The sequence below is a fragment of the Grammomys surdaster genome, unplaced genomic scaffold, assembly GCF_004785775.1.
Source record: "Grammomys surdaster isolate TR1022 unplaced genomic scaffold, NIH_TR_1.0 223, whole genome shotgun sequence".
In the NCBI taxonomy this organism is placed as follows: domain Eukaryota; kingdom Metazoa; phylum Chordata; class Mammalia; order Rodentia; family Muridae; genus Grammomys; species Grammomys surdaster.
Window position 1 is genome coordinate 614411 of NW_021604668.1, and position 129473 is coordinate 743883.

At 37.4% G+C, this 129473-nt stretch overlaps 1 protein-coding gene across 1 annotated transcript; it reads left to right on the top strand.

Annotated features, from left to right (window-relative positions):
- The first annotated feature begins 40143 nt into the window (after positions 1-40143).
- Positions 40144-111328, top strand: Itgb8 (integrin subunit beta 8). Its single transcript, XM_028773207.1, has 14 exons — positions 40144-40749; positions 65554-65639; positions 71545-71719; positions 81127-81373; positions 82749-82914; positions 83423-83581; positions 92262-92357; positions 96247-96336; positions 100011-100145; positions 102747-103149; positions 105532-105757; positions 107318-107424; positions 110521-110684; positions 110772-111328. Exons 1-14 carry the CDS (start codon positions 40623-40625, stop codon positions 110892-110894), a joined length of 2304 nt encoding a protein of 767 aa, XP_028629040.1. The 5' UTR covers positions 40144-40622; the 3' UTR covers positions 110895-111328.
- The last annotated feature ends 18145 nt before the right edge of the window (positions 111329-129473 follow it).

Consider the following 129473-nt stretch of genomic DNA (forward strand, 5'->3'; position numbering starts at 1 on the left):
TGCCCCTGCCCCTGCCCCTGCCCCTGCCCCTGCCCCTGCCCCTGCCCTTGCCCCTGCCTCTGCCTCGAGTACTAGGATTAAAAGTATGTACCACCACAACCTGGCTATAAATTTTCTAACATGTGAAAGTGAACTAAAAATTAAACAGAGGAAGCGTGCCTTAATGAAGCTCTAGGCTTATTATAAATCCACAAACGAAAGTTTCAACATCTGAAATTTGAGACCTCATCTATTTCTATTGGAGCTAGTAACAAGAGGCACACTCATTTCTCTACCAACTACTTCATCCATTCCTGCACTAATACTTTTCCTGTGCTAATGATTGAACCCAAGGTCTTAGATCTCATAACCAGTGTTCTACCTGAGAGCTACATCTTTATCCTCATTGATTTGTTTTAATTACACCACTGTTTTATTTTTAAGTTAGAATAAAATTCAAAACGGAATGTAGATCTTGTACTCTAGCAAATGTTTCTGATCTTAATTTACCAAACTTTTAACAGCCATGGTCATGCACCAGATGGGGGAAATGAATATTTCTTTTACAAAACAGAAGTGTTAAATATATGTCTTAAGTGTCATTTAAAATATTTATTTATGTATAATATAGAAAGTATGAACCTTTATTTTAAATCCTTTTTGTTTTGTTTCAGTTTTAGATTTTTGAGACAAGGTCCATGACTGGCTCTGGAGTTGTTATGTGGCTGAGGTTGACACCAAACTCCTGATTCCTTTGATTCATTCTTTCAAGTGCTGGGGTTACAGATGTGAAGCATTAGGCCAGGGTAGACATTTAATTCTTGAGTATTGCTGTCAAATTTTCAGCAAATTTAAACATTAGTTTAAAAGGCTTTAATAACAAAAGACACCCCTATTCTTTCATTTGTGTGAAGTGTTAAAACTTCACTTACCTGAAAATGCATACCTATTCTAATGTCATCCTTCCAAATGCAACAAAATTTCCAAAATGATTGAAAATGAAAATCACAAAGTACTTAGACTTTAAAGTCAAATTACTTAACATTATTATTTAGTAATTTTGTACTTTAAAAATGAGTTATTCTAACTCACTATGAGGCAGTCCAGCAAACTTGCTAAAAGGCAGACATAGGTTACTATGGACACTCTGAAGGAAAAAAACATGTTCATGCAGCTGGCACCCGTACACAGCAATTATTTTTAATATGAAAAAACATAGCACTTCTAAAAGAGAAACTGCTTCAGATATATGCTTCAAAAGAAATTCAAATTGAAAATGAAAGAAAAAAATCCTATTTTAATCTGAGGAAATAAAAGTTGAAAGTTTTGCTCCAAAGAAGGAAAGGGGGGATTTACCTGAAACTATTGGAAAGAGGGGTGAGGTAGTGGGATATCACTGGCTGATATCCAAAGAATAGATCTTTTGGTTTTCCTGAGTCTGGTTCACTTACTATGTTGTACAGAGCCAGCTGTGCATGTCAGTTTTCTGCTGTTATAACAACAAACTAAGACAAACTGTCTTAGATAGAAAAACAGTATGTTGGCTCATTGTTTTAGAGGGCCCAACCACAATTAAGATGCCCCATTGTTTAGGATCAGAGGCAAGCCTGCACTCCAAAACAGGAACACATGCTGGCAAGCTTACATTTATGAGCCAGCAAGCAAGAGAGAGCAAGGAAGAGACTAAGATCTTATAACTCCCTTCAAGAGCACGACTCCTTATCATCAGAAAACTTTCTACTAGGGCCTACTCTTAAAGTCTTTGCCACATAGACCATTGGGAAACATTTAACACAAATAACACAGTAACAATTTCCTAGTGATAAACCTTCATTAAGTAGATGGTAGGGGAAATGTCTTTGAAGGCCAGACAGGGTACAAGAACAGCTTGCTGTTAAATATGAGAGAATAGGTATTAGAATTTGTGACACAGGAATCATTAGCTAAATACAGTATTTCAGAAGTGCATAAAAATGAAAGCAGTGAAATAAACACACAGGAAAATCCTCAAGTTTAAGAGTAAAACCAACCTAGACCAAGCTAGAACTAGGAACCAATGGAATAACCTAGGGTTAATGTCTGACAGAACAAAGGTCTACATGAGCATGTTTAAGATGAAGTAATTTAATGAGGGAGTAGGATTTACCAGTGAAAAGACTGTTTTTATGACATGCTTTTATTGGCCACATAGAAGAAAATGTGAAGTGTGGATCCTGATTTAAATAAACTTTGTTGGATATCCAATATTAACAGGCAAGACATTTCGTATTCTTGGCTTTGATTTTTCTTTCCTTTGTTCTATTTTGAAATTCTTGTCCTAAGTAATGACATCACCACATCCCTCTGAAGAACTGAGAAACAAGAGTCATCTTCGTTCTTCCCTACTGCCACCGTACTTCAGGTTTGTCTTTTAACAGACTCAGCAAGTCTATTCCTATACAAATGTGTTGTGGAGGAAAACATTATATTAGTTATTGAAATTGAATGTGATTTCTATTATAATAAAAGCTAAGTGCTTAAAATGGTGAAAATAAAGCAATGTTATTAAATTTTTGCATAAATCTACTCTCTTTGTTTAAATAAAGGCCAGTTAGTAGATATTACTTATGGCATAGGTTAAATATCAACCTAAAACTTTCTCCTTAAATAAATCAAGATCGTTGATTTCTTAACTGTGGTGAATTCTAATGGCCTATTCTTGTAATACCAAAATGCCATCTACAGATGAGTCCCACACTTTGAGAACACTATGTGATAAAATCAAGGTTAACAGTCACATATAATCTTCTTCCAACTACCTTTTAGTTTTCTGCTTCCTCACATGCCATACCAATTATACTCCAGGCAAAGAATTTTAAAGTTGACTATATGCGTTTCCCTGTGATGTCTGCTGAGAAAGCTCCTACATATTCATCAGAAGTTGACTGAATCATTCAAATATCCACCGTCAAACACTGGATGGCGCTCATGGAATCCTATGGAAGAGTTGGAGGAAGGATGGAAGGCCACGAAGGGGATAGGAACGCCACAGAAAGACCAGCCTAACCTGGACTCTTTGGGGCTCTCAGAGACTGAGGCATCAACCTAAGAGCATACACAGGTTGAACCTAGGCCCCTGGCACATATGTAGCAGATATGCTTTTCAGTTTTCTTGTTGGTCCTCCAACTGGAGCAGGGGCTGTCCCTGATGAAGTCGCCTGTCTGTGGAATCCATTCCCTAACTGTGAAACCTACTATGGCCTCAGTGGGAGAGAATGTGTCTAGCCCTGCAGAGATTTCATGTGCCATAGAGGGGGTGGATACCTAGAGGAGGTCCCTACCCTTTCAGAGGAGAAAGGGATGGGGGAGAGGGAATATGGGAGAAGGGGACCAGGAGGGGGGGCCCAATCAGGATATAAAATGAATAAGTTAATTAATTAAAAAATCATTTTAAAAAAAGAAGAAGAATTTTTGGATGTGAAACCTTCAGGGACTCCAACCAAGAATTTGTTTAATCTAACCAAGTTTCTTTCCTTGGTGTTCATGTAGTCAGGCTTATCTGAGCTGTCTTCTCCAGGAGGCTATGACCTTGGACTTTGTAAGCCTAACAAATGGGAACTAACAGTCTCTAGCATGGTGTAGATGACTCCTACCTTGCAGGGCCAGCTAGAAAAAAATCAAACCCTTTCCAAAAAAAATATTACATTTTATTCTGACCTTTGAAAACAAGACCCCTGTTGCTCAGGCTCCGTGGAAGTGTGTGGGGCCTAACTTCAACACTATTTTCTGTAATTTCTCACTTTTTTTAGACTCATGACACAACATTTCTGTGTGAGCATTTTAAAACACTTTCACTCAATTGAGTGTTTTCTTCTGGTGAGTCGGGGCTTCTGTGATATTTGTCTCTAGCTTGATTCCTGGACACTCAAGTAGCACCTTAACATCAGCACATGGAGACCCACCGTGGAACAGAAAAAGTAGATGAAAGACAAACTTAAACGTGGTACATAGATAAAGAGCTTTCCCCATGCAGCTAGAGAATAGAAACCAATTAAAATACAATAATGAAAGCCACATAGTGATGTTGAGCAATGAAACAGTGGGGAAGGAAAAGTGAAGGTAGCTATTAATAAACTCGGGCTCTATAGTAAAGATCAAACTATTTCCTAACACATGCTTGGGAGGAAAGTAAACATTTCAACCTCTAAGAAACTATTGCCATTTTGAAATGTCAATCTTCCTCAGAATGTTTCCTACTGTGTCTGTCAAGAGAAGTGGTAAACCCCCCTCCCAAACATTCTGTAGACTATTGAACAACACAGAAAGCTGCCTACAGAGAATTAGCCAGAACTCATTCCAATCCTCTTACCAATTACAGTTCAGTGTCATCTAGGAATAAGGTTTGGCTAAAACCATTGACGTTTATAAGGAATTCTAATAAAGGAACTGTAATTTTTTGGTTGCCGTGAATTCACATGAAATGGTACTTCCAGAAGGGATTAAGATGGTTATTGATAATTGATAGTCATAGTTCTTATAGTTCATGTGGTGATAGAGTGTGTTAGGATTGTGCGATTTCTCTGTCAGCTTTCTCCTCTGTAGCATGTATGTGTGTTTTTGTGTATGTGTGTGCTTTGGCCATACAGTTATATCAGCAAATAAAGAAGATATATCTGTCTCTTTGTATCCTAAAACACTAATACAATAGTAACTTTGTCCGCAACTCACTTAGTCCAAAATTATAGTATTTAAATAAGATAATTTTTTTTAAAAAATTAAGTGCAAAAGCTACAGACTGAGATAGACAGAGGGAGATGTATCTAAACTGTAGTATGAAGAACTGATTGCCCAAGGGTTGGGAAATATTAAGTCATGGGTTACTATGGACTATTCTTAGCCCTTTTTATTCATGATGAGAAGACTCAAAGCTTACTAATCAGAAATTCTAAAGCAATGGACTAATGTGACTTTTAGGTGGTACATAATATACATAACCCAAAAAGAATTTTAATTTCAAGTGTAGCAAAAAGCATAATGACTTTAGAACCACTGTACTAAAGGAATATAAATATATAATCATGAAGAAATCAGATAATATGTTATAAATATCCTTAGTCCAAGCATCTCAATCTGAGTGGGCCCCTCTCTTTCCATTCAATCACTGTTGCACACTTAAAGAAAGTAGGTAAAAATCTACAGAATAAATCACTCAACTCTTTAAACTCAAAGGAATAAAACAAGATAGCAAAATCCAAAGTATGTTACTCATTTGCCGAAGGGTGGCAGATAAAGCCTGTTGTGTATGCTCCACTGCTCTGTGGGAACCAGTTCTTATAGGGAACAACCAGTGTAAAAGGACAGAGAGCCTTCCTGCCCCCACAACATATACAAGTAGGTAGGAGAGGAAAAACAAAAGATTTTTTTTTGGTCACATATCCATGTAAATTCTGCTTCACAAACTACAGTTGATTCTAGCCCAAACTTTTATTCACCAGACTCTAGTCACCCACATAATATACAAAAGTTACGTTATCTAGAGTGGTAGCAACTACTTTTGAGAGCAGAACAGACTGTCAGATGACAGTTGTGGTTTTTTTTACAGCTTAGTTGCTTAGTTGGAGTAAATAATGACTGACTTAGATAAAAAGTGGAGATAGCAAGTCTCATTGATTTCCCTCCCTCTGAAACAACAGAAGACTTAAAAGGTCTGGCAGAGAAGGAGGGAGGGAAAGAGAGAAGAAGGAGAGAGGGAGGGAGGGAGGGAGAGAGAGAGAGAGAGAGAGAGAGAGAGAGAGAGAGAGAGAGAGAGAGGAGGTGGCAGGCTTCTGATTAAGTTGCCATTTTCTTTCTCTTTTTTAGCATTTGCATTTGTGTGTTTCTGTATGGGTGTGCACAAATGTGCGTGTGTGCATAAATACATACCTGTCACAGCTTACATGTGGAAGTCAGAGGACAACTTATTTGTGGGAATCAGTTTCTTTTTAACATAATGTGAATTTTGGGGATCAAATTGAGGTCGTTGGGTTTAGTGGCAAGCCTCTCACCTGCTGAGTCATGTCATCAGACTGATCCTATTTTCCAAAGCAAATCTTTCTCATATTTTCAGTTAAGAAATTCTTAAAATTGTTCCAATTATAATCTTTTGCACAAGATCAGTGGGCCTAGAATTAAAGGAATCAAGATAAAATAGCACTGAACATGAGAGAAAGAAGTCATCTGGGGGCACAGCAACAAGAGAGACAAAGATAGAAACAGTGAATAGAGAAACAAAAGCAGAGAAGACAAAAGGCACAAGCTGTTTTTTTGTTTTGTTTTGGTTTTGGTTTTTGGGGTTTTTTTGTTGTTGTTTTTTGTTCTTTTTTGTTTTTGTTTTTTTTTGTTTGTTTTTTGTTTTTTGTTTTGTTTTGTTTTTTTTTTGTATGAAGAGAACAAGAATGAAAATAACACCAGGGAAGGAAACTGAAGGCAAAGCTAATAGGTTAAGAGATGAATACTGAAAAGGGAAGAGAATAAGACACAGGAATAAATCATGGGAAGGATGGAAAAATGTAAAGCAGAAGCAGAAGGGCGGGATGCACGAAAAGATGCCTGGATTTAAGGAAAAGAAAGCCAAGGTCCACAAAAAGGGTAGACATCAGCAAAAACTTCTCAGATAGAAAGTGTCTAAATCGTAAAGGAGTAGGTGAGGGAGCTTAAGCAAACAAGAGGGTGGGGAGAACAGAGCCACAAAAGCCCAGGGCTGTTTGCTTTCTTTTGTGAGTAAAGTTTATACATTGTGAGTGGAGTTAGCAGATGGATGGGAAATGCTTTACTGGCGACCAAAATCCTGCTGTGGTATTGTTAGGGATCTGGCATAAAGGTGTCAGCCTCAGCTAAGGCTACCTGTTTCCTCTCCAGTAAAGGATAGCAGCTGTATTTACATCTTACTGCAGTTTGTAGGCTGTTGGAATTCCCATAAACTGACCATATAGAAAAAGTCAGGACATCAAAGACAAAAGAAAAAAAAGAAAGAAACTTGAAGACCATATTATGGCATCTCAGCAGGAATTACTTAAAGGAAGATATGTCCTCATCAGAGAAAACATAAAGGTTTAACTCTTATTAAAATAAAATGGCAAACCACAAAATTGGCTGTCATGATCATTTGCATTGGCTAAAGAGATGTCTTCAAGATTTCCTTTACCTTATGAGTATTCTTACTGCACTGAGGTAACATTCACAACACCTTGTGTGCTTCGAGATATGTGTGGTCCTGCGGGTAAGGATCAAGGGTCTCAAATGAAGTGAATCACCAGCATTTCGGGTTAGAGTATGACAAGGCAGAAACTGTGTTTCTGAGCCAGAAATAATTTTATGGGTTTGTAATCCAGTGGAGAAGATAAGACACTATAAATTCCAGAAACCATTAAGTTTGGGATCTCAAAAAAGGAAAGAGTGGACCTACTGGGTTGGAAACATAACTCTAACCAATATCTTGGAAACAGAATGTCAAGTTTAAATCCCCTATTAGATTCTAGATTCAAGTTTCCTACTAAAGAAGTGAATATTTAGTCTGGGGGATGAGTTATAACACCAAAAATAGAGTATTTCTGCAAAAATGGGTGCCCAGAAGCTAGTTTTAAGCAAAGCACCTTTAGGTGTGATAGAGATTACAGCTTGCCAGACACTCTACAGAAACTCTGGGTACTAAGCACAGGGATGCAGTTACTTCCTGCTAGTCAGGAAGTCCCAGCACTAGCTGATGAACTTGGGTAGTGATGACTCCTGAGGGTGGAAAAGTCAGTTTTCTTCAGGAATGTAGCCCCTGAGAGGCCAACCATACTCAAGCAGATGGCTCTATACCCACAGACGTACCAGCAGAACTAAATGGACTCAATGGATTTTAAAAAGAATACATGGAATTGGGAAAGAATAACAGGAGTATTGGGCGGGGGGAGGGAATTGGAAGGACAGAATGGAGGTAGACATGGTAAAAACAGATTATCTTCATGAAATATTCAAAATTTAATTGGCAATTGTTGGTCCTGTGAAGGCTCAATGACCATGCTAGGGCTCTGAGGTGGGAGGAGGTGGGTAGGTGGGGGAGCAACCTCATAGAAGTGGGGGGGGGGGGGAGGATGGGATAGGGGGTTTAACTGGGAAGGAGGATAACATTTGAAATGTAAATAAATAAAATAACCAATAAAAATAGTAAGTATTTCAAAGTTAAGAAGGAAAATACAGATCAGAAAGATGACTCCATAGAAGCTCCCAAGATTCACCTGTTCTTCCTTCAGAGACCCATAGCAAGAGAGCTTCCTATTCAGGGGAGTGAACACTCAGTACAATACTAGAAATCAATACCATAGAAATAAAAATTCTGTAAAAACCGAGAGACCTGAGACAGCTGTATAACAGGCAGACAAAAATGCTAATCACCTACTACCTCATTCCACAGCTAAGAAAGAGGACTCACATATCCAAAGAGGTAAGTATGAAGGAGAGAATCAGAGCAAACTCAAACCACAGGTTGGAAATCCTAAAAGTTCGAAGTTTCACATAGAGATGAAAGTTCAGGAAGAAGAAAAGGTAGAGACTTGGTCTAAATGCTAGCAGAGCTGATTACGGATTAGAAAACTTAAATGGGAAGTTACTATAGAGCAAAGCCTGATGTTGATGCTTGTCCGGCTGTGGAAGGATGTCTTGATTCTTGGGTGGGCATGGGGCTTTGAACCCCGAATCCCATTGGAGAAACGGCAGGTGTTCGGCCACGCCCCCAGAATCCAGGCTTCTACACACTGTCACATCTCCATTAACCTGCACCTTGTGGACACGTTTTGCTCAGCGTAGCTCCTCCCAGAGAAGTTTGCATCGCTATCTATACCTACAGGAAGAGGGCGTGACTAACAGTCTTCAGCCTCGAGAGATTTCCATAATCATGATTTACCTAAAGGCCAGGGGTATAGCTCAATTAAGTTATTCCTTCCCAGTCTCTCCTCTTTTCATCTCCCTATTTAAGCCAGCTCCCCCTGGCTTTTGGGGGTGGGGTGGGGAGGGAGTGCACATCTAGACCCAACTACCACACCATGGCAATAAAACTCTTTGGAATCCATGAACTTCTCATATCATTGGGACCTGCCATCACCGAAGCTTCCAGTCTTAGGAACTCCAGACTTTCTCGTGTTTGTGGGACCCTTCACTGTGGAAAGCCTCCGGGACTCCGCCACACCCACACACACACCCCCAGGGCACCTCTGCGTGGCCTGGGCCCCTGCTGTGAGTTTTTTCCCACAGATGCTTCAAATAGTTTTCTTTCAGCAGGCTAATATACAATGATACAAAGAACAAGCAGGGAAGTATATATTAATTGGCCACTAAAAACTCAGGATACATATTTTTAAATATTTTATCGTTTTTCCTCTAGGAATGTAAGGGTTTTGTTTACTGATATTAAAAATTGATGTGCTTATAGAAAGATAAAGAGGGGGGTTTGTTCTTTGGGGGTGTGGTGAGGTATGGGGGAAGGAGATGTCTCAGCAGGCCCATGCCAAGGCATCCTTTCCCTCTGAGGGACCAGTCACACCATGGTATAGTATAGAATACAATATATTCAGGGCATGGGGAGGGAAGTTTCGAGAATAGTAGAGGCAGAGAGAATAGAGAATTAGAGGAGCACATGGAGAGAGAAGGGGGAAAGGGAATGGGGAGAGAAAGGGGAAGAGAAGCAGAGAAAGAGCAAGGGACCAAGAGAGGAGCAAGAGAACAAGAGATCAAGAGAGAGAGGAGGGGGCAAGCAGCCCTTTTTATAGTGAGCCAGGCCTACCTGGCTGTTGCCAGGTAACTGTGGAGAGGAGCATACCTGGCTATTGCCACATAACTGTGGGGTGGAGTTTAGACAGAATGCCAACAAAAATCACTATTGTATATTCCTAATGATGCAAAATAAGGACATTATATGCATAAAGACATCTTACGTATGTATATCATCTAATTTGACCATATTCATACCATTCTCCTTGTCTTGCTTCCATGTCCCCATTCCTGCTAGTTCCTTTCTTTTTTTCAAAACTCCTCTCTGTTGCCTAATTGTATATGTGCTTTGCACTTAATGAATCAGGCTTCAATGGGTCTTTTTAACATGGCTACTTTCAATCAGTCCATAAATTCCCATAAAAACAAACAAGAGGATTCATAATAATAGCTCTTGGTCGCCACCTAAAGGTTTCTTCTTTTTGTTGTTTTTCACATGAGACCTACTGTGCATTCCTTTTAAAATAAAATTGTTGAGGATATATTTTTGGTCTCCACACAAGTACAGGTTAAAGAGACGTATTTTAGTGCATTATTTGGTTTTTAATGAGTTGAAGAATATAGGTAACTGTGTCTACTTTTCAGTTTATTCACTATTACAAGTCTATTGAAAATAGCTCTCAGTGTGGTTTGAGAGTTTTCCACTTATATGAGAAATATTTAGTGTGTTTTCATCATATATCATTCCATCTCGTAAACCCACTTTGGAAAGAGAAAGCCACTTAAGTCATGGTCTCTATATTCAAGAAGGCTGCATGAGTCATTTATATGGAAACCAGTTTTTCCTCTTTCATATTTCATCTTAAAATCACCATTAATAGGATAGTTCTGAGTAACTCTAGAAGATGCCTGAACACAGAGAAATATTTTTCATTTCCAACTTTCTAAGACAAAGTCACTTATGCTCTTATATTATCACTGGGTGGGACATACACAAACCACGCCCATTTCATACAGAGGGTTGGTAACAGGTATCGTCTTTTAATTATGATTGAGAATAAATAAGATATCAAAATATTATTTTTGTTACATATTCTATTTTCATGTCCTTTATTCAACTCTTAAAAAAATACTTGGTCAAGTTAAGCATATCTGCCCTACTAACACTCTGAAAAAGTCATTATTGGAGGCTAGAGTTAGAGGCATCTGGGATACAATAATGAAAATTAGAGAGAAACTTCTAATTTCAAAATTCACATGGACAAATCATCTATAAATCACTTAGACACTACATGCCATGTAGACATGTTCTGTTGGTGAGTAAACTTGCTTTATCTCTAGAATACCATAAATAGGAACCTACCCTACACCAAGCATCCACCACAGTCATCGTTTTAAAAAAGAAAATGAGTCTTTGTATTCAGAGAACACTTGTGAAGGAAATAGAAGATAATAAATAAATAAAACAGATAAGCATGCGGCTCAAAGGAACTTACAAGTACCATGCTAAAATATAATGTTGGGGAAAGACAGATTTATATAAGCTTAAAATAAAAATAAAGACCTTTCTAAGAAGGCAATAGTCTGCCTGGGACATGAAGACTAAGGGAAATTTCTCAGAAAGTAGAAGAAAGTAGAGTAGAAAAAAGCAGAGGAGATCTTGCACACAAAAATGCAAAGTTCTAAGAGAGAAGACAGAGCAAGCAAAAAGGAATGTAGAAAGAATTGGAGAAGTATACAGAACTGAATCAGGCAGGGCACTGAAAGCCACAGTAAGGACTTGGGGTTTTATTGGAAAGATAATGGAAAGCTACAGTGCCCATTAAAGAAGAAGTAACTTGAAAGAGCTTTGCAGAGAAGCCATCTTCTTCTGCAACAGGAGGATGGAACACTGTGTTAGGCGCTGCTCTATTGCTGAAAGACACCATGACAATTCTTTTAAAAGAAGCCGTTCAATTGAGGACTTACTTACAGTTTCAGTTTAGTCCATTATCATCATAGTGGGGAACATAGCAGCAAGCAAGCCAACATGGTTCTACATCCTGACCAGTGAGCAGGGAGGGAGAGAAGAGAGAAAGGGAAGGAAACAGACAAACAGACAGATAGACACAAAGAAAAGAAATCAGAAGCAGAGAGAATGAATTGGATCTAGCATGGGCTTTTGAAACCTCAAAGCTCACCACCTCTTGACACACTTCCTCCAACAAGGCATAAACCTTCTAATCCTTTCAAATAGTTCTGTTCTCTGGTGACTAAGCATTCAAATATATGAGTCTATGGGGCCATTTGTATTCAAATCACCATAACTACCACTTGAGAAGCGGATGGGAGATCAGTGATGATTGTGGTGTTGACTGTGGTAAAGGTAATCTTAGCCAAGAGAACTGAACATATTTGAGGTGGACTAGAACTTGTAGATCACACAATCCTTTTGTTCATCCCCAGTTTGTTAATCTGATGTGATATCAAAATGGTGAGATACAAAACAGGTTTCTTTCTGTGGCTGTGAGAAACTAAAGATGATTCTATTTTGAAATAATCAAATTTTCATATTTTCTTTTTTTTTTGCCTTATTACTGTTTGTATTTGACAACAGCTATCAGCCCCTGCCTGAACATTCTGTGCTCCCTGCCCTGTAAGCTGGGACTTTGATGCTCTGTTTCTTTGGTCAAGCCAATAGTAAGAGGCTCTGAGTATAGGATTTGAAACAACTTGAAATAAATCATCATCATATGTTAGTTTTTCGATTAATGCCTAAAATGTACTTTTCAAATGTCACATTAAAGCATGCAAAATTTACCCATAAAACTAGACTATAAAAATAATCCTAATTGTCTTGCTTGGCTGGGCTTATGATTTTTTTCCCTGCTTTTTATTTTACTCTGACAGTGTGTGGAAACTCAATAAATCAAATGTCCACAAAACTCCAATCGGCAACACTACCTTCAAAGTGTATTTTGACAAGTAACATGTACTGATTTCAAACCCAAAGACAGATTTTTAAAATGGTTCTTCAAAACAGCTGCATTCCTCAGAGCCGTCCCTGAGTCAGTGCCTTGTCTCATGAAAGAAAATGAGCAAATGTGTAATGGAAATATATAACCTATGAAAGTATCAGTATAAACAGAGAACATTTGTGACAGCATAAAACTCTTCTTGGGATTCTATTGAAATATTAGATCCCAGATGCTCATGGCTGACATGCCAAGTGGAAATTTTTTAGAGAAAGATCCAGAAATAAGCATTCAATGTGCATATTTCCCCGCTGATTGACATATATATGCCTAGGAAGACCCCTTAGCAGTACTGTGGTAGACATAGCATTGAGAATCCTCTGATCTGGTCCTTTGTGTCGGCACCAGAGCACTGAGCAGACTTCAAGCGTCAGCTCTGTACCCAATTTAACAAAAACCCAGAGGAGACTGGACTCCCAGGAGCTCTAACATACTCAGAAACATAGGATCATAGGATCACAGGATCTCAGGAGATTGGTCACATTAGGATTTCAGAATCCCAGAGGCAGCCTGACTCCCAGGAGCTATCACATCCAGGATCTGAGGATCACAGGATCACAGAGACAGCTAGACTCTGAGGGATTCTGACACAACCAAGATAACAGGAAAGACAGGCTCCAGTCAGTGACAGTGAGTGCAGTTAACACTAGAGATAACCAGATGTGAAAGGCAAGTGGAAGAACATAAACAACAGCAACCAAAGTTGCTTGGCATCATCAGAACCCAGTTTTCCTATTACAGCAAGTCCTGAATACCCCATCACACCTAAAAAGCAAGATTCAGATTTAAAATCACTTCTCATGATGATGATTGAGGACTTTAAGAAGGACATAAATAACTCCCTCAAAGAAATAAAGAAGAACACAGGTAAACTGGTAGAAGCCCTTAAAGAGAAAACACAAAAATCCCTTAAAGAGTTACAAGAAAATACAATTCAATAGGTGAAGGAATTGAACAAAACCATCCAGGACATAAAAATAAAAGTAGAAACAATAAAGAAATCTCAAAGAGAGACTACCCTGGAGATAGAAAACCTAGGAAAGAGATCAGGAGTCATGGATACAAGCATCACCAACAGAATACACAAGATAGAAGAGAAAATCTCAGGTGCAGAAGATACCATAGAAAATATTGACACAACTGTCAAAGAAAATGCAAAGTGTGAAAAGCTCCTAACCCAAAACATCCAGGAAATCCAGGACAAAATGAGAAGACCAAACCTAAGGATAATAAGTAGAGAAGAAAGTGATGATTCCCAACTTAAAGGGCCAGTAAATATCTTCAACAAAATTATAGAAGAACACTTCCACAACCTAAAGAAAGAGATGCCTATGAACATATAAGAAGAAGCCTACAGAACTCCAAATAGACTGGATCAGAATAGAAATTCCTCCCGTCACATAATAAAACACTAAATGTACAAAACAAAGAGTATTAAAAGCAGTAAAGGAAAAAGGTCAAGTAACTTATAAATGCAGACCTATCAGAATCACACCAGACTTCTCATGAGAGACTATAAAACCCAGAAGATCCTGGACAGACATCATATAGACCCTAAGAGAACATAAATGCCAGCCCAGGCTACTATACCCAGCAAAACTCTCAATTATCATAGATAGAGAAGCCAAGAGGTTCCATGACAAAACCAAATTTACACAATATCTTTCCACAAATCCAGCCCTACAAAGGATAATAGAGGGAAAAATCCAATACAAGGTAAAATATTATACCCTAGAAAAAGCAAGAAAGTAATCTTCTTTCAACAAATCCAAAAGAAAATAGCCACACAAACATAATTCCACTCTGCCGGTGTTTCTGGCTTGCCAGAGCAGCCGTCTCGTGGGTCTAGTTGTGGTGCATGTGGCCTATGGCCCCTTCCAGCTGTGGTGTGCTTGGCTCGGGCATCAGAACTTGGTGGCATGAGGTAAGCAGAGCCCCTGCCACATAGACAGTCGGCCTGCACAGGGGCATTTTTAAAATATTACCCACAACATACTTCAGTGACAAAGACAGACACTACCTTAGAATAAAAGGCTGGAAAACAATTTTCCAAGCAAATGGTCCCAAGAAACAAGCTGGAGAAGCCATTCTAATATCTAATAAAATCAACTTTCAACTTGAAGCTATCAAAAAAGAAAAGGAAGGACACTTCATACTCGTCAAAGGAAAAATCAACCAAGATGAACTCTCAGTTCTGAACATCTCTGTTCCAAACACAAGGGAGCACAAAAGAAACCTTACTAAAGCTCAAATCACACATTGCAACTCACGTAATAATAGTGGGAAATTTCAGCACCCTACTCTCAGCAATGGACAGATCATGGAAACAGAAACTAAACAGAGACACAGTGAAACTAACAGAAGTTATGAACCAAATGAATTTAACAGATATCTATAGAACATTTCATCCTAAAGCAAAAGAATATACCTCCTTCTAAGCACCTTATGGTACCTTCTCCAAAATAGACAATATAATTGGTCACAAAACAGGCATCCACAGATACAAGAATACTGAAATAATCCCATGCATCCTATCAGATCACCACCAAGGCTGGTCTTCAATAATAACAAAATCAATGGAAAGCCCGCATACAAGTGGAAACTGAACAACACTCTACTCAATGATAGCTTGGTCAGGGAAGAAACAAAGAAAGAAATTAAAGACCTTTTAGAATTTAATGAAAATGAAGTCATATCATACAAAACCTATGGGACACAATGAAAGCAGTGCTAAGAGGAAAACTCATAGCTCTAAATGCCTACCAAAAAAAGTTGGAGAGAGCATACAATAGCAGCTTGACAGTGCACCTGAAAGCTCTAGAACAAAAAGAAGCAAATATACCCAAAAGGAGTAGACTGAAGGAAATAATCAAACTCAGACCTGAAATCAACCAAGTACAAACAAAAAGAACTATACAAAGAATCAACAAAACCAGGAGCTAGTTTTTCGAGAAAATCAACAAGATAGATAAACGCTTAGCTAGACTAACCAGAGGGCACAGAGACAGTAACCAAATTAATAAAATCAGAACTGAAAAGGGACACATAACAACAGAAACTGAGGAAATTCAAAAAATCATCAGATCCTACTACAAAAGCTTATACTCAACGAAACTGGAAAATCTGGATGAAATGGAAATTTTTCTAGACACATACCAGGTACCAAAGTTAAATCAGGAACAGATAAACTATCTAAACAGTCCTATAACCCCTAAAGAATAGAAGCAGTCATTAAAAGTCTTGCCACCAAAACAAGCCCAGGATCTGATGATTTTAGTGCAGAGTTTTATCAGACCTTCAAAGAAGGCCTAATACCAATTCTCTTTAAACTATTGCACAAAATAGAAACAGAAGAAACACTACACAATTTGTTCATGAAGTCACAATTACGATCATACCTAAACCATACAAAGACATAACAAAGAAAGAGAACTTCAGACCAATATCCCTTATGAATACCAATGCAAAAATACTCAATAAAATTCTCCCAAACCAAATCCAAGAACACATCAAAACAATCATTCATCATGATCGAGTAGGCTTCATCTCAGGAGTGCAGGGATGGCTCAATATACAAAAATCCATCAACATAACCCACTGTATAAACAAACTGGGAAGAAAAATCACATGATCATCTCACTAGATGTTAAAAAGCATTTGACAAAATTCAACAGCCCTTCATGTAAAAGTTTTGGAAAGATCAGGAATTCAAGGCTCATACCTAAACATAGTAAAAGCAATAAATAGCAAACGAGTAGCAAACAGCGAACTAAATTGAGAGAAATTTGAAGCAATCTCACTAAAATCAGGCACTAGACAAGGGTGCCGGCTATCTCCCTATCTATTCAATATAGTACTAGAAGTCCTAGCCAGAGCAATTAGGCAACAAAAGGAGATCAAAGGAATACAAATGTCTACTTTTCCTTCCTTGGAAAGGAAGAAGTCAAAATTTCATTATTTGCAGATTAAGTGACCCCAAAGCGTCCACCAGAGAGCTGCTAAACCTGATAAACAACTTCAGCAAAGTGGCTGGATATAAAATTAACTCAAAAAAATCAATAGCCTTCCTCTACTCAAAGGATAAACAGGCTGAAAAAGAAATTAGGGAAACAACACCCTACACAATGCTCACAAATAATAATAATAATAAAATTGCCTTGGTGTGACACTAACCAAGCAAATGAAAGATCTGCATGACAAGAACTTCAAATCTCTGAAGAAAGAAATCAAAGAAGATCTCAGAAGATGGAAATATCTCCTGTGCTCATCGATTGGCAGAATTAATATAGTAAAAATGGCCATCTTGCCAAAAGCAGTCTATGAATTCAAAATTGCAACTCAATTCTTCACATAGAAAGAGAAATTTGCAAATTCATTTGGAGTAACAAAAAACCCAGGATAGGGAAAATTGTTCTCAAGAATAAAAGAACTTCTTGGGGAATCATCATCCCTGACCTCAAGCTGTACTACAGAACAATAGTGATTAAAAACTTCATAGTATTGTTACAGAGACAGGCAGGAAGATCAATGGAATAGACTTGAAGAACCAGAATTGGACTCACACACCTATGGCCACTTGATCTTTGACAAAGGGACTAAAACCATCCAGTGGAAAAAAGACAGCATTTTCAACAAATGGTGCTGGTTCAACTAGAGGTCAGCATGTGGAAGAATGCAAATTGATCCATTCTTATCTCCTTGTACAAAGCTCAAGACCAAGTGGATCAAGGACCTCCACATAAAACCAGACACACTGAAACTAATAGAAGAGAAAACAGGGAAGAACCTAGAACGCATGGGAACAGGGGGAAAGTTCCTGAACAGAACACCAATGTCTTATGCTCTAAAATCAAGAATTGACAAATGGGACCTCATAAAATTCTGAAAGGCAAAGGACACTGTCAATAGGACAAAATGGCAACCCACTTTTTGGGAAAAGATCTTTAACAATCCTACATCTGATAGAGGGCTAGTATTCAATGTATACAAAGAATTCAAGAAATTAGACTCTAGACAATCAAATAACCCAATTAAAAATGGGGTACAGAGCTAAAGAAATAATTCTCAACTGAGGAAACTCGAATGGTTGAAAAGCACCTAAAGAAATGTACAACATCCTTGGTCATTAGGGAAATGCAAATCAAAACAACCCTGAGATTCCACCTCACACCAGTCAAAATGACTAAGATCAAAAACTCTGGTGATAGGTAGATGCTGGTGAGGATGTGGAGAAAGAGAAACACTTCTTCATTGTTGGTGGGATTGCAAGCTGGTATAACCACTCTGGAAAGCAGAAAGTAGTTCCTTAGAAAATTAGAGATAGTATTACCTGAGGACTCAGCTATACCACTCCTGGAAATATACCCAAAAGATGTTCCAACATATAACAAGGACACTTGTCCCATTATGTTCATAGCAGCCTTATTTAAAATAGCCAGAAGCTGTAAAGAACCCAGATGTCCTTCAACAGAGGAATGGGTACAAAAAATGTGGTACATTTACACAATGAAGTACTGTTCAGATATTAAAAACAATGACTTCATGAAATTGTTAGGCAAATGGATGGAACTAGAAAATATCATCCTGAGTGAGGTAACCCAATCACAAAAGAATATACATGGTATGTACTCACTGATAAGTAGATATTAACCCAAAAGCTCACAATAACTAAGATAAAACTCACAGACCACATGAAGTGCAAGAAGAAGGAAGACCAAAGTATGGGTGCTTTGGTCCTTCTTAGAAGGAGTAACAAAATACTCAAGGGAGCAAGTATGGAGACAAAGTGTAGAGCAGAGACTAGAGGAGGGAATGTCTGGAGACCATTCCACCTGGGGATCCATTCCATGTGCAGTCACCAAATGCAGACACTGTTGTGGATGCCAGGAAGTGCATGCTGATAGAACCCTGACATACCTGTCTCCTGAGAGGCTCTGCCAGAGCCTGACATAAATAGAGGCAGATGCTGGCAGATAACCACTGAACTGTTCACAGAGTCCCAATGGAGGAGTTACAAAAGATTGAAGGAGCTGAAGGGGTTTGCTGCCCCCAGGGAACAACAACAGTACCAACCAACCAGAGCTCCCAGGTTCTAAACTGCCAGCCTGTGAACACACATGGAGGGACCTATGGCTCTATCTGTATAGGTAGTTGAAGATGGCCTTGTCAGGCATCAGTCGGAGAGGAGGGCTTTAGTCCCTGGAAGGCTAGATGCCCCACTGTTGGGGAATTAGAGAGCAGGGAGGCAGAAATGGGTAGATGAGTGGTGGCACACCCTCATAGAAGTAGGAGGAGAGGGGATGGGATAAGGAGTTTTGAGAGGGGGGAATGGGGAAAGGAGAAAACATATGAAAGGTAAATAAATAAAATATCCAAAAAACAAAACAAAACAAAACAAAACAAAAAAACCATAGATAATGGAACTGGCAGTTGCATTTGAGCATTTGAGACTTTTTGTCAACAATTTATTACCGGGATTCCTTATAATCCTCAAGGACAAGGTATTGTGGAAAGGGCCAATGTAATTTTAAAACAATATCTTCATAAAATAACAAACAAGGAGGTATATACCCATATACCATAAATTTATTTAAATCATGCTCTTTTTATTTTAAAACTTTTTTTAAAAAGTTGGATTCCAAGGAACTTCCTGCTGAGTGTCTATGGCGCCTTCAACAAGACATATGTATGACTAGGTGAAAAGGAAGGATCCATTTACTGGCATATGGCATGATACTGACCAGGTATCTAATATGGGAAAGAGGGCATGTTTATGTTTTTTTCTGAAGGATGCTGAAGGAACATGGTGGCTGCCAGAGTGATTGGCGAAACATGCTGATGGTGAGACAAAGAATGTTGCTGACCTGTGAGCTTGCTTAGTGCCATGACAATTGTGACTGGGAAGCTGTATTGGACATATGTTCCTGACCCACCTTTGCTTTCCTATATCCCAGATGGTTCAAGCTGCCTTGCCTCAAGTTTTTAGAACTTGTGGGACAGAGAATCTAAAAGAGATGTTATAATGATTCTTGTATTTTTCTTAAAGGTGATCAGTTATTCAGACTCAATCATGGAGTGGTCTAGAAATCAATCCAATATTGAAAATATCAGTCTTCATTTGGAAGGCTGGATCTAGACATTTTCAGAAACATATTTGGAAGTTAGTTGCAGTTCTCTATGATGTTATGTTAGCATGAGATAAAGTTGGGACAGGTTCTGGATTTCAAACAAGTGTTAGTGCATATGATAACTATTTTAATCATCAAGTTAAAATTAATTTTTTCTCTTCTACAGTATTTATTGTAACTTACATTGATGGTATACTTTCTAATTGTGGGTGTTGAGACCTGGCATGTCTGTTATGGGTGTCTATCAATGAGCTTTTGTCTTACTGACCTGAGTATTACAGAACCTTGGTTTTCTTCAAAAAGCTTGCAAGTACTGGAAGAAGTGAGTCAGGCTTTAAGCAGAAGCAAGAGGGTAGTGGGCTTGATTATTGCTGGTATAACAACTTTAATTACATTAATTGCTAGCACCACTGTTTCTGCAGTTGTTTTGACAACTACTTTTGTTAGTCATTTAGCAAAAAATGTTACTAATGTGTTGAGTATACAAGAGGGTTTAAATAGGTATTTAGAACAACAGATTGATGCTCTTAATCCTATTCAAATTATTGGAAGGAGGTTCAGAGTTTAAGAGTAAGGAGCCATCTTGAGTGTCATGTCAAATACTAATGGAGTTGTGTTACTTCTAAAATCTACAATGATAGTCATTATAATTAGAAAAAAAATTTAAAGACACTTGTAGGGTATTTGGCATAATTCTAACACTTCTCTGGATGTTTTAACTTTGCATAGTGAGATAATGAATTTAAAGAATGCTGTTCTGTTGAGCTTTGATGCTGCAGATAATGCTGATAAAATTATCCATGGCTTGAGGTCGGTATTTAGGACAAGCTTCAAGAATGGCATGTATAGCTTGATCATGCTAGTTCTTTTTGTCCTGGGAATACTTTTACTCCTGTCCATCATATTAAAGCTTGTTTTTTACAACATCAAGATGTTGGCAGCCAAAGTACATGAAACTAAAATTGACCCCCAGACAGAATTGTTAATTTAATAGGTTGGCAAGCCAAGTATGGGTAAGATTCTGCACAGAGCCTTACTAACTTTAAACAGAAGTGTATTGCTTTTGATAATGCATATTTCATGACAGGTAAGTAAGACATTCTTGTCAGAACGACCTAAGACAGGCTCAGTCTTGTTTATGTCATAAAAAAGGGGGAGACGTGGAGAGCTTTTGGGGCTGCCTGGCAGGAATCTGACATTGGCCAAGGACAAGGAAATGAGCTGCTTGGAAGAAATCTGACATTGGCCAAGGATAAAGAAATGGGCTGCAGGCAGGAATCTGACATTAGGCTAGAACAAAGAAGTAATTTCAGGCAGAAATCTAAATCCTAAGCTAGAACAAAGAATTAATTTCAGGCAGGAATCTAAATCTTAGGCTATAACAAAGAAGTAGGCTTCAGGCATGAAAATTACTTTGGGCTAGGACAGGGAAGTAGGCTCAGATATTTTGGTCATCCTGATAAGCACTTAGAAATAGTGTTCACAGGAGTATCACAGGACTCTATTTACTGCCTTGCTTGTTCTTTGACTATTGGTGTTTATTGTCTTGCTTGTTCCTTGACTATTTGCATCTATTGTATTACTAGTTCCTCAACCTAGAACTGACCTTAATACGTGCATGTAACTAAAATGGTCTAAAAGCAAAAAGGAGGAGGAGGGATGGGATGGGATGGGTGGTTTTCTGGGGACAGGGGATGAAGAAAGGGTTATAATATCTGAAATGTAAATAAATAAAATACCCAATTAAAAAATAGAATGTACTATATAAGAGAAGAATCTATTGAGAGAGAGAGAGAGAGAGAGAGAGAGAGAGAGAGAGAGAGAATGTAAAATCCTAAGTAATGAGGCTTCATGACTTCAGAATGGCCATTATAACTGTATAGAAGTTCACTGAAATATGTAAAATTTGGAGCTGACTGTTTATTTGAATAATCACTGTTATCTAGTTATGTGATGTTTCTATTTCCATGTTCATTGCTATTAAATAGTTTTATCTAATATTAAAAAAAGAATTCTCTGATTTGGTTTCTCAACTGGTAGTAGGTTTTATTGTCTGAAAGTGGCTGCATCAATATGACATCTATAGTATTATGTATTCTCAAAAGTGGCATTGCTACCATGCCATTGAATAGTGAAATTTATGTTACTTCTGAAACTGGGCAGACTTCAGACTATAGTGAATGTGAATAGTATGTGACTCCTAGGACCAATTATTCAATTCAATTTCCACCTAGTTCTCTCTTGATCCCTGCCTTTGGAACATAGTCACCATGTTGTGAGAAAGCTTAGCAGCCCTATAGAAAAGCCGCATGTGAACCTTTTAAAACAACACTCCATTGTAATTCCTAAAAACAGCCAGCACTTCAGCAACCAGACATGTGAGTGTGAGAGGCTTTAGATGACTCAAGAGTTCAGCATTAGGTCACCCTAGTAGAATGGTGATGAATTATCTCACCTATCTTAGACCAAAATTTAGCTTTGAATATTAAATAAATGTTGTCACTCTCCTAATGTTTTGAAGTGGCTTATTATGCATCAATAAATAAACAAAGCATCTAAACAAACAAACAAACAAACACACACACACACACTCCAAATACATATACAACTTCTTCAGAGGACATGTGTGACCCAGGAATACTTACATGTATTCCAGCTTTCACTAAGAATTTCTTATTCTGTCTGTTCCATCATATTACTAGCCTCAACCAACTTGCCAAATCCTGCTCTAGGTAATTATCTATGTCTACCATTTTCAACCAGGAGTGACTGATGCACCTTCCCCACCACACACCCAAAGCATTGCCTATATCAGGGAACATTCAATTCTGGGAACCTGGCACTGAAGAAGTGGAAACTAGGAATGGCATTAAACACTCTATAATGCACAGCCTCTACCTAACAACAAAGACTCAGAGAACAGAAAGAGTGGCACAGTTGAGGAGGGTCTCTGACCTGGATCTGGTCCATGGCTCTAAGCTACTAAGTTCTTTCCCAAGATTTTCTGCACTATCACCCAGGTCTTGTGTTCTTCATGTAAGACCTAAAGAAATTCTTTGTACTGGGTATGGAAGAGAAGTTTAGAATACCAAAAATCCCTTTTTAATCTATTTAACATAATAGTACGAATGTTTATGATCCTTTAAAGTACATGTATTGACATTTAATTCCAATGTGATACTATCAAGAGGTGTGGTATTTGGGAAGTAATAAGTTCCCATGACTCCTATAAGTAAGGTTTGCTGTTTTAAAAGACGAGCCATACCATGTTGTGTCATTTCCACTAGAAGGAGCTACCTTTGAGAAAGTGTTCTTCACAAGATACAGAATCTGCTTATATCTTAATCCAACTCTTCTCATATTTCAGAACTGTAAACAGTTTATGTCTGTTTTTTTTCTTTTCTTTACCTAAATTATTCAGTCTGTTGTTTTGTTGTAGTAGAGAAGTAGACCAAGACAACATGCAAACATATGGTGTTCAAGCATGACCACAGGTTAGAAAGTCTTTCTAAACCTGACCCCTCAGTGCCTAATTCTAGAAATTTTGTTTTTAAAGTACTGGTTATTAATACCTCTTATTCAGCTTTAATGGTAGCCAAGTATTGAAAGAATTGGCCTTTTTACCTGGAATATGACTCCAAAGCTAGAGAAGAACATCACAGAAGTCTAGAAGAATCACCCAATAAGTGATTCTGGCCTCTTCTATTCTCCCACTGAGAGCCTTGGCTTCTACGATCTATACTTAGCCTGCTATTAACTGGCAGGGAGAAGTCATAAGGCCAAAGCTCATTCTTTATTTCTCTGCATGTATCTAAAAGGGAAGCAAAGTCAAGATAACTGATTCTTATTAAGCCAGGAGGGAGCACCATTCAGCAGATGCTGAATAACTGATTCCAGCACATGTTCAGTATGCTGTGTAACTCTCATTGGCAACACTGCTTACTACACTGCTCATTAACGACCTATGAAGTATATAAAAGCACCACTGTCTGAGAGATCTACTGCTAGAGTGTCAAGCTAAATCAAATCACTTCAAGGATTTACACAAAGGTGGCCGATGTAATGTTACTCTAGGATTTAGTCCACCCTTTTGTGAACAGGGCATACCTTGGCACTCTCCCATTGCAGATGTGCCACTATTTGCCTCACATGCTAAGCAGATGAAACTCTAAAAACTGATGGGTAGAACAACAGGAAAATGTGAAATAGCCTACGATTATCATAATTACCTCAGCAAAATGTGTGATTTCATCACAATGGGCTTTTCTGAGCATGTTATTACATTATACTTATGGTAAGAAGAAGAATCAAGCTGTTTTCCTTTTTAAATTTATTCATCAAAGAAAAACACCAACTCAATCAATTGCTCAGTAATTATCAAGTTGTAACTTTTCTGGTTTTTTTTTTCTCCCATTAAAGCCAAAACCTAAAAGAATCTTTTATATCACATTTATATTCACTGCATGTCTAGAGTAGCTATTAGTACTAATTGCTAAAAGTCAGTCATGATTAAGGTCATGGGATATTAAGTTTAATATTAAACTAAACTAAATTTAACTCCACCATCTGCAATAGTGGTTTTGGACCAGTTATCTCTTGTGACTCAGTTTTCTCTTCTAAAATGACAACAATAATAGTCATGAGTACTCAGTTGCCTCTATGGACTAACCACAGAATAGACAGACTTGGGTAATCCCCAGCACAGAAGACATACTTGATAAGTAAGTGCATCTTCACTTCAAAGTCTGTAATGAAACTTTTCTTTCTTTTTTAAGCTTCAGACATGCATTTCCAACTACCTTCTGGAGATTGCCACGTGAAAATTTCTATTCTGAATGATCTTCCCTTCTCTTGAATACTCCACAATTAATCATCTATATCACTTTACTGAGACTGAGAAGGCAGATATTTCATCCTTCTAAACATGGACCGTGCTTCAATTATAACTTGTCATCATTGCCCTCTCTTCTCTTCAGACATATTGTTTGATAGCAGAATATGTAAAGTATTTCAATTGTCTTGAAATCCTTACTAATTTTTAATTGTTTTAATGTTCTTTTTTTTTATGGTTTTTCGAGACAGGGTTTCTCTGTGTAGTTCTGGCTGTCCTGGAACTCACTCTGTAGACCAGGCTGGCCTCGAACTCAGAAATCCACCTGTCTCTGCCTCCAAAGTGCTGGGATTAAAGGCGTGTGCCACCACCGACCAGCTTTAATGTTCTAAAGAATATTTTCAATGGTTTTCTGAAGGGACTTGTCATATGTTACTGAATACTGCATAAATATTAAAACCTGAGGCTGTCTAGCTGTGCATACATCACCTCTTGAGCTCTCTCCTTATATCCACTATTGAAAGACCACATTATTATTATCATTATTATTATTATTATTATTATTATTATTTGTTTTTGAGACAGGGTTTCTCTGTATAGCCCTGGCTGTCCTGGAGCTCACTCTGTGAGACCAGGCTGGCCTCAAACTCAGAAATCTGCCTGCCTCTGCCTCCAAAGTGCTAGGATTAAAGGCGTGTGCCACCACTGCCTGGCATATTGTTATTTTCTTGCAGGCCATAAAGTCAATGGGACAAAAAGGATAGGACTGCAGGCCTAGTTTGATAGCCAGTAATGACTATCAAAACCAGACATACTTTGCTAGAAAATGACCCCATCCAAACTGTTCTGAGCAACATTTATTCACAACTAAAAATCCCAGTTTTCTTTCAGAAAAACTGATAATTGAATAAGTGAAATCTATCTCAGGAAGCAATGCTCTATAAGAGAGCCAATCTCCTGATCATTTGGTCTCCTGTAAAGTAAAAAAGTGGGATATTTTTCACTTTCCAGTTCCCTTCTCTATTTTATCTGTGGCTAGTGTTGATGGCATTAAAGGGGTTCACTTGTTTCTGGCTTTATTGCATGTGACTCAGCTCAGGTCATTGGCAGGCATTTGAACAGTGGTAAGAAATTAGGATCATCATACTTGTCAGTGTGCTTTTCTATGATAGTCCCATGATTTCTTTTTCCCTTGGGTAGGCCTCATCCTACACATACCCATACACACACACACACACACACACACACACACACTGAGTATGGATATACTTCTTATACTATTTATTTTTCTATTTCTCCAGGCTATGTTTACTAAAGGTTCTCTACTATTACCTACATGAAACACATCTCTTGTGCTTTTTCTTACATGCTCCCTACAGTCCTAAAAATGCAAGCTACTTTCTCTTCTTCAGACTTGACTTTAAATGTTATTTCAAAAGTCATAATCATTATTCAAGGTGGAGAGCCTTGCTACACAGTGTCCTGTCAACTCCTTTAACTCTCCTGTCTCTTGATCATCTACTCTGTTCTATTTTCTTTTGTCTTTAGACTATCAAATCTTCTCCCAACACACTCAGGCATGCTTCTCTTCTTACCAATTATCATAAAGTTTTCCCTAAACTTCTGGATGAACTTATTCCCTTCTAATTGGAGAATAAGCTTCTACACTTCTACAGTCTGCTAGAAAAGCAAAGCCATTTGATAGTAATTGTTTGGAATCTTGAGAAAGTCTTTTATCTTTGATCTAATGACATCAGCTTTGCAGTTTCTTCCTAAAGAAAAAAATCTTAAATGTTTAAGGGTTTGGATAGGGCTGGAGAGATGGCTCAGTGGTTAAAAGCACTGACTACTCTTCCAGAAGTCTTGAGATCAACTCCTGGCAACCACACGGGGGCTCACAACCATCTGTAATGGGATCCAATGCCCTCTTCTGGTGTGTCTGAAGACAGCTACAGTATACTTACATAAATAAAATAAATAAATCATTTTGTAAAAAGGAGTTTAGACAAAGATCCATACAAGTATGTTATCAATAGTCAAAAGCTCTAAAGAACCAGAATTTACTATAGACCGTGTCAGGTGTCTTCTGTTTGCCCGGCTGTGCCCAACCCTCAAGACCAGCCTTCTTTGTGTTCTGTCTATAACTCTACTACCACTGGACTTGGGATGAGCATCACAGTGAGCTATCTTTATAGAAGACTGAAGAAGTAAAAAAGAATAAAGTATGAATCATTATGCTCTTGTCTCTTCCATGCAGGTTTGTTGCAGTATATCTCCAACCCAAAATAGCCCAGGCAATGAAAACACAACTCAATATGAATGCAAGCTGCACGCCTAGATTGGGGATATCCACCACTACACTATTATATTCCCCGTCTATGAGATCCCTTATAACTTGTGCTTCCTCCAAGTCACATGCTTCTGCTCCATTTTCCTTCTACCTCTTCTGTTGTCCTCTTTCTGGCAATTAAAATGAGTGGCAAGTATTTCCCATGCTACACCTAATTACTCTCTGCCCCCGGCAGGTACTGGTGGGCCACATGGCTTCAACAGGGTGTTCTCATCTCTCTGACTCTCTGACTCAGAGCTCCAAAATCTCTCCACTCAGCTCACTAACTTCCCACTGGCAGGTCGCTACCACGCCAGCCCCACATTTCAAAACCCCTACCGCCTTTGTGGTACACATCTGGCAAACCTATGCTTTGCTGCTGTACCTTTCTCTCTTGAACCCAGTTGAATCGCCACAGGGACAGAGAGTAGCTGCGTGTAGTGCTCGAACTTGACGTTCTTATTAATATTTCCCATAACAGTTGACCTAGGACTGGCTGACTTTTGAATCAATGGGGGAGAACATGTCCTGAGCCTCTTCACACTCAATCCTCCTGGGGTTTATTTAGTAAGCCATTCATCTTTTGTCCTTTAAAGCCTAAGAATAGTGACCCTCCTCTCAACATTGCTTCTAATTCCAAATACTGTGTGCTCATGGACACTTTATCTCATACATGTAAATTGTCCTTTTGTTAGCAAACGTCTCTCCAATTATCCAGTTAATAGAGATTTTGCTAATGAATCTGGAGGAATTAAAGAATGTATTTAAATATACAGAGCAACAATATATTATTTCTATAGACTTTTATGCAGCATAGAAAGATATTCATAATTACAGCAAAAATGGTGAATCCAGTATAAAAGCCACTTCATAGTTGTCCTAATTTGGGCAAGTAATTCTATGATTAAGCATCAGGATCAAAAGCAACTTGAGGAGGAAACGATTTATTCAGGTTACACTTCCACATCCATAGTCCATCACTGAAGGAAGTCAAGACAGGAACTCAAACAGGGAAAGATCCAGGAAACAAGAGGTAATGCATAGAACATATAGTGGTATGCTTACTGGCTTGATCCCCATAAAATTATTCAGCACCATAGGTAAAGCAAAGGTCATGAATATGTAACCATTATCCTAAGCTTTCTATATCAACACGTATTATTTGAGGTGAAGGAATCTCAAGTCAAGGTTTCTCTGTGTAGTCCTGGCTGTCCTGGAACTTACTTTGTAGACCAGGCCGGCCTCAAACTCAGAGGTCCACCTGCCTCTGTATCTCGTGTGCACCACCATTGCCCAGCCACATATTATTTTTAATCAAAACAACTTAATGATTTAAAAGTGAAAGATACACCAGACATACTAATAGGAGTTCAGACTTGGTAGAAATCACATAACAAATAATAGTGGACATGGCTGGGGATGTAGCATAATTATAAAAAGCATCTCTCTCAGTCACACATACACACAGACAGACACAGACAGACAGACAGACAGACAGACACGAGAGAGAGAGAGAGAGAGAGAGAGAGAGAGAGAGAGAGAGAGAGAGAGAGAGAGAGGTGGGGGGTGTGGGGAGAAAGAAGTCTGACTAAGCATGACGCTTACAAAAAGGCAAGTGAAAGTGGCAGAGACCCAGGATCCTGGTCTGTAGAATGCTGGGCAGATGAAGTTGGAAAGTAGTAGGGAAATTTCACAGAAAAGGGCACTGGGAATATGATTTGGGCTAAGAATGTCCAAAGTTTCAATGCCTCCCTTTTGTGGCCCAGGAGAGAGACAGGAATCTGACATGAAATGAATTTTTAGAGGAAGGTAAGTGGTTCAGACTTCAGTGTTTCAGAAGGAAGACTCTAAAGCCTTATGAAGAAGAGATGGGTGAAAGTTCCAGAGAAGACTGGCAAAAGTCTGGCCTAAAGATACTCCCTAAAAACAAGCTGGTAAACTGTATAGGAAAAGAGTATAACCTGCTCATTACATTGTTGATGAAATATTAATATTTAGAGGCATCCAATTGGTCACAGAAATGATCAATCAAGAGAAGCCAATGAAGCAAACAAAGCATACATATGATATTGATGCTTCTTATGAAGGAGAATGAAAATCCAAGCTTGCCCTAGACGAGCCAGCTGTGATCATCCACTGAGAAGACCTAAATACTGACAGTTATAGGTAGACTGACAGGCTACAGTTACTACTACTCTTTCTCCTGAAGTCCATGGCCATGTCTTCAACTGGCCCCAATCTCTGAAACAATATATTCCCATTCACTGTGAATTATTTGTCACTTCAAAGCAGGGAAGTTTATGTATATGGATTTGTTTTTAATGATCTCCCCCACCCCTGAACATCCTTAGGGTTTCTGTCAAGTGTTATATCACATTATATTATGATAAAAGAATTAAAGCAAGCAAGCAAGCAAACAAACAAACAAAAAACATTCTACAATCCAATGTATGCCAGAGTCACAAAGGTTGTTTTTTTTTCAAAAGGAGACCAAACTAAAATTTTTCTCTAGTGCTCAATTAATGAAAAATAATTACATGCCACTCATGAATCACTATATGTCAAGCTATAGCTGTACTAGATCTAAGGGGTTCAATATTAGGTTAAATAATCTTCCTCACTTCTAATAACTCAGACATTTGGAAAACAGAAAATGCACAGGCTTAACTATGGAACAGCAACCATGATACTTAACAGTAGTCACTGGAAGTGGGACATTTGGTACAGGCTATAGAGAAAACCATTTTCCAGAAAACCATGAGTGAAGGTGGAGAAGCAGGAAGCTTGTGGTGAATTCAAGGAGCGACACACTGTTTAGTGTAAAAAGAAAGCAAGAAAATGAGGCTTGGAAGGACTTTTTACCCAAATCCCAAGAAGTGGTCTGGTGGATTGGACACTAGAATCCCTATCAATTTCTTTGCTGTGATTACTGGATTGTGAGTTAACTATTTCAAGTAAAGGGAAAGATGATTATGACTACATTATTTTAAAAACATCTTTTTGTAATAAACCAGTTGTTGGCAGCAAAAAAGATCTTCACTACAGGACTACAGCTGACAAATGACTAAGAGACAAAAGCTATACAACATCCACCTATAAAATGGAAACATAAAATACAGATATACCTGAAAATCTACTCATCTCTTCTTCTGCTTTAGCTTATACAGGGTTGTAAGAACCCAAAATATCATTTCAGTCTTGCGTTATAATTAAATTTCATACTGAGACATGTATATTTATAAATAAATGCCCCACATTTCTGAATCTTTAGAGGTTTCACTCCATAGATGTGGGGTTAGTGTTTCAAATATTTTGTTTCCTCAGCTACCCTATTTAGCAGTTTAGTAACTGAGTCATCTTTTTCCAAAAAACTGATTTAAATATCTCTGAGAAGAAAGATTCACTTTCACTAATGTTTGTACTTTTCATAAGGACTATTACTTTACACATAGTAAATGTTCAATAAATAGTTCTATGTTTACTAAATGAATGCTTAAATTCAATATCCGATGCTTAAATGACAAAGAATTTCCTTAGTATGTTAAAAGGTCACATTCTTCAAGGTGAAACATGAAGTAATATTGAAATTAGAGAAGGGGCTGATGTTGGCTGAATGCCAAGTCTAAACATTCCATGTGCATTCAATTAGAATAATTTAAATTTTGTGATGACTTCACTCTCTAGAGGCCATGTGATCATGAGAAAATGCTGAAAGAGAAGCATTTGGCCCTGGGCTCATTGACTTATTGAGCTTTACAAGGGCTTGTAGCTGTGAAATGATGCATGACTCCCTCCAAATACCACAGTGGCTCAGCAGATAAACTATGTCAATGTGAAACATTGTCTTTATAGTATCTGCAAATACCTCTGTTGGAGAGACCCAGAGTTAGGTCTTTAAAATTATTACATATTTGAAACAATAGCATGTAATGCTTATTAAACATCCATTTAGTTTCCTAAGTACATAAAAGTTTAAACATCTTAAATTTGAATTAAAATTTGAAATTAAAATTAAATTTGAATTAAATTAAAAGATAATGTTATAAACATGTGTCCCTTCATGAACACATAAGTGAATACGTTCATCCTGTAGTTGTATATCAAACTAGATAGTGATGATATTGGACTGCACATTTAAGAATAACTTTGTCTGACTAAGAAGACATAAAATTAGATGTCATTAAAGATGTTTGGGTTACAAATTTCTATACAGACAAGCATCTGTTACTGTGTGTAAATAAGTAAGTGGATACTAGAAGAGAAAAGTAAAGCATTCAGTAAAATACAGTATTTCTTTTGCTTTTTTTCTTCACAACATGCAAGTCTGGTGATAATTTTTATATATTTACACATTGTAAAATTAAAATAATTCTAACTATCAATTTTTTTAAAACTCTAAGTGGTCAGTACCTGATGAATTCTAGTGTGTTTCGCTCATGGTCTCCCTTTTAATTTTAACAATTATCTTACTGGATAGTTTCATGTGTGGTATGTATATTAATACATATGAGTGTGAGTATTTGTTTATGAACTATTTTTTACAACAGCTTTAAGATCATACCACAATTAAGAAGCACATACAAAGAACGTCTATATACCTGTGCTTCCACATTTATACAGCTTCCCTCTGACCAACCTCACACCACAGTGATATTTTTGATAGAGTAATACCATATTTCACCTATAGTTCACAGTTTATATTGGGGGTTACTCTTGCTGTTCTACATCTTGTGGGTTGACACTAATGGGGCATGAGATTTTGTTCACCATTGTACAGGACACTTTCACTGTAGTAAAACACTTCTGCTCTTGCTGTTCATCTTTCTAGCCCAAATAACCTCTGCCAACCACTGTTCCTTATACTGTCTCCATAGATTCTCCTTTTTTTTTTAGAATGGTATGTAGTTAGAATCACATAGTAGAGCTTTTGCAAATTGGCTTGTAGTGAGAATTTCTAGTTTCTCTGGAGACCCAGTTGTGCCATGTGATGTTTTTCTCAAAGCTGTCTTATGAAAGGATGTTTTACAGGCAGACACATGAGAGGATGTGTTTTGCTGAGAACAGATACGTGATGTTTTGCTGTAAGCTTTCTGGTGAATGGACATGTGATATTGTGCTGGAGCAGATGCTTGATAGGACATGTGTTATTTGGAAAGAGTATAAGTATAACCCAACAGATAGTGGACGATGCTCTGGTCTTGATTCACCTTGCTGTCTTCGCTGAGGACACTCTGGCATTGGTTCACCTTGCTGTTCTTCCTTGGGCTTTGTTGATGCTAGTCTGTGCTGACCACACTCTGCCATTGGTTCACCTGGCTTTCTTCACTGATCTTTGCTTGTTGTGACTTTGTTGAGAGAAACACACCAAAGAATTTCTGGTAGTGTTCCAGCTGCTTCTTGCTGATTCAATGGACTTGTGCTGATTGGAGGAGCCTCATGACTTCTTCTGGGTCAAGCCACTGCTGCTGATTTGTATTCAGTATTTTGCTAGTAGATGGACATCTAGCAACAGAGATTGAACTACTTCTAAACAGGTCCACATTCCCCTTTTCCTATTAGCCATCTTTAACTTTGGTCGACAGGCTATAAAGGAGGTTGAAGCATTTAAGAGCCCTTATTAATGTAGGTTTTAAAAAGTCTTAGCATATAGGGCTTTCTTTCATGTAACAATATGCACTTAAGTTTCTCCATATCTTTTGTAGTTTAATAATGTATTTTGTTTTAGTGTTGATAAATATTCTACCGTCAGGATATATTATGTCTTACTTATTTACCAAATGATTAGAAAACATCATTTTAAAAATTTATTGAATTGATTTTTTGACAATTTCATATATGTATAAAGAGCTAATTGCTATAACTCTTTCACCCTTGTACCTCTGTCTCTCTCTCTCTCTCTCTCTCTCTCTCTCTCTCTCTCTCTCTCTATCTTCCCTACAAGTTATGTTTTGTTTGTTTCCATCTATTTCTTTTCCTTTTCTTTCATTTGTCTAAGACCTCTACATTTAACTAGAATCATCTGTGTGACTATGGGTCTAGAACTGTCCAGTGAAGTCCTGTGATTTCTTCAATAGGTTCACAATGATTATCCCCCAAATATCCAGCTGTAGCCAATAATCCAGTAGAGACAAGTAGTACCTATGAGGCCCTCCAATATGAATGATTGATTGCTGATAGTCCAGTCTTGTGTATCACTGAAAGCAGACATATATGCTATGAGCTTATTACTACACAGGTTGTGTTATGTCTAGCAAACAACATTTCACAGCCTTTGAAAGACATCTTGATTGCTTCTAAGTTTGGGAAATTATGATTAAAGGTGATATAAAAATCCATGTTCTGGTTCTATGTTGACATAGTTTTCAACTCCTTTGAAAAAATAACATCAAATATGATTACTGGTTCATTTGATTTATAATAAATGCCAGACAGTCTATAAGGAGTAGTCATGGTACTTTGGAGTCTCGAGAGCAATGAATAGTAGCAGTTCCTGCTGCTTTACATCCTCACCAGAATTTGGTACTGTGTTAGGGATTTTAGCCATCATAAAAATGTCATGATGTGTCATTTTCATTTTCCAATTCTGGTAGTTATTTTAATGTCATCCTTGTAAAAATGAATAAATTGAGGCATGGGGAAAATAAATAATTTGCCCATGATTCAACAGTTACTAAGTAACAGATTCAAGCTAGACATTTTCTACTCCAAAGTTCTTGTAATTTTTTGTTGTGGTTACTTTATAGAGAGACAAGAATAGAATTCAAATTTTCATGTTCAGAATCTTAATGAGGTTCCTCACTGATGTTATTTTAGTTCTCCCTTGAAACAAGGAAACACCAGGGAAGAGTGGAGAAATGAGGGAGACAACTCCTGAAATGCATAGATCTACTAAAGTTTATTTTCATGGGGGAGTTTAGGGGAAATGTACTCAGTGTTGTTCAAACTGTGATATGATGTATGTTCCTTTCAGAATAATCTGAGAGACAATTCTTTGTTGTTTGGAAAGAACATTTAGAAACTGAAAGTCTTTAGAAACTTATACAGCAATTTGAAATTTTAGTGACATTTATTATTCTAATAATTCATTTTATTTTATCTTTATTAGCCTATGATAGATAGAAAACTATTTTTGAAAACTATTTAAAAATTACTGTAGAACATAGTTCCCAAATGATTCCTTTCACAGAACAGGGAACTGGAGTATTTATACCTGCTCCTCATATGATCAGTTGCAGTTAAGGGAATATCAATTTACCAGCATTCCAAGCTATATGGTTAGCCGGATGAGATAAGAGGCAACCCTGATAGCACCTACTATAGGCTTGAGCCAATACAAAATATCCCAAAATTTAGAGATGAATTCAAACATCTTTGCATTTCTAGAATTCCCATAAAGGTGAATTGGAGGCTAAGTAAGCATCACTTTGCTGCATGCTGAAAAAGGGGAGGAGGGGGATAAGAGGAGGCCAGAATAAGACTGTGCACAGATAAAATATTCCAAAATATCATATTTTCCACAGAGGAATCCAACAGCAATAGCTCCCCTTTTTCTTCTCCACTCCCAGTGTTCCAGTGCAATGACATGTGAGAGAAGTTCTGAAACTTAGATATTTGATTCTAAATCTTCAGCAACTGGTTTACAGATAACGAGGTGATTCAAATTCTTGTGAGTTAGACACTTCTAGGTGAATGAAAATGGACCCCACAGGTTCATAGGGAGTGACACTATTATGAGGTGTGGTCTTGTTGAAGGAAGTATGTCACTAGTGGGTGGGCTTTTCAGATACTCAAGCCAGGCCCAGTGATTCACTCTTTTCCTACTATCTTCAGATCCAGATATAGAGCTCTCTGCTGTCTTTCCAGCACCATGCCTGCCTGTATGCCATCTTGTTTCCTGCCATGATGACAATGGACTAAACCTCTGAACTAACTAAGCCAACCCCAATTAAATGTTTTTCTTTATAAGAGTTGCCATGGTCATGATGTCTCTTCACAGCAGTAGAAAACCTAATTAAGAAAATCAGCCAGTGTCTTCCCTGTTCTGTGGCCTTATTCAATCCTGTTCTCCCAGCCTAATTCTAATTCTGTGAGCTCCCAACTTCTTCCCATTAAAAAATTAATAAAAGCATATAGCGTTTACCATACTATTCTATTACTTGAAATCAAAAGTCATCACTAATGTGTGGTGGTCCAAGAAAATCAGAGCTCTGATTCATGTATGCCCAAGAATTCTTAAGGAAATGAAGCTATTCTCTTTGCCTACTTGGGTCTCAGTTTCTACATTTGTACAAGAATAATTGAGCATTATGCATGTATGATGGTCCCAAAATAAAGAGTTTTTCAAAATCAAATAAATGGTGGCCTGTTATACTTTCTGGAAATTTCTCTAGGGAAGAGCTTAACATTTAACTGAGTGTTTTCTAAGCTTAATCATGGAATCTTGTTTCAGAAAACAATAGCAGCTCATAGCCTTAATCAGCTATCATCTACCTTTATAAGATACTAGTTCCACTCTTCTTCTCTTCTCTTCTCTTCTCTTCTCTTCTCTTCTCTTCTCTTCTCTTCTCTTCTCTTCTCTTCTCTTCTCTTCTCTTCTCTCTCCTCTCTCTCTCTCTCTCTCTCTCTCTCTCTCTCTCTCTCTCTCTCTTAAAATTGAACTTAATAGACTTTGTTTCTATTGATAACAATTTTTATTTAGTACTTATCTAGGGCGTCAATAGTCATGAGAATAGAAAAAACATTCTAAGAGCTTACTGAGATGGTTGCTGGGCTGTATACAAACCCTACTAATTCCATAAGTCCTGGAACAGAGAAAGAATAAAAGTTTGTTAATACTTTAAGATGATTATGTGGTAGATATTCTTCCATCCACAAAATAACAAAATAGTCTAAAGAGAAGTGCTTTCCAATGCTTTACGTGCTTCCTCAGAAGAAGCATCTAGACATGATTATTATCATGACATAGTCCAGTTTTTAGATCATTTTCATCTCTTATGAGCTGTACATGAGAGAAGCTTACAGACTTGTGATGATGCTCTGAAAAGCTACCCAGTAGCTCTAGCCTCAACTTCAAAAGACATAATATTGGAGTGTTAATATAACTGTTGATGCAAGTATGAAGTCATTTGGGAAAAAAATCAGTTCCACCTTTACATACTCAATAAAAGTCTCTCAGATGTATCTGTCATTCCTACTACCCACACAGCTTATTCACGCTCACCATAAACTTCATTGCCAAGAAATTAAGGTTAAAGGAGTAGGGTAGAAGCTTAAGTCATCTAATTTTATGACTTATTAACAACTCAAAGAGTCTAATGATTCGAGGCTGGAATGAATAGCTAAGATGTTATTTTAGACTATCTATGAATTTCACTTGCTCTCATTATCACAAATGATGAAAAACTGGCTGTCAGAAATTTCAAAGCAAGACTGAGCAGCATGATAGAAAACAGAAATTAGACATCATTTTGAACATTTTTCTTTGTTAAACTTCAGGTAACAATGGAGATAATACTGTATTTCTTTATAGTATCATGTCCATTTTTTGTATAAGAGAAAGTATAAGTTGTGTGACCAGTGGCATTTATTGAATACAAGTATACCTTTTATCCTTAGGTTATTTATTACATTTATTATTAAAAACTTAAGGATGAACTGCAGAATCTCAGGAGTAGTTACATTTTCATAACCAAAAATGTTCAGGTATTTTCCTCATATCTGTAGGCTCACAGTCTAATGTCTAGTACATCATTTTATTTTTATTTTTATTTTGATAACCAGAGTTATACTCTCTTCCATCAGAAAAGTAGTAGCAAGTAATGTTGTGGTTTTTCAATAACCTTTAAAAATTGGCATTGGGGAGTTTTGGGTGTATGCATAGTGGTGCTTGTGTCATGTGTGTACTTGTGTGGTGGGTGTTCATTTTGTCAGCTTGACACTATCTAGACTCACCTGAGAAAGGAGTCATAATGAGGAATTATCTCCATTGGCTTTGCCTGTGAGGGATTTTCTTAATAGGGTTTTTTGATGTGAAAAGACTTTCCCTGGATATAGGCAGCACCTTTTCATGTTCTGGCCTGAAGTGACTGAAAGAAGGGACCCTGGGTACTGCCTGACCTAAGTGATTTGCCCTTTGAAGTTTCTGTCAACTTGATTTTCCTTGAAATAATGGACTGTCACCTTCAACTGAGAGCCTAGCAAAGCTTTCTTTGGTTGATTTTGTGAAAGTATCTATGTCACAGCAACAGGAAACAAAACTGAGACAACTTGTCAGTGTGCCAATATACATGTATCATAGCATATAGATGTATATGTGAATGCATGCTTGTGGACAGTGGGTAGAGGTTGACTCTGAACACTTATCTGGATTTCTCTTATTGGATGCTTTTCTCAGTTTCTCTCCATCGTTTGTTTTTTTAAGACAAGGTCTCTCATTGAACCTGGAACTCATGGATTCAGTTAAACTGGCTGGCCAATGTGCTTTGGATATCTGTCCGGTTCCTATGGAGCTGGGAGGAGGGTCTCCCATGCCAAGCTTTTTATGTAGGTTGAGGGGATCCAAATTCAAGACCTCATACTTGTGTGATATTTACCAACTGCACAGTCTACCTCAAACCCTGACATTTATTTTCATGTATTGCTTGGCCAAAAATGGCTATCTTTAGAATGACTTTCAGCCTTTCCTAAACAGATTTGTTTCACTGTTTTATCTTTCCACACAGTAGGCTTGAATATATATATATATATATATATATATATATATATATATATATATTATACATATATTATTATATTATATCAACACCTAACAATATACAGTTATATATTTCAGCAGTTTCACAATATTATATCCATTCTTTTTGTATAAGCTTCTGTGTCATTCAATATTGTAACTGTCAGTTCTGATCCAGATATAAAAACATGTGACTGAAACGTTAATATACCAGTAATTTTACAATGTAGATTGGATACTATTGAGATTAATTTGTTATCTTTGTTAGAGCATTGCACTATCTCAAGGGTTGTTGCATTGCCTAGGTTTGTCACATAATTTCAAGAAAATAAACACACTTCCCAGCTGAACAGTCTCTAACCATATCTAGACTATGCTAGATTTGTGTAACACCCTATCTCAGCTACTTTGCAGGCCCTTCACAGACGTTTCAATGAAGATGTTCATGAAGAAATTCGAAAAACCGAAAAGTGAACATTTGAAAATGAAGTAAAATATGTTTTATTTATTAAGAGAACAGTGGCTTAGAGTGGTGTTGACTGACATCATTCATTGAAGTTTGGATTGCCCCCTTAGCTTTGCAAATGGTCCTCCTTAACAGATCTAGGGCACTTTTCTAACTAGATTCCTGGCTTTATTGTTAACCCAATGTACGGTCCACACCTGAAGAAAGGGGAGTTTTCGATGTTGTGGTTTATTAACCAGGTACTTTCCATTCTCTGTCAACAATTAGAAAACAGAAAGAATTTTTTAGTTGGTGGAACCTCCTACTTGTTTTCTTTACTCCAAATAAGAAGCCGGAAACAATTAAATAAGGAGGAAAATCCCCTATAGTTCATCTTGACCTGGCTGGTCTGGTCTGATGCTTGTAAGAAGCTACGCTATGTAAACCATTAATAAAAAAGGCAAACTTCACGACAATGGAAATTACTTCTGCTCCAGGAGAAACTAGGAGCCAAGGTCTCCCAATATCAAATTAGAAAAGGAGCTGTTTCCCAAACCTAGAGACTTGCGTTCCTTCCTTCTCCTTAAGGTGTCAAGGGCGCTGAAAAGACCTGGAGAGGCAGCGCTACTTCCTTGACTGTCCAGTTTAACAACTGGACAAGCTTCAGCCTCACGCAAAACTGCAAAACTGAATTGCAAGCTTGCACTCATTCACTCTTCTGCTGCCATCTGCAACTTCTTGTTTCCATTTACCGAGAAGGTGGCGTTTAAGGTCAAAAGATCCATTGTGACCATCAAAAGGCCAAAGAACCACAAACAGACCCTGGGAAAAAGTTAGGCTGTCCCTTTCAGGGCTGAGGATCTACAAAAGGAACAACGAAATAGACCTGACAGTAGAATACATCTTGTCTAAATCTCCAAAGGCTGGGGAGACTCCAGACAGATTTGGGATCGGACACAGGTCTTAAGGCTGCAAGGAAAGTGGGCAGTGTATACTCCAAGAGCAGTGTTGGGGGAGGGGAAAGGCCCCCGAAATCCACTTTGTATGCAGCAGCTGCAGGCTAGTGAGGATTCTTGAACAAAGGAGCACGCAGCACGAGGATGAAATGTTGAGGTTCAAGCTGCCACTCGAGCTGAGCGAAGTTTTCCACCTATACGGTTATGCGAGCGTTGGGGCGCAGGATTGGGGGGTGGGGGGTGAGGGAAAAGAGAACTCAGCATGCGATTCCTGTTGCGCCACTACGCATCAGGAATTCTTGAGAACGATGGGAATGGCAACTATCAGATTCGAGGGGGGAGAAAAAGAGCTGGAGTGAGCAAAACAAAGAGCGAGTGTGGGCCGCGGTGACTTCATGCCTCACCAATGTCCCGCCCACGCTACTCCGAGCTGGAGCTGTTTGCTGCTTCTGCTGCTGCTGTTGCTGCTGCTGCCCTGGGCCGCCACTGCGCTTGCTGGCGACCCAAGCAAGGAGCACTGTAGCGTGGGGAGGTTTCCTAGCAACTCTCAGCTCGGAGCACGCCCAGCCACCCGAAAGCTGTGAGCCACGGGGGGCCACAGAACTAGAGCACCCCATCCCTGCCCATCGCCTGCCTCGCTTCCCTCTCATCCTCTCCGAGTACAGCCCAGAACGCATCAGCTGCCAGGGTTCTGGGTGGCCAGACGCCTGAACCGACTGAGTCCGAGAAAGGACAAGGGTACGCAACTCCCTCCCAGCGAGGTGCGTGGAACGTCCCCTTCCAGCCCAGTAGAAAACCGGGATGCCTTGTTCGTTGCCCGCGAGTACAGACGGGAGCTTCTAGGGGGCTCGCGGAGCCGCTCCCCCAAGCTGCTGGCATCCGTGTCTCCTCTCCCGCCAATCGGGACGCTGCCGCCTCGACCTCAGTTAGCTGCAACTAAGTGGAGTTGGCCTCCCTGCCCACCTGTGGAAGAAGCTAGCACCGACTGATGCGCCAACAACTCCCCCACCCCCTTGGCCTTCTAGCCGTCCCCTCCCACTAATGCAGCATCACCCTGTGAATTACATTAGGGTGGTTTTCCCCCCCAGCCTCAGGCTTTGTTTGGGTTTGATTGTGTTTGGCTCTTCGCTAAGCTGATTTATGCAGCAGAGCCCCATCGGCTGGGGAGAAACAAAAGCTCTTTTCTTTGTCTCGGAGCGGACTGTGGAGCCCGAACTTGCTTGCCCCCGCGGGCTATCGGCTGTCCAGGGAGGTGCTTTTCGTTGAGACTGCAAGCCCCGCTGTGCGGAGCTGGGAGGGCCTCTTGAGGCCCTGAGATGCAGAGAGCTGCCTTGGCCCGCATACCTGTATCGCCTACTCAGCGCAACTGGGTCGGTCAACTCGGCCTGTCGAAAAGGTCCTAGGGATTCTTGGCCCACGGGCCTCAAGGTGCGCTCCCAAGTCGCGAGAGCGCATTAGGAAAGCGACCAGGCAGCGGGCACGGGGCGGGCTGCTTTGCATTATGTGCGGCTCGGCCCTGGCTTTTTTGACTGCTGCATTGCTCTGCCTGCACAACTGCCAGCGAGGTCCAGCCTTAGTTCTTGGGGCGGCCTGGGTATTTTCACTTGTTCTCGGACTGGGCCAGAGTGGTAAGTTATTTTGCTTTGTTTTCTTTCCTTCTCCCAAAGTCTTGGGCTGGTATTGAGAGTTTATGGCCTGGGCATCCCTGACAGGTAAGTGGTAGATATCAGTCCTGGTCAGTCCTGAGATTTCAGGAAGGCAGATGTGTAACAAAGTTCCCCATAAAGAAGCCAGGTATCAGACATTTTCACCCCTAAGTGACAGCAATAGTCCACAATGCTGGGAAAAGTTTCTTTGAGCTGAAGTTTGGGAAAGAGTCTGTTGTACTTACAGAATACAATTTGGGGGTTCCAGTATTTCCTGAGGATATAACTATCTAGTTTGTAATTCCTAACTTTTCACCTTGGGGGCAGGACATCATCCACTAAGAGGCTGTGGCTAAGATGGTTTATAATAGGACAGAGTCTTCCTTCCATTTATTAGTCTATGAAAGAACAACGCACAAGTTTCTTCTGCCATAACATTCAGCCTGAATGAATTAAATGCCCTTGAGGAATATCCATTCATGGTTTAAGCCACTGGCCTGTGGTGGGGTGGAGAAGAACACTTCGTTGTTAAAATTATTTCAGCTAATGATCTGTCCCCTAAGTTAGGTCTCTGTTACTAAGAGGTCACCTCTCTATAAATTTTTATTGTCTTCATCTGTAAAACAGATAAAGATCACTACCTTTCCTAAATCATTTCTAGTCATGAGAAGGGGCTTGGGACTTTAACATGGCAGCATTGTATTCTTGGTGATTCATGAAACATAATAAGCAATAATAACAGTTATCTACCTAAGAATCAAATTTAATGTAGAGGCCAAGTATTTATTTTTGCAAATGGAGTTACCATTGCTATACTTAAACTTTTTTTTTTTCACTTTTCTCTTTGGGTTACTAATCCCTTAAATTTTATTAGAGACTTATTGTAGTCTCTTAACCTGAAAAGAGTTTTAATTAATAGCCTCACTTCTGTAGTAAAACTAAGATTTAGTCCTGCACTTTGAATTAGCGCGCTGGCTTTCTTTAACTAAAACAATCACTTATATGTAATAGTTTATACTGGAAAAGTCTGGGTATCCTCTTTTAATTATTGCATATATAGTTGTCTAACATTAGTTTTGGGAGAGATTTTTCTAGTTATATGAAACAGGACAAGCTAGAGTTGACTTTCATCTTGTGATTATTTTGAGACTTTGAGATTTCAAAATAAGTGAAACTTAATGCAAAGGAAAGAGTCACACTCATTATCAAGTATCTTTTAAATGGAACATGTGTTTGCCACAGCAGATTTTCCACTGAGCATAATTCCATCCTATGCCAGTATGTAAAGTGTTCTCCTAGATTTAGTAAACATTCACACCAGTAGGCTGACCAAAACATATCCACAGAATATATTTTGTTCCAAAGAAAGTCTCACTCACTTTTAATCTTTGCTAATAACTGAAGTTTTTTAAAAGTTCATTACACTTGTAAAGATAAGTCTAGTTCCTGTGTACCAGCTAGATATTTCCATCCAGTGACTATTATTGATTTGAAGCAAGTATTATGAATGGGCTGCCTTGCACCTGCTGACCTGAAAAGTGAATGCTTATCTGAAATCAAAACAAGGCATCCTTTTCCCAGTCTCTGTCAATATACAAAAGCGTCTGATGTATACTGACTTGCATGGTAGTTTAAAACATGAAGAAAAAATTTAAATTATAGCCAGTACTACTCAGCAAATTAGAGATCAGTATAAACAGCTGTACTTTGTGATAGAGCTACAAGTCTTAAATTACAGGTCTCACTGTGCAAATTAAATGCTTAAAGCAGAATAGAAATTTAGGTATCAGTTACAAAGGAAATCTTAGTCCCATGCCCAGTAGTTTACACCAAGAAAATGCTGAGGGCAATAAAGCCATAGTAAGAAGACCAAAGCTACACATCACTTTGGCTTTAATTTTTAAAGAACAATTTATACAAATGCACATTAGACCTATAGTAGTTCAAGCAGAGGGAGCTGAGGATGGCTGAATACAATGGGTAGAGTATGTTATAAATGAGATGCAAAAATTTCTGATGTAGAAAACATTACTCTAGTTTCTTTTAATTTTCTCTCCCAGAAACTAATGGGGACTAAAGACAATTAAAGTCAGCAACACCAACATTAAAAAACTGGATGACAAGTGGTTTTTCATTAAATAAAAAAAATAGTTAATATTGAAGTTATTGTAGCAACATTTTATTTCTACATTTGCTAATTTTAAAATATTAAAACTAATTTGTTACCCAATTACATAGCAATGGAAAAATGATACATCTCAAAACTCACAATTTCTTTAACAAATGATAGTAGCTATTATTGCAATGAGAGTTTATTTTCTGTTTATTTAGCTATCATACATTTTTCCATTGGAATCAACCTACAGAATGAGCTTTGCTTTGTGACAGCAGCATGATTTTCCCTGAAATAGATTTCATCATATCAAGTATTCTCTGATTATTCCTAGTTTTGTGTGTATGTATGTGTGTGTGTACATGCACTCGTGCAAGAATGCACAGGCATGATTTTGTATGTGTGGGGGTGCACATATCTGTGGGTATGAATGCATATGGATAAATATGCATTTGGAAGCTGGAGATTGATGGAGGTAGGTGGAACCATCCTATATTGATCTTTCACCTTATTCCTTGAAGTAGAGTCTCTCAGTCAAACCCAGAATTCACTGATGCGGGTAGTCTTGTTAGCCAGCTTGTTTCTGAGGGTTCTGTCCCCATCTCCCAAGACTAGAATTATAAGCAGTTAACATACCAACTAGACATTTGTATATGGGCTTCTAGAGACCTAAATTCCAGCCATGCAAGCATGTTAACCACTGAGCTATCTCACTAACCTTCAAAATTCTTTAGCTAGTCTTCTATGTGACTTTCATACAATATGTACATAATAATTCTGTCGTTATGCAACAAAGACACTTTGGGGTCTGTTAAAAGCCATCCATGCTTGCCTTATATGTGAAAACAAGGAGCTGATATGGTTTCAAAAATCTTGTTCTACTGTAAGTGCTTTGAAAGAGTTTCATGCTTATTTCATTTTAACATACTGAGCCCTTGTGGAAAGCTTTATACATCATGTGGAAGTTCTGCTCAACTCAGATATAGTGACTGATTGATTGACAATCTGTTATCTAACCCTTAGTTATCACCCTACTAGACCTATCATCAATTAGGAACGTGATACTGTCCACTCAACAGTAACAACTATGATTTCCTGGTTTAACCTCTTTATCCGTCACTGATTTTGATTCTTGTTCATTCTATAAACTTCAATAACAGCAGTGGCTCTAGAATTCTGTCCTTATTTCTTTTCCTTATCAATACAGAGACCCCAAGCGAATTGATCTAGCCTTGGTATTTTAAGTCGTGTTTCTATGTTGACACTATGCAGATGTCTATCGCCAATCTTGACTTCTTATTGGCTCTCCAGAGGAAAAAGCAAACTGTTTATTCCTTATTGTGTGTCTAAAGACAAAATTGATCCTTATATATTCAAAACCAAGTACCTAATTTTCTCCCCCAAACTTGCCCCTTTCACATTCTGTCAGTTCAGTCAGTGGTGAGTCAGACTCTTGGTAGTTCAGACTTAAAAGTGAGGACAACTGATCAGAGAGCAGAATTTCTTAGAATACATTTGCCAGCTGATAACTTGTAAAGGTATGTTTAAGTTTGAAAGATATATTATTTACTTGTGAAATATATGCCTGCCAAGCTAATTCTGTCTTTATTATACTGAAATACAAATTAGCCGGCATCAAAATAAGCCAAGAAGAGTCAACAGATACAGTTCATAAAAGAAAAAGAAAGTTTCAGATAAGATTAGGATATGTAATCAAGATAAGTATGATAGTTTCTACTCCAATTCAATATCTATTCGAATTTAGAAGTATCATGATATAAAACATTATATTATCTTTCCAATTTTTATATACTACTATTTTAAATAAAGGTTTCTTGCAGAAAACATTGAGATAATCTTGTCTTTGTTCTTTACATTCACACACTTTTGAACTTCCAATGATTGAATCTGGTCCAGACAGGGAAAAATAACCTGTTTTTAAAACCTTGCCACAGACAAGCTCCCTTGGGTCTGTTTAAGGACCACAGAAGTAGAAGGTTCTGTTTTAAACTAAGATTTTCAAACTTTAACAAATGAGCTCTGTTTCTCTGTAGTTTTCTTGCAACTCAGTAAACTGTCTTTGGTGAGTCTTTGTTTGGGCTTGCCAAGAAGAGATGCCCACCTATCTTCCCTGATGAAACCTATTGTACGGCATCTCCAGTCATTGCAGATGACTTGTTCCTGTTATGATAACTCTATAATAACTGATAAGAAATCTTTATATACTTGAATCTTACCTTGCCAGACTGGAATGAGGATATCATCTTTTGTGCATTCATTGAATAATCAAACAACTTTCCCCTAATGTTCCTATGTTTGTTCAATCTTCCTTGTTCTCAAAACTCTAGCTTCTGTTACAGTCAAGTTGATGATTGTCAAGTGTTGTCAGCAGAAGACTATGAGGTCTTGTGAATTTTCTCCAGTTTTATAAGAATTCTCTGAATTACATATCAACTGAATCATAAAATAAACCATAGGAAAAAAACTTACATTTTATAAAATTTTATTTGACTATATGAAGCTGAATATTAAGTTACTCAATTAAAGTCTTTACAAATGGTATCCTTAAAGATATGTTTGTCATTTGAGCTCAAATTTTATAAATGATTCAATGTATTCATTAAATCTTTACAACAACACTGTGAGAAAAGTGGACTTATAATCCCTGCTTTTGAAAGGAGGGACTTGATGTAAAGAGATGAACAGTGTGTACAACGCATAGCTAGTACAAGGGAGAGCCAGAATTTGAATTCCTTTATACAGCTTCACAATTTCTTAAGGAACTTTCTGCGTATTATATAACCCTGTCACTGTCACACATGCCCCACCTGGGAGTTTTGGGCATCACCGTGGCATGAGTAAATAGGATCCTGTTGCCTGTTGCAAAGTAATCACAAGAATAGAATTTTGATTTTAGAATCATGAGTATCTTCAAAACATGCCTCCTGGGGAAGCTCCCAGTTATTCCCAGCTTGCGTCATATATACCTCACTGTGGAAAGGTTTCTCATGTAGGGGGAGAAAAAACAGGTGGCTTAGTGGGGAACACCCTGTGGTAATATCTGCTTCCCTGTGGTCCCTTGGCTTTCCAATGTGTCAGCAAGAAGGAAAAGAATGAGCCTCTAAGGTCGATCAAAAGTACTTATAGAAAGGCCAGGTGCAGTAGTGCATACCTTTAATCTTAGCATTGGAGGAGAAGAGGCAGGCGGATCTCTGTGAGTTTGAAGCCAGTCTTGTCTACAAATTGAGTCCAGGACATCCAGGGCTGTTATACTGAGAAAATATGTCTCAAAAAACATAAAACAACACAGCAAACAAAAAGTACGTATAGGAACAAATCTATGATGTGGTCAGATTATTAACCAACTCAGGCCTAGTTATGCTTCTACCTGCCAGTGTGTTACAGAGTAGCTGAAGTTCTACATCATTTCATATATTCATATCATTTTTGGCTCACCTATGCATACTTAATAACTCGAGTGTTCCATTGGCTTTTAATGATTTTCTGGTTGGGAATTTGGCAGTCTATGAAGCTCTTAAACCTATAGTCCAGGGTCACACACATATATCACCTTTTCTTTTGTGTTTTGTTTTTTGGGTTTTTTGGGTTTTTTTTCCTTACCTTAAGACATTCTTCAGTTTAGTTCCTCAGGGAAAATGTGACAGGAGATAGATGTTAGGATGGGCTGTCATAAAATGGCTCCTGCCTTGACTCCTCAATGCCTTTAGGCTCTGCAGCTGGGTGGCATACAAACCCACTCCAGAAGACCAAAGGTCCAATGCTGTCTGCCTTGCTTATGTCCTCTGCTTCCACCCCCCACTCATCCCTTTGACAGGATACACTGTGCCTGCTGATTCTGTCTCCAGAGACTGGCACAGTAGGTCCAACAAATCATATGGAATGAATCACCTTGAATAATGTAAGAACAGTGAGCAGTTTTGAAATAAGATAGTGCCTTACACATTAGTTCCAGATCCCCACTCAACACCAACCCTTATGTGAACCTACATAATAAGAGTTTCTTCTAAAAGTGGAGTTGCTTGTTTTGCCTTTCCAAGTCTATCCCAGCAAGCATTCTCTGGGCCTTTGCAGGAGATCTTTACCAGCATCAAAAGCTAAGACTCTGACTTATTAAATCTTAACTCCGTAAGTCTGTTCTTCCTTAATTAGTCCTCACATACTTCTTTTCATGGTTAGTTAGATAAGTATGAAAAGTATCCCTGTCCATCCCTCCTTGGTGCTGGCTTTAAAAACCACTTCATTTACAGCACACAAAAAAGCAATTAATAGACAAAGTATTCTCATCCATGTTACCATTGTGTGGCTTTTCTTAAGCCTCTAATGTCATGACAAGCACTACACTGAACTTTAGAGTTAAAAGAGTAAGAATGGTTAAGATTTGTGAAAGATTTCTACAGGCCAGGAGGCCTCCTAAGCATGTGATGTGAAAATCTACTATTTCCTTATTGTTACAATTCTCTGTGCTGACGAAAGTTACCAGATAACTACTGAAAGTTCTCTTACTTAGCTAATAAGTAATGGAAACATAATTTAGAGCTGGATTTGACTCAGCACTCTGAATCACCATCATAGACTGCCATCTACAGGGGAGTGGAGTTCCTCTCTGACCTTGTGAGACCTCCTTGTATCCTCTTCTGGTTATGCCCCAATCCGGCATGAATGGTCCAAGGAGGGTGCCCTTGTCTGTCAGTCACTTCTAGATTGTTTCTAAAATTCTTGACCTAATAGCCCCAAGCTGCTTTCTGGGCCTTCTTTCTGTGCCAAACCCAAGACAAACAGCCAAATATGGCTAGATGCCAGAGAATCAAGACAGAGCTTAGACACACAGGCTGCAGTTTCCATGTAGGTAAATGGCTGCCTCTTTGCATTGCAGAATGATTCTAGAGCTGGAAGGGAAAAGACTAACCTTTGGTGGAGGTTTGAGAGCTTCATATACTGCCAAGTTCCCAGCCAGAAGTTGAAATTCTTTTGCTAGAATTTAGTTAACAAAATACCTGAGGAGTAAACTGTAAGGAAGGAAATTTGATTTGCCTTCAGGCTCCAGATTGTCCCACTTTTATCTCTTTAGACACCCTGGGCAGGGTTCTAGGGCAGTGGGAATCTTTGGCAGAGAATGCTCACTTCATGGTAACCAAAACTGAGTGAGAGGGGGAGAAAGAAGAGACTGAGTGTCAGGGAGCATGCTCATGAACATAGACAAAAACAAGATCTGCCTTCCTTCAAGGACAAGTGATCTACTTCTTCAAATAGGCTCCGTCTCCAAATGGTCTGTTCAGATAAAAATTCTTCAGTGGATTAATCCATTGATAAGATTAGCATACTCATGATCTGATCACTACTCAGACTCTAACCTCTGAACTGTTGCATTGAGTACCAAGCCTGTAGCATGTGAGTCTTAAAGGAACATTTTTATATCCAAATCACAGTGAACTCCTTTGATTTAATGATTTCTTATTCTAGTTTGCAAGTATTAAATACTTGGCTTTGTTATGCCTGGTGTTGTTTGTACTCTGGCCTTGGCCTTGAAAAGCTACAGCAAACTTGCCTAATGGTTTAAATATTATTGGAGAGTGGGGCAGACAAGGATAGTATCAGAGTAAAGTACAGAAGGCTTTTATATTTCCCTACTTTCAGTAAACTCCGAGACATGAACTGAGTTGTACCCTCTTGCAAATAGTATGCCTGTGAGAGGTGGTGCACAAATATTCTTAAATTAGTTTTACCTTTTATTTCCTGGAATTAGTTTAAAACATCACAAGAAAGATTGTTTTACTCACATGTATAAGCTAAATTTGGTCAAATTATTCAGCACATATAGTTACTATTAGTAGGAGAATGAATGTGTAGTAGATAGCACCACACTGTTTTCAAGGAGTAAAGGAACTACTTTTCACTTCACTAATCAGGGTTGATGTCACCTTTTTTTGACTTTCACAGTCAGTAAATCAGCATAATTTCCAGCCTAAGAAAACTGTAATGAGAGTGAAAATGGCATCCAGTGGGATTTTATACATTAGTTAAAGTAATCCCACCTTTCAGCAGAAGAGCAGGAGTCAGTTCTTGTCAAAAAACTATGATACCAAACAAATATATTCAAATTATTCCAGTTATTTTTTAAAGCTCTCAACTTAATTAAAATTCAAATCATTGTCAGAAAATTGCATTAATAAATTTGACAAAGAGTCTATTGTCATTCTAAGTAAGTATTGGTGAGTGTGATTGGCCTAGAGTGTTACCAAATATATCCCATGCCTAATACCGAAGTATGAAATAGAAATAGCTGGGAAGGGCTGTGTTAAGCCAAACATCCTGGATGGTTATAAGCCTGGGATTGTGGGAAGAAAGGATAGTAGTAAAGACAGAAGAGAAGGATGGGACATTTAGACACAGTTCCACGTGTCCTTCTAGGCACAGAAGATGGACACTGGGCTATTTCATGTTTTGAATAGCTTTAGATACTTTGGATTTACACTAATAGTTCAAGATATACTATGCAAAATGAAGCCTCTTAATCTGTTTTTGCATACATAGATCCAAGGCCCTTGCCTTGGAATTGAATGACAAGTATCTCTCTAGATAGAAACATTTTGCCTGATCTGAGCAAGGTCTATATGCTAAGTAGCACACTTTAGTAACTCTGGCAGGTATTGAGTGGGAGAGGGAAGCTTCTCATAGAATGAGTAATTACCTCTATCCTACAAAGGGACTTTTGAATATTTAGAGATCTTAAAGGAAAGTCATTAAAACAAAAACTCTAGGGGAAAGTTGACAGAATGTACCTTGTAGAGTGCCAAACTGGGGGTGCCTTTCCTAAGTGCCTACTGGAGAGAAGCTAAGAAGCCAGGCTGGCTTTGTCTAGTCATGTAAGGTATTCATTGACTTCTGTGGAACAAAGAATACGAGAAAGTAGTAGGAAGGGCAGGGATTGCTGTAGAACTGGCTGTTCTAGTTGCAAACAAAGAAGTCATTGTAGCAAACTTTATTGATGGCAGAGAAAGGATGGAGCCAATCTCTCTTAATACAAAGCATACCTCCTTAAAAGGTGTTCCTCTGTTGTCTTTTTGTACATTTGGTTTGAATTTGTGTAATGAATTTTAAACAAGTAGATTATAATTTGCAAAAGACAACCCTTTACACATGACATACACTGGAAAAAAACTTCATCTGGATGGTTAACCCTGAAAACAACAAAGCAGCTCAACTCATGATAGAAGTCAGTTCCAGGAATCCTGAGTTTGATTTTAAAGGGTCACTTAACAGGTATGTTGGTGCTGATCTTTAATCCCAGCACACAGGAACCAGAGGCAAGTGTATCATCTACAGGTTCAAGGCCAGCTAGATCTACATAGCAAGCTCCAGGCTAGCCAAGGCTACACAGTGAGACCTGGTCTCAAAACAAACAAACAAGCAAACAAACAAACAGACAAACAATCAAAGCCAAACAAAACTAACCAACCAAACAACAAAAAGGTCCTCTTTCAATGAGCATTTCAGATCCAGTCAGCTCAAGTGACAGTCAAGAGGAAAGGTCTAGTATATATAGTCACAATACCAGACCTCTCTAAGTTGGTGGTTAAAATATAAGGATTAAATGTCTTTACCACCATTAGTTCATGGGATGCTTCACAAAGATGATGCTTTGTGAAGAATGAAGACCACACAGGGTTCAGTGCTATCTGCTGGGACCAAAAGGCGTGGGAGATGAGGAAGGGGCTCCTGAGGGTTACACATGTTTGGCTGAAGGCAGAGCTTTTGGAGGATGATCAGCATTTCCTAGCTAAGTTCCCATCATGGCAATAAACAAGTCCAAGTCAGTCCTGGTCTGCCTGGAGGTCAGCACAGCACTAATACCAGAGCCCACTATTCTGAGCCTTAATTATCTGTGACTGACTTGGTGGGACAGTGAGTGATGTCTGAATATTATGGGGAAAGCAGATATCAGGGCTTTGGAGAGAAATTCTGCCTCCCAGAGATGAGTTTGGCCTTGAAGAAGTAGTACTTCTCAATGAACTTCTGAGGAGGGTGCATATGCCTGGCCAGAACTGTCACTGAACATTATACTTTTCCTCACAGATAAACATCTTAACTATTGTCTAGAGACCACAGACTGTTTTCCTTTTACACTACAAACTATGATTCTTGGGGCTTAACCTTTTTTTACAACATAGTTCCTATGTGTAGAACACAAGTGTTCTTGATCCTTTGTGGTTACTAGGTATTTCTGTTATGTTAAGGAACATTTAGCAACAAATTATTCCAGACTATAACGCCATAATCTCAGAGAGCTTGCTAAATCATCAACCTGTGTGAAAATCTTTATTAAAGATGTTTATTAGTAAGCAGGGAACTAAATGCCCTGAAAAAAATCACAAGAAATACAGAAGTATTTCAATTTTTAGAGGGCTTTCTCTAGCCAAATGTCACTCTTAAACATGGCTGTCCTAGAAAGAGTCTGGGTCATGATAAATTTACCTTCAATATTACATATTTACCTTTGTAGAGCTTTGACAATACTGTTCAGTAAGTGATCCAAAATGGTGCAATTGAGTTGGTCGTAGAAATCTAGGTTCCCAGTGACTTTTCACAGATGATGTAACATCAAACTGGAAGACTGGCAGGAAATCCTAGAAACTAAAGTAGTTTACAAATCATATGCAAACTCATGTCATAAAAGGTCTTTATCTATTCCTTCTCTGAATTGCTTTTATACCGAAGTAAAGTGTCATAAAGTTCAGGGTACCCCTGATTGTCTACAAGGGAAAGAGTAAATAGCTACCAGCATTCTCACTCTGAGTATGGGAATACAGAATCCTGTAATCTCTGAGTTTGTGTGACATTTATTTTGGAGTATAGCAGTGTTTTAGACCCAAAAAGTAAATTAAAACGGCTATGTATACATGGACCTATGAGTCTGAAACAGTCTATAGCTTCTTTCATTGTGAGCAAGTAGCTCTTATACTGTCCACTCAAATGTGATTTTATTGGAGTTTTATAGGAAGCTTGGAGTCTTTAGAAGAAGCATTAAGTTTGAACTCTCAAAGAGGCCAGTAGGTGTTCAAAAACAGAAAAGACCTAAGTTTGAGAGGAAGCTGGGTAAATTCTAGGGGTCTTAGCAATCAGATTCAATGGGGGTTCTGGATAACAGGAATCATTTCTTGTCTCTGAACATGTTGCTGCTGTTTTGTTGTTGTCATCAATCCTGGTCTAGTCCTGGCAACAGGGTGTGATATTTAACAGGCAGCTTGAGGCAGGGAACCAGACAAAATAGAGGTGCAATCATGCAATAAAAAAGCCCCAGAACTTCCTCAAGGAAGTTTGCTTTGTCCCTCTTTGTCTCCATTTGAGGTGACAGGTCCCTGTTATCTGATGCCACTCCACCCTGCCTGATCCTTTTTGTGATATAGTTGTAAAGGTTCTGTTTTACATCAGGTTTGGCTATGATGCCGTAAACTTCACACAGCAAATACTGTAGCCTTAAAATCTCTGTACAGTAGCAGGCAATACTAGAAAATTCATAGACAAAGAAATGCCATCAAAATCGTTACTTCTCCAAAATCCTGAAGAAATGGAATCTGCTACCTCTACTCCCCAAATGACAGGATGTTCTTTTTTGGACTAAATCCCTGCACACTTCTTCATCCTAAGCAACCGGTTTTTACTAATACTAGCAGAGTTCTCGTCAGGTGAAAAGTAGTTAAACTTAGATTTCCTGGGCTACATGTAAAAGTTGTTTTAATAAAGTTCCATGATCATTCATATCCTGACTCCTTTTTAAACTATTTAAGATGTGTGTATATGCTTTCTTCTGTTGGCAATGACCTTATTTAAATGTTATTTGTTAAGAGAAGGAAACCTTACAGTTATCATTTGATCAGATTCACAAAACTCAGAGCTGATCAGAAAAACATCACTTAACTAGGAGTTCCATGGGACCTTGTTCTGGATACTATGGAAATTGCCTTTAGACAGAGTAACTGCTCCTGAGGATTTGAAGTACATACACACAGCAGTGGTATTGGGCTTCAGAGGAGTCCTTTGGCTCTCAATCCCATACAGCTTTAGATGGTTTACAGGGCACATGTGTTGTAACGGAAGACAGAACCTCAATGTCTTTATAAATATTAAGGTTTACTTTTAGCTTTTTCTCTCCTCAGCAGAGTGTTAGAGTGTGGATCCCTGGCTAATGGAAGATTTTAAGGATGTTTATTTCTCAGTACACATGGGCACAGTATGTCCCTACTGTCATCAACTAAATCATCAGAAAGTGCCATCCATCCAATCTGTGCATGCTGTACCCCAAGAACATAGTCTGCTTGTACTGTGTTTAAACTGTGAAATATGTGTGTAAAATGAGAAACAGGAGGATTAACTAATGAGTAGACTTAAGATATCAAGGAGCCCAAATTCAGGGATGGCTCATAGAGGAAAATATTAGCGTATGTAGGCTGGGAAGTAGTACAGAAGAGGCATAACAGATAAGATGTGTCCAGGCTAAGCTCCTCCAAGATGGGCACGCTGAGTTCTTGAGTGGATTGAGAAAAGGGGACACAGATGGGGAAAAGCAACATGAATGACACAGAAGTAAACACAAGTCAGATGTGGGGGAGGGTGAGAGAGAATACACACAGGGCATTTCGATCAATGAAAAAGATGCTCATTTATTCTCTCACTCCACAAACATGTTCTGTTTAGAGCATGCCTGGTCTTTCTCTAAATGCTAGGAGATGACAGAGAACAGAATGAACAAAAGTATTTGTCCCATCGGAGATTACATTCATATGGCAAGGAAACAGTTGGTTTGTTTGTTTTTTTTAAAAAAGAAAAAAAGGAACAGAGGGCTGGAAAGATGGCTAAGTGGGTAAAGTACAAGCACCAAGACCTGAGGTCCATTCCCCAGCACCAGAATAAAAGCCAAGCATGGTGGCACAAACCTGTAGCCTCAGTGGTGGTAGGGGGACAAAGATAGGCAGATCCTGGGGGAAAATCTTGTCAATCAGTTGCTGAAATAGTAAGGTCTAGGCTTTGGAAAAACTATCTTAAAATCAAAGTAGACAGTGACAGAGGCACTTAGCATCAATTCTTGCCTACACACATGTACCCACATGTACACAAAAACACACACAGTGTTCTTCTCTCTCTCTCTCTCTCTCTCTCTCTCTCTCTCTCTCTCTCTCTCTCTCACACACACACACACACACACACACACACACACACACATATACACACACACACAAACACACACATCATCCTTTTCCATGTGAGCTATTATCTTGGTAGGAGAGAAAAGAATAAATGATAAGTTGCTGTCTTCTGCGAGGATTCACTACCTGGGGTGGTGAAGAAATGAAGGAAGAAAAGACAGACACACAGACACCAAAAACCTGAGATCCAGTGAGCTGGTCTATCTAGTGGAAAAAACACGGCAGTGGAAGCTCTTAATCTAAATTGAAGAAGCTATGCAAATTAACCAAATACTTTGTATGCTTAAACAACCTAAGTTGGCCACTAAGGAGCTGAAGCCAAAAACATATATAAAGTGTCATTAGTTTCCTTTTTAAAAGCCATATCATGCCATTTACTGTTTTCTGTATATCGGAGAGAAAAAATATTTTTTATTCGGCACTGGTTGTTCTTTTAACAAATAATATTCTAATTTACAATGTTAATTGTACATTTTATTGATATAACATTTAGAGTGAGTGTACAGATTATGACAGACTCGTGGAGGAGGTGCTGTGTCCACATGCAGACCCCTCCCATTTTCTGTATGGGCTGATGATGCAGTTTAGTAATGTTAAAACAGGAAACAATGAATGTTCATTCAACATTATGTGCACGTGTTGTAGCTAAAGCATGGGGATTTTGTTGATCATTAAAATAAATCTTGCCAGTTATAAACTGTATCTTAAAACAGCTCCATATGCTAAGGTGTGTAATCTTGTACAGGCTAGATGTATGATTTTCACCACTCATGTCCCATTAATTCATATTTTGCTTGTAAAAAGTTCTTTGGGGTTTGTTGTTGTTGTTGTTCTTTCTTTTTAACAATTTGGAGGACAAGCAAGGCCTGTGATTTTGGGAGCAGCACCTCTAATCCACCACCAAGCAGAACCTCAGCTGAGTTCAGTAACAGAGCCAAGGTCAGGGGAGCAGTGGTGACTGAGGACCAACCTGCCCTCTTCCCTGCCAGGATTTGGCTGCCAGGGCAGAACTGGAAGTTAGCAAGTGAAAGGCCACTATGAACAGCACTTTATGCTTTTGCCTAATTAGTAAGCAGCTCAGAGCATCTCCTGGCAAGAAGCCAGGGAAACAGTTGAAAAGAGCACTAGCCACTGAGCACTAGCCAGCAGACCTGATTCATGCCTCAGCAAGAGGCTCAGGCAGGACTTTCAAGCTAAAATTCATAGTTATCCTGAGCATAGAAAGAAAATTAATCTTGCAAAGGGCTGAAGCATGTAGGGGGTTCTTTGGCATTGAGTCTACCACACACCTTTTGGGGAATGAAACATCCTCACTTTTAGAGTGAGGAGAATGAGCTGACTTTAGAATTGATGATAGGAAAACTGCTGACTGAATATTTGTACTTAAGCTATGTCTTAGGGTATCTGGGGTTACTGAGTTATCCCTTAAGGACTAACATTAATAACTCTAATGCTCGGGAGCGTTGAGGGAATTGTTTTCCTGTTGTTCTCAACTGCATGGGGGGGGGGCAGTCTTCAAGATGAAATGCTCTGTAGTCATGACTGCCCAGACCTGCTCCCAGGCATACTAGCTGGATGATGACTTTGGGTTGAGAATTAGCTTCTCTAGACTTTAGCTCACCATCCAAAATAATAAAAAAAATAAAAAAATAAAATAACAGGGACAGCAGTGCCACCCTCAAAGGATTTTTATACCATCAGTGAGACTCAGTATAGAGCCCAACCTGAGATAATTGCAAGATAAATTTTTACTGTTTTAATTTTCCATAATTGTATATGCAGGTGAATATAGATTTAACTTTTCAAGTGGCAGTGTCCAGACCTTTGAAATACAGTATGAAGAAAACCATTTCTAACTGGACTTCATCCATGTAGGTTTCTATTCATTTTCTTGTTTATTTTATTAGAAACTAAATTCCTGGACTGAGAAGAGGTACATGGCTTGCTGGGCATAAGCATGAGGATCTGAGTTTAGATCCTAAGAATTCACATAAAACCAGGCTGATAATGTATATCTGTAATCTCATTGCACCAGTGGCAAGATGGAAGGCAGAGATAGGAGAATAAGTGGAAATTCACTGACCATCAGACTTGAGTGAGGTGTTTCCTCTGGTGAACAAGAGAACTTTTACAAACCATACAGATAGGAGTAACACACACAGACAGACACACAAGGTTTACAGAAAAGCAAGATGAATTTCTTAGGATGTAGGTGTTGCCTTGCGGTTTTAATCAAGTGCACACCTGCAATATGACTCTCAGTTTGGAAGATTCTATGCAGACAAAGCATTTCTTACCAGAGGGCATTTTTCTTTTGCCTCTTTAACAAAGGCATTTTTCTGACATGTGTGTTTTGGGTTTACTGTTGTTACTGTTTGTTTTTTAAAGTGGGAGAACAGGAAATTCCTACCTGCATAGAATTGGAAAGGAAAATAGGAAGAGCCCCCTGGAACCCACTTGATCCAGTATGTTAAGTTCAAAACATGTAGGGTGGAAAGCTGGTGAATATTTGGCTTTTATAGAAAGGGAGTGTGCTTCATAAACAGGACAGTTGGAATGTATGGAAAAGTTCCAGTTAAAACAAGACACAAAGCACATGACTAATATTGCCTTTCCAAGTTAGACAAATGCAGCCTTAACCAGAATTTACCTCAGAGTAGCCTCTGGAACTTTCTTTGAGTCCTGAGCTGTTGATGTTTTTGAAGTCTAAGGCTTTGGTAGAAAGCTGTGCTAGGAGATGAGTGGTCTTGACCTCACCTTTCTTCCTAAGTTTGTCTCACTTTCCTACCAGTTGAGCGTCTGAAGAAAAACTGAAATGTCAGATGAACAACCTGTTGCAAAACCAAATTGGATGCTTTATGATAACTTGGCCCACCAAAGAACATCATGACCTAGGGATAAATAGAAACAGCAATCACCAGGCAAGCAAATACTCATGTTGTGTATTCATCTGCTTTACACATCAAATGATATATATCAGGGTGTACATGGAATATGATCTCAACATAACCTTTCAATTCAATTTCTGCACTTATCTAGTCTTCAATCCCTGCTCCAATTCAGACTGTGAGGGCAGAGTCCATCACTGATAGCTGTGGGGAGTAGAAGCTCCCAATCTTCAAACTGCTATCTAATTGCTTTGTTCTTAAGTCTCATTGCTCACCATTGAAACATTCAGGACCAGTCGTCCTCAACCTTCCTAATGCTGCAACCCTTTAATATAGTTCCTCATGTTGTGGTAACCCCCAAGCATAAAACTATTTTCATTGCTACTTCATAGCTGTAATTTTGTCACTGAATGATGTCTCAGGTCCTAGGACCATCAGAAATCTGTTTTTCAATGGTTGTGACTCACAAGTTGAGAACTTCTGATTTAGGCTGATCTTGGCCTTCGGCCTCCCTGGGGAGTTCCAGTTTATACCAATGACATAACTGTAATTGTAACTAATTATAATAGTGCCCTGTTAAATGTAAAAAGTGCCTGAAGATAAAGAATAAGTAAATAAAGTACCCAATGGACCCACTAGTCAGGACCTCTCAAACTGGTTATTATGTATAAAAATACATTATAATGAAAACTTCTGCTATGATCCTCTCTGATCAGCCCTCTAGGGACCATGAGTATCAACACAAATGAAGGTTACTTGTAGCTATATACTGGTTCTTCTTGTAAATTGGCAATCAGATTTATGCCATCCTAGCCCAGTGCAACAGACTCATTTTGGATTGCCCCAATCCAACAAAATGATTAGATCAATAACTAGGACCAATGACTCGAATGTACAGTGTTATTACAACATTCCAGATCTGCCAAGGTTAAACTGGTCTTTTCCCATCTTGCTTTCTTAATATAATTGCATGAACTATTTGCTGGCTGGATAATGGGAAGGTTGAGTCTTGTCCTTGAAATACAAGGTAACATATACTAAGGGCCTCTCATCCCCAAAACCCCATCTAGCTTGAAGGAGCAATTCTTCTTGCCATTTATAAGGAAGTTCCACATTGGGCTTATTCCAACATAAAACAGGAACACTTTCTGAATGGAACTTTGGCTTTGATCTGAGCAATCAAAGAATAAAAATGGATATAGTGGTTTTGTATCTGATGAGAATAAGATTAAAAAGTGCTATTTAGTTCAGTATCATCTCATCATATTGTCAGAATTCTTTTCAAACAAATTTAATTTTCAAAATAAATTGTATTTTCAACAGACTTTTAAAATAAAAGTTGTATTTTCAAAATAAATAATGTCACTAGGGTATATTTGTTTTCATGAATTTGGAGAGTCATGTGCTTCATGCAGATGTAGATTGAGAAGCAAACATAGTTATGTTGCCTTTTAAAAATAAATGTTTGGTAAATGAAGGCTATTTTAAAATGTAAGCATTCAAGTGCTATTATAAACCCCAGGAATTAAATTTCCAAATTAAGCTTCACATAGAATTCTGTTTATTCATTACACATTTACTGAGCATGACCCAGGTACTAGGAATATAAAGAAAATACATTATAGTCATGCAAGAGAGCTCAGCAGTTAAAAACACTTGGTACAACCTGAGTTAGATCTCTGGAACCTATGTAAAGGTGGAAGGAGAAAATCAACTCTGCAAAGTTGTGCTCATGATGACATGTGCGTGACATGTACAAAGTTATGCTCATCATGATGGGTATAGGCATATACACATATCACACACACACATACTTGAAATCATGATAAATAACAATAATAAATTAATTAAATTAATCTTTTAAACAAAAATATGTTTAAAGAGTCTAGTAATCTTCTCCAAGGGAAAGCAGACAAAAAAAATGTGTGAAGGTGGGGGTCTTTTCAGAGTGGTAGGTCTACTTTATGTTTGTGAGAGAAGGTGTCACAATTCTTTTAAAACTATGTACTTGAATTTTTTTGTCTCTCTAAATGCTCAGGTAAAAATTTGTTAGTAATTATCTGTCAATATTTTAATGTGAGATTTTCTAAAAACAGTGGGTTAATTAATACAAGGATATATGTCTTCTCAGCCTTAGATGCAGCTCTTGAGTATTACATACAGACCGACTCAGAAAGGCATGGATCTTCTCTGAATCTTTAGCATTGACTTTCTGAGGCAAGTTCTGTCTGGTCTAAAGATGACGAAGGGCGTTGGAGATATTTACACATACTAGAAAATAAGAAACAGGAGGCAAAGTAAAGAAAACGCCTTTTTGAGAACCTTTCACAGAAGACCCATTAAGCAACTCTGTGATAACTCTCTGTCATTAGAGTGATTCATACTACCATCGTCATTGCAAGAGAAGCTGGGAATTGTGACATTCCAGTTCCTGTCAATGCTGGTTTAAAAATCCTGGGTAAAGTAATTTAAAAGGAACAGGCAGGCCAATAGTTTATCACTAATTGGGGTAGACCATTGCAGATGTTGGTGGCAGTCCACCTAAACTTCTTTCATCAGAATGCTTTTGAACTCCTGTTGTTTGAATTGTTCTCTTTCCCAGAAGAATTGCTCTCCTTCCAAGCATGTTAAGGGCAAGCCATTAAAACCCAACTCTACCCTACACTGGCCAGCCTACAATCTTTGAGCTTGAAGTTAGACCTTTCCTCAAGGTGGGACAAGATTGTGATACCATTTGTGCTCTGGGATCTACTACTGTGCCCATCCCAACCATATTTCTCAATAATCCAATGCTAAGGATCTCTGTATTTCTTCTCATAGTGCCCTCATTTCTTCACTCTCTCTTCACCTACTACTAAGAATTAAGCATTATCATATCACCTTCACTTCTTCTAAAAATGCTTCAGAACTCCCAATCTGAAAAGGCTAACCAAGAGGGCAAACATAAAAAGAATGAAATTTTCATTCTCACTAAATTCACAATAGTGTGTGATTTTCTACATGTACATATGCATGTACACACACACACACACACACATACACACAAACACATACACACAAACACATACACACAAACACATACACAAACATCTACGCATGCACCCTCCAGCAAAAGAAGCAGCTGAACCTACAATATTGCTTTCCCCATAGACATACTGACCTACAATGCTTTGATTTGAATGTTTATTTATTTTTTGAAACAGATTAAATAATATAGTAAAAGATAAAAAGGGGAGTCTGCTAGTTGACATTATTTACTATATTATGTTAGAGACTAGAAGCTTCTGACTCCATAACTTAAGAGTAAACTACACATATAAAAATTTTAACTACTTATACAGAGATAAAGATGTATTTTGTCCATAAGTATTAATTTAATAGCTAAAGATTTAATATAAATGTATTGTAATTCTTTTATCTGCTTCCTTATTGGTGCCAAGGGTAGAATAAGACAGTAAACAAAAAATTGTAGCTTACAGTATTTAAATGTTGTATCTATGAAGTCCAAGCACGGACCCATAGGAAGAGAAAAAAGTGGAAGGCCTATGCCATTTTCTCATGGCCTTTGTTTTGAGGTGTGGTCTCAGGAACTACTTGCTCATATTAACCTTCAGAGCTTCCCTTCTCAGATCCTATTTCAAGAAATGTTCCTGCCTCCTCCTGTCTTCTCTGTTCTGTTGCTTTTCTGAGCCCTACTACTCTTTGACTTTCATTTCTCATGCCCAGTTTTCAGAGAAGTTACTCCCTACCTAGTCTTGAGTTTTATAGGGACCTTTAGGAAACAGTAGCTCAAACCTTGGAGTAATTAGATGATTCTAATGATTGAAGCATCAGTGTTTTTCTTTGTTGCTGTTTATACATCAAATAGCAGCATACATTGAGTCTTTGTATTAAAAAGCTTCAGTAGTCAGATTCAAAATCTTGAGAGTAACAGTAACAAGACCATGGCACACATTCATAGGATGATATGAGTATCAAGATGACCCTGGAGTTACCCTTAAAGATTACACAGACTCTGTGTGTCTGATTTGATTGTTATCAAAATACAGTGTTGACTTTACTTCCATTTAAGGAAGTAGTTTTATACAATTATCCAAGCATAATTTGACTTGTATAATAAATTGAAAAAGGAAAGGGACAGTGCCTGGAAGAATGTACTCTCTTACAAATCATGCTGTCTAGTAATAATAGAAGAATCTGGAATAAGTGCTTCTAAACATCAAAGTCCACAATGCCTGTCAATCCTATTTGTTCTATGAGCTAAAAAAATAACAACAGATATTTAAATTACATAAAATTTTCATTGTACAGTCTTTACAGCAAGAAAATAATACTAGAAATCTTGTTTCTAGCCTTCATTTGGCCTTATCATTTGATTTGAAGAAAGCTCTCAGTCTAAACACCAAAACATCTATTATGTTATCTGTTTCTTTGGGAGGTGTGTTGGGGTATACTTGTTTGATTTTGTTTGGGGTTCTTGTCATCTGTTAGAGTTTCCTCACTTCTACTGACTAGATAGTCTCAAAATAATGAGTAAGTGATGAAATCTAAATAAAGAATACTGAGCTGAGCATCATGAACATGCAGTACCTGATCTGTCTGCCCTCTGTGGGTGACAGGTGCTTATTAATTATCCCATAAATGGACATTCATAGACAACATTTCATATATATCACAATGAAAACTTGAATAAAATGAATGTGTTCCTAGAAAGCTTCTATAATTTGGACCTCTGTTGGGCCCAGCTTTTACTCACAGGACTAGATTGGCACATGTTTCTTTAATTCCCTTGTCTTTAATAATCATTTTAAAGAACTAAGCTGAGCGCATTAACTTTTTGCTCACCTATGTTTCGATATTAGCTACAGTTTAAGTTTTTGTCTTAAGACTCAAGAGACTTACATGTTAAGGGCAGACAGCAAAGTATATTTACTACAGATATAAACACATACCAGCATCCTTTACGGGAACCTAGAACTAAACATAAAATCACACCTACTTATAAAAATTATATGTACATGAGCACATATAATTAGATACTCATTAGAGGGAGAAAATCAAGTTATAGAGGTTTTAAGGCACATGTTAGTAAGTGGCAACTCTGTAAAAGTCTGGTGCTTTTTCCAGTATCCATTTAGCAATACTGCTCCAACATATCTTCTACTCCTTCCAGTCTCACAACATAATGTAAAAATTTTCTCATAGGTCAAGGGATAAAATTATTTAGAAAGACAATAAGCCATTAATTCCTTCACTGATTTGTGTCACAGAGAAATGACACAGATTTCAGGGGACTACAAAGGCACAATAGATGTATTTCGAGTCATATGACTTTATACGTTGTCGGCATGCACGTAAGAGTACTCATGATCAATACAAAACTATGTTAACTAAGAATGTAATGCTAGAATATAAAGACTAGTGTCTACAAAGCAACAACATTGAACAAAAGGCTGAACAAGCAGACACTGTAATCATAGATGAGGGAAGAACTCCTCAAGCCCACACTATAATGAGGTGTCAGGGCAGGGCCCTGGGCTGCTAGGAAACCACCTCGTTCTTGTATTAGAAATGAAAAAACCAAAGAGCCAAACAGTCCCAGAGGCTGATGACAAATGCCAGAGTCCTAAACAACACTTGTGCATTGAGGGGTGTGTGTGTGTGTGTGTGTGTGTGTGTGTGTGTGTGTGTGTATGTGCATGAGTGAGAGAATTGTTGACTAATAGTCCAATCAGTGACAAGAAATGTCTTAATTAATATGTTTTTAAATGCTAATCATTTTTCTAACTTGCATATTTTTAAGTTAAAAAGCAATCTCATAAAATTCTGTCAAAGAATATCTGGCAAGTATAACCATGACATTGTACAGAAATAACATTTGACACTGTTCCCATGGAGTTCAGTTCCCCACTTTCCTCCAGGTCTGCAGAACCTTCTTCAGGCCCACCTTCTCTAGATCCATATCTAGGCTCAACCTTTGTACTTATGTAGGCTCTGAGCAATGTCAGCCCTGGGATCTGAAATACATCCACAGGACCAAGGTCCCTATCCATCTTGACTGTCATCTTTCAAGTATCTGAGTTGGTGAACAATGGTTGGCCCTGGAATTTTTTAAAATAAGGGAATACAGAGAAAACTTCTGCAGCTCTTCATGACCACTCATTTGGGTCGTCTGTCACATGGGCAGGAAGATGGCTGCTACTTGAAGGTCAGCTTGGGCTATACAGCGTTCTAGGCAAGATAGGAAGGGAAAGAAAATTTTGCTTATAAGTTTGCTGTTTCCAATGTGCTGTGGAAGGAAGTAGAAGCCTAACAAAAGCTCAAAACAGGAGAAATTTAGGTCAGAATTAGACAAACATAGGACATAGACCTAAGTTCTGCTTCTCTTCTTCCAGGATTCTGCAATCTTAACTGGCAACATAAAGTTCTATCTGTTGAGTCAGTGGCCCATTCAAGTCTGAACTGAATTGAAATACATGTCACTCCATGTTCCAGTAAGGTCAAAGTCAGCACTAGTAAAGGTCAAATCACCTCTGTATCTTATTTATTTCTTGTTGCTGTAACAGTATATCTGATATTAAGTAATTTATAAGACGTCTGTTTCTCACAACTCTAGAGGCTGGGAAACTCATAATAGAAGAACAGTCATTCTGTGCCTAGTGAGCGTCCTCTGCCTTCTTGTGACAGAGAGCAAGAAGGCTAAAGGGGGTAGTCACAGAGAAGCCTCTTTTAAAAGGGCTACAGTCTCAGAGTGGAGGAATCTCAGACACAGTCTCATTCTAAGGGCCCCACCTCAACCACTGGATTGGAGATGGATAATGCATAAGAGTTTGCCAGTGTGCCTGATTTCTAGACCCATTTTGGTTTTCTTTCTGGAAATAAAACTGAAAGGTCACTCCGTCTTCTGAATATTTTAAGAATTATTTAAGCAGGGTTTTCTTTTTTTCAGACTAAGCCAGATGGATGATTTGGACTAGGGAGTCTCCATATTTAGATGGCTAAGCTGGTAGTGAAGGGAGCCCAAAACAGAAGTTATTTTTAGTTCTTGGAATTCTAGACTAGATCTAGGAAGATCAGTGAAAAACTCTTAGAGATGTGAGATGTGTGTGTGTGTGTGTGTGTGTGTGTGTGTGTGTGTGTGTGTGGAGAGAGAGAGAGAGAGAGAGAGAGAGAGAGAGAATGCTAGGCTTAATGCAGAGCCTGCCTAAGGAAATCAGGGGAGGGTGCACAGGGGAGGGTGCACATAGCCTGACACTCTGCTATAGTTAGTACCTCTCTACTGTAGTTGCCACCCCCACTCTGCCCACTTCAACACCTGGGCTATGACACATGCAAGTCAGAGCGGTTTCACCCTGGATTCCAAAATGTTTAGGAAAGTTGAAAGAGAGAAGAAAAATTGCAACATGAATTTGATGGACCCTATCCTTGTAAATTCTCACAGTCACACGTAATTATGTTCATAAGAATGCATATTTCAGTGCTGAACACACTTTTAAGGAGAGAAATACAGATTAGAATATGTGAACCAAGATGACAAAGAAAGTACTGGATGACACAATATAGAACAGTATTTTAAGAGCCGCATCCCCATCTCTTTGCATTGCTCCAAAGTAGAGAGAACTATCCTCACCACATTCCCATAGAAATTTGGTGAAATCCCCTGTGTTTGTATTCTCTCCCACCTGAACTGTAAGTGACTCATAACCTTGATGTCCATCTCATTCACTGTGAGCCTATGAGTAAAGTGGAGATGACTGATTTTCAGTGCCTGTAGGCCATCTCAGGTTAAAGGATAAACTACAGGATCACTACACAAAAGAAAAACTGATACATGCTCATTCTGTATTAGAGTCTGTGTCTATTTTTACCATAATGAGCCTTTTTATCATCAAGAACTTGGTACATGGAGTAATAAAGGCAATTTTCAGATACAACTATCTACTCAGATACAGCCCAGCATAGGAATCAAATTGATCCAATCTAAAAAAAAAAAAAAAAAAACACACATTGAATTAGCTTAAAGGGTTTACTCAATGGAAACACTGTCTGTCTAAAATACTGAATTATGCCACAGCATCTAGATCTGCATTACACAAAATAGTATTAACACAATTTACTTTGACTGGAACTACTTTAAATGTCCATCAAGATTACGTCTCAGAAATTTCCCTCACTGTGACTCAGTGTACCTTTACCTGTTGATATGCTCTTTTTTTTTTTACATGAAAGCCATCAGAAGGAATAGTACCTGCATAGTTCAGAGATTATGAACTATGACTTCAATGAACAGAAATTTTAAAAGGTCCCCTTGCAGTGCATCACAACCTTCAGTAAATCCCCAGATTCAACAAAGGTCATATTTCCATTCTCCTCCTTTCTCTCAGAAAATTAAATGTTAGCTATCTCAATGCCTGTTAATGCTTTCCACAGCAATTATACATTATTATCTATTTCTAACTAAAGGTGACCCTGTTTCACTTTTCTAACTGAAATTTGAATTGTGTTCACTTTCCATCATTTAAAAAAAAAAAAGCCTAATGGTTCATCTTAACTTGAATTTCAGAACACAATAGATGTGGCTCTGCAAATGTGGTCTCCTGTGCCAGGTGCCTTCAGCTGGGTCCGGAATGCGGATGGTGTGTTCAAGAGGTGTGTCTTGTTTTTGTTTGTTTGTCCTTAACTTCCTCTCTAGCCTGATCTCATTGCCCCAATATTCTGTACTTTAAGGATGCGTTAGGATCAAGAAAGATATTGCTGAGCATTAGGAAAACTTTATTTGGTTTTCTGTGGGAAGGCAGCTTATCTGACTAAATATAAAATCAATTGTAATATTTTTGTTAGAAAAAGTGTGCTAATTTTGACATGAGTGTAAACCATTTATGCTTTCCATCTGTTCTATAGAAAAACTTGGCAAACATATAATAATGTTGATAGTTCAGTAGACTTTGTTACAAGATTCTTGCTGCAACTTGCAGCATAAAGTTATATCCTAAGTTTGATTGCTCTTTTAATACTTGCTCATAAAAGAAAAGCAGGATTAATCATTGGTTCATTTTTGCTTCTTTTTATATGAAATACTAAGAATTCAGTGATTTTTTTAACATTGTATAACATTTTTGTTACTTATAGACAATGTGATGTCTTTATTTTTATACTTGAACCTGTTCATAAAATATTGTGTACATTTAAATCCTACAGAGTGGTGAAAATACACTGTTGTTTAAAAAGTTAATGTTTGCATTCTGTGTGGAGAAATAAATTCCAACAAAATTCTTAGTAAAAATTATAATGTCATTTTTTTTCTTGCTTTAAAGTTGTTTTATGAGGTTTTTGAAATCTTAAATCAGTGGTATCTATCTCTAAATAATGTTTTCCCCAAGGTGCCATCTGCTACAATGGAATTTCTTTTGATGTTATTTGGGTAGTTTTGTAGTTACTTATGCAACTTTTGGGCATTGCAACCAATGGGCTTTCAGAGACGTCTGCCTAACATGAATATGAATCTCTAGTTTTACTTCCTCTAATTTATCTCAACAACTAAATTCCCATCATTTTGTCACCCTTCCTTCTCACTCTCCCTCCTCATGAATGCAACAGGAAGACAAAGACTACTGAGAAGTAGCAGGGATGATGGATATCACTCTGACCTGTGAACAAGTCAGGGACTACAGTGTAAGGGATTCACATACAACAGCCATACATAAAAGCTACCTTTTCTGCTGACAGTCTCAAGTTTTCCTGTGTTCTCTGAGCTCCATCATAGGAAAAATCAGACATCATTAACTAACAAGGAAGTACTTTGTCACCACCCAGCAAGTCAGACAATGTCATTAAAAGGAAGATTCCAGAGTTTCTTAGTCCAAGATCATCAGTCCTATGATCTAAAGACTAGGCAGCAGTCTTTCCAGTCTCCAAGCATCCCTTTCTTTCCTCACTCATCTCTACAGCCTTGAACATGGAGTTGCCTTTGTAGGGTTTTCTGTGTCAGGGATGTGGCCTGGTTTTCCTGACCCTAAGCCAATACTCCACTCATCACTTTAAAGAGAGCCTTGCTCTTTGTGCCAAGCCATCTTCAGCTGCTGAGTGCTTTAGTGGGAGTTGTTGGGGTGAGCTTTCAGAAATATGCTTCAAAGCGTAGTTCTCAGCCAAGTGTGACATTGGGTTCCAGAGAGACCACTCCTCCTCACAGCTGTGATTGGTACAAAAGGGAAGAAAAATGGCAGCTCTGAAAATACCCATCTGTCTGCCCACAGAAGCAGAAACTTGGGAGTGTGCCAAGGGATTGGAATTCAGAAGGAAGAAGGCTAGTGCAGGGGGTGTGCTGAGGAACAGAAGGAACCTGTGTCAACTGTTGGACCTGAAAACAGGGACCTTGATGAAAACATTGGATATTTGTAAGATTATTCTTACACTATAGTGTAATGTGATTCATGTTTAGAAAGGGACACCAAAGACTAAAGAGACACCAAGTTCAATTTAAGCCCTCGTTCCAATGGTTTCTAATTGTAAACTATGCAAACAACTATACAAACTATGTTACTTCATCCCTTTAAATCACGTTTTTCCCAATCTTTAAAATGGAAATTCTGATTGTGCCTACCCCACACTTTAACCAATATGTAATGAAGTAATATATGGCACAGGACATAGAACATTGCTTAAGATATAGGACTTGTGACTATATATATTTTACTTATGTTTAGAGAGCTGAGCTGACTGTGCCAATAATTTCACCAGGACTTGAAGTGATGGCTCAGTGGGGAAAGGTGCTTGCTGTACAAGCAGGGGGATTTCAATTAGGACACCTATCATCCACATGAAAGCCAGATGTATTGGTGCACATCCACCACTGGGAAGTGGAAACAGACATATTCCTGGGTCTTGCTGGCAAGACAGTCTAATTGAAATGGCAAACTCCAGATTCAGTGAAAGACCGTATTTCAAAAAACTTAGGTGGAGAAGTAATGGAAAAAGACATGTAAACATCAGCTTCTGGCCTCCACACATACCTGCATGGACAAGCAGTCTGATATTGTCAAGAAGTAAAATCATCCATTATATAGACACAGATATCACTGGTGGCTCTGATTTCTCAGCCAGAAAAGATGGAGGGAAAGAAAGAGGAGGTTATTTCTGATCATGATGATAATGGATAAAAAGTACCTTAATCAAAATACCACATCCTATAAGACTCATGAAATACCCAAGAAAGGGTGGTGGAAAAGATATAAGAGTTGGAAGATAAGGGGAGATGCTCAGAAATTCTGTCTACTAAAAAACGACTCAGCATTGCACTCTGAAATTTAACGCAGCTGTAGCTACCTGCACTGGACCTGAATTTAAGACTGGTCTTGTAACAATGAGTTATGGATGGGCTCTCCTCTCCCTGCCAAAAAAATTAGCAACTGAAAGGTCCTGAAAAGGTTCAGTCATTGTCTTTAGTTGTGTACTGAATGGTGAGCCCATCAGGCTAAAGTAGATAATTCCAAATACATGAACACAAAGACAGCCATGGGTCACAAAACAAAACAAATAGACTTGAATGAGGTAAAAATATTTGTAGAAAGGAGAAGGCATTACTGGTGGAAGGAGATAAATGAGGGAATAAATTGATGTATGAAATTGTCAAAAATTGATGAAAATTCTGCCTCAAAAAGTCACTATGAATGTAGACAGTGCATATTCAATTTGCTTGCATTCACATGTGACATTTTAATCTGTTAATTCATAATCTCCATTTTCCCTTCCTTCCATGCTCCAGAAAACCATTAGAAAACATTTGAGATAGAAAGCACCTTGTTAATATAATCTAGTTAACATTTGTGTTTCTTATTAACATCCCTAAAAGGAGACATATTGTTTTGAGCAATTTTCTTTCCATCTTGGCTGATAAAACCACAGTGAGGATGTGCCTGACTTGAAACCACAGTCGTCACAGATTAGGATTCCAAGGGCATTTGCTGTCTAAATGGAGGTGATAAGATCCTTCAATTTCCAAGCAGATTGGTGACTTTATAAGCCCAAAACACTCAGTAGAGGGGAAATGCATTTTGTTTATATATCCAGAGTATTATGCTAATGCACAGAAGAGGCAACTGGTGAAAAGCTGCAGAGACTTCAGCCTGGGCCTCTCATTCTCATCAGACCCTAGCTACAGGAACTTGGAGTTTTGAGTTCCCCAGTATTTTTCTTGAAGAAAAAGTAAAACATAAGGGTTAGAAGAAATTAAAATGACATAAACTGCCAAGAAATTAAAAGGGTGTGGTTTCAAATTGCTTTTCTTTCAAATGGAAAGTAAGCCGCAATGGCAAGAGTCTTTTCTTTCCTTTTCAAGCATAATTGGTCGGTTGGCAATGCTTTTCTGACTTAGTGCTTATAGTGGGCTAAAAACCACCATTCTGATTCAGACATTGCAAAACAATTGAGAAGATTTTGCTAGTTTAGCAAAACTATTTGACATTTAAAGGTCACATGGCATATAGCTTGATGTATAGTTACAGGAAATTAGCCACCTCTTCATCTTCTCTATTCTGTACACCTGCGTTCAGACACTCTAGCAGGATGAAAAGGAAGATTAGAGCTGTTTATATTTTATTTCCTTTGCATGATATGAGATCTTGGGGACTTTTTGTCTGGAAAATGACTGTAGCCCTTTGTGTTGTGACATCTGAATTGTAAATGCAACAAGTAGTAAACCTTGTGCATGCTCAGTGTCCACGTGCCAAGAGAAACAGAGTCCTCCACCTAACCTGAAGCATACTAGAGGAACTGTGATACATGCTGTACCAGTTACTGCCTACTTCTTGAAGGAACTCCAAGCAGTTTTGAACTGTATCTGGCTGGTAGTTGTAGATTTTACCAGTTGATATGATGTATTTAGATAAAAGTAAAGGCTACAACTGTTTTAAACTTCTGATTAAAATCTAGGTGAAGGTTAACTGTAAGGCAAATTTAAATGTGCCTGTTTCCACAATACCACTTAGCAAACACTTGGAAAGTTTAATTAGAAAGAAGGGCAAATTGCCTTTTCCCTCTTTACTGTGTTTGGATCACCAGTGAAAGCCATACACTAATTATTAGTCAATATTGTAAAGACCAAACAGTAAACCATTAGCACTTGCAGCCATACACAGTCTCTGCTGTACATTCTTCTACCATAACCTAAAAATGGGGCATTTCAACACACAAACTATGTAAACAGACAAATGGTTGCATTTGTCCCACTTACTTTAATTTACTAAGCCATGCTCTAAATTGAGAAAATAACTTTTTTTAATGTTTTATATTGCCTACTATGATACTATCTAGTCATTCCCCCCTGGTGCTGGGGATATCACTCTTCATAATTAATGATATCACCTTTGGCCTATCATTTAAACTTTATATTTCTGCTTCTCTATAAACCCTACAACATTCTCATGCCCCTAAGTTTTATTCCCATATATAAGATAATAATTATATTTTCCTGATTAGTGACTGAATTCATCCATGATCTGTTGACTTCAGTAGTGAAGACTCTACCTGCCTTGCTCTGTATCCTTAACACTTAGAAAAATCATTATCTTGTAGTATCTGTTCAACAGTCTTTTGCTGAATAATTAATTAACTAGATATCAAATTCCCTGAATCATATAACTTAGAGGTGAAGTGATTAAATGCTGGGCCAAAATAGCTCTGCTAGGAAGATTACTGGGCAAATATTCAGCTCACATGTAACTATCTCAAATAAATAACTTAGACAAACATTATCCATAGTAAAATATTTCCAATCTTTTAAGTACTAAATCTGAATAATCATGTGAAAAATGGAAGTATTTTTTTTATCTCAGCCAGAACAAATTAACTTTTAATCATATTTCATTAATCCTAAGCTAGCCACTATTTTATGCTGAATGATTATGGAAAGTTTAACTTTAGATGCAAAATCAGGAAAGCCTGAATTGGAATCGTCTATTACTATATCATCACAAGCATCTTCCTTGGTTTATCTAATTATTTACAGGCTGTTTTGTATACAAGCTGCAAAAATTGATAGTCTAAGAAGCTAGAATTCCAATTCCTTCTTAGATGAGTTGTCAACACTCATGAGTAGTCATGTGATTTTGAAGGAGTTGCTCTCATCTCCCAAGCACAACAGTATACAATAGACATGCCAGCTGGGTTCCTTGAGACATAAGGCACACATGTGGAAACAATAAATTGTCTACTTGGACTAATTCTTTTCTTAAGTCTGTCTTTCCAAAGTCAGATGTTTAAAAAGAATGAAACTGGTGTAATTTTACAGAGCTCAGTCAATAACAATTAAAGTGCTTGATTAAACTCTCCTCTTTATTAACTTGTTTTCTTATTTTTAAATGAACTGTAGAAGTGAAACTTTTATTCCTGACAAAGCTGCCCATAGTTTTATTAGAAGCATACAGCTAATTTACGTGATGGCCTAATTTGTTCTACATGGGAAATATCTCCTTTGTCATATTTACATTGTAAATTTATTAAGTTGTCACAGAGGTGATTTGCTAAAAATATCAGTGATTTCTTTTTTTTTTTTAAATAGGATTTTGTTACAGGAGGATCAAGAAGTGAACGTTGTGATACTGTTTCCAATTTGATAAGCAAAGGCTGTCCAGTTGATTTGATAGAATACCTGTCTGTGCATGTAGTAACATCAAGTGAGAATGAAATCAATACACAAGTGACACCAGGAGAAGTCTCAATCCAACTGCATCCAGGTTTGGCAATTTTCAAAGAAATCTGTGATGATCTCTAATTTGCAATTCCAGCTCCTAGTTACTTGTTCACAATTAATATGATGCAACCAACAGCAGTTGATATCTACTGAGTTCAGATCAAGGAACCATGGTTCTAGTCCCTGTCATGTTTGTGGCTAAACTGTATGACCTGGGACACTCTACAAACCTTATTATAACCTATTGTAATTCTGTGTTCTGATATTACAATACAGTCACACTGTGATATAATTATACTCTGGATCCAATGAAGCTCTGAAGAAAGGGAACTTTTTCTTACGTTTAGTTATTCAGATGGTAGAGGACAAATAGGCACACACATGCCACAGTATACCTAGAGGTCAGAGAATAAGTTGCAGGAGTTGATTCTGTCCTTTAGCCATGTATATTTGATAATTGCATGGCCTGGTAGCTCTAAACCTGTCGTACCTGCTAAGATCAGAAAGGGAACATATTATTTTTATATTCTTTCTCCATTCCTCAGAGTGCTGGAATAAATTCTCCATAAATACTTATATTGCTATGAACTTTTCAACAAAACTATCATTTATTATTATCATAATTACCTTAGACAGCTCTGTCATGGCATTTGAGATTAGAATGTACTTTACTTCATGCATTTCTCTGATATCTCCCCTTCTATCACAGTATGGCCCACTGTTTGACATATGTTATAGATCTGGAAAACATCCATTGTCCCAGGTACATGAATTTCAATATATGAACTGTATACAAGATGTCAAAGAACACAGATATAAACCACAGAGCTAGAAGACTGGTTTAAAGTAATATTAAGTTGTTTTCGACTCTTCATTAGTTCACTGTGGGTGGTCCTATATTGTTTTAGTTTTTAATAAGTTTAATTAAATTTAATAAAAAGTTTTTGTTTTTAATAATAACAGTAAAAATAATAATAATTTCTGCTATACTTCTCATCTACTCTAAATGCCGAACTATTTCTTCAGACTCTTTAGTTACCAGCTAAAGTCTATTTCTTTCCCTGAACATGTTCCTAGCATCCAGTTAAAACTGGGTTCCTTACCATATCAAATAATGAAACAACTCAATATGGAAGCATTTGAGCACAAACAAAAAAAAAGATCCATAGCCAGTACAGGAATTCTGATTCAGTTGGTTAAGGTTATAGTTCTTCCTCCCACTTATTATTGACAGAAAAACAAACAATCAACAACAAAAAAACCCAAAAAGCAAATGTCCCACAATGTTTACCCAGTCAAATTTGCCCTTAACATTCTAGTAATTATATATATGCCTTGCCTACACACGCAGCCTTCTGAAGTTATTACTGTCCAGCCACCTCTAATGACTTTCTTCTCTACCTGTTTTTACACTAGCCTTGTGATTTCAGGTTTTCTAATCTCTCCTAGATTACTTCTAAAAGTCCCAGTTTCTTACCAGTCTCCATATCTTGGCAGCATTTTACAACTTTGCCTACAAAGTCTTCATGAGGTTGAGCTTTTTTGTTTGCTTGGTGTTTGTTCTTTTCTTGTTAAACCTGAATGGTAACACACATGACGTTCCATTATAATTTGTGTCCAGGGTTACTCCCTGAGCACACCTACATTTGAAGACATTATGTTACCATGGTCTTTACCCCAAGCCTTTCTTCAAATCCCACAGATCACTGTGTCACCTCTCTTCACTTGACTTAACAAGTTGCTCATCCGAGGAGAGCTTAAAATCATTTCCTTCAATATCTCCCGAGGAAATAAGGGGGAAATTATATAACGGAACAGCAGAGCTTAAAAAATTGATGCTTTAGTATGTTTAGCTGCCACCTTACAATGCCTTGCATTTGGTAATACAGACAATAGAGTTATCTTTTCTCACAGTTCCAGAAAGGCTAAAATGTCTAACACCGGGGAAGTTCAAGAACAAGGTGTAGGCAGACTTAGTGCCCAGTGAGAGTTCTTCGCCAGGTTTACAGGAGTTCCTAATGAGTCCTCATATAGCAGACTTGACAGGGAAAGTCATAGGAAGGGGAAAAATGTAGAAAGAAGTTCTCTAGTATCTCAGAGGATTATTAATCCCATTATGAAGTACCATCCCCATGATCTCATCTAAACCTAATCACTTCCCAAGGCACGTCTCCATGTACTATTCAGCTTATCACACTGATATGTAAAATATTAAAGTCTATAAAATATATTAAGAAATTAATCACAGAGAACCCTGTTACAGTAACTAAAAATTATTCCACAATCCATATCTTTAAGCACATTGCATTAAAATTGACTCAAAAAATAAAATCAAAGTTTTAATCATAAACTAAGAATAACAGTGATAAAATGCATTCAAATGGATAAGATATAACTTGTGCTAAACTATTGTGCTAAAAAATGGAAACGTTTGCTTTTACTTTGAAAAAGAAATGAATAAAAATGAACAGTCAAACAAAAGGATAGCAAAACAAGCAATCATAAAATAAAATTAAATAATTTAAATTTAAATAAGTTAAATATAGCATTAAAATAAAATGTTGATAGATATAAAACCTCAATAACAATAATATATTGTTAGTAAATCTAATTAAGAAATAAAGATAAAATTAAATTTAATTTCTAATTAAATGAGAAATAGTCTACAAGTACTTTGTTCTAAATAGTTACATAGTAAGAAGTGCTTTGTGTTCATTCAGATTTTCAGGGAACATGTTATACCTGTATCATGCAAATGCTTACACAGATTTTCTGTAGGCCTACAAGATACTTAGTTGTTGTGAGTCAGTCTATCCTCACTGTAGCAAATAAAATCAGACTGCATTTGCTAAGAACCACTGTGTCCTGACAAACAAAAGAATACATATTCTTGAACAAGAAGATGTTACTGTGACAATTACAAGTCTCCATATAAACACTGTTACATTATATTCAGTAAGGGTGCAATTATCCCAATTAAGTTCAAATACACTTTCTCTAACAAACCAGTTTATTTCCTTAGAACTGCTAAAAGTGGATTTGCTAGGTGAATTAGCTTTATGTCACTGTGACAAAATACTTCAGAGAACAGATTTCTTTTGTTTTATGACATCAGCATTTCCACTCATGATCAGTTGACTTCATTGTTTTGGAGCCTATGAGACTGTTTGTTATGGCATGAAGATTAGACATGTTTATTTCATGTTGGTCATGTGCAAAAAGAAAGAGACAAGGATCAAAATATACTTCCAAAGGCACATGTCTCCAATGAGAAATTTCATTCAGCTTGGCTTCACTTCTTTATTAAATGTTCTATCACCTCCAGCACTGGAGGATGGGTCAGACATTTAACATACTGGGCCCTTGCAAACATTCAAGTTTCAAATGGTAACATTGTGTTAAGGTGAGAAAATTTGTTTAGATTCGTAATGTATATTTATTCTCATAAAATTCATAAGAAAAAATGAGGTTCACTTAGATTTATGTGAGACAAGCTTCCTTTCTTATTTAATGTCTTCAATTTTTAATTAAAAATTATATTACATTTATTTAGTGTGTGTGTGTGTGTGTGTGTGTGTGTGTGTGTGTATAGGCATGCATACTATAGCTCATAAGGGGAGGTCAAGGGACAATTTGTGAGAGTCTGTTCTTTCTTTACATACTATGAGTTCTGGTGATAATGACTTGTGTCATTAGCAGCAGGCACCTTTACAGATTAAGCCAGCCTAGTCTTCAGCATTCACAATGTAATAGTCCATGAGCTATCTGTTCTTGCCCTCCCCTTGACAGTAGTAGGATGCTTGAACATCTTTCATAGGCTTACTATTTCTAACCATCTTTAACTTTGGGTTTTGGGTGTGATTTGCTTGTCCATACTAATATGCCAATATCCTATTTTATAATTAAATGCTAATTTATAGCATGTTATTCTGGTTTATATATTTATCTCTAAGAAATGTGACTATATCCTTCAAATGCCCTGTTCTTTAGAAAATATTTGCAATGTAGTATGCATATAAATTGCATGTTTCTGCTTATGTGCTCATGTAATTTATATACATCAATAATTATACTTTTCTCCTTTTGGATCTATATTGTTTTAGGTCTTCTCAGATTATAGGTGGATAAAAAGACTTCAGAGATGAAAAGCAATTCCTATCCTTAAGTTTACTTAGAATCCAATAGAAATAATGGCAATAATCAGTAATATATATGTTTTCACTGTGTGCCAAATACAGAGATAATCATTCTGTGTAAAGCTGTCTTATAGTAACTTTTAGAAATTGAAAGACAATAAAGATGCTATGTCTGGGACCTCACAATTATATGGAAAACATTAAAATGAGAGTATGATTCAGTTGCCAAGAAAACAAGAGAAGGAAGCTGAGCCTGGCCCCAGGAGAAGTAGCTTACAGAACAGTGTCTTAAAGCAGTAATTACTCTAAGGAAAGGGAGGTTAGCTTACCACAGCCAAAACGAACATAAAGCAGGCGTGGAAGCATGTGTTTGCAGAGTATTTCTGGGGACTTATAAGCAGTTTTGTATCGTTAGACTTAAGATGAAGATGGAGGTGCTTTGATCTGCCATAATTAGCTACTTGAGCACCTTAAGCAGGCAGGGACATATACAATTTTGAGCTTTAAAAACAAACAAACAAACAAACAAAACAAACAAACCCAGAATCCATGGGGTAGTGTCTGTGGAAAAGCTCAAGGCCAAGGGGGAAGGTGAAATAAGGGAAAATGTAGGCAAAAGCTAGGACGGGGAAGAGAGAGTCAGGAGGAGTTGAGTTTTAAGCCAATCTGAGCTACATAGTGAGGTCTTGTCTGAAACAACAATAAAATATAAAGCTGGTAAGAAGAGGATCCAAGAAGGGAAGAGAGGGGAGAAATTCATAAAGGCAAGAAAATACCAAGGAGGAAATGTTATGGTCAGCCCCAGATTATAGTCAATCATAACCATTTTCCACATAGTTGGCCTTGACTATCAACTATATTTAGTGGTTTGACGGTTTAATGTGGGCGATGGGATCTAAAGTTAGTTAGAAAATGTGATTTAAATCACACAACACACACAGAGACACAACACACACACACACAAACACACACACACACACACACACACACACACACACACACTAGTCTTCACATACACTTGTACTCCACGAAGAGAAGCTAACGAGGAAAAGGAAGCATGAGTTCCATGGCAACAAAGAACTTGATCAAAAACTAAAACATTGTCAGAAACTCCCTCTCATTGTCCAGAAATTCTTCTTCATGAGATTGGTAAGAAAAAGATGCCAGCAACATAATCAATATTGTCCTTTATCCTCCACACTCAGAGAAAAATGACATGGGTGACTATGACCAACTACACATGAGCTAAGAATACACTGACTAAAACTCTCTAGTAAACTTCAATCTTAATAGTTGTCCATCACATCTTACCTCGTAAGTATTTGGAAAGTAAACTCCAGGTCAATTTCTCCTTACTTAGAAATCAAATATGATTGAATATAACTGTTTTGCAATATCTAGTAGTCCATTTTGTTTTAAAGTAATAATAGAAATGATTAATCACAGGTCATTGTCTTAGTTACTTTTCTGTCGATGTGATAAGACATCATGACCAAGGCAACTTAAAGGAAAACATTAATTGGAATTAATGATAAGAACAGCCTAGAACTCCCATCTTCATCCACACGTAGAAGGTAGTGAGAAACAAACTGGGAATGGAAAGTCTTTTCAAACCTCAAAGCTTACTCCTAGTGACATATCTCCTCCAGTAAGACCACATATTTTAATCAGTTCCAGACAGTTCCATTAACTGTTTGGAACTGATCAGCTGCATCAAGTATTCAAAGATTTAAGCCCATGGAACCCATTTTTTATGTTTGTACACCACTTGAACACAATGCCCTCAGGAATCAGAAAAGGGCTTTGGATCCCTTGGGATTGGAATTACAGATGGTTGTGAGCACCATGTGGGTTCTGGAAATCAAATCTGAGTCCTGTGAAAAACCAGCTAAAGCTCTTAACCACTAAGCCATGTCTTTGGCCCAGGGGGCTATTCTTGTAGGAGTAAAAATCGAGCGTTATGAGCTCTCACTCATTTCCTCCTCACCAGTGTTAGTTTCTTTGTTTTAAGCCACTGCATAGCACCAACAAGTGTTTGATGAGGATGAGGTGTTGCCACTTCAGTCCAGAGTTCCATGGCCTACCAGCACAGTTCTGCTGTTACTCTCATAGTTCCTTTGGTAGCAATCCTGGGAAACAAGACAAGCCCTAGAACACCAAGCTAGGCAGTGGCAAATATTTAATTAAATAGGACATTTTGGAATTTTATAATTTAGATATCCTAAAGTTTCCATGTAATCTCATTATAAAATCACTTATAATGGGACAAAGGACATAGCTGCGTGTGAATAATGGACTTAAGAGTAACTTGGGCAACATTCAATTAAAGAATGGTTTGATTGGCTAATATATGCCAGTTTGTAGAGTATATGAATGTAGTACATCTATCTCTGCATAGCTCATCTCCCACAGTTGCTACTTGCGTTAAGATATTGCTACTTGCACTAACAACCCTGCAGTGGTGACAGCCACGAGTCTTAAGTAATATATCTATACACATTTCTCTATATTACAAAAGCATAGCTATTTTTTTTTCTCCACATAGATAACTGCTTAATCTAAAGGCAACCTGAGAGCACATTATGGGTAGTGCCTGACGTTCACAGGCAGTGAAGGCTTGGTAATACAAATTTGATCCCATCTTAACAAGCAAAATGTGACTTGCGTAGAAAGTGGCCTTTCTATGGCCTGAACTGGCAAAACCTCGATGGCAGTTCAGGGGTCTGGAAATGTAAATATAACAATTATTGTTCTCCTGGGAAATGACTAATAACCAAAGTAAGGAAAGTTTTACTTTTAAATGACAGCTTGTCTTATTGAGGTCTTAGCCCATGTTGGGGACTGATCCAGGTACCTTTGCTGAGTCCAGCATCTAGATAATTCAGGATCCTGTCACAGTGGTCTCCAAGGCTTTCTCATCAACTCTTCTTTGCTGAGCCAGTGAAAGATTTTGCTGGCTAGGCTGTGAACAAATCTTGTCAGTGCAGGACTCCTATGTGGCTGGCATTTGCCTTCAATACCTTAGTCCCCCAAGGAAACCTTTGCAGCTGCTGCACAAACTGCCTTTCACTGAGGTCACCAGCTCACACTTTTGCTGAGTTCCCTGCACAGGCTGCTGAAAAACTGACACATCTAGCATCATCTCTAAAAACAGAGAGTCATTCATTGTCAGACAGAACCACCATAAACTACAATGATCCACCAAGATCAAAACACCATATGGCTAAAGCCCGAGGCCTTTAGCAATATGCCCAAGTCATCAGTCAAAAAAAAAAAAAAAGAAAACCAATTTCACAATTTATATATTTCTTAAATGCTGACCTATGTGTTAAGTTCAAACCCTTCTGCATGAACTATGCTTTTCAATTGTGTTCTGTGTCTGTTTCTTTTTCTTATCTGGCCCTGTATACTGTTTTCTGATGTTCTTCTACATTTAATTTCCCATTTTAATTATAGAATGTTTCTACTGGTACTTGTCAGCATGGACCCAAAGGGTGAATGGAATAAATGCTCTCTGAAGGCAGCCCAGCTCCTAAAGTGGACTGGGAGAATGGACGAGGCTGGATTATGCTTGCCTCACTTTTCCTTCCAAACTTCTGGGATGTAGAACTCAGAGCACTACATTCACGGGGTTTCCTACTCAGGCAGCAAACTGGAAATGAGTGAACACCCTTTTTTTCTATATTTGTTCTTATCTACCAGGAAAGCCTTGTTATTTTGATAGGATAGATAGTTTAGACTGAATAACATTGGAATTGTAAAAGAATTTAAAGGAAAATACAGGAATAATTCACTGATTAGGGAAATCTTTTAAGTATATCATTCCACTGACTATGTGGATATACAAATTGTAATTTATTTTTATAAATATTTTCCAGTTGAAATATTCTCTGTATATGAGCTATTAATGATTTGAAATCATTTAACTTATTGTTTTAAAAGGAAAATTTCACAAATTTTAAGTAGGTTATTGTTCCTAGCATATCTTAAATGCAGACCTAGAATCTCTGAAGGGCCAAGAAGAATAACCAATATCCTATGCCAAATCATAATAAGGCCAAGAACTAAATAACCTGCACTGCAGACATGTGCCCTTAGGCAACTCTACATGGCTTGGGGGTGACTGTCTCTTTCAGTCCAGGTATTTTGTTCAAGGCCTCTGTGATCTTTCTTTTGCATACATTTACTGAAGCTCCTCTTCATGCCAAACTAATAATCTCCATACCTACAATATAGCATGCCTTGTTTTCTGCTCTAACCCACTGACTTACCCAGCAATCTACAGGAAGAAGCTCATTAGCTGACTCATAACATGTCACTCATTATTTCAAAAAGCTTCATGTACTGTCAAGTACCAAAAGGTTCACATCTCATTGACAAAGGCACCTTATAGCAAAGGATGAATTAACACCTACATAGAAAAAAAGGTCATTTTTCTTAAGGTATCTTTCTGATTTGCCTCAGATCATTCCCTAAGCACAACCACCTAAATCTTTTTCAGACAGAATGCTGCTTATTACTTTACATTGTGCTTTCCCAGCAATGAACAATTTGTGTTTATGTAAATGATTCCTCCTACATTTGTACTGAGCTGGTCATTTTTTTGTTTGTTTATTGTCTACAGAATTGTCAGAAATGCATTGTTGTAGCTTAGATCTGAAACATACTTCATGGCTATTTGTTTGAACACTATGTTCCCAGCTTTTGACACTGTTTCGAAAGGATATGATGGTATAGTGGGTCACTGTGAGAGGTTTTTCAGGAGCCATACCCAACTCTGCTATCTTCTGTAACACTCTGATTCCTGATCTACAAAGATATGAAAAAGTAGGTCATCAAGCTCCTGCTGTCCCAGCTACCATGCCCTCCTCACCAAGATAACTGGCTGTATCCTCTGTTCTGTGAGCCCAAACAATCTGTTTTCACTTAAGTTGCCCCTATCCAATACTGAGTCATGTACATAATGATACATAGTGGCAGCCACACCATAAGAAAATTAACTTGGTAGTGTGTAAACTTATGATAATTGTGCTGCATAATAAAGTATCTATTCAAGCCAACAAGATGGCTCAGTGGCTACAGGTGCTTGTCACACCTGACTACTCTAGTTCAATCTCTGGGATCCACAGGACAGAAGCACAGACCTGATTCTGACTCCTGCAAGTTGTTGTCTGACCTCAGTGTATATATCATGACAAGTGTGCTTACACGTAAGCACACACACACACCAAATGCAAATGAAAACATCACTGACTTACTGACATCTAACATGTGTAAATGAAGACTACATGATGTTTTTCTTTCTTTGAATTAGGAGCTGAAGTTAATTTTATGTTAAAAATCCGTCCTCTGAAGAAATACCCCGTGGATCTTTATTATCTGGTTGATGTGTCAGCATCAATGCACAATAATATAGAAAAATTGAATTCCGTTGGAAACGATTTATCTAAAAAAATGGCCTTTTTTTCCCGTGACTTCCGTCTTGGTTTTGGCTCATATGTGGATAAAACTGTCTCGCCATATATTAGTATCCACCCGGAAAGGATCCACAATCAGTGCAGGTAGCTAATGTTTCATGTGGATAATAGTAAAAGAATCTTTCTTACGTTGTTTGTTCTTATATAAGGACTTACCATGTTTCAAAATATTATCTTATTAAATAAAAGGTAAAAATATTTGAGGAGAATTTTTTTCATTTCTGGAATATGACATTTAAGTTTTCCTCAAATATTGTTTATACGCTTTTTGTCATACAAGAAAACCTTACCTATTATTAGTAATTTTGTATGAACTTCCACCAATGAAGCTGACATGCATATAAATACCCCTTGATATTCTATATTCCTCCTTTGTGGTTGCTTCAAATTTGTTGATTTTTGGTTTGACACATTTTAGAATATTTATCATCTCAATGCTACACTGACATCGTACTGTATTGTGACATTTACATTGTTACTGATGTAGCCAACTGTCTCAAAGACCATGGATCAAAAAAAATACCAATACCTGCCTCTTCAAGCAAAGAAAACTATTTTCAAGCATGCAAGTTTCTACATAGTATCACTTATTAAATTTTCAGAGAAATGACTCTGTAAACCTCTTGTCCCATAAATCATTTTCCTTAAAGGTGTTTTCTATTTCTATAAATTGTTCAAATGATTTCATTCTACACATTCAAACTTGTGGAAATAGTTATCAATTGTACAGAATGGTATTGACTTATCTTTTACAGGACTTTGAGAAGCCTTCTCCTATTTGTTTATTTTTTTTATCCATTCATTTGTTAAAGTTTTCTGTGATCGGGTGTTACTTTGTAGCTTAGACTGACCCTGAACTCACAATCCTGATGCCTCTGCCTCCCTAGGGTTTGGATAATATTATGCCAAGCTTTAACAATCTCCTTGAAGGAGAGCCTACCTGAGGAATGAATCTCTTTCTGGGATGCAAGAGTGTTTACCAAAGTCATTTTCATAACTTTTACTGATCACTAATCGTTCAACAGCAAACTTTTTTTTCCAAATTTGTATGATATCTTTTTAGAAGTAAAAATGCAATATGCTATTTAAGCTGAATTTCCAAATTATCTCTCTGGATATGTTTCTCATCAGCTCCAAGACCAACTGTAATAGGAAATTAGTACAAATTCTTATGTTCCTCTTAAAAATTCATCCATTATTAGCATACTAAAGTGCTTCATTGTCCCGTATTTGTGAAACACAGAATCATCATTTTTGAACATCAAACCCTACAGTTCTATATTCTACTCACAAAGTGTTCACCAACATTAAATTCTTCAATCTTACAGATTCTTTTTGTTATAAAAATTTCCCCACCCCTCCTTTCTTACAGCAACTTCATAATTTGACTGTTAATAACACTTTGAACATTTTAAGGAAGCACAGAAATCTAGATTTTGAACTTCCTTTTCCCACACAGTGACTACAATTTAGACTGTATGCCTCCCCATGGATACATTCATGTGCTGTCTCTGACAGAAAACATCACTGAGTTTGAAAAAGCAGTCCACAGACAAAAGATCTCTGGAAACATAGACACCCCTGAAGGAGGTTTTGACGCCATGCTTCAGGCTGCTGTCTGCGAGGTAAGTAGTTTTGCATGCTGGGTGCTTGAGTTATCAGGTGTAGCTGAGAGTACAAGAGTTTTATGTTCTAGTTGATTTGTGGAATGGAAATAACGCGGAGAAATACATTTTTTAAAAAAAATATCATCTCTCATCACTATTAGGATTCACTTTGCTGTATGATGGAATGGCAAGGTCAAGTAGAGAGAAAAGATGAGATTTAACAAAGAGGATTCTCTTTGCTTGTACACACCTCAGTGCAGTGCCAGAAAAAAGTCTTGTGCCCCACTCATGTCATTTGGCTTATTCTTCCTCCAGTGGACCGTGTGCCCCTATAGTCAGGAACTAGAGTGGCTAGATGATAGTGAGGGAATGAAGGGTAAACAAATACTTAGGCATGCTATTTTAGAGACGGTACATCATTCAAGCCTGACAATGTTTGTCAACTCAAACATAACGTTTACTTGAGGCAAAGACCACAGTGAGGTCCATGTCATTGTACAGGGTCTAATCACATGTTTATTTTAAGAGTCAGATTGGATGGCGAAAAGAAGCTAAAAGATTGCTGCTGGTGATGACAGACCAGACATCACATCTTGCTCTTGACAGCAAATTGGCAGGCATAGTGGTGCCAAATGATGGAAACTGTCATCTGAAAAACAATGTCTACGTCAAATCGACAACCATGGTAATGTAGCAACAGCCTTTCCTAGCTATGATGACTCCTTAGGCTAAGAGTTAAAATTGTCAATTCAGCCACCCTTGTCCCAGGAAATCACCTAAAAGCAATATACAGAACCAAGATGAGCCAGGAACCAACACCTATGGAGCAGAATACTCTACAATTACTAGTCAAGAAAGTTGATGTCTAAAAGTCACTGATACTGTCTAGTATATGACTCTGACATGCTACTAAGAACTGTAGAGGTTTTTGATTTTGTTTTGTTTTTTTCAAATAAAGTGATACAAGGCCTTATTTTCATGTGATTCAAAGGTCTTGAAAAGAAAGAAAAAACATGGCTTTACTTTGTGGAAATAAGCTACTTCTATTAGTTTGGTATCTAAAAATACAATAAGAAGTGACAAGTGAAATGGAAATGGTCTAAGGGATATTCAGAATATAAAACTAAATAAGCTAAATAAAGATCATGAGAAGAAGCATAAAACAAGGCAGGCTTTGTGTGTCCAAATGGCTCGTCCTCCTTCTGCAACACAGAAGGCTGCTAAGGCTGCATGAGGGATGCAGCTTGTCTGAATTACTTCCCAAAGGTTAGCATAAGATTTGAACCATGTATTGAAATGTAGCCTTTTATCACCACATTTCCCCTAGCATTAGCTAATTGCAGATATGAAAAAAGCGCAAAAAGGTATCATTTGTGTATCATGTTGACAGCTATTTACTTGCAAATGTTTGAAGAAAGCTGACATATTTCTCAGTTCACAAGCTCCATTGCCTAGTACCACATAAACTAGACATGGTGGTTCATGCTTCTAATTCCAGCATTCAGAGGTAAAGAAGATCAGAAATTAAATATCATCTTCAGATATATAGCAAGTTCAGGACCAACCTGGATACAGCAAATTCTGTTTCAAACAATAAAGCAAAATAATATGATATAATAAATTCAATCTTTAGCATATTTAAAATCCAGGCTTCAGAATAACTCTGGAGGTATCTTGAATTTACCAATTCTCTCCTATGCAGTTACTCATTTCTTATTTAGTTTTTTTTCTAGTTGGCTTCATTTAATCTAGGTTATAGATCCAATGTGTTCCTTAGCAATAGAAGAGGAAAGAGGAGGAGCTGCTCTGTTCTGAGGCAGAGTAAAGCTTTTGAAAGGAGACATGACAATGGCATGGTACCCAAGTCCTGCTATTCTATTGAAGTCTTGCCAAGTTACTGACATCATCTCTTCATCCATATACTTAAATGAATGTTGTGGCTCATCTAGAAAGGGACTTTGGGCAAAAATCAGGTGCTGTCATTATATTAGACCTATGTTATATAACCTTATGGAGATATCAAAATTTTTACAGGATTTTTAGTCAATATTTGAGTTATTGTGATATGGGAGAAACAGGCAATGCATCATGTCCTTTGTTGTGTTCCTAATAATTATTCCATTTATTTAGATGAATGACCCTAACACTTTGTCACTTCTATGATTTATTGGGTGAATCGAAGAGAAGTGTACTTGATAATAATTCAAAGAACACCTTTAGTTCAGTTACCCCAGATCTGTATTTTAAAGAGTCTTCCTGTTGAAAATTCTCATTGCTAGCCACACTGACAAAGGAAAAAAACAAACAAACAAACAAAACAAAAACAAAAGGAGCTGGTGCATTGGAGTGATTCCTTGGTTGTATGCCAATGTGTAAAATGTACAATGATGACTCTGAAGCTTTGTGTGGTTCAGTCTACCTTGATCCTGTCTCTAGGCATATGTCTACCTGTTCTTCCTATCAAGTACTATGAAGGAATTCTAAATTCTGTATCAGTTAAGGAAGAAGTCAAACACTCTGCTTCCTAGCCTCATCTCCAAAAACCAATGATACAAGACTTCTTTGGGCCAGTAATGATACTAGACATCTTGGCCCAAAGACATTGGACTTTGTTTTATCAAGGGAGGTAATACCTCTTGTGTGTCTGAATTGCAGGGACCAAAGTTATATTTTTGAGTTATAACCATTTCAGGAAGACCAATGTAACACATGCTAATCACAGTAACTATACTTTGACTGAAAGCACCTTTGCAAACACTTTTACATATGGCGTGAAATTTACCACTACAAAAGCTCTAGACAGTAGTTACCAGTATCATCCTTTCACTTACAAAAATAAGGTTAGAAAAGTTAAGTTAAAGCTATGTGAAGACTAGAAACTACAAAAGTAATGAATTGTGGGGTCTGGGACCTAATGCATTTCAATCTGTATTTTTAACTACCTTGTCAAAGTGTTTTAATCAAAAAGTAAAGAAATAGAGAAATAATTATCCTGACGTGTTTTCAGTTCTAAGTTTTACACTGTAGCCTTTACCTACAAAAAAAATAAACCCATATGCCTTAGTTTTATCTGAATTATAAAAGACAATTTAAGAAATTTTGTCTGTAATTTTCACATGAAACATTTTTGTTCAGAGGCAGACAGATTGTAGCAAAATGTATCTCCTATTTGATTTAAATACAAATCTCTTGGAAATAAGTTATTGTTAAAGATTATTGGTAAATTGGCTACCTGTTTAAAAAAAGTTAAATAAAATAAACCATTATTTTTGGCTCCTTTAAAAAAAAAAGAAATTTTGTCTGTACAGATTTTTTTCTATTAATGCCTAGATGTTGGCATTGATGGTATACTACTAAATAAATCTATTTTCCAGTGTTTCCCTTACACTAAATGCAATAAAAACTTGTAGTAACCTAGTGTTTAAATCTGCCCAGCAATAATGTCAACTTAAAGTATGATATTCTTTCCCAAAGGACAGCAGTTCATACAAAACTGTTGATGAAGGAAAAGACACATTAATACTTAGAGCCTGGAAGTATATTTTGGTTTCCCACCCAGATCCCCCAAACTTACTCTCAACCTAAGTCAGAGCCCTTCCATTCACCTGACCCTTGGCAAAGGCCAAGAATTATACAAAGATCTTCCACCACAAAGAAGGAGACCAAGTGGCACATTATGGAAGGCATTAAGTGAACCTGGCCAATGGGCATTCAGATACTAATATGACTCCATCAAATGCAAATAGGTAAGACCAGTGCACTAGTGTGTATGGTATACTCACTAGCACCTTCTGTTTAAACTTGATGTTTCCTTCTCCTTACAGCCTTTTATGTGCCCCAATAATTAGTGATTCTTCACTCTTCCATATGCTTCCTCAGAACTCCCTCAGAACCAAATCCATCTGTCATTCCACTCCCTTAATCCTCAATGGGATAGAGCAGCTGCTGACTTGGCCAGCCTCTTCATAACTGATGGAGAACCACTGAAGGCAATTCACTATTACTGCATACTTATGCTTCCTTGCATAGAAAGATATCCAACTCTCTTGTTCTTGTTCTCACACACTTTTGTTTAACATGTACTTCACTTTCAGCATGATATCTATAGAAGTTTTCTATTGACCATGAAGCACATTTAAGTTTCTTTAGAACTGCCAATGAAGAAAGCAAAGAACATAATTGATTATTTAATTCATAGTTTAACTAAATGAGTTAACAAACTTTTATGAAGTTATATTTATTTCAGTGCTCTTTTTTTAATAGAAATAGATTTTCCTTAACATTCAAGATCACAAAGGCATTTATAACTAATATTGACATCAGACAATTCCATTTAAGCAAAGACTTGCAATCTTTTAAAATAAGATTTATTTATTTATTTTATGTATATGAGTACACTGTAGCTGTCTTCAGACACACCAGAAGATGGCATTGGATCCCATTATAGATGGTTGTGAGCCACAATATGGTTGTTGGGAATTGAACTCAGGACCTATGGAAGAGCAGACAGTTCTCTTAACTGCTGAGCCATCTCTCCAGCCCCGACTTGCAATCTTTTAATAAAGAAATTTGTTTAGTAAAGAAATTTAGTTAATTATTCTTGCTGTTGTTGATTAAGAAATAGGCTCTTCAACATCAAAAAGTGTTAAGTAGTTTCACTTCTCAGCAAGTGTTTTGGATACATTAATAAAAAGGCAATCTTTTTTTTAATAAAAAGACATTCTTTAGCACTCAAATATTTCTAGAAAGCTTGAAGTCTATATGCAGTTTTTAACAAATATTGTTTTTATCTTGTGGAGTTTTTAAACCAACAAAACATTTATTAGCAAATGACTGTACTATGTGCTTTAAAACTGAAAACATGCTGAGACATTTTTGCAGTTATTTTATGAAACCCAATTTGAATGCTTTACATGTTCTCAGAAAAGTAGCCAGGAAATGATCTCTGCAAACAATACCTAACTGAACTTACTCTTAATCAAAAGCAAATGTTACATGCAAAAATCACCTATTCCAGGACCACAGAAACCTGGCTCTGCTTCTGTAGAACCTCTGGAAAGGGATTCAACTAATGTCTAAAAACTTAGCTAAAGAATGTTTAAATTTCATTTACAAGTTATGGGATAAACTATCTTGCTTAAATTAAATGTTTGGGTTAAAACATTTAAGCAGAAAACATTCATTCTTTTTGAAAAGCTTACAAAGACTGATAGCCCTTGCCCTCCCTTACTAAGGAGAATTTCATGATTACAGTTGAAACCATTTTCAGCCTAGGAGACATATTCAAACACCCCAGGATCCAGGGGCACAGGGTTAGTGAATGAGGCAGATTTGCCAAAGCACACAGAAGAGCATGCCCACAGTGTTTATTGGTAGCAGTCTTTTATTTAAAACTTTTTAGTAAGTAATCATTTTGCATGTGTACCTTTACTTTTCAAAAGCACAACCTCACAAGCGAGGCAGAGATGCTGTTTTACTTCTCTTGGGTAATTAAGGTAACAGTAGTGAAAACAATCCTTCCCTACTCTATGGAAGAGCCTGTAGTAAATGTCAGCCAGTCAAGACTTGTACCACTTCATACTGTTGGTATGGGTTTAGTAATTACAGAATCCCTGACCAAAGCCTTTTTATTCAATAGCCCAGTTATGTAAGAGGGCACCACCATAATTCTGAGAAGTGTAAACTAGTATTTCTATATACTCACACGGTGACAAGACCTCAGATAGCTTGACCCTGTGTCCTGGTCACATAGTTTACCAATCACCATCCCTTCACTATAATATTTACCTAAAATAATTGGCTTGTTTTCTTTTGATCCTCAATTTGGGAAATTGCAGTCCATGAAAGTCTGTCCCCATCACATTAGTACTGTGGTGGCAAAACTGCTTACCTCGCAGCCAAGGAGCAATAGATGGAAAGAGACCCTATGGTCTTCTCCCAGGGCATGCCCCAGTGGCCTCAATAATTCTAATAAACCCCGCCAGTCAAAGGATCCACTGTTACCTCCTAGCTTCACAGTGTTCAGATCAATCGTGCACCATGTAGGATATTGAGAGACATTTAAGATCCAAATTAATGACAGAACTGACAGTTGCAAAGCTGGGAGTTGTAGCCCCAGTATTATTGCTTGTCCAGATCACCTGTTCTTGATTTTCTTTGGGAGACTTAATTTTTTAAGAGGACATTTTCTTGCCAAAGACATTTTAGCTATCACAGCACAGAGAAAAGGGTACTGCCCTTTAGTGGGTAGTCAGACATTATGTTTCATATTCTCTAATTGCATAGGACACTCTGTACAGACTGTATTGCATAGGACACCCTCTACAGACACACTCTCAAAACAGACAATATTCATCCCCAAATGTTGGCATCCTCATTCTTGCCCAGTCTTCCCTTTGCTGTTACCAGGATCTGCCATGTGTTGAAAACCCAGGCTGTTGAGACAGAGGTAAATGGACAACATATGTTTCAAGTTTTCATCTCCAGATGTCTTCACTATCGGTTTCCAGTTTGCCTGCATTACTTTAAACTCACTAAAAAGTGAGGTTTTCAATATCTTATAGTTTTCAGTACTACAAACTCTTAACTCACCTTATTTCTTACATTAATTATGCTTAGAATAAAGAAAATCTTTAGCACTTTCTTTGTCCCCTTTGCTATGCACATTATTATAATTCAACTGTATGTACTTCCAGTACAGTATCTATTTGACTGAAAGTGTTCCCCATTGACCTCTTTTCCCTCCTGACATTTATAAGTCCCTTCCCACAAGCTTAATGACTTAGCAGTACTCCTGACATGCTCAATCCTTTCTCCCTTTGCCTCTCAAATGCACTTTATCTCCATTAATTATTTTCAGAGTTTAGATAAGCAATATGTAATGGGTTAGGTGGGGGAGGTGGGTATATGTGCTAGATTTGAGAAGTCATGACATCACCAAGACAGGGCAGCTGAGAGGGAGTATGTTCTCCTACTAGCAGAAAAAAAAAAAGATATATAAGATAAAATGCTTTAAAAATAATGTGCTTCATGGAGGAGAGGTGAGGAGGCTTCAGAAATGGCTATTAATCCCTAGCCACTTGTCAACAGTGGTTTATTTAAACATGTGTTAGACATTTATAATCTAAAATGTCTGCCTTGAGGTACTTAGGATTTTTCTTTTAAAATAGACTTCTCTTTAGAGGCAAGAGAAAAAGATTTTTTTTTTTAAAGCTTAAAAGTCTGATTAACCTTTTCAATGAGCTTCTAACCAATTAGAATGAATATTCTAGACTTTGAGTTTTGTGTAATTTTGGTTAACATCTCTTCCTGTTTGTGGAAGAGGAAAGAAATTTAAAAGGCTCCAAAAGCTGCTCACATCTTCAAATTTTCTTTAAATATTGACTTTGTGTGAATTAAGTATAAGCTAGTTAAAAACATATGATGGGTTTTTTCTTATTTTAAATGAAATGTTTTTATAAGTAAGAAGAGTAGGTGCTTGGCAAGCGGTCATTATTTTTTGTCAAAGCAAAAATATTTTAAAAGTAACTATTACTATTAAAATATTTCCAATGTATCTAGATTTGTCTTGCTTTTTACTTATTCCCTGTAGCATAACTGGTATTACGCAAACTGTCACAAATCTATTTTAAGGTCATATACTTTATGAGGAACAGGAATAGAAATTTGGCTGGGAGAATTTATATTTAGTGGGTATTTTTTTCTATTACTTTAAAGTTACGTTCCTAAGAATTTCTCTAAGCAGAATTCTTCTTATGCAAGCCCATGTGCTAACACTGTTTGGGTCTCTTCATGAATTGGTTTCATATCACATCTAAATGTAACTAATGAAAACAAATACAGAGCATTTGCTCTGATGTCTCCATCAGGTTGAGCCCATGACCTCATGTACGCTAAGCAAATGTTCTAACCCCAGATACACCTGCTGCCCTAGTAGTATTTTTTAAAGCAAGGCTGTATCTTTTCCCATTTGTATAAATTTAAAATGTGGGCCATAGGACATTAGCTATACATAAGACTAATTTACTTTTATTACTAAGTGCTCATAGTTTCTAGATTACAGAGATTAGCATTGGCACGAATAACCTGTTGCAGATACTACAAAATATTTGACCTTGATCTGCTTGAAGCTAGGTAGGCTTAGTTAAACAACCCTTGGCTCCTACTCGTAAGTACCAATAAAAATCTAGTGGAGTTTGGCATCTCTCAGGGGAATGTCCAATTATAAACCTATTGTATAAGGAAATTTAATTTTTAGAAGAGCATTTGAAAACAAACAATAACAGTGCTGCCTAACTATTTAACACTAAATGGCAACTTCTGGAGTTGTCAATCAGGAGGATGAAAAGGAGGGCATTGCTAAGAATTAAAGCCAGGATCCTTTGCATACCAGGCAAAAACTCTACCATGAGCTGCATTCTCCTCCTTGAACTAGAGTGTATTTCCTTTTCTAACTCATCCCTAGCTTTCTAATAATCACCACTACAAAAACAGACACACACATACACAAACAAAACAAATAAGAAAAGCTACATTTAGTTTTTCATGCTTTATTTATCAAGGTAAAGTGAGCTCATAGTATATCATACATCTAAAATCAAGTATAATAATAAATATGTCATTAATATGTACTCTACAGAAGAAGTTAAAATTGAAATCCTGAGTGCTGTATCTGCACCTGCAGTATCTGCTGAATACATCTTTCTAATTTAACGTAGTATTCCCATCTTTCTAATTAACCAGTGACTATAGAAGGTGGATCTCTGCATATGCTACAGAAGGGTAGAAGTGAAAGTTTCTGCTTTCCAAATAAAAACCATGGGGTTTTCTACTTGTAATGAGAGTTTATGTATGCTATGCCAGAAGTCAAATTAGATGCATACATGCCCAAACACAGACACACACATAAATGTATTCATAGATATATATGTGCTTACACAAATGTGTTTGTATATTTGTATGTGTGTGTGTATGCATATATATATATATAATCAGATCTTAAGTTTCACCTCAGAATGCACTGTCATTGGCCTGTCTCTACTGTTGGATATTATAGTATCTTTCAGTTTTGTCAGTTTCAGTCCAAGATTAACGGGACTCTGATCCTCTCTTTACTGTGTGAATTTGGACCCTCTTTACTTTTCTAAGTTGTAGACTTTTATGGAGTTCTGCTTGCAAGACATTCTGACTTCATTAATATTGGTGTTGCATTTGAAGAGAGTTTAAATGTTCCTTGACTGTTACAAACAAGTAAATGCATTTTATTCTAAATCACATGGATTTTTTTTTCCATACTAAAAGTCTAGAGATGAATGAGACAGAGCTGCTGAACTTTACTCCCTTCTTTCCTTCACTGTCCATTACAGGAACATCCGTCATTAGGCCAACTTTCTGAAAAATTAATAGACAACAACATAAATGTCATTTTTGCAGTTCAAGGAAAGCAGTTTCATTGGTACAAGGTATGTTCACATCTGCAACGTTAAAGTTAAAATGCTTGGATTGGTTAAAGTGAGGGCAGTTTTCAGAAGTGGAGATCTAGATTCTGGAATTGTGATCCAACGTGTGAATTTAATGATGTCTCAGTTAAGGTGTACTCTATAGTATCTTATGTCAGCATTTAGGTGCATATTCTGTTCATGATACCTAAAACTGTGACATGTGGGCATTGAAAACTTTGTGAACTACCCTCAATACGCATGGGCACAGCTGGACACCTAAGCTGGTACTAAATGCAACAATAATGAGAGACTTTTATCAGATGAAAACATTACATACTCCAACTCTGTCCCTTTCGTGCTAGTACCAAGATCCATGGCCATGTTGTTAGAATAGGCTAAGACTGGAGAACAGCAGCTGTCTTGTTAAATTTATTTAATTTGGGGGGAGAATTTCATACATAAGCACTGTATTTACATCATTCCTACTCCTTCTTTTCAACTCCCGTATGCCCCCAACTCCTGCTTAAATCCATAGCCTCTTCCCTATTATTGTTAAATACATGTACATATATGCATATATATATTATATATTATATAATATATATCTCCTGCTGCTTTAGTGTTGCTTTTATGTACATGTGTTTAGGGCTAATTTGGGATTGGATAATTTACTAAGACCTGTAAGGGACTCATCCCTGGAGAAAAGTGATTCTCTCTTTGTAGCCTTTGATTGCCTGTAGCTTTTCCTCTAAGAGTGGGCCCTATGAAAATGCTTCTATCCATGTTGGTATGACGATTGGTATCATCATTATACAGGTCTTGGTTAGTCAGCCATATTGTTGAGATTTCATGGGTGCAGTTTCACTTTCATGTCTAGAAGACACTATCTACTGCATACTATCTAGTTCTTCCTTCTTATAATATTTCTGTAAAAAACCAGTTTTTTCCTCCTGTCCCCAGGCTCCCAGAATAATTACTCTGAAACTCAAATATTTTTATAAATACCTAGGTCATAAGCTTTGGCTGTTCCTCAACTAGCTCATAACTTAATATCCCACTTATTTTAATCTAAGTTCTGCCATGTGGCTGCTCTGTAGCTGCTCAGCTCCCACGGCTCTGATCTCCTCTTGTTCCCAGGCCAATCCCTACCTGACTCTATCTCAGAATCCTTTCCACCTGCCAGATGGCCCACCTTCTATTCTACCCTTTCCTATAGGCCATAGAGATTTTTTGTTTTGCTTTTTTATTGACAAGTAATACAACCATATGGTACACAAGATATTCTCTCTACATCATTCTGTCCCTTCTTCCATGATTTTCCCTGAGTCTTGTGTTTAGGAATTGTAGATGCATTGATTTTTCAATGGCACCGACACACATAGCTTTCATTTAGATCATGAAGCAAAAGACCAACAAAAGCCATGGAAGTAAATAAGTCAATGGCTTGTACATGAAAATAGTTTCTGAGATTCCCAGAAGCCTTTGTTGTGTGTGAAGGTTCACCAACAAAGCATTGTGCAGCAGTAGCAATCTGTAGATTCCATGTAACTTACAACAGAGATGTGTGCTGTGCCTGTGGTGTTCCTGTCTTCTCAGTCTTTGAATATCTCTTCCCTTTATTGTTTACATGAGACCATTATACCTTAGTTGTCCTCTCTTCACTCAACCTTTATCTTCTTTACAATTTTGCTTGCTTCTACTTTCTACTCTGAACCTCTCACAATGGCCTGTCTCTGCTTTACCTTAATTTATTCATCTATCTATCTATCTATCTATCTATCTATCTATCTATCTATCCCTTTGAGCAGCCACATTTTCTTTTGACTTCAACAACTGTTGAAATTCATTTCCATCTTCTACAAAGCTGATATTTCCTATACTAGTTTACTTCATACCTAATGACATTGCTATCAGTTGAAAATACAACTTTAAGTGTATCACTACTTCCATTTTAAATCTATGATGAAAAATTTAATTCCCTGATTCCACAAATGTATGTAAATACCATGGAATCAATCATCTTTTAACATAATAGGACATTAGCATTCATATGAGTTAATTCTGGCCCAAACTAAATGGTACAAGTCACTAGAAAAATGGCACAGACAGCTGCTGTTTGGTGAGTACCTAACTATTTTTCAGATACTGAGCTTAAAAACATCCTTTCTTCTAGTACTTTTAGCTACATAAAACAAGGGGAGTATTGTGAACATGCTTCTTTTAAGATGAGCAAACATTTAGAGAGGTTAAAAGCTTGCCTGGTTTTTCTAATAACTCAAATTCTGGGCTCTTAACCTCTAGATTAAGAGCTGACCTTCAAATTCTATGCAGCTTTTAGTGTCTTTTGGCTCCTCCCTCTCCACTGCTTATTGTTTCTTCATGTGTTATTGGCATCAGGGATTCTCCCTCCTTTTGTAAATCTGCCATTGACTGATAAAATACAGAATCATGTTTATTATTAACTGACGTGTACAAAGTAAGAATCACTGGGCTCTCCAAGCCTGGATTCTGCTCAGAGTTTCAGTTGCCCCTGCTGTCACCTACTCTTAAAGGGATAATTTTTTATAAACCATGTTTATCTGGTTTATAAACCAGCATTCCATGCTATCTCCCAGGTTCATTCTCTACCTGGCTACCTAGAAAATCCACTGAAATCACAAAGATATCCACAATACTCTCTAAAGCAAAACGTTATGTTTTTCAATATCTAAGTGTCTTATAGGGTATAAGAGACCATATGGCCTTCTGCCCATCTCTCATTCCCGGCTGTTTTCTGACTTGTATTTGTCCTTTTAGCCATGTGTCTAATTGTTCTGTGCACACACACACACACTTATCAGGCTCTATCTATTCTGGATGCTCTGGTTCTTGGTCTATCCCCACCCCAATCCTAGAAGCCATCCTCCCTGTTTACCAGCATAGCTCTTGCTCATCATTTAGATAAAGTATTTAAGTCACTTTCTCAGGGGAACAGTCCAAGACTGAATGTTCCCCAACTGAAATGCTTGCTGCTATCTCTCCTCATAGTACCTGGGCACATCTCCATTGTGTCATGTGTATTGTGCTTTGTGAAATTGCTCCTTAAGAACTGAAACTATTTGGCCTAGTAACATCTCAAGTATTCAGTCAGAATTTGACATATGGATTTTAAAATCACTAAATCTAAGTCTGACTGGCACACAGAAGGACTTGGTGATGCTCAATGAGTAGGAAAATGAATTAAAGCATGAACCTTGATGCTTTCATACTCTGCTTTCTCATCATAATCCTGTGCCAATCACTCCTTACCCTAATGAGACAGTCTTTCTCTCAAGTAGACCTTGAAGCCCTTGCTCATTCTCTTGTTCTCTCAAGAGATACCTAGAATCTTCCTCGTCAGCTCTGTGAAGCTCACACAAGCTTCCATCTGGTCTAGCATATCCCAACATGCCATTCCACAGAACAGTATTTATATTAAGCACTTGCCTATGTTACATGAGAACAGAGTTTAGAAACTAAAAAGTTGGGAATGCTGTTTAAATAATATTAAAGTATTTGCACACTGTAGGTCCATTCTGAATAATTCCCAAGTGTTGATTTTGGATCTCTAAATGAAAAAAAAAATTTAAAAAACACCATAGAACTTCATCAATGTATTTGCCCTCAGAAGGCTCATGTTAAAAATAGTTTAGGAAATGCTGAGCTAACTTTAATTAGATTTGAGGTCATGTAATTCAGGTCATGCATACTCATTTGCACACAAGACCACACACACTGATACTTCTCTTAGCTTGCTTGTGGTTTTTGTCATATTTTTTTCATTCATATAATGGCTTGCCTTCCTGATGGCTATAAAATGTTTAATGTCTTGATTGCTCACTGTTTGCATGCTACCATCATATTACGCACCCCTGACTCACATGTTTTACAGGACCTTCTACCCCTTTTGCCTGGTGCCATTGCTGGTGAAATAGAATCCAAAGCTACAAATCTCAACAATTTAGTAGTAGAAGCCTACAAGGTATGTATGTACAGCCTATAAATTTTTCTACAAGTCAATTTTTACTACCATTTTTGTGACAAGGTACAAAGCAGCACTGCTACATCTTGCAAGGAGTGACAGAAAGAATGTAAGACTGGGAATTTAGAGCTTGGATTATCATTGGATGAGCCACAAACTAGCAGTGATGTCTGATGCTTAAAAGAATCAGGTCTGTTCTCTGTGCCTCACTTGTTCCACAGACAGGTCAACTAAGATCAATCCAGCCATCTAAGTTTTCTTTCAGACTGAGAGTTCAATGAGTCGCAAAACTTTGGATAGTTGCCTACATCATAAATTTAACAAAACCAAAACCATGGTGCTGTTATTTAAAGAACCACCTGTAGGGGCCAATGGACTCCCCATGATATAGAGATTACTAAGAAGGCTTTGTAAGGGTTTCCATGATCAGTCATTGTAGTGTTCCAGTCTATTAACATTTTTATCAAAACAGGCCAAAGTTTTACTGTCCCAGATGTTTTCTGGGATTGTTTAATTGTATGTTGTCATCAGTCCTGTAAAGAATAGATGCAAGAAGTTTTAAGGGAACATCTGGTCTCTCAAACTAGATCTTGTCTGCATTAAAAGGCTTTATTAAAACTCGCTAAAAACTGACTTTTCTTTTCATGACAGTTACTTTCCATACATGACTTCACTTAATCCGCACACCTGCTCCATCGAGCAGCAATTATTAGTTACATTGTATATTTAGGAACAGAAAAGTATGTGAATTAACCACAGTCCACACAGCTAATAAACAGAGGCAGCAGGATGAAATTCCAGGTGCTACACCATGCCTCAGCTGCTTCCAGTTGTACAGCCTGTTTATCTTTTGTTCTTTGATTTAAAAAAAAAACAGGTGTCAAAAACTATGCTTTATTCTTCCATGGACTTATTGGCCAGTTATAAGGCCTGGCTTCTCCAGATTTTCTGCCTGCCTGCTTGCCTAACATTTAGAATTAATGTTGCCTAAGCCACAGAGCTGTGAACCCCTCAGGCAGCTTTGTTAACTGTCTTCAGGCAGCACCTGCTTGCAACTCAGGTTCAAAGAGGAAGGGGGGAAGCAGACATAGGGCAGAAAATGAAAAAAACTGTTTAAATGTATTCTCCTTTAAAGAAAATAAATCTTGCTAGATTTGTTTCTACAGAGGACTTTTTAATGTCTGAAAACTACAAAGAATTAAATGAACACAAATATCTTAAGTTAAATCTTTTACTACCATAAAAATAATGTTAGATCCTAGGGCTGGAGGGGTAGCTCAGTGACTAAGAGTGCTGTTCTTCCAAAGGACAGAGGTTCAGTTCCAGCACCCACATGGTGGTTCAGAACTATGTTTAACTATAGTTCCAAGAGATCCATCATCACCCTGTTCTAGCCTATATCAATGCAGGTAAAACATTTATATACATTTTTTAAATAGTAGATGCATGGAATTCTGTATCAAGAAAAGCAAAACATACCCACACTTAATTGCTATCCATAGTTTGTTCTTAAGAATCATCCAAATGAAAAAGGAGTTTAAGCAATTAGTCCTTTTAACTACTATAATGTATATCCATTTTATTAATCTGAGTTATATAAATTGGCTTCTATTCTGTTGTGGTTTTTTTTGTTTGTTTCATAAGCTGAGTTTAGCCTTGGAATCTTGATCCTGCTGCCTCAGCCTCCTCCTGAGTCCTAGAATTATAAGCACATACCACTACATCTAGCTTTTTAAAAAACCTTTGTGTCAGACTTATGAAAAGTAAGACCATAAGCTAGGAGTGAGACTTAGCCTCAAACAGGAAAAGCAAACAGATATGTGCAGGTATGTGACTACGTTAGCCTATTGTGGTTCCATGTAACCTTGCAGTAGAAGAATAATAGTGAACTCAACAAAATTTTATTTTGGCTAAGTTAATCTTGAGATGCTATTACTATTATTTTTATGTGTGTATGTCTTCAAAATTCTTTTAGAATTGCATTTCGTTTTCAAATACCAACAGAAACAATTGATAATTCATTTAAGTATTATACAGCAGGAAAAAATGGGCTTTCCCAACAACTCCTAGACACGAAATAGCATTTGTCCTAGCACCTCTCAAATAGGAAAGACAAAATTTAACAATTCACCAGACCCTTGGTTTGCAAAACAAAAGATAGAAAATATTGTAGAAATTTTTCTTCACACAGTACTTCAAAGTCATTGGTCCAAGTCGTTTGAGAATTTAGAGGAATAGCAAACATGGCTGACTAATGGACTGCTATGGGAGATGTGTACTGACCAAAGAAACTAATGCATTATTTTACACCATTATAAGGTTTTCCTAGTTTGCCAGAATTACTTAATATTGCAGTATATGAAATCTTGGGGAGAGAAAATTGTGTGTGTGTGTGTGTGTGTGTGTGTGTGTGTGGTCTCACCTACTCAAATAGTATTCCTTTTGAGGACCTGCTATCATAATTTCGTGATCAATTATTCATTAGTGAATACCTATCTCCTTATCAAAGATATTGTTGAAGGAGTAAAATTACTTTAACTAAAACATTAGAGGCTTCTCTAAGTTTTTTTCCTCCACAGGGTACAACTCATTCTGCCTTCATAACTGCATAGTTCACATCTCTGTTATTTTTCTTTACAAGTTTAAATTCAGAATTTTTGCATGTGCCAGGCTCAGATTTAAGTGAACAAATGTACACATATCTAAAAATATATTTAAAGTAGCTGGATCCTTTTGAACTGTGAGATCGTGATGGAAGGCCTAGTGTGTGCCCAATACTTGACATCAAGCAGTAGATGTTTACTGAGTGAACCTATGAATGGCTGTGTAATTACATACATGGTTCTGTACTCCATATGAAGCGCTGCTTTACAATTAAGGCCAGGAACAAAAATTATGGACACAGGCAAGCATGGAGACTTGATAAAAACCCTAAGCCCTTCTTAGAGAATCTTGTAGTACAGTGTTTTGCCAGTAATTCCTGTACATAGCCACAGTTTAGAAATGCCACCCCACACACACAAAACTGTTTCAACTTTGTATTTATAAAACACTGACATTTCATGATAGTCAAAAGCATTTGAAATTCAAGTTTTGTTTTTGCCAAAAACCATGTTTCCTGCTGTAAATTGTTAGAACTCACTTGTTATGAGAATGTTTCTTTAAACTTCATCATTAAATATCATCGGCATGACTTTGAAAGATTATCCTTGCCACACTGTATAAGTGAGGTATTTCTTTTTTTTTCTTTTTTTTTCTTTTTGTTTTTTTCAAGACAGGGTTTCTCTGTGTAGTTCTGGCTGTCCTGGAACTCACTCTGTAGACCAGGCCAGCCTCGAACTCTCAAACTCAGAAATCCACCTGCCTCTGCTTCCCAAGTGCTGGGATTAAAGGTGTGCGCCACCACTGCCTGGCCAGGAGAGGTATTTCTATAGGAATTAAAATGCATAATCATAGATATATGGAAAAAAACAGACTATTTAAACACATTCAGTATTTTTTATATTTAAACATAATTGAACTGTTGCAAGGAGCCACCATTATATTCATTTTTCCAGAGTTGAATTTTTATTAAAGTTAAATATTAAATGTAGGATGACATAATGATTATGAGTCTGCTTTGTTGCTTATGCTAGAAACTACTGTAGTGTAATTAAAAATCTATGTCTCTGCAGAAACTCATCTCAGAAGTAAAAGTGCAGCTGGAAAGCCAGGTACATGGTGTCCATTTTAACATCACTGCCATCTGTCCAGATGGGGCCAGAAAGCCAGGCATAAGTGGGTGTGGAAACGTGACAAGCAATGATGAAGTATGTGGCAGTATGTTTTTCTTGTTTAAGATAATTTTTTTGGTGTGCTTTCTCATGAAGAAAATATCAAACTACTTTTTTTTTCTTTTTTTTCTTTTTATTGGATGATTTATTTACATTTCCTATGTTGTCCCCTTACCCCATCCCCCACCACCCCCTCGGAACCCCCAATCCCCTCGCCCCTCCTCCTTCTTCTCTGTGGATGTAACCTCTATCTACACCCCCCCACTCCCACCTCCCCACCCTCAAAATTCCCACCCCCTGGGGCATCCAGCCTTCATGAGGTCAAGGTTCTCTTCTTCCACCTATGCCCAGCAGGGCCCTCCACTTTTACATATTCAGCTGAAGCCCTGGATCCCCCCCTAAGTGCTCCCAGGCTGGTGGTTTAGACCCTGGGAGCTGTGGTTGGTTGGTATTGTTGCTCTCCTCATGGTGCCACAAACCCTTTCAGCTCCTTCAAACTACTTTTAAAACATTGTTACTAACTATGAGAATCTTATTTCAACTTTAAAGGAGCCTCCTCTCTCTTCTCAAAGTTACTTCTATACTTAATTGACTTCTCAAATTTTCAAGTTAAAATAAATATATATTGTGTTAAATACCTATTAAATACTTAGTAGTAATACATTTTCTGAGAGTTTTGGTCTAATGAAGAAATCACATCCTTCCAAGCAAGCAGTATCTGTAGTTGTAATAGTGACAAAGCCTTTATAATTTCAAATCTGTTCATTCTCAAAGTATGAAAGAATGGGACAGAATATAAAAGCTAAGAATTCCAAAATCTTCCATTGCGTGATGCCCTGGAAAAGGAATAGAGAAATTTGTTAAAAGCAGTCAAATCAGAGAGATGATACCATTTATATAATAACTAGAAAGAGTTGGGGTATCAAGAGAACTTCAGGACCAGATGAAATGATTATTCCCCAAGAACTGTCACAGCAGAATACATTATGCTTTCAGCAGGGGGAAGGGGTCGGGTGTCACCCCTCTCTAACATGCCTTACTTCAGCTGTACCTGAATGACCTGGTGAGAAAATTTTGATTCTTTCCTCCTTCTCATTCTAAGGTTCTGTAATTTTATTACTCCTATCCTGTGTTGAGAAGGAGTTTTTAAAGGGATAGAAAGTCCTAAAGTTCTAAGATTAATTCAGAGAAGACACTTTTTCCTCTTTAGTTAGAAAAATATTTTTTCCTCATGGGAACATTAGAAGCTGTGGGTAGTGTGATTGTGCCCACAAGCTGTGTATCTTTAATTAATTATCCTAAGCTTCTAATTCAGTAGTTTCCTCTATAACTATTCCTTGGATATCGTTATATACTAGTTTATATAATGCACATTTGATTTCTGCTACAGAAAAATTTTTGTAGCAAGATACCACTAAGCTAACTTCTGAAAAACAAAGTAAGACTTTAAAGACTCTCAAATATATAACAATGATTTACCTTCCTTAATTTTTTTCTTTCTTTTACTATGTTCCTTTCGACTATAAACAGCTTGAATCCCAGGAGGAGTCAACCAGCTTTCAATTATAGAAGCCCTAAGTTTTCTTATACTAGTTTTAATAGCAGTGGCCACTCATCCCACACATCTGTGGGGCCTTAAAATTCTTAAGGGCAAAACCAATTTGAGCACAAATTCACACCAACCACACTAATTTTAACGTGATACATTTAAATAAAATGTCTTGTATGTGGATGCCTAAATATAGATCTTTTATTTCATGCTACATAATTTTCAATTTAAAAGCCCAGCATCCATTATTTAAATGTTGGAATTTATTTATTGTAGTGAACGTCAGTTCAAAGTATATACACATATATAACTATATGTGTGTATAAGCTTTCTGATCTGCCAATTCACCTGAAGATGAAGTCAGAAAATATAGATATTAAATTAACCATATTATAGATAAATAAGGAATTAAAAAACAAGGAAAAATTGTTAGGCAAATAAACTGTAGTTTAGAGGGGAAAAACCATTCCTTGCTACTCCATTCTTTAGTTCTGGGAAGACCCCACTGTAACAACAGACTTTAGTGAGGTTTTCAAGCTGGAGAATAAGTCCTGAGCCTCTTCTCAAGTAACATCAGAGATGGTGTCGTGTTTTCCTCCACTGACATACTGTATATGCTAAAAATCATCTCTGGGTCTTCAACTTGGGCCTTTAGAAAGTAAAATACAAATAAATAAAATTGTCTGTGTGAATATCACAGGGTTCTGATCCAGAAGATAAAAAGCCTGTTACATAGGTTTGTTGGTTCCTAATGCCTATTAGTCACTAACCTCATATGTCCAGTTCAGAAAATAGAACATTGCTTCAGCAGTTGTCCATGAAATCGGTTATTTAAGGTGACAGATACTTGAGGATGAATGGACACATTGTGATTGACAGGCAATTAGCAATTCCTTTAATTTTAATTAATCAGGCAAAAATGGAATTAAATAGGAGCAATGTACTTACATATGAAAGAGATTGCATGTGATTTATAAATATTGTTAGCATCTCTAAGGTGTTCACTGTTGATTTAAATATTATTACTTGATATACTGTTTGCAGTATCAAAGGATAAAAATATATTTCCACTTTCCTTTGAAATTTAGGTTCTTTTCAATGTAACAGTTGTGATGAAAACATGTGACATCATAGGAGGAAAAAACTATGCAATAATCAAACCTATTGGTTTCAATGAAACCACTAAAGTCCACATACACAGAAGCTGCAGTTGCCAGTGTGAGGACCACAGAGGACTCAAAGGACAGTGTGTGGAAGCTGTACTAGATCCCAAGTGTCCACAGTGTGATGACAGCAAATGTCATTTTGATGAAGACCAGTTTCCTTCTGAAACTTGCAAGCCACAGGAGGATCAACCTGTCTGCAGTGGCCGAGGTGTTTGTGTCTGTGGGAAATGTTTATGTCACAAAACCAAGCTTGGAAGAGTGTACGGCCAGTACTGTGAGAAGGATGACTTCTCCTGTCCCTATCTTCATGGGGATGTGTGTGCTGGTGAGTTGATATATACAGGGAGTTGGAGTTCATAACAATATTGGCATATACATTAGTTTATCTTTAAATCTGATGTGATGAGGTACTGCCACTTAACCCAAAATCAAAGTTCAAAGCCTCATAGTCTGTGAAATTAGACCATGGCAAGATCAGGTTTATATTTTTAGTTTGAGTAGAGTGGCTATTTTTAAAATCAAAACCTAAAATGAAATATGAATCTTATATATCCCTTGATCTCTGAAAGATTCACACAAGAAAAGGAAGTTACTGGTGATGGCCGACACAGTTTTCTAGAAGAATGGCGGGTATTCTATAAGGGTCTGAATTCATTCCAGCAAGTGGTCCGCCTCCTGCTTGCAGAGGATTTTATTTCTGTCACGATGAGGGGAAGTGAGATATAAAAATATAATTCCACTTACTGGAAAATTCTTAAAGTACCATTGTAGATAGAATTGTAAGTTCGAAGTAATTTAAACTTCACCATTTTATTTTTGGAAAGGCCGTCAGTCACAGAATGAACAAAGGACTGCATTCTTCAGAGAGAACTGGATTGTTAAGTAATCCAGAAGATTTTTCCTTCTGGCCACACACAGACCAGATTTTGCAATGAAATAAGATAAGATAAAAATATCAAGATTACTTTCGGCTAATTCAGTTCACTGCCACCTACTGGTTACAGTCCAGAAAAACCTGTGCAGCATTTGAAAATTAAAACAAAATGTAACTTTAAAATAAATTAAACTATCTGTCATTTGAATTCCTCGACTGTTTCTTCATGAAAGAGTAGGTTTACTTATCATAGAGATCTCTTTATTGTATGTACATGTTAGTAAGGAAATATCTGTTAAATTATGGGGAAATGAAAATATTTCATTGTTACAACTGGATGGAAATCAAAACCTATAAAACATCTCTATTCATGGGAAGGTAGAAAGCTTGTTTGAAGTTACAGAAAAACATTATTACAAGTTGTCTTTTTATTGTCTTACATACACAAAATGCTCTGTGTTCTACACATTTATTCAGTTGTAACTAGAATTGTGGATAGGAAGGAAGATTACTTCAAAATAAACCCATAGTTGTCTTATTATATTTTATAGGGAAGAGAAATGTTTTACAGGGAAGAAGAAAATGACGTTTCTGGCATCAGTCAGTAGGACTGTTTGTCATATACATTGAGAATCTAAGGTTCTGCTGCCTAATCTCAATGCATTGACCCTGTCTATATTTGACCACACACCCCATGAACACAGTGGCAACTGAAAATGTGCTTTGAATTGCTTGTGTGAGTGCAAGCTGACATTTTTCCCTACCACTTTCCCTTGGGAATGAAAACTCATGTTCACAGGTCAGCTGGCTAGGATTCAGCATGCTAGCTACATCAGGAAATGGGATATGCTCGGCATTTGTTTGCCTAGACCTCATTAGTTTCATGCTTAGCAAATTGAGCTGATCCAGCAGTAGGCTCTATGGGTCAATTAACCTGTTAGGTATTCAGCAGTAAGAAAAGGAAGAGGAAGAGAGAGAGAAAGAGAAGAAAAAGGAGGGGAGGAAATAGAAGGAAGGGAGGAGGAAGAGAGGAATACTAGGTGATGAAGAGAGTGAAAAAGAGGAAAAAAAAGGAAGAGTGTTTGGTCTGTCATCAGATAAGCTTGAAAATATAAGAAACATATAGTGTACCTCCTTTCAAAGACTTCTACTTCACACTATTATATTAAATTTTGGACACTTCTTATAGTCTAAAATCCATTTATTTAATAGTGTGTAGCCAAGATTTTCACAAGTTAATTGTCTGCATAAATGCTCCTTACACATGCACACATGCCTTTTGTCATTTCCACTGTTTGGCCTACACAGAACAGATTAAGCCTGCCCTGCTAATATAGTGTTCTGGATAGTGTTTTAAGGATGTTAACTTCCTGTATAGTATTCTGAGGATAAGGGGGATTGTTTCTGCTTCTGACAAGACCTATCTGTAACCATGCCTGAACACAGAGAAGTGTTAGAATGGTTGCCCCATTACTCTGCAAAATCTTCTGGGCCCCTAGCAACAGTGAGGAGGGAAGACTGTGGCAGCCATTGACCAAATGCTCTTACTTTGCTGATTTGAAGTCAGCCCTTATATAAAGTCACTATATTTATCTGCTTCTAATTTAAAACTTGAAAGCACAATGGCATTTAAGCAGTTGGACAGCCACCAAAGTAGGGGCTACAATAGAACAGTGTTTAAAACACTTCTTAATTCTGGCACTGCTTTATCAAAATAAGTAGAAACTGATGCTGTTTCCACTCACCAGACTGTTGCATGTTTGATGAAAATGGGAGAGACCTTACCAACTTAGTAGGTCTGGTGACCTTAATCCCAGTGTGTCTCTGTTGCAGGGCATGGGGAGTGTGAAGGTGGCAGATGCCAGTGCTTTAATGGCTGGGAAGGAGATCGTTGTCAGTGTCCGTCAGCCTCAGCACAGCACTGTGTCAACTCCAAGGGCCAAGTTTGCAGTGGGAGAGGCACCTGCGTGTGTGGCAGGTGTGAGTGTACAGATCCCAGAAGCATTGGCCGTCTCTGTGAGCACTGCCCAACCTGCCATCTCTCCTGCAGTGAAAACTGGTAGGATTCTATCTCCAAATGAACAAAGCAATCTTGCCTGACAGCTGGTATTGCTTTTTATTTTTGCCTTCTTTAATCTTAGCTGCTGAATTCTTAGTTACTAGCATACAAAAACAATGATGATAATGATTTAAAATTTTTTTAAAAATCCTGAGTGGGAAACTTTAAGAATTAGGATACTGGACTTTCCAATTTTGGCTAGTAAGTTGCTTTGGAATAATCAAATCTATATAAAGTCATTACCTTGTTTGTTTTTAAATAATGTCCTGAAAACAGAAGTTGCCAGCTAACCTACTTATTACTATTTAGCTGTGATGTACAATAATTAGTTAAAACTCTCTGTGCTTCAATTTCAGACAGGAATCTAAATTTTAGGCTAGAACAAGGAAGTAGGCTTCAGACATGAAAATGACTTTGGACTAGGACAGGGAAGTTGGCTCAGATATTTTGGTCATCCTGATAAGCCCTTAGAAACAGTGATCACAAGAGTGTTCAAGGAATTTTGTTTATTGCCTTGCTTGTTCTTTGACTATTTGTGTTTATTGTCTTGCTTGTTCCTTAACTATTTGCATCTATTGTATTGCTAGTCCCTCAACCTAGAACTGACTTTAATACTTGCATGTAATTAAAATTGTATAAAAGCAAAAAGGAAGAGGGGGGATGGGATGGGGGTTCTAGGGAGGGGATATAGGGAAAGGGGATGACATCTGAAATGCAAATAAATAAAATATCCAATAAAAAAGACTAATAATACCTTACAAAATTTGTGAAAGAATTAAGTGATATTTGTGAAAGTAAATAAAATAAAATTTTTGCACTTGATACCTGGCAGTCAGTGAATAAATATGACTCAATATAACTAGATTAAATAACTTAATATATAACATAAAGAATTATAGTACTGTGAAGCACTCAGGGTATGCATAAATGGAAAACCATGTGTTACATGGCAGTAGCATCATTATTTTGTGTAAAAAATATGTTTCAATAGCAATCTGAGACTTGCTCACAGAGCACCTATGTAAATGTGTGCTTCTAGTTTGCTTAGATAAATTCTTAAAACATACTTTCCCAAATCAGTAATGCAAGTAAAAATTTTAGACATATACATAGTAAGCTATTTAAATCATTTAGAAATACAGCATTTTAATATAATGGTGGGGTTTATTTGTTTATTTGCTACTGGGGATTGAATTCAGACTAGCACATATTGGGCAAGTGCTTCACAAAGTAACATATCCTACCTCTTTATTTATTATTTATTTATTATCATTATCACTATTATCATTATTATAATTTTACTTTTCATACATTGTTTTACTCAGGCTGGCCTTGAATTTACTCTGTAGCCCAGGCAGTCCTAGACCACATCATCCTCCTGGCTCATACTTCATATCTCTGGGATTACTGGTTTGGGCCACCAGGCTTTGCTGATGTGGTTAGTTTCTAATGGACCTAATCCGTATTTGACCATTAGTTGTCTTTTTATTTTATTTTTCACAGGGATTATTCAGTCTATTGACTTTTTAATACAGTAATCTATTCATGTTCCTTGAACAGGAATTGTTTGCAGTGCCTTCACCCTCATAATCTGTCTCAGGCTGTCCTTGATCAGTGTAAATCCTCCTGTGCTGTCATGGAACAGCATCGTGTGGACCAAACATCAGGTAAGTCTGAGGAGACTCTTGGGGCTGAAGGATCTACCATGTACTTTATTCCTGAAGGAATGAACAGTGGCTTTATATTGATTTCATTGTAAATTATTGGATTCCTTTTTAAAACAACTCTGTCACTGTCACAGATATTTAAAAAAAAATCCAGTACTAATACATATATACAGTATCGAATTGAATTGGTAATCCATTTTTTTAATCTCCCAAAGATGAAATATTTAAGTGGTCATACCTCCCTCCTCATCCTCACAACTCTATGTGCTTCCTGCCTCCACCAAGGACCATGCAAATGAATTTTCTAGGACTTCCATGAGCCAAAAATAGAAGTTACCTGTGTAGAATAATTTCTCTAAGAGGTCAGGAGCTATGGTTTCCCTATAGAACCTAAATTTGCTTCTCCTGCTGACCTTTTGCATATCTAACAGAACTTTATTCTTCTGTTTCAGTTGAAACCCTAAGATTTTAAGTGATCATCTACTTTTATAGTATACCTACGGTTATCAGTCTGGGGTGTAGCTCTGTTGGTAGAGCACTTGTCTGACATAGATAAAGCCTATGTTCAGTTCCCAGCACCACATGGAACTAGGCATCATATGACATTAGAGAACTCGGGAGGTGGTTCCCAGAGATCAGAAGTTCAAGATCAGCCTCAGATATATAGGAAGTTCAAGGCCATCCTGAGCTACGTAAAATCCTGCCTATTAAAAGGGGAAAAAAGTAAAAGAAAAACAGAAAAATTAAAAGAAAAAAATGTAACTTCAAGGTGAATAATTCTGAATTTGACTCAATGGAAAGAATGTGTCACTTTTAAGCTAAAGACCCTGGTCTAAAATATAGTAAGTTAAGAAATATAAACCCTTCTGTAAAATTTCTGTGAACCCATACCTCATGGACAAAATGGAGGATAAAAGGTGGATTGAAAGATTTTATGACACTAAATGTGCCAATGAACATGGAGAAGTATCAAAGTTGATATATAAATTGGAAAGATCTGAGAGCTATCATCAAAAACTATGTTTAAACACAGCATCCCCCTCTACCAGTAGAACTCAAAACACTCGTTGCACAGGCCTAACCTGTAAAGCCACCTATGAAATACAAGCTGTGCTTGCAGTCAGATCTTTGGAAATGTTCCTATTGATTCAACTATTTCAAGAAATGAAAAACCTAGCTCCAGAGAAATAGCAGTGCAGAAATATCCTGTACATCTTAGTTTCCCATATTTCATTCCCTTAGTCCACAGTGAATTTGGCTCAGAAAAGAGTCCCATGTGCTGCCAGCTCAGGCTGCAGCAATCTCTCCAGAAAGCCAAGTGCCTTTCTAATAAAGAGGGCCCCTACATATCATTAATTATGTTAGGTAAGCACTACTTTGACTTAAGTGTTGTTGCAAACAGTGTTCTCTTCAAGCTCCTTAGAAAAAGACCTAGCCTGACCTCAGCTAAGAAAAGCATGACCAGAGGCAAATTTTGGACCATCATAACAACATAGGGGAAAAATGAATACAGACTTGAACCTTCAAAGGGTCCTTTGGCTAACACATTTGTAATATTTCTGAAATGTATCAGAAACTATAGGAAGGAGAGGAAACTATAGCAAGGAGAGGAAAATAGCATTTGTTGGGCACCTTAATTATTTGTCCATTCAACCACACTTACAGGGTCTTCTTTCAGTCTCTCTGGCTAAGCTCCCACCAGGCAAAAAGCCAGAAGGATCAAGCCACGTGCCCCTCTAAGGATTGGCTTAGCTGATGGAGCTAAGTCAGCCAAGGGACATCACTATCTGTCAGGCTATAAGCTATGAGGGTCACTAACCTAAAGGCAAGCAGCTGCAAAAGATCAAATAGCACCACCTTTGGACACACATTTTGTATTGTGTCCCCACAATATCTTTAACTAGGAAGCATTGTACCACACTGGCATCTGTTGTTTTTGTTTCAATGCATAAGAATGGGTGTGTCTTTGACCTCCTCAAAGCCTTTTGTCACCAATCACAAGCAATGGTCTCTATTAAGTCCACCTAGTTGGAGAAGATCCCTTGTCCCCATTGCTGAAATCTTACCTCATTTAAGAGGCTTGCTGGGTTAGCATTAAGCATTCGAGCCAGAATCAGTCATGCCTGGATGCTACTATGCTCATGACCTTGGCACATCTTCTCTCTAGATGCTCTTTCAGAGGCAACTGCAGTATTCAGACCAGGTCCCTGAAGCGTGCAAAATGGGTGGAGAAACATATGCTTCAGTCCAGGAAGTGTTTTATGAATCTGGGGCAGCTTGTGAGCTCTGTGGAATACCCACTATTGTGCAACCGTGTTCCTCAGAGATTAGAATAGACCTCAGGCAAGTACAGAGCTTACAGATTTTTCCAGTGAGAGTTTGCCAGAGATCTGGTACTAAAACAAAGGTCTAGCATGCTCCCTCTCTTAACACAGCTTTTCCTTCTTCAGCGAGTGATTATTCGTTCGTGGAAGAACACATAATGAATTTGTGGAGGCAAACAGACTAGATTAGTAAAGTTAATTAGTAAAAAGTGAGACAAGAAATTTGGGTATTGTCCAAGATGCAACACTCCTACTTCTCAGAGTCATGATGTGTAATAATAATGAAATCTTACACCGGGGTTTAGAGGAAATATTTATTTCCCTATTAGAGTAGTACTGGGTTAGCTTCTGCAGATGTTTACTTTATTTTCCATTACTGCTGAGCAATAAAGGAGGATAAAGCATAAAAGGAAAAACACATGCTAAATGCTTGGGGCTGCTCAATATCCTTTTAAAATCATTTTTTCCACATAGTGCTGAACTGTAAACACCTCTATTGCTCTCTCGGTCACTGTTCTAAACAAACTTACATATAGGTAAGAGATTTTGACATAGCAAGCTACAAAAAATGAAATATTTTAATTGTGAATATTCTCCAAAGAAGGGTTCACTGTTTTGAGTATAATGAGTAACATCAGCCTCCTATTTTGAAAATAGAGACTTGTAAATAAACCTATTTCTATTATAGGAATGTAAATTATATTTGACAGAAAACTTTGATTTACTTTTTAAGACTTTTTTTTAACCCATCTACTTGTTTCCTTTCTTGCAGAGTGTTTATCTGGCCCTAGCTATCTGCGAATATTTTTCATCATATTCATAGTCACATTCTTGATCGGGTTGCTTAAAGTTCTTATCATTAGACAGGTGATACTACAATGGAATAGTAATAAGATAAAGTCCTCATCAGATTACAGAATGTCTGCTTCCAAAAAGGTTGGTGAACTCAGAGGATAGCTGTATTTACTGTCCAGTTATAACGCTCAGCTCCTTCACTAATGCTAATATTTCTTCTCCATCAAGGATAAACTGATTCTGCAAAGTGTTTGCACGAGAGCTGTAACCTACCAACGGGAAAAGCCTGAGGAAATAAAAATGGATATCAGCAAACTAAATGCTCAGGAAGCTTTCAGGTGCAACTTCTAAAGAAAGATTAACAAACAAACAAACAAAAACTGTTGGAAGCTGGATGGTTTTACACAGTTTATTCTAGCAAGTATAATACAAAAAGTCACAGGAGGAGACAAATTATTGAAGATTGTGCCATGATGACTGGCAAGTATCTTCACAATCATGTGACTCACTCAGCTGCTGAAGTTTTCAGTGAACTATGTGTCTTACTACTGTTGGAGACTAGTGTTGTAGCACTTTACTGTAATATATAACTTATTTAGATCAGCGTAGAATGTAGATCATCTGGAAAGCACTGATTACACTTTACAGGTACCTGTCAGCCCTGCGCTTCTCAGATTGACACAGGCTATGGAGCAGGTTGCTTGGTGTCACCACCACAAAGTAATGATCCTTGTGCACAACCTGCTGATGAAAAGCATCCAGGAGTAGTTGAAAGCAGTCAACCACACCCCAAAATTGGCATTATCTAGATAAGCACAACCAGCTGAGTAAGGGTTAGGGTTTCATTTCAGTTGGGGGTGAACAGATAAACTTTAATCTAAGCGGTATTGCTTTTGAAGTTGTGCAGTTTTGTGCATGCACGAGTCTGTTTTCTTCTCTTTTGAAGCTGCGTGGTTTTGTGCATATACCAGTTTGCTTTCTTCTCTTTTGCAAAACGGATTTTGACTCCAACTCCATCTTTTCCTTCTTGCATTCAAATTCTGTTTTTCTTCCTTTGGAATAAGTTTATAATGTCACAAATGACTGGATTAAATAAGTGCTAAGTTACTACTGCCATAGAAACCTATAGGACAATGTCACTTTATTAGAATACTGGTTTTTAAAGCTGAATGTTAATAAGGGTCACTGTAAGGTGTCATCTAAGTCCATAGCTTCTTTGTCTGAAGATAGTTTATATTTTCTTACCTGTCAAACTGGATGGATTGTTTCACTCTGTCATTGATCTGATCTGTAGCCTAAAATCTACAAGGTGTCCAATGTGTCTACAAAACTGCTTAGGGCAGAGTAGCCTCTTTTCTGAGTATGTCCTCTTGAGTTTTACTCCAAGTTGATATCAACAGTTTTCAAATGGAAAGTTGTATTCTTCTTGCCCTCCTGTGCACCCGAAGGGCATTCCTTGAATCATCCCAACCCTCCTCATGAGAATTCACAAAGGTATAAAATTGGAAAAGTGAGGGTAATATCTTGGAAACAAGTTAATCACCCCCCCTCCTTTTTATTAGCCAGGAAATAGAGGCTCAGAAAATTAAAATGATTTCACAAAAACACAGACTCAGTGAAATGACAGTATCAGAGAAGAGCTGCCTTCCAATTTCAGGCCAGCATTGGACAATATTACTCTACCTCTTGGATCTGCAAAATCTCCATGGCAAAATTTAAAATATGATTCATTGATGTCTTCAGTATTTTTCATGAGAGTATTTCAAAGCAAAGTAGAAAAGGTACTATTGTGCATAAGCAGCTTCTAGTTTTTCCCTTTGGCCACCTTCTGATAAGACTTTGGTGCATCCCTTCCCTCCACAATGGCTACAAGAACAAGACTCCTGGAGCTGGCCATGGCTCAGCTTTGATCCAGAGGCTCTTGGCTTGAATTCTAAATTCGGTCTTCTGTGTAGCAAGTGTCTCACCTGTGACAACAGAGGAATCTAATGAGTGTCTCTCCTCAATTTGCTGCTCTTCAGCACTTGAAAGTTCTAGATATTAGCATGTTAATGAAGACTAGCCTCCATTAGATATTATACCCTAGGGCCTGGAAAGCCTGTTAAGTTATTCTCTTGCCAGCAAACATGATGTGTCCCTTAGCAGAGCAATGCGGATGCTCTTGACTTGAGTGTTTCTTCTTCCTCAATGGGAGATGGGCATTGTCAAAATACTGTGACTGTGTCTAAAGAAACTGTGCTCACTGAAGCTGATATGAAAATCTTACTTTGCTGCTCAGAACAGGATCCTTTTATAAATACATAAATTAATGGATGTTTGGCAGTCCCCTCCCCCAAAGGAAGATATCCATTAATTAAACGCTAACAACTCAAAAGTGAGCAGTGTTTATGAACAGTAATTTCCACATGAAATGAGCAAAAGAGCATAATTAAAGAGAATCCTTGGAAAGCAGGGATTTGTATATTTCTAGTCCCTCACTAGTTTGCACTAATTTTAAGATTGACCAAGGCTGTTGCCACAAGAAAGATGAATTTCCTTGCCAGGAATTCAGTGCTGGGTGATAATTTGTACTTACATGTGGAATGTCTTGTAGCCTTTCTTTCTCTTCTTTTTGTTAACTTAAAAAGCTAATTTTTAAAAGATTGTAGGGCTTATATTTTACTTGAATAATTCTTCTGTTTAATAGTTTGTGAGAAGATAGTTAATATTTGACTAGGTAGAATTAATTAACAGGTAAGGGGAAACAGGGTATTCTTAGATTAAATAATTTATGTACTTTTAGACTATTTTCAAATGTTATGAACACATGAGTTTTTTGAGTTGTTGATAGTAATGCAATTAATTGAATTTTAAATTGTTAGCAAAATGTATAACTTGAGTGATTTTTTTTTTGGCTTGTCAGCATTTTGTGTCCTGGTGTGTAATTATTCAAAAATGTCCCATATTTCCACTACATAAGCAACTATATACAAGTTATTTCTTTTCAGACATTTTTAGACTGCAGTATACACGTATTTATAAACATTTGATACAATTTTTAGGTATTTTCTACTATTTATTAAGCCATATACATTCACTATGAGACTTAAAAGTTTGTTAAAAATCTAATTATGTCCTACATGTTCAAGTTAACTTAGTTTATGAAAATAACAAAAAAAATTAGGTATCTCTGGGAGCAAAGTTTTCAAAATTCATAAATTAAAATTGTGTATACATCAAAAGCAAAACCACCAAAGAATAAAATTCAAATATTTTTTATATTTACTAAATCTCCATAAAGGATATTCCTTTATATATCAACAGACATCTGTGATATACTTAAATCATTTATTCTTGATAGATTATGAATGTTTTTCTCAGTAGAATTATATTTCTTCTGGTACTTGGTACACTAGCTTATACTCAATGGCTCTTCCTTTCTTCCTGGCTCCCATTTGTCCCACCCACATTTCTCTAGAAATTGCCCATAAGCTTCAAGCCACTAAGCCTAATTTTGAAAAAATAACAGCATAACAATCCTCATTTCCAAAGATCCCTTATTAATGTCAGCACTCATTTGGACAACTTCAGACCCTCTGAAAACAAAAATTTTTAAATTTTTACAACGTTGTGATTTATGTTTCGTAAAGGTAGCAACTCACTAGGAAGTTCAATGATATGCATACTGTATTCTCTTTGTTTACTCTTGATACTTAGTTTACAGCTAACCTTATGTCCTTATGACTGTAAAAACATCATTTTATGTAATGCAAACGTTTTCAAAGGAATAAGACTAACATTCCTTCAAATCCTTTCCTTTTCATCTTCCATAATCCCTGCATGGCAAATTAGTTGTGCATAATTGATTAGACATACCTACTGTGTGTCTTGCTGATTTTAGAAGACTTTGTTTTCAATTTAGCGTCCCCCAAATTGTGACATCACTTGAAATTGTCATCTGCAGTGTAGTGTTTAAAAGTTGTGTAGAGATAAACACTACACTAATTAAATATTCATAGATGCAGTCCTTTCCGTATAAATGTTTATGAATTCGTTTGCGATGACATGTGAAGCCAGTTTTTAATACAGCTGAACCATATACCACTCAGTGTAAGCTTAACTTGGTATCAGTCAGATCCTTTGAATCTTTGAGTTATAAAAGCTCTTTCAGGCTCCCATTCATACCTTCTGCCAACAGCAGTGATCTAAACCTAAGTTAACTAATAAAGTGTGGAGTTTCTTGAGCTTTCATTTAAGGATCTTTAGCATTCCCATTCCTTTTGAATGGATTGTTTGAAATGATCATCTCACTTTTAAATAGGTTAACTGGAAAAAGGATTACATGAAAACATCATAGTTAGATTTCACAGCACTTTGTAAGTTTGATGCCATTTGCCAGAGACTAAAATGATGCAACCAGCTGGTCTTGAAAAGATTTCCTCTGAGAACTTTCTAATTTCTTCTTATCCTCTACGTTCTTTTGATGTTTTCTTTGGCTCAAGTAACTTTTCCTCTACAGCCCATGTGATGACTGTTAAAAAAAAACTGCAGTTAAGATTTAGTACTTTATGTGACATAATTGTTCAACTCTCTGGGCAGCTTTTGATCGAATATGTGAGAGTAATAACACTACTCTGTCTACCTGAAATACCTTCCTGCATAAAATGTATCTTTGTAAGCTAACTCTTTCAACCAGGTGTTTATTCTTCACAATCAATGTCAGTACATCTATGTAACTCATTAATATAAGAGAAAAAAAACACTGCAATTATCAAGGATGGAAATCATCTGATTTCTGTTGAGAACTTTATTGACTTTACACATATAAATGTGATTCTGAAAACATGTCTGCACAATAACAAGTATGGTACGTAGATTTTTATTGAAATATTGAGTAAAATTATTTTCATTCTAAATTATAAGAAAGTACAAATTTGCACATATTAATATAGAAATTCATTTTGTTTATATTTAACATATGTTTAAAGCTATTTTACATGTACTAGATTCTTTATGAAGGTTTGTAAATCTTTGCAAAAGCAATTAGACATGTTTTAAAATCAATAACAGTCTTTGTTTGACTTAACAAGTACTGCCTTTGTAAAAACATTTAATATAGAATGTATTTTTAAATCAAGATATTTGAATATAAAATAGCTCAAACAAAATCAAATTCTTCATGAACACATTTTATATTGTTTCTGGCTTCGATTATATGAAAGGTGAAATTGCCTTAAAGGCAGAAGATTGGTAAATATGACAATTTCACGTACTATACTATGAATCTCTTTACATAACTGGTTGACTACTAACTTCTCTTTTATGTATTTATTAAAAGCTGACACTGTAGATTGTTGTGAGATGTTTATTTTTCTAACAGAGCTTATAACAGTTGTGACATGGCATTTAATTGATATACCAGTCTGTTTAAACGTAGTTGTTAATCGATATAAAACTCTATGTTTTAAAATAAAACTTTAAAGATCTAATAAAAACATAAAGAATATATAAAATTGTTCTTCATTTTTCATGTGCTTCATAATCCTCTAAGCCTTGGGTAACGGTACTGACAGGAGCGAGAATGTGGCAGTAATCGCATACTGTCACTAAAAGTAAAGACTGCATAATTTTTAAAAGCTACCGTCTTTAGGCTATGAGGACCACCCAGGAAGAGTTGTGACATCCTAAACTGCCCTTGCCCTTTTAGGTGGCACCTAATAATGGAAACAGAAAGAATACTCTAATGACAAAGTATTAAAAAAATTAGTCAGTTTTAAAACTGGCATCCTCTACCTTCAAGACATTTCGACTATCAGATTCAGAACACATTGGACACAAACACCCCACTACTAATACCCAATTACTCACTTTAGAATGTCATTATTAAGCAATTGAAATTTGTTTTAAAATGTTGTAGCTTTCCTTCCTTTTAACCCAAGGGAAAGAATAAAACAGAACAATGAAGCATGTATCAAATACTAAATAAGACAGGGAGTTTATCCTTAAAGAGCTCCTAACAATTTGGAGAGGGTGTGTAAAGTTCAGAGAGAAGCTACTAGAAACGCAGTTTCAGGAGACTTCATTTTTGAGAATTCATCCCAACTGTGTTTGAACTATACCTAATCTTTGAGGGTCAGACTTTTCCCTACGCTGTGCTAATCATATAATCTTCAATATATTGAAATTCAACAGAGTGAGTTCAATAGAGTACACTGAATTTTCCTTTACAGCCAAAAGTAGATGCAGTGGAAATGAAGGAAGAAGTGATGTGTGCCAATCTAGTTTTACTTTCTCTTTCCCCCTTTGTCTAGGACAACTAGAGAAAACTGCCTTGGCATAGAAACCATATCCTGAGACTGGTAGATAGCTTCCTCTTTACCTAACAGTGTTCACCTCACTGATCCCTGGCAGGTCAACTGTAGTTATACCATTTGACATGACAGCAAATAACCTGTATTCCACTAATTGATTCATTATATAATTGTCTCACCAAGAACCTTCACTGATATAAATATTATTTTCTCTAATTGTTCAAAGAAGAAAACTGTGTTCCATGGAAATTCAGGAACTTATTAAAATGTATCAATAATTGGGCTAATAAATGCCCATGCCAGTGCCCACCACACTCAGGTCAACTTTTCATTTCACAAGTGACTGACCAAATGTATTTTGAGGATAATGAACCAGTTCAGCTATCAGAGGCTCCTTCATCCCTGTACTCCAGAAGATGGGCAGTGAATAAAGGAGAAGAACTGATGTGTGTGAACAAATACTACATGGAACTAACAGGCAACGGAAATGCTATGTATACTAATATGCCACATTACGAAAGAACAGAAGACCCACACAAAATGCTCTAGCCTCACAGGGAAAGCGAGTGGACATGGAGAAGGGGAGAATCAAGGGAGATCTAGAAAATGGTAAAGCATGACCACAAAGCAGAGAGAGTGATACAAGAAAAAAATCAATGTCCTACCATTCCCAGGTTATGAAGAACTTGGTGTCAAGGATAGGCCAAATTTTGCCGACTAGGAAGTAGTCATGCTGAAGATTTTATACCAAAAAGCACGTGTACACATATGCATGTAGACTAAAGGGCAATACCAGGTATCTCAGGTGTCATTCCTCTGATGTCATCAATCTTTCTTTTGAGACAGGGTCTTCCACTAGCCTGGAACTCCCTGAATAGACAAGCCATCAAGCCTCCAGGATCTGCCTATCCCTTTCCTGTCACTGTGATGAGTACATGCAGCCACGCCAGCTTTTTCTTAAGGTGGTCTCTGGGAGTTGAGGTCAGATCCTCTTGTTTGTAGGACAAGCACTTTACTGACTGAGCTGGGTCACTCCCAGTCTAAAACTCTACTTACAAGGTAAACTGTGCTCTGATCATGTTCATCAAAAAAAGAATAAACAGGGTAAGGTATCAAATATAAAACATCACTAACCTCAATATTCAGACAAAGAAAATCAGTTGTTTTTAGTGGGAAAGACTTGTCCATTTTTAACAAAAATGAAAAAAGCCAGAATAGAGAGAAACATTTATATTGGGAAGATTTGCATGAATTATGATATGGGGGTGGCCATTTAAAACTGTGACAAACTAGAATTCATATAAAGAGTGAAGAGTTTTTCCAAGAGAAAGTAAAGATCCAAACAAGTACAAAGAGCACTATTGGGTACTAAAGAAAATGTCAAGAAAGCTTGGGAATCAAGTTGGTCTAGGCAATAAAGGAGTTTCTCCAAGAGAACTCTAGTGCCAGCTCCAATAGTTGCTCCTGGCATCTGTCCAAACTGGATCAAACTCCCAGACTGGTCTCACAAACCACATTATTCTTGCCAATCCTTGACTTGTAGACTAAATTCTCACATTATCAAAATATTTGGCCAGACCAAACTAAAGCAGGAAATTTTTAAACCATGTCAATGATCACACTTTCAACAATTCATAGAAATATATCTAATCAAAAGAGCAGAAGTATGTGTTTCAAATACTGTGGTCATATTTGCAAGCCACTATGCACTGCATGAGAAAAACAAATACACCTGTGTATTGCACTGGTTCCCTTGAAGCACCCCGAAGTTGCTGCACTGGGGCCAGTGCTCTTCAGACCTCTGCGGGGCTTATTCAGAGAAACCCTCAAACCAGCCTGGAAAGAGGAAAACTATTTTATTTATTGGGCTTTTCATACTATGTGCTACACTGGTATGAATCTAAATTCACTGTAATCACTACTAAAATAATAAGAATAACCTACTTAAGAAAAACTTAATTTGCTGATACATTTTCCTTTTTTTTTCCATATTAAATGCATTGTAATCTGTGAGCCCCTAATATTCACAGATGAACCCCTGGGCCAGCGGTAGCATCAAGGGAAAGTTACCTGTTGACAATACGAACTTCTGGTATCTAGCTGTCTTGGGGCTAGTATTCTATTACTGTAAAGAGACACCATGACAATGGCAAACTTTCGTTTTTCTCTTTTTGTTGTGTTTTAAGACAGTTTCTTTGTATAGCCCTGGCTATCCTAGAACTCATTCTGTAGACCAGGCTGGTCTGAAACTCAGAGATGCACTTGTCTCTCTCTCTGCAGTCCTGAGATTAAAGGTGTGTGCTGCCACCACCCAGCAACCATGGCAACTCCTCTAAAGGAAAACATTTAATTGGGGCTGGATTAGAGTTTCAGAGCTTCAATCCATAATCCTCACAACAGGAAGCATGGTGGCAAACAGACAGACATAGTGCTGGAGGGATTGGCTGAGGGTTCTATATCTGGATTGGCAGACAGCAAGAAAAGAGAGAGATAGAAATGGATAGACAGAGACAGAGACATTGGCCCATATCCATTGACATACTTCCTCCAACAAAGCCACACCTACTCCAACAAGGCCAGACTTACTAATCTCTGTCAAGGAAAGCCAATACCTAATGACCAAACATTCAAATATATGAGCTTATGGGGATCTTTCTTTCTTAAACCACCACACTAGCCCAAATTTTTTAAGTTAGAAACTCTGGATATGGGGTTCAGCAATGTGCATTCAAGAGCTCTCTTCAGTTTCAATGACCATTAACATATCAGAATCACCCGTCAAAAAGACTGGGAATGGACATCAGCAGACCCTAAGGTACAGGCAGTTTTTTCTAATTTTAGTGAGCAGAGTTAGGGTTATGCTACAAACATCTGCTCATGTGTACTAGGGGAACAAGGATTGGGGGAGTAGTCTGATTGAAAATATAAGTGGAAAAAAATAAATCTGTCCAACCTAATTTTCCATGATACTCTAACTCTGGGAAGAAATCTAGGCACCTACACTGCTAGGCTTTTCTAGTCATAGTGTTTTGTGTATCCATTTTTCTAGCATCATTAAATAAAAATAGGTCCCAGCATAGTTGAGGATATGGATTATTGTAGAGAAAAAAACCTACCTTATCTTTCAAGTGTTTACCAATTGGCTAGAGTGGAGAGGACCCTCCTGTCAAGATAGGAATCTAGGCGGACTTACTAGAAAAGGAGCTATGAAATAGCTTGATCCCAGAGAATATTTCAGGGGAATGAACAACAGCCTGGGAGTCATTTTATACACTATCAAGTAAAAGTTGCTGATTTTTGTATATTAGATACTGTCTTAGGGCTTCCATTGCTGTGAAGAGACACCATGACCATAGCAACACTTATAAAGTAAAACATTTAGTTGGGATTGGTTTACAGGTTCAGAGATTTAGTCCATGATAGTCAGGACAGGAATTGGTGTATAGGCAGACATAGATCTGGAGAAGGAGCTGAGAACTCTACATCTGAATCTACAGGTGGCAGGAAGAGAGAGAGACTGGGCAAACTGTGGGCCCTTGAAATCTCAATCCCTCCCCATCCTACCCTGTGACATATTTCTTCTAATAAGACCACACCTACTCCAACAAGGCCATTGGTTCTAATCCTTTTAAATAATGCTATTCCCTATGAGCCTATAGGGGCATTTTCATTCAAACAATCGTAGATACTCCCTGCCCTTTTTAATGATTATTAGGTTCAACCAAATATATTGGAATAACACAAGTGGTAAACTAAAGTTTCTTCATGTTATTTCAATAATATATTATGCATTAATTTGTTTTGTTTAAACAATGAGTTTTCACGGAACAAGTATTTTTCTAAGTTTCTCTTTTGACAAAAAAAAAATTCCTTAATTATTCTTGATACATATTAGTATTTAATGCTTTAAGAAAGGTTAGGAATAGCAGAAGGTTGTCATACAAATTCATTCTGTGTCTCTGAATGAATCAGGAGTAGGGCAGATAAATGAACACACAGGATGTAAGCATTGGCATCTACCTGTCAGTGTGACATGGGGCTTTGCTCATAGTTATCAAGGTGCCAAGCTGAGAAGATTTTCACCTGTCACATGTCAGAGTAAAAGGCATTAAGATTTTAGCTCCCTCCCTTAGGTCAGAGAGAGAAAGAGAGACAGAGAGACAAACAGAGACAGAGAGACAGGGAGAGAGAGAGACAGAAACAGAGAGAGAGAAAGACAGAGAGACAGACAGAGACAGGGAGACAGAGAGACAGAAACAGAGACAGAGAAACAGAGAGAGAGGGGTGGGGAATAAGGAAAAGAGAAGAACAACAAAGAAAAAGGAAGATAGATTCATTATTATTTACTTTTAGAAGTCCACTTCTGTGCTCTCTGTGGGTAAAGTAGGAGATATCCAGACCAACCTCAAACTTGAAATGAATCAATGGAGTCCTAGATCAATGGATTCCTGACATTTAGGATACAGAAAAGTCCTATGCCTGATTCATGCCGGAAGACTTGGTCATAGATTACTTCTAATAACATACAAGCCTATTATTCCTGCATCCTGTTTCCTCCCAGGAAAACAAAATGGGACAAAGTTGAGCATGTTCTTCCTGTCTGGTTACATGTCTATGCTCATTGTACAGCTTGCTATATAATTTGAAGCAACAATAAGAATATTCTCAGGAATAATTTGGACATGACTCACAACCCTCTATTACCTGAACAAAAAAAATCTGAAAAATAATTGTTGACAAAAATTTAATAAAATTGTTCCATATCATTAGAATTTATGTTTTGCACATTTCAATTTAATGAGATTACTTCGCATACAAAAATATCTGCCTTGATTTACAAATCGATTCAAATACTGCTTACTTCTTCTTGATAATTTCTTATATTCTTTTTATTATACTACACTTTTTAGAATTCTAAGACAAATATGTTTTTAGTCTTTAAAATAACCCTAATCCTATGTGTTTGTCCTTGGGTAAGCTAAGAAAAAACTGTTAGCAAGCTTAAAGCTATTATTGCTTCGCCCTCTAATGACATTAATTCCATTTGGAAAGTTATGTAGAACTCTGGGTAAAATGAGATAACCAGAATAGTAACTGCATATGACTCCTCTTTCTATTTCCTCCATTAATAAAAGATAAAGATGTCATTTAAATTCCTTCCTACCTCCTTAGTCATTTAAGGCTGAACATATATTCTGTCTCTATTTTGGCAAAAAGAGTAATGATGATCTAATTAGTGAGTGCAGAATAGAGGTAACCCACATACTCCCAAAAAACTGCAGAAGATAAAATAGGTTCTTAAAAGTGGTGGTGACTAATGGTGGCCTCATGTGTTCAATATTGGTGTGGGTGGCTCAAGAACATAGGAGATACAAGTGGAGGAAAATATTAGAAGCAAAGTCATCATCATTTACCACCATCAGACACACATATATATGCATATACATACAAACATACACTTATGCATACACATGTACTCATACACACACAAAGGCATATGCATATTTATGCACACATATTCGTTCTGTATGCTAGGTAAGCTGTAACATCAGTCTTAATACAGCTTCCCAGAGTCTCTTCTAGAGTTTTATTAAGAATATATCATTAATTTATCACAACGGGCAGATGTGAAAATTTACCACTCAATGAGTTTTGAGAAACATTTGCACCCAAGACAGTACCATCCTGATTCAGATTCTGAACATTCCTGATGGTTTAGAAGACCCTTAACCCCTTTCCCAGTCAACTAATCCCCTTCTGTGATGATTAATCAGATGGCAAACATAGCACTCTTATCTCCGACCAAAGATTATTGTGGATATTTCTGAAAAGGTGCTTTCAGATGAGGCTATGTTTGAATCTGTGGACTTTCAGTAAAGCAGTTTGTTCTCCTTAATGTGATTTGGCCTAATCCAGTGAATTGAAGGCCTCACCAGATCAAAAGTGTGACCTCACAGAGACACTAAATATTCTTAATACACTAATTTCTGTAAGGCTGGCTTATCCTGTTTCTGCCCAACTTCCACTGGTCTTGGGTTACATCTCTGTTCCCTTCAGAATTTTGACACACCAGGTCTCCATGTTAGTTAAGTAAGTAGCATTTTAAGCAACTGGTTAAAAGAGCAAATGCCACAGGTTCTATTTCTCTGAAGAACCATAACTTTTTTATTATAATTTACCTTAAAAATAATATCTCACCTAGTATTAAAATGTAGGTTTCTCACAAAACACTGAAATACCAAATCTGCTGTGTTATTTAAATTGTATTTGCTTTCCTCAAACTCAGGATCATGGGAGTAATTTACAGGAAAAAAATCACTAACTTCAGGAGTATGACAGATTTTAGGTAAAGTATGTGTATGGTAGTAAAACTCTTGCTATGAGCAGCATATATTTCCAAGAGTTTCTCAAGGCCTTTGTAGTCAATCCTCTCTTTCTACTTCTTCTTAATCCCTGAGAATCATGATGATTCCTATATCCTCCTTTGCAGGATGTAATAAATATGGAATTTTACCCTGTGTAGCCCATTACATTGGCTTTTTTTCACTTAGCATAATAATTTTGAAATTTAACTGTGACTTATGTATTTATCATTTGCCAAAATCCCACCATAGTTTGATTTTTCCACTTTTGGTTAAAATCTTGTTTTAATTTGCTACACTTTAAAAAATATTTTATTTAGAGAGACAGAAAGAGGAGCTTTAGGGGCATACATGGAGGAAAGAGAATAACTTGGAAAGGCCGGTTCTCTTCTTCTACTATGTGGATCCTGGGAATTAAACTCAGGTCATAAGGCTTACCAGCCAAATTATCTCATTGGCTGTACCTAATACCTTTGATGTACTTCATTCTGAGTAACTATGAGTGAAAGTGCCATCCACATTCATATACAACTCTTTGTACGAAGCTGTGTTTCTGTGTGTTTTATTTAAATGCCTAGGAATAGGATCATAGGGCAAGCGGTAAGCATAAACATCACTGTTAGACATGACCTAGCTCCCTAGCTCGTTGCAAATGGCTGTCATTTTCCACAACAAAATAAGAGTGTCCCAGGTCCTTGGCATCCTTAAGAAGGCTTTGTACTGTCAGGGTTTTAAAAGCCATCCTAAAGCTGTTGGGGTGGCTCATCAGTAAAGCGCTTGCCATGTAAAAGTAAGGACTTGAGTTCTTTGAATCCCCAGGACACTTGTAAAAAGCCAAGCATGTTACAGTGCATCTGGACACCAACTATATGGAGGCAGAACCAGGAGGATCCCTGGGGCTTTCTGGCTAGCAAGTCTAGCCAGATCAGTAAGCTTCAGGTTCTTTGAGAAACTCTACCTCAAAAAATAAGATGGATAGCAACTGAGGAAGACACCTGACATCAAGAATTGACTTCTGTGTATATAGAAAAAAAATTCTAAAGGGTACATTCAGCTAAGACATTGAAGTCTTTTTATGTATTTTTTGATACCTCTGTGGCTAACCTCCAAGATGAACCCCAAATGATCCCAAGATACTGATGTTCATACCCCTATGTGTTTCTCTCCTAAATTGTAACTATTAGGACACCATAGAAATTTTCTGAAATTAAGTCATAAAACCATTAATATTGTCTCTTTAATGTCTCCTGACTTGCTCATTTTGATGGAAATCAGCTTCCATGTTAGGAAGTCATTCTCAAAACCCCTTAGGGAGAGCCACAAGATGAAGAATGCAGGCCTTCTGACATTAGCCAATACTGGCTTGTCTGGGCATGTGAATGAACAGTTGGAAAACATATCCTCCAGCTTACAGCAGCTTACAGTTTACAGTTACAGCTTACAGTTCAGTCTTCAGCCTTGGCCAACATCTTGACTTCAACCAGAAACCAAGACTACTCAACTTAGCTGTTTCTGAGTCCAGAGCTATAAATACTATTAGATAACAAATGCTTGCAGTTACAGTTATTCTGTGGTACTAACTTTTATGGTTAGATTACTGTGCAGTAAGAGACATCACACAATTAAAATATTCTCTTCTGTAAACTGTACAAATAAATCATTGTCAATGTGACTGGATTTATAATTATGATGGGAACGATCTTCTGAGTGTGTCTATGAGGGTATCTCCAGGAAGATTTAACTGAGGAGAGAAGACCTCCCTTGAGTATGCATAACATCATTCGATGTGGTGGACCCCTAAACTAAATAAAGAAGAGAGGGCAAGCTCTACACCAGCACATACTTTTTTCCTGACTTGGGACAATGTGACCAGCTGCCTATGCACCTCCCACCAATACTGTCAACACCATAATAGACTGAGCCAAAATAGACTTCCTCCCTTAAGTTGGTTTTGTCAAGTATTTTTGTTAGGTCACAGGAATTATTACCAGCTTTAGAGGCCACTGAGTGTGGACCCTTGGCTCATCTTTGGCTTTAAATCCCTTAGAAAGGGAAGATTCACAATTCACTCTCCTAAAATTAAGATGCTTTATAAAAAGTGAAGTTATTGGAGCTATGTAGAACACCATTAGGGAAATGTACTTCTCTTCAGAATCTGAGGTTTACCACTAGCCCTGGTAGAGACAAAACATTCTGATCTGCTTTTAGTTAGGGTTTCTATTATTGTAAAGAGACATCATGACCATAACAACTCTTATAAAGAAAAACAATTAATTAGGACAGGTTTACAGTTCAGAGATTTAGTCTATTATCATCATGGCAGGAAGCATGGTGACATGCAGGCAGACATGGTGCTAGAGAGATAGCTGAGATGTCTAAATCTGGAACTGCAGGCAGCAGGAAGAGAAAGTGATGCTGGACCTGCCTTGAGTTTAAAGCCCAGTGATACACTTCATCCAAAAAGGCCCCATCTCTCAATAGTGCCAATGAGCCTATTCAGGCCATTCTCATTCAAACTACCTCATCCTCCAAACATTAGAATGTTAGATACTATTATCTCCTCCCTTAAGAGTTAACACAAATAGGCCTATCAGTCACCTCTCCAAGGGACCATCCCACAGGAATCCTGATTTACCTTAAAACAGACCAAGGATGTAGGTGTAATAATTATCTCTTTAATAAGACAATGCACTTACACTTCCAAAGAGTACCTCCCCAGCACTACAGCTTGTGAGTCTTCACTGCTAACCATGACCATTTTTTTATACATTCCAACTCAAAAGTGTAACTTTCCTTTGCTTTCTCTAGCTCTTGATCTCCTGCTCTCATTTGTTATTGTTGCTGTGGTTTTGTTCTGAGCATGTAAACAAGTATCACCTGTGGTCAAGGTAGCCAGGACAGTGCTGAAGTGGAGCAATACAAAAAAAATACCTCATTGTCTTTATGCCAGGATAAAGGCATCAGAATTCGACCATTAAGTTATTAGTTATAAGCTCTTCACAAATTTCCTATGGTGAGTTGAGGAAATTCCCTTCTGTTCCCAATTTACTGAGAATTCTTTCAGGACAAATAATTTTATTAAATTCCATTACTGAATGTACTCACTGGATAGTATTCTGATTGTGTTTGGGGCTTTTGATGTGGTAACTTGCATTCATTGGGGTTTTTTTGTGGTTGTTTTGTTTTAAACTCTACCCACCCACCTATTTTGAAACTCCTCCATAGCAGAATTTTACTTTCCATTTTTAGCCATATTTGGGAGGAAGTACAGTAAACCATAAACCAAGTTCTGTTCTATTCCTTTGGCTGATGCTTCTCCTCTGACTTGCAAGGTTTTGTTCCACTCACTTCCTGGGGAGTCTCTCTCTGTTTCAGAAGCAGTTTTACTTCCGTTTCCTCTAAGGATCTCATCTCATCTCCATAGGCCAATATTTTGGACATAAATGATCTTCTAATCTGCTTTTTAATTGCAAGAAGTCATATCATCAAGGACGAAATTGTCAGAGAGTGGATTAAAAAACAATCAAACTAGGAGAGGAAGGGAAGAACTTGGGAGGCTAGATAGATGGCATTTTTCTCCTAGCAAAGTACAAGGGATAGCTTTCTGCAGCTGTGAGGAGATTCCAGTCACATTATTTTTATCATCATGGATGAGCCTCCTCCCACTCTTCCTGTTCTAGGAACAGTTTCTAGAACACTGTAATCATTTCTTTTCTTTCTGTTGAACTGTGAACATAAAAAGAATCTCCTGTTCCTTCAAAAATCCTTTATAAAAATATGTAATTGGGAATAAAGCAAAATGTTACACTTATTTATTAAAAATGCTCTGCAGCATCTTGCCTGGGACTCCTTGTTAATCGTAAGCAAGATGCAAAATAAAATCTATTTGTCATCTCTGAATTTCAGTTATTTTCAGCATTCCAAATAATTTTATGTTGTGTTGAGTCCACTCCTTTGCAGACCTTTGCCCCAAAACTATATTCATTATGTCTATCCTTGGGAAAGTGGCATTCAGTCAAGTGAAAAAATGACCAGTCACATAAATACATTAATATTAATTTAGCATTGTTTTACACAACCAATTTCTTTTTTAGTAAAGAAATATAACCCAAAATTTATTTAAAAGTCATTTTGCAAATTTCCTCCTTATGCTTGTCAAGATGAACCCCTTAAAGCACAGCACGCTGGTTTTCATTAAAACTTAAAAAATAAAAAGCACCTTGGTCAAGGAAGCTCTGAGAATTAAAACAGTATGCAAACCTAAACAGGACAACTTTGGCACAGTGGGGCTTTCCTGCAGTGGAGCTGGTAGTGCTTTGGAAGTGTCCTGTCACCTATACTTTGGGGTTTTGATTTAGTTACAGTCTCCAGATGATTATTAAATTACCTGGATATAGAACTTCAAATTTATAAGTAGCTCCTTTTAAAATATGTTTGTTGTAGTGTGTGGACATACTAGAGTGGTCGCCTGGGAAAGCAGAACTTACCCAATGTTGGACCAGAGATATTTCAACCTCCCAATCAGTGTCTCGAGTCATAGTGGTAAAACTTCGGTGATTTCCATGATCCAAGATGAAAAACAAAGAATAAAGTCTTATACTGTAAGTAAGAGTGGGGATTTTTCTCTTGTTACAGAACTCAGCTAAGTCGAGTTCAGCTGGAATTTAACAACACTGAACATCAAGAATCAACTGTATATTGGTTCCAACAGGGATTATAGCACACAAAGCATTATGAATCTCAATTTTATATTACTTACAATCAAAATTTTTGCTATTCTTAATTCTACCTTGAAAAGATTCTGGAACCATCTGCCTGGAAAAAAATTCTGTGTATTACCCTTCTTTGGTCCTCTGAGTATCTAAATTTTGGTGTGTTTTTCTAGTTTAGCCTTGTCAACATTAAGTAAATAATTTATCAGTCCTGGGGAAGATGTAATGGTAGAAGAATAAACACCATAATACAGTTTACAGTAAGGATGCTTTTAAAGCATACAGCTGTGTGTAGGGCTTCTTTCAGTGACCACTTATAAATCACCCCTAAAAACTAGTTGGGACAATCCACAAACATGGGAGACAATAGGATACGTGGGAAGAACCCTAGGGAAGAGGATCACCTTGCCACCTCTTGTCAGGCTCCCTTGCTTAGCACACTCTAGAACTAACTTCCACTACACACAGCAAGCTAACATCTGTATGGTCTTTGTTCATATCCTTATCTTTCTAAGGTATGTTGGCTATAATATCTGAGGGGATTCAGTTCTTATTATAAAAACAGGGAGAACAAATAGACTTGAAAACATTCATTAGAAATATCAAGTATAAATAGTAAGTATGAAAGTGCCTCGTGAGACATAGGAAAAACAAGCATTAAGCAATGTAAGAAACATGCAAGTTAGTGGCCTGTGAGACATGTCAGACATAAGTGTTAAACAAAAATAGGGACAGATAGTACAAAAGACATAAATAAATGCCCTACTAAATGCTAATAAGACATGAAATACCAAAGAAAATATTCCTGAGAAACTATTTGCTAGATGTTAGATTGCACTCACTGAGGGTGACATCTGTAGATAGAATCCATAACGTCTCAGAAAGCTAACAGAGACTGCAGTTTGCTCCTGTGTTTCTTCCAAAACCCCACAATCTATTGGTTCTGACCCCTTCCACATTTTTGAGTCCCTTGGTCATCTTCAGTTCTGTCTTTGTGATCATACAAGCAATGGGAACAGATAAAAGATGGAGAAAAATTAAGTCATGGAAGCATTATGTGAGAGAACTCTCACAGTGTAGACCTGCTAACCCTCCACTCTGTCTTAATCTACCCTCTGTATTCATCTTGATATCAGTTTGTTTTACACTGGCTCAATGCACTTGAACAATTTTAGTTTACTCTCTGCATTGTTATGATCTGTTGCTTCAGAGATAGGCCACGTGGTTATACACTTAGAGACTACCTTTCCATTGAGGTCATTTCCCTGTGTTACCCTTACAGCTTTCCAAGTGTAAAGGGGCAGTAGGTGCCTAGGGATTCCTGTAAACTCTAGATACTCCTTTCAAATTTCATGCACTTGAGACCTCTCAATCCCTCAAAACCCAAGCTAAAAAGTGCCTCCTCAGATAGGAGTCTTTCTTTTGAGGAGCTCAACTTTTCTTACAAGATCTCCCATGTTTTGATGCTCTTTGGCAGTGAACTTTCCATTTCATTATCTTGTTTATGTGTGATTATTTGCTCTCTCTCTCTCTCTCTCTCTCTCTCTCTCTCTCTCTCTCTCTCTC

What these genes read in the sequence shown, in the direction of transcription:
- Itgb8 (XM_028773207.1), top strand. Translation starts at nt 40,623, where the DNA reads ATGTGCGGCTCGGCCCTGGCTTTTTTGACTGCTGCATTGCTCTGCCTG. An exon ending in AGGATCCACAATCAGTGCAG is followed by an intron (nt 81,374 to 82,748) that starts GTAGCTAATGTT and finishes TTTCCCACACAG; the next exon opens with TGACTACAATTTAGACTGTA. An exon ending in CTCTCCTGCAGTGAAAACTG is followed by an intron (nt 105,758 to 107,317) that starts GTAGGATTCTAT and finishes TTCCTTGAACAG; the next exon opens with GAATTGTTTGCAGTGCCTTC.